Consider the following 144,179-nt stretch of genomic DNA (forward strand, 5'->3'; position numbering starts at 1 on the left):
TAGGCACTGACTTTGGCCACCTGATGTGAAGAACTGACTCATTGGAAAAGATCCTGATTCTGGGAAAGATTGAAGGCAGGAGGAGAAGGGGAAGGCAGGAAGAGAAGGGGATGACAGGATGAGATGGTTGAATGGCATCACTGACTCGATGGACACAAGTTTGAGCAAGCTCAAGGAGTCGGTGATGGACAGGGAAGCCTAGCATGCTGCAGTCCATGAGGTCGCAAAGAGTTGGACACGGCTGAGCAACTGAACTGAACTGAACTGAGGCACTGACATGGTAATATTACAGAGCATTAGTTTTTCAGTTTGTGGTTTGGAACAAAGGTTATTGTTATGAAAGGTATATTTACACTAAGTTATATGTAAAGATACACTGAAATGGTATGAGCAAACAGAACACTACTGGAAAACAAAAGAATGAGAAAGACTAGGTCTTGGAATAGAAAGCTTTATCCTACAGGATATGAGAAGCAAATATCAGATATCCTGGAGTCAGCCTTCCCAGCTCCCACCTTCCTGTCCTTTCAGGACACTTAAATTCTTTTCTGTGGTTTAGACTCAAAGTAGATCCCAATTTATCAAGGCTAATTACCTGGTGGCTTAGTTGGTGATGAATCTCCCTGCAATACAGAACACCCAGGTTCAATCCCTGAGTGTCACTGCATCACACCACTGACATGTCACTGCAGATTCTCATCTTTTCCAATTACATGCTTATATCTGTGGGTGAAGAGGAACTTCTGGGTGTGAAGCATAATAAGAGAAAAGAAATGCTGGCTGATCTCTTAGCATATTAGTTACAGAGCTGAAATGCTTATGTGTCATCTGTGCTACTTCCCATGATCTTCACTTGTTGCCAGCACAACTGGCCAAACTCCTAAGTGCTTTGGACCCCTTTTGATTATGTATATAATTTTATAACCATATATATTAATACATGTATGAAACTTTACATATTTTATCTCCTCAATTTGACGCTAAATTCTTTGAGAACTGGCAAGTAACCAAATACTCACAGAAAAGATAAGATATCGGATAGACTCATCCTTAAATGAGATGCGTTAAGAAAGAAAGATGCTATCAGGGATCTACACAAGCTGCTGAAGCTGCCAACCTTGGAAAAATGCAATATCCTGTATTAATACACAAAGCTGGTGCAATACCACATGTCCTATACAAATTCATGACACAAACCAGACATCTAGTTACTCCCATTCATTATGCAAACTAGTTAGTGCTCCTGAATCACCTTTAAATCAAGTGAATATTTTGTTCAACAGTGTGTAATGGTCCAAGTTGCCCATTTCATATTTACAAGTGTGTGCTCAGTCATGTCTCTTTGTGAGCCCCATGGACTGTAGTCCGCCAGGTTCCTCTGTCCATGGGATTTTCCAGGCAAGAATATTGGAGTGGGTTGTCATTTCCTCCTTCAGGAGATCTTCCCAACCCAGGGATCAAACACATGCCTCCTGCATCTCCTGCATTGCAGGCAGATTCTTTTACTGTTGAACCACTGGGGAAGCCCCCCCCCCCCCATTTCATATTGCTAGATAGGAATTTACTCATGAGCAAGGAGAGGTGGCCTAGCGGAAAGGGATACAAGCTGACCTTTAAATTCCACCCAGGTACTCCCAGGAGAGCTCACAGATATGCTACAAAAATAATCACAGAGACTTTTCCAACTCCTGCACAGGTGCCCTAAGCACACAGAGGATACAAACTAACCACAGGGGCTTCCTCAAGGAACTATAGGCAGCCAGGAGCCAATTAAGGGCTCATAAATAATCTATACATATACACATCTGATTAGAACAGACTAAATTATGGGAAGACATACACAACTGAGCCTGTTGTTATATAACTTGAAATTGTCAATTGGCCTTGAATATATGCCCATCTGCATCTCCTTTCTTGACTGGTGGTGGATATAAGCTCTATTTTGCATAGGGCACAACCAAAAGGAGGCTACGGGAAGTATGAAAAGGGGGATGCCAAGAGGGAGTACGAAGACTATGACTCCTTCAGAGTTGGCCTGCTCTGCTCATGTCTTAGGAAAGGTCTGAGGAAAGATCGGTCTGTTTGAGTTGAACTGTACTGTGACTTGTTTATTGCTTCAAGCTCTTTAGTCTGTCATTCCAAAATCTCTGTTGTGATAAGAACCAAGGAAGAGACATGAAATGATCCAATCATATTAAATAGAAATGAAATACTTCCAGTAAGAACTTCTTCCTATTGGTTCAATCTTGTTTGCCACTTCCTCCTTATTGTACACATCTTGTTTATCAACCCTGTATTTACTGAGACCCACCTTCAGTTCCTCCTCCTTGACAGTTCAGTTGCTTAGTCATGCCAGACTCTTTGTGACCCCATGAACTGCGGCACACTAGGCTTCCCTGTCCATCACCAACTCCCAGAGCTTACTCAAAACCATGTCATGTCCATCTAATCTGTGATGCCATCCAACTATCTTATCCTATGTCTTCCTCTTCTCCTCCTGCCTTCAATCTTTCCCAGCATCAGGGTCTTTTCCAATGAGTCAGTTCTTCACATCAGGTGATCAAAGTATTGGAGTTTCAGCTTCAACATCAGTCTTTCCAATGAATATTCAGGACTGATCTCCTTTAGGATGGACTGGTTGGATCTCCTTGCAGTCCAAGGGACTCTCAAGAGTCTTATCCAACACCACAGTTCAAAAGCATCAATTCTTTGACACTCAGCTTTCTTTTATAGTCCAAGTCTCACATCCATACATGACATCACATCCATCCATCTTCTTTGACAAAACAATCCCAAATCCCATTCCTGGAGAAACATAAGCCTCCTTTCAGCCACCTTTCAAAGCATCTCTGATTGGCAAATAACTGTAAGCTTGTTGAGCAGTATACAAACTGCCAACATCTGTTGGATCATCAAAAAAAGCAAGAGAGTTCCAGAAAAACATCAACTTCTGCCTTATTGACTACGCCAAAGCCTTTGACTGTGTGCATCACCACAAACTGTGGAAAATTCTGAAAGAGATGGGAATACTAGACCACCTGACCTGCCTCCTGAGAAATCTGTATGCAGGTCAGGAAGCAACAGTTAGAACTGGATATGGAACAACAGACTGGTTCAAAATTGGGAAAAGAGTTTGTCAAGGTTGTATATTGTCACCCTACTTATTTAACTTATATGCAGAGTACATCTTGAGAAACGCTGGACTGGAAGAAGCACAAGCTGGAATCAAGATTGCCCGGAGGAATATCAATAACCTCAGATATGCAGATGACACCACACCCATGGCAGAAAGCGAAGAAGAACTAAAGAGCCTCTTGATGAAAGTAAATGATGAGAGTGAAAATGTTGGCTTAAAACTCAACATCCAGAAAACGAAGATCATGGCATCCCATCACTTCATGGCAAATAGATGGGGAAACTGTGGAAACAGTGGCAGACTATTTTGGGGGGGCTCCAAAATCACTGCAGATGGTGACTGGAGCCATGGAATTAAAAGACGCTTACTTCTTGGAAGAAAAGCTATGACCACCCCAGACAGCATATTTAAAAGCAGAGACATTGTTTTGTCAACAAAGGTCCATCTAGTCAAAGCTATGGTTTTTCCAGTAGTCATGTATGGATATGACAGTTGCATTATAAAGAAGGCTGAGTGCTGAAGAATTGATTCTTTTGAACTGTGGTGTTGGAAAAGACTCTTGAGAGTCCCTTGGATAGCAAGGAGATCCAACTAGTCCATCCTAAAAGAAATCAGTCCTGAATATTCATTGTTAGGACTGATGCTGAAGCTGAAACTCTAATACTTTGGCTACTTGGTGCAAAGAACTCATTGGTAAAGACCCTGATGCTGGGAAAGGTTGAAGGCAGGAAGAGAAGGAGAGGACAGAGGATGAGATTGTTGGATGACATCACTGACTCAATGGACATGAGTTTGAGTAAGATCTGGGAGTTGGTGATGGACAGGGAGGCCTGGCGTGCTGCAATCCATGGGGTTGCCAAGAGTCAGAGAGGACTGAGTGACTGAACTGAACTGAGCAGTATAATGAAGCTTCCTGGTGGCTCAGACAATAAAAAATCTTCCTTCAATGCAGGAGACTCAGGTTTGATCCCCTGGGTCCAGAAGATGCCCTGAAGGGAATGGCAATGGATTCCAGTATTCTTGCCTAGAGAATTAGATGGACAGAGGAGCCTGGCGGGCTACAGTCCACGGGGTCACAGAGTTGGACATGACTGTCTAGTACAGACACACACACAGACAGAGAGACAGACAGATACACACACACACACACATACACACACACACACACAATGTTCCTATCACATGTGGTATATATGCTGTCTTTAACAAATCAACGACAAAAAAACCTCTCTCTGCTCAAGAATGCAGAAAAGATGTTTAAGAAGGTACACTAGTACAGCCACTATGGAGAACAGTGTGGAGATTCCTTAAAAAACTGGTAATAGAACTGCCTTATGACCCAGCAATCCCACTGCTGGGCATACACACCGAGGAAACCAGAATTGAAAGAGACACGTGAACCCCAATGTTCATTGCAGCACTGCTTATAATAGCCAGGACATGGAAGCAACCTAGATGTCCATCAGCAAATGAATGGATAGAAAGCTGTGGTACATATACACAATGGAGTATTACTCAGCAATTAAAAAGAATACATTTGAATCAGTTCTAATGAGGTGGATGAAACTGGAGCCTATTACACAGAGTGAAGTAAGCCAGAAAGGAAAACACTAATACAGTATCAGATCAGATCAGATCAGTCACTCAATCATGTCCGACTCTTTGTGACCCCAAGAATTGCAGCACGCCAGGCCTCCCTGTCCATCACCAACTCCCGGAGTTCACTCAGACTCACATCCATCGAGTCAGTGATGCCATCCAGCCATCTCATCCTCTCTCGTCCCCTTTTCCTCCTGCCCCCAGTCCCTCCTAGCATCAGAGTCTTTTCCAATGAGTCAACTCTTTGCATGAGGTGGCCAAAGTACTGGAGTTTCAGCTTTAGCATCATTCCTTCCAAAGAAATCCCAGGGCTGATCTCCTTTAGAATGGACTGGTTGGATCTCCTTGCAGTCCAAGGGACTCTCAAGAGTCTTCTCCAACACCACAGTTCAAAAGCATCAATTCTTCGGCGCTCAGCCTTCCTCACAGTCCAACTCTCACATCCATACATGACCACAAGAAAAACCATAGCCTTGACTAGATGAACCTTTGTTGGCAAAGTAATGTCTCTGCTTTTGAATATGCTATCTAGGTTGGTCATAACTTTCCTTCCAAGGAGTAAGTGTCTTTTAATTTCATGGCTGCAGTCACCATCTGTAGTGATTTTGGAGCCCAGAAAAATAAAGTCTGACACTGTTTCCACTCTTTCCCCATCTATTTCCCATGAAGTGGTGGGACCGGAGGCCATGATCTTCGTTTTCTGAATGTTGAGCTTTAAGCCAACTTTTTGAGTCTCCACTTTCACTTTTATCAAGAGGCTTTTGAGTTCCTCTTCACTTTCTGCCATAAGGGTGGTGTCATCTGCATATCTGAGGTTACTGATATTTCTCCTGGCAATCTTGATTCCAGTTTGTGTTTCTTCCAGTCCAACGTTTCTCATGATGTACTCTGCATATAAGTTAAATAAATAGGGTGATAATATACAGCCTTGACGAACTCCTTTTCCTATTTGGAACCAGTCTGTTGTTTCATGTCCAGTTCTAACTGTTGCTTCCTGACCTGCATACAAATTTCTCAAGAGGCAGATCAGGTGGTCTGGTATTCCCATCTGTTTCAGAATTTTCCAGTTTATTGTGATCCACACAGTCAAAGGCTTTGGCATAGTCAATAAAGCAGAAATAGATGTTTTTCTGGAACTCTCTTGCTTTTTCGATGATCCAGCAGATGTTGGCAATTTGATCTCTGGTTCCTCTGCCTTTTCTAAAACCAGCTTGAACATCAGGAAGTTCACGGTTCACATATTGCTGAAGCCTGGCTTGGAGAATTTTGAGCATTACTTTACTAGCGTGTGAGATGAGTGCAAGAGCGCAGGCGGCTGCAACATGGCACGCCATAGCGCGGCCAAGAGGAGCCACCCCACGTCCGAGGTCAGGGGCAGAAGCTGGGAGGACCCTATGCCTGAAGGGCAGCGGCCAAGAGGAGTTACCCCACGTCCGAGGTCAGGGGCAGCGGCTGAGAGTACCAGACTGCGACAGCGCAGGAACAGCCGAGAGGAGCTAGCCTGCGTCCAAGGTCGGGGCGGCGGCCGGAAGGAACCACCCCACGCCCCCATGCCTGAGGCCAGGGGCAGCGACCAGAGGAGCTACCCCATGCCCAAGGTAAGAGAAACCCAAGTAAGATGGTAGGTGTTGCAAGAGGGCATCAGAGGGCAAACACACTGAAACCATACTCACTGAAAACTAGTCAATCTAATCACACTAGGACCACAGCCTTGTCTAACTCAATGAAACTAAGCCATGCCCGTGGGGCAAACCAAGACGGGGGGGGGGGGGTCATGGTGGAGAGATTTGACAGAATGTGGTCCACTGGAGAAGGGAATGGCAAACCACTTCAGTATTCTTGCCTTGAGAACCCCATGAAGAGTATGAAAAGGCAAAATGATAGGATACTGAAAGAGAAACTCCCCAGGTCAGTAGGTACCCAATATGCTACTGGAGATCAGTGGAGAAATAACTCCAGAATGAATGAAGGGATGGAGCCAAAGCAAAAACAATACCCAACTGTGGATGTGACTGGTGATAGAAGCAAGGTCCGATGCTGTAAAGAGCTATATTGCATAGGAACCTGGAATGTTAGGTCCATGAATCAAGGCAAATTGGAAGTGGTCAAACAAGAGATGGCAAGAGTGAATGTTGACATTCTAGGAATCAGCGAACTGAAATGGACTAGAATGGGTGAATTTAACTCAGATGACCATTGTATCTACTACTGCGGGCAGGAATCCCTCAGAAGAAATGGAGTGGCCATCATGGTCATCAAAAGAGTCCGAAATGCAGTACTTGGATGCAAGCTCAAAAACGACAGAATGATCTCTGTTCATTTCCAAGGCAAACCATTCAATATCACAGTAATCCAAGTCTCTGCCCCAACGAGTAATGCTGAAGAAGCTGAAGTTGAACGGTTCTATGAAGACCTACAAGACCTTTTAGAACTAACACCCCAAAAAGATGTCCTTTTCATTACAGGGGACTGGAATGCAAAAGTAGGAAATCAAGAAACACCTGGAGTAACAGTCAAATTTGGCCTTGGAATACGGAATGAAGCAGGGCAAAGACTAATAGAGTTTTGCCAAGAAAATGCACTGGTCATAACAGACAACCTCTTCCAACAACACAAGAGAAGACGCTACACATGGACATCACCAGATGGTCAACACTGAAATCAGATTGATTATATTCTTTGCAGCCAAAGATGGAGAAGCTCTATACAGTCAGCAAAAACAAGACCAGGAGCTGACTGTGGCTCAGATCATGAACTCCTTATTGCCAAATTCAGACTGAAATTGAAGAAAGTAGGGAAAACCACTAGACCATTCAGGTATGACCTAAATCAAATCCCTTATGATTATACAGTGGAAGTGAGAAATAGATTTAAGGGCCTAGATATGATAGATAGAGTGCCTGATGAACTATGGAATGAGGTTCGTGACATTGTACAGGAGACAGGGATCAAGACCATTCCCACAGAAAAGAAATGCAAAAAAGCAAAATGGCTGTCTGGGGAGGCCTTACAAAATAGCTGTGAAAAGAAGAGAAGCGAAAAGCAAAGGAGAAAAGGAAAGATATAAGCATCTGAATGCAGAGTTCAAAAGAATAGCAAGAAGAGATAAGAAAGCCTTCTTCGGCAATCAATGCAAAGAAATAGAGGAAAACAACAGAATGGGAAAGACTAGGGATCTCTTCAAGAAAATCAGAGATACCAAAGGAACATTTCATGCAAAGATGGGCTTAATAAAGGACAGAAATGGTATGGACCTAACAGAAGCAGACGATATTAAGAAGAGATGGCAAGAATACACAGAAGAACTGTACAAAAAAGATCTTCATGACCCAGATAATCACGATGGTGTGACCACTGACCTAGAGCCAGACATCCTGGAATGTGAAGTCAAGTGGGCCTTAGAAAGCATCACTACGAACAAAGCTAGGGGAGGTGATGGAATTCCAGTTGAGCTATTGCAAATCCTGAAAGATGATGCTGTGAAAGTGCTGCACTCAATATGCCAGCAAATTTGGAAAACTCAGCAGTGGCCACAGGACTGGAAAAAGTCAGTTTTCATGCCAATCCCAAAGAAAGGCAATGCCAAAGAATACTCAAACTACCATACCGCATAATACAGTATACTAATGCATATATATGGAATTTAGAAAGATGGTAATGATAACCCTGTATGTGAGACAGCAAAAGAGACACAGATGTATATAACAGTCTTTTATTTTTATTTTTTTAATTTTATTTTATTTTTAAACTTTACATAATTGTATTAGTTTTGCCAAATATCAAAATGAATCCGCCACAGGTATACATGTGTTCCCCATCCTGAATCCTCCTCCCTCCTCCCTCCCCATACCATCCCTCTGGGTCGTCCCAGTGCACTAGCCCCAAGCATCCAGTATCGTGCATCGAACCTGGACTGGCAACTCGTTTCTTACATGATATTTTACATGTTTCAATGTCATTCTCCCAAATCTTCCCACCCTCTCCCTCTCCCATAGAGTCCATAAGACTGTTCTATACATCAGTGTCTCTTTTGCTGTCTCGTACACTGGGTTATTGTTACCATCTTTCTAAATTCCATATATATGTGTTAGTATACTGTATTTATGTTTTTCCTTCTGGCTTACTTCACTCTGTATAATAGGCTCCAGTTTCATCCACCTCATTAGAACTGATTCAAATGTATTCTTTTTAATGGCTGAGTAATACTCCATTGTGTATATGTACCACAGCTTTCTTATCCATTCATCTGCTGATGGACATCTAGGTTGCTTCCATGTCCTGGCTATTATAAACAGTGCTGCGATGAACATTGGGGTACATGTGTCTCTTTCCCTTCTGGTTTCCTCAGTGTGTATGCCCAGCAGTGGGATTGCTGGATCATAGGCAGTTCTATTACCAGTTTTTTAAGGAATCTCCACACTGTTCCTCATAGTGGCTGTACTAGTTTGCATTCCCACCAACAGTGTAAGAGGGTTCCCTTTTCTCCACACCCTCTCCAGCATTTATTATTTGTAGACTTTTGGATCGCAGCCATTCTGACTGGTGTGAAATGGTACCTCATAGTGGTTTTGATTTGCATTTCTCTGATAATGAGTGATGTTGAGCATCTTTTCATGTGTTTGTTAGCCATCTGTATGTCTTCTTTGGAGAAATGTCTATTTAGTTCTTTGGCCCATTTTTTGATTGGGTCATTTATTTTTCTGGAGTTGAGCTGTAGGAGTTGCTTGTATATTTTTGAGATTAGTTGTTTGTCGGTTGCTTCATTTGCTATTATTTTCTCCCATTCTGAAGGCTGTCTTTTCACCTTGCTAATAGTTTCCTTTGATGTGCAGAAGCTTTTAAGGTTAATTAGGTCCCATTTGTTTATTTTTTATTTTATTTCCAATATTCTGGGAGGTGGGTCATAGAGGATCCTGCTGTGATGTGTGTCAGAGAGTGTTTTGCCTATGTTCTCCTCTAGGAGTTTTATAGTTTCTGGTCTTACGTTGAGATCTTTAATCCATTTTGAGTTTATTTTTGTGTATGGTGTTAGAAAGTGGTCTAGTTTCATTCTTTTACAAGTGGTTGACCAGATTTCCCAGCACCACTTGTTAAAGAGATTGTCTTTAATCCACTGTATATTCTTGCCTCCTTTGTCAAAGATAAGGTGTCCATATGTGCGTGGATTTATCTCTGGGCTCGAATAGCCAAAGTGATCTTGAGAAAGAAGAATGGAACTGGAGGAATCAACCTACCTGACTTCAGGCTCTACTACAAAGCCACAGTTATCAAGACAGTATGGTACTGGCACAAAGACAGAAATATAGATCAATGGAATAAAATATAACAGTCTTTTAGACTCTGTGGGAGAGGGAAAGGTTGGGATGATTTGGGAGAATGGCACTGAAACATGTATAATATCATATAAGAAATGAATCTCCAGTACAGGTTCAATGCAGGTTACAGGATGCTTGGGGCTGGTGAACTGGGATGACCCAGAGGGATGGTACCGGGAGGGAGGTGGGAGGGGGGTTCAGGATGGGGAACACGTGTACCCCCGTGGCGGATTCATGTTGATGTATGGCAAAACCAATACAATATTGTAAAATAATTAGCCTCCAATTAAAATAAATAAATTTAAATTAAAAAAAGAAAAGGTACAGCCTTGGTAACTTCTCTCCCCTCCCCTTTGGAAATTCTCCTGGACTGTCTTTCTTCTCCACGTTTACATGGAAGCCTGAAAAAAAGCAGGACTGCAGGAGTTCAGAGCTTAGGGGCCCCAGCCCTGCATAGCGAAGCTCGGGCCCAGAGACCCGCTTTCCGAGATCGCTTACTACATGAGCACCTGCAGGCACCTGGCAGAGAGCGGGGCGCTCCGCGTCCGGGGCTCCTGGGTCTGGGGTGCCCGCAGAGGAGCGGAAAACCCAGACGCCCAGAGAAGGAGCAGACATTTAACATAGGAACCTGGAAGCAGCGGGCCAGAGAGAGGGCGGCCGGCGCGTCCGGGACGGAGTGGAAAAGCGGAAGGGAAGCCGGACAGACCGGAAGAGGGGCACGTCGGGGCGGAAGAAGGGCGCAACGGGGCGGAAGAGGGGCGCAGAAGAGGGGGAAGGGGATGTCGTCGCCAGTGCTGTCTTCAGGTCCCTGTGGCTGCGGGAGCTGCACTTTAAGGAGCGTGTCTTGGCGAACCCTAGCAGTCACTGTGTAATGGACTTTAGCGCTTCTTCACTAGAATTCCAGACGACGACCCGCGGGGCTTCGGCGGCGCTGTCCGTATGAGGCCATGCGCAGGCCCACTGCCCTGTGCGGGGCGCAGGTATCCTGTGCAGAGCGACGCAGAGCCCTTTGAGGGAAGGTGATGGGAAAAGGTCAGTGGAACTTTCCTGTGAAGGTGAAGAAATAGCTGATGTTGACATTTTCAAAAGGATAAAGACGCATGATTTCAGTGCTGAATTTATTTAAATTTCATTCAAATGCTGAATACTTTCTTATTCCTGTACTCAGTTGTTGTTGTTCAGTGGCCAAGTCGTGTCAGACTCTCTGGGACCCTGTGAGCTGCAGCACACCAGGCTTCCCGGTCCTTGAGTATCTAACTGAGTTTGCACAATCTCACGTCCATTGAGTTTGTGATGCCATCCAACCATCTCATCCTCTGTCCGCGGCTTTCTCCCCTTGCCCTCAATCTTTCTCAGTAGTGTTAAAAAAAAAAAAAAAAAAAGACGAAAGAAGATACTTTAGGTGATACATTTAAGTTCACACTGCCATGAAGTGGGCAGCCTCCTTTTGGAGAACTGCAGAATAAAGTGGAAGGCATGAAGCTTTCAAGATAAAAATAAAATATCCAGTTCTTTTACCAGCAAAATGGGCTTATTTGGGTGTAGCCAAGGAATTGGAGTTGGGACAAGCGAACTATAGCAAAAGCCATAGGTAAGTTCAACAAAGGAGAGGCCCATTATGTTAAAGAGAAGAAGGAGGAAGTTGAAAGGAGTTGTTTTGAAGAAAGTCCCTGGGTTGAGGTGAGAGTTCAGGTAGTGATGGTTTCTCATAGGCTAAGTAGCTAGGTACACAGGAAATGTTCCCTTCCAGTGGGTCTGTGAGTGATGCTCTCTTGTTGGAGTATGTTATTAACAAGGAGTAATTGATGCCTTCTTTGGTAGTGTGTCCTTCCAACTATTTTAAATGATTTTTTTTTTTTAATTCAGTTTGACGTTTTCTACTTTTTTCTGAAAGCATCGCTGATGAAGAGGCAGGTTTTCTAGTTTCAGTGGCCTTTGTCCTTCGGTGCCAAGAAGGACTTCTTGCTGGGTGTTGTGCCCCACCTTGGCGGGAAAATGCACCGATTGGAAACCTATTGAGAAAACCTACCAAGGAGGAGTAGGAGGGAGAAATTGCGATCTTAAGATCTTAAATCGTTTGAGATCGTTCTGATCATTTTGAAATGTGGAGCAGGCCTCATCTTGTTGGACAAACTGGTTGTACAAAGATTTGACAGGCAACAAAATACAGAACTTAAAATAGTTATACAGAGTTAGAAGTTTAGAACCAAATTGTGTGATGGTTCTAAACAAAGACCTTAAGCCTGAGAGTAGCCGATAGAAGAAATCATGTTGGGAAAGGGGGAGTGTCAGGTGACTCTGTTGGAAGTGGTCTTTCTCTCTGATTCTTCTATGCAATTGAGTTTCTGCTTCTCTAATCATGTTTTGTTTGACATTTACTCAGACCCAAGGGAAAAAAGGCTCTTCCTACTGAGCCAAACCTGGAGTCAGGTATGCTTCCTGGAAGTTCCCACTCAAGGTGACCATGCATGCATACTAATTCGTTTGAGTTGTCTCTGACTCTTTGTGACCCTATGGACTGTAGCCTGCCAGGTTCTTCTGTCTATATGATTGTTCTGACAAGAATAGTGGAGTGGGTTGCCATGCCCTCCTCCAGGGGATCCTCCCGACCCAGGGATCTAACCCACATTTCTTACATCTCCTTCACTGGCAGGTTCTTTATTACTAACACCACCTGGGAAGGCCATTAAAATAGTATTGTTATTTCAAAAGAACTGTTTAGAACCAAATGTATTACCCAATAATACAGGCCGTAAGGTTGCAAATTCAGAAGCCATGAATCTAGGTAAGAATCCAGAATAGTTAATAGTCCAGACAAAGAAAAACTTAAGTGAATTCTGAACCTTCTAACTCAAAAAAGAAAAACAAACAAACAAAAAAACTGGCAAGTGAAAAGATTAATTTGTCATGGAGATTCTGAAAAGCCATAATCAAAAGAAGAAGTTGTCCCCTTTCACTATAATTTGAGAAATACCAGTAGGTATGTTGGGTGTTGTCTTTCCGTGAAAGAGAGAAAGGGTGTTGTCTTTCCGTGAAAGAGAAAAGCAACAGTGACTAAACGGGTATACAAGCCTGGTCAGGTCATCTTTGGAAAGCTGTCTGCCTCAGTTATTAGCTGCTTCTTTTCCTAGTCAGTTTGATTTAGGCGTTTCCAGTGTTTGTACTGGAGAAGGCAATGGCACCCCACTCCAGTACTCCTGCCTGGAAAATCCCGTGGATGGAGGAGCCTGGTAGGCTGCAGTCCATGGGGTCGCTGAGGGTCGGGCACCACTTGAGCGACTTCACTTTCACTTTTCACTTTCATGCATTGGAGAAGGAAATGGCAGCCCACTCTGGTGTTCTTGCCTGGAGAATCCCAGGGATGGGGGAGCCTGGTGGGCTGCCGTCTATGGGGTCACACAGAGTTGGACATGACTGCAGTGACTTAGCAGCAGCAGCAGCAGTGTTTGTACAGGACCAGCTGTCAGGTGCAGTCTTCTTTAGCTGTGAGATGTGTACTCAAGTTTCAAGTCCTTGAAGTTTGGTTACCTTCCAGGTCGTGAGGAGGACCTGGTATAGACTGTTCTAAGGAAATTCAAGAGCAGTCTTTTTTTTCTTACTGATTTCAAACCAGAAAAGTGGAAGAAAATTGAAAACATTAGTTTGAAGAGGAGTAGCCAGACATGTAAGGATAGGAAAAATATTTGACCAAAGAGTTACTTTGGCTACCTGCTGCCAAGAGCTGGCTCATTGGGAAAGACCCTGATTCTAGGAAAGACTGAGGACAGGATGAGAATGGGGCGACAGAAGTTGAGATGGTTGGGTTGAATCACTGACTCAATGGACATGAGTTTAAGCAAACTCTGGGAGGTAATGAAGGATGGAGAAGCCTGGTGTGCTGCAGTACATGGGGTCACAAAGAGTCAGACATGGCTGAACAACAACAGCAGAAAAATTTGGAATCCAGTCCAGCATATATAGGTATGTAACAAAACCTTGAAGATCATTGGTAGGACTAGAACTTAATATCTGTGTAAGTGAAAATATGATTTCTTTCTCCCATGTTTATCCTTTTATTAAAGACACTCATAGTAAAACTAACTTGTTGGTATTGAACTTGTTTTGATTATTTACATAAATGCCATGAGAATAGTGACTGACCATATAAGCTCTTTTTCAAGTTTGTTTTGCTTGAACCTTGTAAACAAGGTATCTGGCCAGTTTATTTATTTATTTTTCTTGAGTAGGTCCTTAAAGCTGTCTGGTCACATCTGAGTCTATGTACACCTTTCCTGAGTATGATAATGCAGCCAAAACTATGGTAATATAGCCAGTATTTCCAGTGGTGTCTTGTTATGAGGAGAACAGATTCCCAGTGAATTTATGCAAATATACATATTGTCACGAAGAAAAAAAAAAAACTTAGGTTTTCAAATTCTGGAGGAATCAGGAAGGGAGGAAAAAAAATAAATGTTTTAACCCTTGTTGTAAGATACATTTTCTTAAAGGAGAGGAAAAAAGGGTCCTTTAAATCCAGTTCTGTGCAATATCTTAAATTTATCTAATACTTTCATCCTAGAGTATTTGTCAGGATCTTTTCCATGAATTTCTTTGAAGATAAATACACTTGCAAAAGCCTCGGCGTATGAACAATAATTGTGTATAAATGACAAAAGACTTAAAAATAGTAATAATTAAAGATGAAGGTTCAATTTAATGTAATCGACAAATCTGTTTGGTCATTTCTTTGACCACATCTTTAAAACCATGGCTGTATATCGTCAGCCTGTTTATTTAACTTATGTGTAGGGTACGTCATGAGAAATGCTGGGCTGGATGAAGCACAAGCTAGAATCAAGATTGCTGGGAGAAATATAAATAACCTCAATTATGCAGATGACACCACCCTTATGGCAGAAAGTGAAGAAGAACTAAAGAGCCTCTTGATGAAAGTGAAAGAGGAGAGTGAAAAAGTTGGCTTAAAATTCAGCATTCAGAAAACTAAGATCATGGCTTCTGGTCCCATCACTTCATGGCAAATAGATGGGCAAACAGTGGAAACAGTGACAGACTTTATTTTTGGGGGCTCCAAAATCACTGCAGATGGAGGCTGCAGCCTTGAAATTAAAACCACTTGCTCCTTGAAAGAAAAGGCATGACAAACCTAGACAGCATATTTAAAAGCAGAGACATTACTTTGCCAACAAAGGTCCATCTAGTCAAAGCTATGGTTTTTCCAGTAGTCATGTATGAAGGTAAGAGTTGCATTATTAAAGAAAGCTGAGTGCTGAAGAATTGATTCTTTTGAACTGTGGTGTTGGAAAAGACTCTTGAGAGTCCCTTGGACTGCAAGGAGATCAACCAGTCCATCCTAAAGGAGATCAGTCCTGAATATTCATTGTTAGGACTGATGTTGAAGCTGAAACTCCAATACTTTGGCCACTTGATGCGAAGAACTGACTCATTGGAAAAGACCCTAATGCTGGGAATGGTTGAAGGCGGAAGGAGAAGGGGATAACAGAGGATGAGATGGTTGGATGGCATCACTGACTTGATGGACATGAGTTTGAGAAAGCTCCGGGAGTTGGTGATGGACAGGGAGGCCTGGCGTGCTGCAGTCCATGGGGGTCTCAAAGAGTTGGACATGACTGAATGACTGAACTAAACTGATAACATTATACTAGAACACATGAGAATTGTCAGAATTTTCATACAATATCTAAAATTTCATACAATATCTAGATATTTCATACAATATCTAGATATCTACAATATCTAATATTTAAATAACATTCATGTATACAAGATAACCTAAGAAAGTTTATTATAATTTCTTTGACAAAGCTTCCCATAAAATTTGACATATCAAATAAACCTAATTACCATCTCCTTTTATAAGAAGAGAGAACATGTTCTTTAAGAAGTTCTAGGGGCCCCTCTGGACATTCCTAAAGTTATTTTCAGGTCAAAAAAACTTAATTTAGAGTTTGAATTTTGGGGGGAAGTTTTTCAAAAATATCAAAAGGTTTTGGACAATTCAACAAATAGGATTACAGAAGATTACAAAACACTAAGTATCTGTTTAATCAAAATGACAAAAAGATTTCAGAAGATAAATAGAGAAGGTTACATAGCTGCAAAACAAAAAAGCCAAACCAAACCCTTAGCTCTTCTTTATAAAAAAGACAATTTTTAACTTAAAGCACCTGAAATAAATTTGATTAATGTTTTGCCAAAAGTTTTCACTTTTGTCTCGGTTCAAAGGGTTTGTTAACCTAATAAGCCACTCATTCTATACAAACTAAATAATACCAATATTTATTAGAGAGTTTTCTAGCTTACTTTCAATATGCAGTAACATTGAAGAGAGAAATAGAAATAGCAGAGGATACGTCATCAAATTGGGTTTTAACCAACATCCAGACTCAAACAGCGCTGGGAAGTCCCATGACACAGCACATCTGGAGTCCTAATTGGGAAAAGGTCCTAGGTAGCACGTCCACTCTGTGGAAGAGACTTCAAAGACTGCACTTCAGGGTTCCTGCTTATAATCCTAGGACACAAACTGATATCATCAACCTGTGAGCAAATTGCAGCTCTGAGTTCCTGTTTATCCTTTAAACTTGGAATGTTGTTAAGCCCGGGGCTTGACTGGCCACCCTGTCTTGAGGGGCTCAACAGTCTCAAGATTCGTCCCCTGTCTTACCTATGGTGCTGCAATTCTTACAGTCATAGCTGTCACTCACAGCCAGGGCAGTGTCCAGGCAGGTTAGAAGCAAGGTCATAGGTCTGCTCTGCTGTGTCTCTGAAGCCTAAACAAAACTAATTTCTCTAACAATGAAATGGTCTCTGAGGAAAATGAGAGATACCAAGGGAACATTCCATGCAAAGATGGGCACAATAAAGGACAGAAATGGTATGGACCTAACAGAAGCAGAAAATATTAAGAAGAGGTGGCAAGAATACACAGAAGAACTATACAAGAAAAATCTTAATGACCCAGATAACCACGATGGTGTGGTCACTGACCTAGAGCCAGACATCCTGGAGTGTGAAGTCAAGTGGGCCTTATGAACTATCACTATGAACAGAGCTAGTGCAGGTGATGGAATTCCAGCTGAGCTATTTCAAATCCTAAAAGACGATGCTGTTAAAGTGCTGCATTCAATATACCAGCAAATTTGGAAAACTCAGCAGTGGCCACAGGACTGGAAAAGGTCAGTTTTCATTCCAATCCCAAAGGCAATGCCAAAGAATGCTCAAGCTACCACACAATTGCACTCATCTCACACGCTAGCAAAGTAATGCTCAAAATTCTCCAAGCCAGGCTTCAGCAATATGTGAACCATGAACTTCCAGATGTTCAAGCTGGATTTAGAAAAGGCAGAGGAACCAGAGATCAAATTGCCAACATCCGTTATGTAGAAAAAGCAAGAGAATTCCAGAAGAACATCTTCTGTTTCATTGAATATGCTGAAGCCTTTGACTTTGTGGATCACAACAAACCATGGAAAATTCTTCAAAGATGGGAATTCCAGACCACCTGACCTGCCTCCTGAGCAACCTGTGTGCAGGTCATGAAGCAACAGTTAGCACCGGACATGGCACAACAGACTGGTTCCAAATTGGGAAGGGAGTATGTCAAAGTTATATATTGTCACCTTGTTTATTTAACTTATGTGCAAAGTACATCATGTGAAATGCCAGACTAGATGAAGCACAAGCTAAAAACAAGATTGCCGGGAGAAATATCAGTGCACCTCAGTGGTGCAGATAACACCACTCTAATGGGAGAAAGCCAAGAGGAACAAAAGAGCCTCTTGATGAAGGTGAAATAGGAGAGTAAAAAGGCTGGCTTAAAACTCAACATTCAAAAAACTTAAGATCATAGCATCCGGTCCCAACACTTCATGGCAAATACATGGTAAACAATGGAAATGGTGAGAGACTTTATTTTGGGGGGCTCCAAAATCACTGCAGATGGTGACTGCAGCCATGAAATTAAAAGATGCTTGCTCCTTGGAAGAAAAACTATGACCAGTCTAGACAGCCTATTAAAAGCAGTGACAAAGGATGAAACAGAAGTGTTTAGAAAAGACACATGTAGGTGGGAAATTAGTGTGTATGATAAAAACAATTCTAGTCAATCATGTAATTTATCTTGCAAAACTCTGACATTTTAAGTTACCTCAAAAGATTTCAGTATGCTATTTTAAGTACATATATCGTAAAATATAATTGTTGCACCTAAAAACTCTTATCCCATTTTCATCTATCTGAATTATTTGTTCCCAACATTTATGTTTAAGTTACTCACAAAAACTTAATGAGTCATTAGACAAAGTCTGCCATCATCTCAAGCAAATTTTTTTTCTGACAGATTTGCAGCAGAGATAATGTGAATTTATCTGACTAGTAAACGCATGTGGGATTAAAGTATTCAGTGCTGATGACACTAAAGACGTGCCTGTTTCAGTTAGACTAACAAATTTAAACTATCACATGAACCACAAAAGCATTCATGTGAGTTGCTCTTATATTTCTGATAATTTACTTAAGTAATATTTTTAGACCAATAAAATGGAGCTCTTTTTATAAATTAATTTTGGTAGTACCATCTGGCAGTATAAAAATAAGACATACCTGTGACATAACATACAGCCATACACAGAGATCTTTTAGCATGGTACAAAACTCAAAGGAGAATATTTAGATACAAATTGTACTTCTGACAGATAAACTAAGTTAAGCCTACCTGTTTATTTGCATGCTATAAGGATCCTCTTGGAGCTCTTTTCAGACTCATCTTGTCTTTTTAGAAATTTCTGCTTACCAATAAAAGAAAGCATTCCATGGTCTTTGAGATCAGGTGCCCCAAATATCAAACCTGAGTTTGAGCAAAACTACAGTTGTTTTGAAGATTTATATCCCCTTGAGGCCAAATGTTTTAAAAGGTAGGTGCTGTCTTCCTATGAAGAAATTGAGAAATTTCGGGGGGGGTGGGGGTGGGGTGGGAGAGAAACAGATTATTTACATAGTATAACAGAGTAGAGAATATAAGACTTTATCGAAAAATTTGATCTCCATAGGAATGGATGTCAGTAGCATGTAGAAGTTGGGAACAATCAAGTGTCAAGGGATAACAGTGTTATTTATTGCCCCGAGGTTCTGAGCAAACCTATCCCTCTGGCCTTGGGTTTTCTCACGGGGAAAATAGATGTGTTACAGGGAATGCGTTTATTGCTTTGAAAGATATTTATCTACTATCAAGTTCTGGAATTATTATTTCCTTTTTGGGGGAGAAAGAAATCCCAGGATGATAACTTTTCTAAAAAGTCTTGGCTGGATCATCGAAAAAGCAAGAGAGTTCCAGAAAAACATCTATTTCTGCTTTATTGACTATGCTAAGGCCTTTGTGTGGATCACAATAAACTGTGGAAAATTCTTAGAGACGGGAATACCAGACCACCTGACCTGCCTCTTGAGAAACCTATATGCAGGTCAGGAAGCAACAGTTAGAACTGGACATGGAACAACAGACTGGTTCCAAATAGGAAAAGGAGTGTGTCAAGGCTGTATATTGTCACCTTGCTTATTTAACTTATATACAGAGTACGTCATGAGAAATGCTGGGCTGGAAGAAGCACAAGCTGGAATCAAGATTGCCGGGAGAAATATCAATAACCTCAGATATGCAGATGACACCACCCTTATGGCAGAAAGGGAAGAGGAACTAAAAAGCCTCTAGATGAAAGTGAAAGAGGAGAGTGAAAAAGTTGGCTTAAAGCTCAACATTCAGAAAACGAAGATCGTGGCATCTGGTCCCATCACTTCATGGGAAATAGATGGTGAAAGAGTGGAAACAGTGTCAGACTTTATTTTTCTGGGCTCCAAAAATCACTGCAGATGGTGACTGCAGCCATGAAATTAAAAGACGCTTACTCCTTGGAAGGAAAGTTATGACCAACCTAGATAGCATATTCAAAAGCAGAGACATTACTTTGCCAACAAAGATCCGTCTAGTCAAGGCTGTGGTTTTTCCAGTGGTCATGTATGGATGTGAGAGTTGGACTGTGAAGAAAGCTGAGTGCTGAAGAATTGATGCTTTTGAACTGTAGTGTTGGAGAAGACTCTTGAGAGTCCCTTGGACTGCAAGGAGATCCATTCTAAAGGAGATCCAGTCCATTCTAAAGGAGATCAGCCCTGGGATTTCTTTGGAAGGAGTGATGCTAAAGCTGAAACTCCAGTACTTTGGCCACCTCATGTGAAGAGTTGACTCATTGGAAAAGACTCTGATGCTGGGAGGGATTGGGGGCAGGAGGAGAAGGGGACGACAAAGGACGAGATGGCTGGATGGCATCACCGACTCGATGGACGTGAGTCTGAGTGAACTCTGGGAGTTGGTGATGGACAGGGAGGCCTGGCGTGCTGCAATTCATAGGGTCGCAAAGAGTTGGACACGACTGAGCGACTGAACTGACTGAACTGTGGTCCTAGTGTGATTAGATTGAATAGTTTTCTGTGATTATGGTTTCAGTGTGTCTGTCCTCTGATGCCCTCTTGCAACACCTACCATCTTACTTGGTTTCTTTTACCTTGAACGTGGGGTATCTCTTCGCGGCTGCTCCAGCAAAGGAAATAGTGAAGGACAAGGAAGCCTGGCTTGCTGCAGTCCATGGGGTCACAAAGAGTTGGACATGACTGAGTGACTGAACAGCAACAACAGAGTCCCTGAAAGGGGAAAATTCCTAAACAAATTGCAGGTCATAGCCCAGCACAGTTCCAGTGGGAACAGCTTAATTTCAAAGGAGTTGGGCCAAATGCTAAGTGCATGAGTGCTCACAGGAAGGATAAAGCCTTTAATACAGAAAGTTATCTACTGGAGGTTGTGTCAGTTTGGATTTGCTGAGGAGGCAGCCCTGGCAGCAGTAGCTGTATTTTGTGCCTAGAAATTGATTCCAACCGTCAGTAATGTTCTCTGGGAACTCTATAATTGTCCTTCTTGCTGCCCATATTAAGTTATCTTAAGTAAAATTTGCATCATTGATTTCATGCAGCCAGCTTTTCAACAACAAAAATGAAAAACTCATTTTTGGTAAATGTTCTTTCATTCTAGTATTCTTTTTGAGCCTCAAAAATTCTTTTAATACTACACACACACATGTAATTGTGAAATCAGCTGGGGGAGGGAGGAGCATAGTAATAAAACAGCTGATCTTTTCTTGATAGTTTATTGGTCTGACCTGAAAGATGAGTAGATCTTAGTTAGCTGGTGAGTTGGCAGTGATAAGCATTCCAAGAAGAGAGACCAGCTTGCATAGAAGAATGGAACTGAAACAAGGTAAGTGGTGGGATTAATGAACAGGGTAGGTGGAGTTGACTTGTGGAAAGATTCTTTAGCCTGTCTCGTGTTGTGGATTCTCAAGCCTTGTGTGCCAAATTGTTATTGGCAAATATTATTTGTCAAGTACTGTACCAGGCATTCGGAGAAGGCAATGGCACCCCACTCCAGTACTCTTGCCTGGAAAATCCCATGGACAGAGGAGCCTGGTAGGCTGCAGTCCATGCTAAGGGTCGGACACGACTGAGCGACTTCACTTTCACTTTTCACTTCCATGCATTGGAGAAGGAAATGGCAACCCACTCCAGTGTTCTTGCCTGGAGAATCCCACGGACGGGGGAGCCTGGTGGGCTGCCGTCTATGGGGTCGCACAGAGTCGGACACGACTGAAGTGACTTAGCAGCAGCAGCAGCAGCAGCAGTACCAGGCATTGCCAATGTCCTCTTGCAGCTAAATCTAGTGGGAAGATTTGGTTAAAGGAATAGTTACAGCAAAGTTTGAGTGAAGGTTAATGAAGGATCTAAACATTGTGAGAGCAGACAGAGTATTTTGTGTAGTTGAGGGTATTAGAGGAGTTGATTTGGAGTTGCTTTGAGGAAGAAAAAACTGTAATGGGGAATCACATACTCAGAGGGTTGGAATGAATAGAACAACTGAAGGATATGAACAACTGAAAGAAGTTCATTTTGGCTGGCAGGAAAAAAGGTATATGTGGCATACTCAGTACATACACAGTATAGTGTATGACTCAAGTAGTGAAACTTGAAAGTTAATTAAGAAAGAAAGAAAATGAAGTTGCTCAGTCTTGTCTGACTGTTTGTGACCTCATGGACTGTAGCCTACCATGCTCCTCCCTCCATGGGATTTTCCAGGCAAGAGTACTGGAGTTGGTTGCCATTTCCTTCTCCAGAAGATCTTCCCAACCCAGGGGTCGAACCCGGGTCTCCCGTGTTGTAGGCAGACGCTTTACCGTCTGAGCCACCAGGGAAGTGAAGTGTTAATTAATGACAGCCTAAAACCAAATTCAAATGCCAAAAACGAGTCATATGCTGACAGTCTGAAACGGAATAGTTCTGATTTTTTTGTTTACTCTGTGCCTTATGCTTATTTTTTTCTTGCTCAGTATGTGTTTGTGTTTACTTTCTGGATATTTCCAGCACCTGATGAAACAGGTTACAGCTTCTGAGAGAACAGAGAGCTTAGTCTCTGTGTAGGGAAGGGAGCTTACTTGTTTGCCTTTGAAAAAGTTAGAAAACATGGAGAGAGTGAAACCTTTGATCTCGGACCTCTTCTCTTTCCCCTTTCTGATGGCATGGTTATGAGCTTGTTCAGCTGGGCTGAATCTGGTTGTGGTAGGACAGCAAAGCAACCAGCAGGATGGATTAGCAACCCTGACAGGCTACAGTCCTTGGGGTCACAAAGAGTCAGACATGACCAAGCAACTGAACTGAACTGATCCATATGATTTGTGGTAAGTTGCTCAGTCGTGTCCAACTCTCTGCAGCCCCAAGGACTGTAGCCTGTCAGGCTCCTCTGTCCGTGGGGATTCTCAAGGCAAGATACTGGAGTGGGTTGCCCTGCCATTCTCCAGAAAGTATTCATAATAGGCTCTCATCCAGTGTCAAGGATTAGACCCCTAATCTTGGAACTGGCAAACTTGAGAGGCTTGAGTTTCTCAGGTACTACTCTTTGCCACAAACAAGGGGATCTGAGGAGAGAAAAGAAGGGAGAGTTAGTGGAAGGAGGACAGGAGTTTGGGGGGCCAAAAAATGGAATCAATAGAGGAAAGGATCCATGAGGTTTTTATTATGAGGTTTCCATGGAAAAATGAGTATATCAAAGATGTCCAATGAGGCAAAAATATTAGTGACATAATGTTGAAATTTGGTAATGATTTAAGTGTAAAAAGGTACATCTGATGATGTCTATACTGATTGCCCTTGTTTTGGATATTGGAGTGGGGTGCCATGCTAAGTCACTTCAGTCATGTCTGACTCTTTGCAACCCTATGGACTATAGCCCCAGCAGGCTCCTCTGTCTGTGGGATTCTCCAGACAAGAATACTGGAATGGGTTGCGGTTTCCTTCTCCAAGGGATCTTCCCGACCTCGCGTCTCTTAGATCTCCTGCATTGGCAGGCGGATTCCTTTACCACTAGCGCCACCTGGGAAGCTTCATTGGAAGTGGTGGGCGGGGAGGGGGATGTATGTGAAGACAAAACAGACAGACTCCTTACAATGAGAAAAGATATGTTGTTTATTGATTCTATTATCCCTTCATAATTAAAAATGCTAATGATTTTATAAGTCTTACTCCTTATTTTCTATTTTAACTATTTTTTTATTTTCCCTAAACAGAATACTGTGGAAAACATAGGCAACTTTTTTCTTTTTTTAAATAGCCATCTAAGTTCTCATCAAGTTTCTTTGGCACAGTTCTCTTACATTAAAGTCACGGTCAACGTGGAAAAGACCTCACCCCCAAATGAATTTTACATTTAATGGTCTCTTTTATATATGACTATATATGACTTATCACTCGGGGCAAAATGTGCAGAGAGCATATTCTAGGCAAAAGCCAGCTTGGTCATGTTGTGTTTGGCTCTGTCTGTGTAGGCCCCTCAGTTTTGTGAACTGATCTGGCCAGTGACCTTGAGAGCTTATTTTTCCTAGACTAGAAGCAGGCCTAAGGAACCCTGAGCCCTACAGCTTTAATCTTCTTCAAATGCCTTCCCAAGATAAAGGCAGCCCCTGGTTCCATGTCCCACACAAGCTGAGAGGCAGAGAGGGGAGCATGAGAGAGAAGGCAGTAGAGATGAAAATGACGAAAGAAGGGAAATTAGAACAAAGAAAATTCAAAGCGGCAGCAGTACCAGTGGAAATAGTTTCACTCTGTTGCCTTCTACGGAAAGCTGTAGTGCTGTGACTGAATTACTTATCTTGGCTCAAAACCAATAGTTTTGTTCTTTGGAAGAAGGACTGGGGAAAGTAGATCAAGTCATGGGTTCTCCACTTAAGTTTGCCGCTAACAGTTACTAGGTCTTAGGCTCAGTACTCCCTGGGTAAAATGCCTCTGATTCTGAGAAAGTCAGAGAACGTAACTGCCTCGCTCTAACCCTTGTGATAGAAATCGTTATATAGTTAAAATATGAAGTACACTACTAACCAAATCCTTGTAAAATGTGAATCACTAACCACAGACATTATAAGTAGGTAATGTCTTATTATCTATAACTTAACCTCATTTCTTAAAAAGTGTCAGTATTTTTTTTAATCATGTGGTAAAGATTGTGTTGTATGCAAACCTGATTTGTATACCTGAAAAAAAAAAAAAAAATCAGACCCACAGCTCTTATCCTTCTTGTGAAGAGGGGTAGGGACTCCTAAGCTGGGAATGATAGTGGAGTGGTGGTTCTGCATCAAACTGACCAGGGGCCAATGAAAGGGAGACCTTCTTCTCTGGCTGACTCTAATACCCTTAAGCACTTAGAGCTACATATTCTGGACTTGGAATTCCTAAAATCCCCACAATGAAATAAACTTTTTCTGTCTGGCAGATAGAGATCTTTTATTTAGTTTGGGAAATGATGGTTAAGTATACAGTAATCACTGGGCTTCCTGGGTGGCTCTAGGGGTAAAGAAGCCCCTGCCAGTGCAGGAGATGCTGGTTTGGTCCCTGGATGGGCAAGACTCCCTGGAGGAGGAAGTGGCAACCTACTCCAGTATTCTTGCCTGGAAAATTCCATGAACAGAGGAGCCTGGAGGGCTAATAGTCCGTGGGTCACAAAGAGTTGGACATGACTGACCATACAACAATAACAACTATAGTAATCCCTATACAGTAATAACCACATTAGGTGTCATTTAGTACCACAAATGTTAAATGTAAAAACTCTGTGCGCTAAAACCATGAGTAAGATGTGGTCCCTGCCAATAGGGAGTTTTTAAATTTACTGGAGGCAGGAGCATCATTATGAGTCGTTATAATTTACTGGAGGCAGGAGTGTCTCTAATTCTTTCTTACCTGGTTTCTGGTCATACATCAAGTTTTAAGAAATATTATTACCTTTAATGAGGACACTTCTTAGTTTTCAGAACTGCCAGAGACTGCAGATACCTATGTGGCCACCTATAGCAATATGTGTGTTCTTTATTAAATATCTTCTATGCAAAAAACAGAATACTTACAAAAATTAGTTTTGAAATTAGTGTTTTAGAAGATTGGGAGAGATTATTGGTAAAGGCAGAGACATCTCTCCATTCCACATTTGAAATGGTATCCTTTAATAAAAAAAAAGTTTAATGAGAAATGTAGCATACTTGCACATAGTTTCAAAGCATAAGAAGAGTTTAAAGAACAGCAAAAACAAAAATAAGTACCTGTTTATCCATTGTCTAGGTTAGGAAATACAACACACTCATTCTGAAACCTAACTTTTTCAAAAGTATGTTAGGTTAGCTTTATTTATGTCTACGTTTATTTTCCTTCTAGCCACTGTACTGAAACCTGATTTCAAATTTAAGACAACAGTCTTTTATAGAAGTAATTTAGGAATAATAATATCACAGTTTCATAACATAAATATTTTTATTTCATCAGATACATATTTTATGTAAAATATATTCTTATCTGTTCAAAAGATTTGTGATTCTGGGCAGCTGTTTAGTTACTTGAAGTGATGCCTCAAGTTTTAAAGCTTTTTAATAAATTAATATTATGCTATAAAAATATATGTATTTATTTAGAGAAAAAGAGTAAGAACTTTGAGGTCTTTCCTATTGCTTCAGAATTTGACAGTAAGTAGGTGACTCCCTAGAGGAAAGCTTCACATATAGGTAAGCTTTCATTACTTATGAAATGGAAATGTGGGCCTTGTTTCTTGTTTTCTTAGATTTGTTTTGGAAGGGGAGTGGGGCTGTATCATTTTCATTCTAATTGATTAGTGCTAATTTGGCTGTGTGGATCACAGTAAACTGTGGAAAATTCTCAAAGAGATGGGAATACCAGACCACCCGACCTGCCTCTTGAGAAACCTATATGCAGGTCAGGAAGCAACAGTTAGAACTGGACATGGAACAACAAACTGGTTCCAAATAGGAAAAGGAGTACGTCAAGGCTGTATATTGTCACCCTGCTTATTTAACTTATATGCAGAGTACATCATGAGAAACGCTGGACTGGAAGAAGCACAACTGGAATCAAGATTGCCAGGAGAAATATCAATAACCTCAGATATGCAGATGACACCACCCTTATGGCAGAAAGTGAAGAGGAACTCAGAAGCCTCTTGATGAAAGTGAAAGAGGAGAGTGAAAAAGTTGGCTTAAAACTCAACATTCAGAAAACGAAGATCATGGCATCTGGTCCCATCACTTCATGGGAACTAGATGGGGAAACAGTGGAAACAGTGTCAGACTTTATTTTTTGGGGCTCCAAAATCACTGCTGATGGTGACTGCAGCCATGAAATTAAAAGACGCTTACTCCTTGGAAGGAAAGTTATGACCAACCTAGATAGCATATTCAAAAGCAGAGACATTAGTTTGCCAACAGAGGTCCGTCTAGTCAAGACTATGGTTTTTCCAGTGGTCATGTATGGATGTGAGAGTTGGACTGTGAAGAAAGCTGAGCGCCAAAGAATTGATGCTTTTGAACTGTAGTGTTGGAGAAGACTCTTGAGAGTCCCTTGGACTGCAAGGAGATCCAGCCAGTCCATCCTAAAGGAGATCAATCCTGGGTGTTCATTGGAAGGACTGATGCTGAAGCTGAAACTCCAGTACTTTGGCCACCTCATGCGAAGAGTTGACTCACTGGAAAAGACCCTGATGCTGGGAAGGATTGAGGGCAGGAGGAGAAGGGGACGACAGAGGATGAGATGGCTGGATGGCATCACCGACTCAATGGACATGAGTTTGGGTAAACTCTGGGAGTTGCTGATGGACAAGGAGGACTGAATATAGTTAGGTGAAGAACGGATACTCTGAAAGTATATAAGATGAGAGTTTCTTAAAGGTAGCCCCCTCTGCCAACATTTTGGCCACAAGACACTGTAGAGAAAAGCTAATCTGAGTTTACTTTTTCCTTTCCTTACTCCCCAGCAAATTAGGATGGTGCTTAATTTTTGTTCTACTTCTGCCTAAAATGTTAAAACTTGGAAAGAACGAAGGGAAGTTAAATATCATAATCCTATGCACTGATTTAGTATCTTCAGGTCCCTTTCTGCCTATAGAAAATTCTCAGACTTCATGATAAAAGTTTACTGGTGAAGAGAGGGGAAAAAAATCAGGTCTCTAATAAAGCTTAATAAAAGGAGGAATTTTGTTCTATTTTCAATTAGAGAATTGAGTTATTTTTGCTTAGTAAATACTTCATTTCTTTGATAAAACTGAAAATTTGTTGAGGGTAAAATTTTTTTTTCCTGAAATAGCTAGTTGATAGAGGGGAGATGACTAATAAGAACTCAGTTAATTTCCACTGAACTGTTACCAATTATATCTTACCAAATGCACATGTGTTTATATACTAGGATCCCAGTCCTATGAATTTCTTGACTATAAAAACCTACATGTAGTGTGTAATTTACTTACTGGGTCTTAAGCACAGAAACTCTTCAACCCACTTTTTATTCTTAGAATGAAACTATTGTCTATTTTAAATAATCCAATAAAGAATCCTGACCTGTTTTAAAAGATTTATCTTAATTGCTAATCTAGTCGTTATGTATATTTCTCAAATTTTGTCTTCAAAAAGCAAAAAGGCTTCCAAACTCATTTTGAAATGATGTACAGTAATTTGATCTATTTCTTTATTTTTCCCACAAACATTGATCACTGAACTTGAATCTGGGGATAGTGAAAGGGGAGATGAAAAAGAAAGAACAGTGTTTGAGGTCGAGATGGATTTTTTATGCACATGGCTGGAGTTGTGAGCTTATGTATGTTGTAGGAAAGGGTCTGCAGGAAGGGAGATGCCGTCCAGGGTCCAAGAGTAGTCTCTTGTCTAACATTTAGAAATGAATTGTTCCAGATGATAAATGTGTTGACAAAAAGTGGCTCCCAGATGAAGAGCAGCAAGGTAAGGGAACCCAGAGCTGCTCTGCCACGTGGCTTGCAGTGTTGGTTTTATGATAATGGAGTTAGTTTCTGGGTTGTCTCTGGCTAATCATTCTGACTCAGGTTCCTTCCTGGTGGCCTGCGCATTGCTCAGCCAAGATGGATTCCAGTGAGAAGGATTCTGGGAGGTTGGCAGGACATATGAATTGGTGTCGCACTCCTTTTGACTTCCCGAGTTCTTTCAGTTGGTGGTAGCTTCCGTGTTCCCTACCAAGGTCTCCTGTTGTAAGATAACTCATGCAAGGGGTTACTGTTGACCCTGGCCAGCGTAGGTGGTTTTGGGCAGTGGTTCTCCTATGTATATAGGCATGAGAATATAAGTTTTGTTTGCTAATTTAATTTGTTTCGAGCTCCATTGCTTGTCATTTCTCAACAACTCCTGAAATTTTTAGTGTAGATTTCCTCTGCTAGCTAAGAGAATCTTGAGAAAACTTGATATTTACATTTAGCAAATAATTTAGAAAGCCTCTAAAATCCTTTATTTTTTCATAGCTATTTCATATTTTAATTAGTAAAAATACTATATTTTTGAACTTCACCTTCCATTTCCAATAGACCTAAGTTTATCAACCTTTATCACTTTATTTCTTCTTCATGTTCATTTAGGTTCATGCTCAAGTCCTGAGAAGTCACCCTATTTTAAATCTTTTCAGTTTCTTTGAAAATGTATTTGTAGATTTGTGCTTTTAGGAGCATACAGTATAAAGGTAGCTCTGATTTTAAGGAGTAGTGTGAAACTAATGGTGGCCATTGTATTCATCCAGAGACATAGGTTTGAACTTTGTTGTAGGGGAAATAAAGGATTAGAAAAATAAAAAAGGTAGGTTGTACATGAGATATGAAGGAGGGGAAGGAGATTGGGAGATTGGGTTTTCTACTCTGGCTTTCTCTGTGGTTGATACTACAGATAGTTAAGGGAAGGAATAAAGTAGTTACAGGTTTTAGTAGATTTAAACTGATTTTGAGAAGCCTGTGGTACATCTAGAGGTGAGGAATATGGAAGTAGATTTTTGTTTGATTTAGGAGTACACAGGCATTTCCAATGGAGATGGAAATGCAGGATTTATTGTCATAAGAATTTTAATAAAAGCTGTAGGCAAACGAATAAAAGAATTTCTACAAGGTAGTAGTAAAAGGTTCAGTTCAATGCCATGCAGTGCAATCGCTCAGTCATGTCCAACTCTGCAACCCCATGAGCTGCAACACGCCAGGCCTCCCTGTCCAACACCAACTCCTGGAGTCCACCCAAACTCATATCCATTGAGTCGGTGATGCCATCCAGCCATCTCATTCTCTGTCGTTCCCTTCTCCTCCTGCCCTCAATTCCTTCCAGCATCAGTCTTTTCCAGTGAGTCAACTCTTCGCATGAGGTGGCCAAAGTACTGGAGTTTCAGCTTTAGCATCAGTCCTTCCAAAGAACACTCAGGACTGATCTCCTTTAGAATGGACCAGTTGGATCTCCTTGCAGTCCAAAAGATTATCAAGAGTCTTCTCCAACATCACAGTTTAAAAGCATCAATTCTTCGGCACTCAGCTTTCTTCACAGTCCAACTCTCACATCCATACATGACCACTGGAAAAACCATAACCTTGACTAGACGCACCTTTGTTGGCAAAGTAATGTCTCTGCTTTTGAATATGCTATCTAGGTTGGTCGTAACTTTCCTTCCAAGGAGTAAGCGTCTTTTAATTTCATGGCTGCAGTCACCATTTGCAGTGATTTTGGGGCCCCCCAAAATAAAGTCTGACACTGTTTCCACTCTTTCCCCATCTATTTCCCATGAAGTGATGGGACTGGATGCCATGATCTTCGTTTTCTGAATGTTGAGCTTTAAGCCAACTTTTTGAGTCTCCTCTTTCACTTTCATCAAGAGGCTTTTTAGTTCCTCTTCCCTTTCTGCCATAAGGGTGGTGTCATCTGCATATCTGAGGTTATTGATATTTCTCCCGGCCATCTTGATTCCAGCTTGTGCTGGAATAAAAGGTAAATAAATAGAAAAAATGGGTAAAAAAACTTGGAAGAGGCACTTTACAATAGATGATATACAAATAACAAATTAGCATATGAAAATGGAGTTTCACTTCATTAGACATCATAGAAATGCAAAGTAATACCACAATGACTGTATCACTATCTAGAATACCTAAAATGGAAAGAAAGGAAATAAAAAGACATTAGCAAATGATTAATAAGATCATGGAGCAACTGGAATGTTCACTGTGTTTGGATATGAAAACTCTTATTAGCCAATATCTCTTAAAGTGGAACAAATGAACTGGTATGATCATTATGACCAGCCCTTGGAAAATGGCAAATGGCAGTGTGTGTGTGATATGTGTGAGTGTGAGAAGGAGAGAGAGATTGATATGTAGAGTTTGCTGATACTTTTCACCATGAGTAATTTCTGTGGGAAATAAAGCCCACTTGCCCAGACTGAAAGAGGAACTTGGAGACACTAGGTGCAGCTAGAAGAGAGGCTTTATGACGGTCTTGCAAGGTCTGGTGTCTGGTGGGCAGGCATACCCAGTGTCATTAAAACAAGCAGTTTTATCCCCTAGCATGCAAGCCCTTCCCCCGGTTCCTTTTTGGCTGAGTACTGTGTGATGAACAGTCTTCCTGGATGTTGCCTAGGTTTGTTCCCTCTCTCTATATGGGCTTGCCCCTCCCTGACATCTTGTTTCTTCCTTTCCTGTGCACTCATTCCTGTTTTCTGTTTTGAATTCACTAGTAGAATGAGCCTCCATGAAAATCCTAGACATTCCACTCTCCCTTTGTTTGCCCGGACTTTCCAGTTTTATAACCCTTATGGTTACTGTGTCAGTAAGCTGTTAGGCCACTTTGGCTGGTAGTAATTTTTCCACCCACAGTCAGCACCCTTGAAAATGGACCATTTTAAGTTTTTTTATTTCTTATAATTTCAAGCTACCAGTGGTTTAAAAAAAACAACTTGCAAAATTCTTCACTGTTTAACAATCAGTTTTAGCCAGCTGCTGCCTGATCTACTACTTCTATTTTTAGATATAGCCAACAGAAGTGCATATGTGTTGACCCAAAGACAGATACTAAAATGTTCACAGCAGCTCAACTTGTAATGCCAAAACCCAGAAACAACCCTAATGTCTGTTTACATTGGAATTGATGAATGGTGGTATATTCATATAATGAAATACAACAATGAAAAGAATGGACTATTTAGAATTTCATTACACATAATAATAGTAATAGGTGTCACAAACATAGTTGAAACCAGACAAAAGACGATATACCATATTTTTCAATTTGTATAATGTTCAATAGCAGGCCAACTAATCTTGAGTGTTAGAAGTCAAGATAGTTGTTATCCTTATTTGGAGTCATGACCAAAAAGTGGCACAATGAATGGTGGACCTTATAAGGTTCATGTTCTGTTTCTTGATCTGAGTGCTATTTACTTGAATGTATTTGCCTTGTGAAAATTCATTGAACTGTAACTTATGATTTGTATCATTTCTGAGTGTATTTTTTATGTCAGCAAAAATACTTACAAAAAAGCATTTGAACAAATAGGTGATTACCCGGAGATGAGATATGTAAAATGAGAAGAGTTGACAGAACTTTGGGGGATGCAGAAACCTTACATATGTGTTCCTATTTCTTTCCCTATTTTCCTTGGGACTCCTTCCAGCTGTTTCTGTGAGAGCATTACATAAGATAAGGATAATACCAAGAATACCGCTCTGTTGCATTTCTGCCTAGAGGTTGTTTCCAAAGGGACTTTTGGACTGAATTTTTTCTTAGATTTAGAGTTAGAAGAAGAACTGCCATCATGAAGAAGACTCCCTGAAGGCAGGAGATGGTGCAAACTACAGAACAGCAAGTTTTCTAAACCCTCCTAGTGTGTTGGATCTCAGTAAATGTCCTGTAACTGTGTCATCATCTCCTAGTGATGTACTGAAATCATGTACTTTGGGAATTGTTTGGTTTGAGAAGCTGGGAAAAGGGAAGTAATCCGGTACTTAGAGTGCTTTGAGAAGTAGGGAAGTCCTTTCAGTAAACAGAAAGGTTCCTCGCTAAAGCCTATTAATGTGTTATATTAGAAAAGTGTCTGTTTAGCTAGACTACTGCCTACTTCTCTCTTTTTTCCAGAAATGGCAAGTCTTTTGAAGACATCGCCTAACGCTGTAAAGAAAAGATTGCTGCATCAGATAGGATTGTCACTTTATAATACTTCTCATGGCTTCCATGAAGAAGAAGTGAAAAAAAAACTTGAACAGTTTCCTGGTGGATCCATTGACCTTCAGAAGGAAAACAGTGGCATTGGCATTCTTACTCTGAACAATCCAAGCAAAATGAACGCCTTCTCAGGTATAGAGATCTTTGTTATGTTAAAGAATGATACTAAATCTAACCTGCTATCTTGTGATTTTTATTCTTAAACTCTGTAGACAGAATTCTTGAAAGTCATGGTACTCTTTGTAGAACATGTAAAAATGAAAAGCTGTCACATGAACCAGGAATATTTTTAAAATTTATTTATTTTTAATTGGAGGATAACTATGTTGTAATATTGTTTTGGTTTCTGCCATACATCAGTCAGTCATAGGTATACATATGGCCCCTTCCTCCTGAACCCCCCCTTCCACCTCCCACCTGATCCCTTCTATGTTGCCACAGAGCACTGGTTTGAGCTCCCTGCATCATACAGAAAATTCCTGCTGGCTATCTGTTTTACATATGGTAGTGTATCTGTTTCCATGCTCCTCTCTAAATCTCCCCCAGCTTCTCCTTCCCTCACCGTGTCCACAAGTCTATTCTCTATGTCTGTGTCTCCATTGCTGCCCTGCAAATAGGTTCATCAGTTCCATTGTTCTAGATTCCATGTATATGTGTTAATATATGATACTTGTTTTTCTCCTTCTGACATAACTTCACTCTGAATATTAGGCTCTAGTTTCATCCACCTCATTAGAACTGAACTGACTCAAATGCATTCCTTTTTATGACTGAGTAATATTTCATCGTATATATGTACCACATCTTCTTTATCCATTCACCTATTGATGGGCATCTAGGTTGCTTCCATGTCCTAGGTCTTGTAATAGTGCTGCAGTGGACATTGGGGTACATGTGTCCTTTTCAGGTTTGGTTTTCTCAGAGTGTATGCCCAGTAGTACAATTGCTGGGTCATATGGTAGTTTTATTCCTAGTTTTTTAAGTAATCTCCATACTATGCCCCATAGTGGCTGTACCAGTTTACATTCCCACCAACAGCGCTAGAGGCTTTCCTTTTCTCCACACCCTCTCTTAACATTTATTTTTTGTAGTTTTTTGATGATGGCCATTCTGACCTGTGTGAGGTGATACCTTGTGATTTTGATTTGCATTTCTCTAATAATGAGCTGTCGACATTGAGCATCTTTTCATATGTTTATTAGCTATCTGTATTCTTTGGAGAAATGTCTGTTTAGGTCTTCTGCTCACTGTTTGACTGAGTTGTTTGTTTTTCTGGTATTGAGCTTCATGAACTGCGTATCTATTTTGGAGATTAATCCTTTGTTAGTTGTTTCATTAGCTGTTATTTTCTCCCATTCTGAGGGTTGTCTTTTGTTGTCTTTATACCTTGTTTATAGTTTCCTTTGCTATGTAAAAACTTTTAAGTTTTTAAGGTTCCCTTTGTTTGTTTTTATTTCCCTTAATCTAGAAGGTGGGTCATAGAGGATCTTGCTATGGTTTATGCCAAAGAGTATTCTGCCTATGTTTTCCTCTTAAGAGTTCTATAGTTTCTCATCTTATATTTAGTTCTTTAATCCATCGTGAGTTTATCTTTGTGTATGGTGTTAGGAAGTGTTCTAATTTCATTCTTTCATATGTGACTGTCCAGTTTTCCCCACCACCACTTATTGAAGAGACTATCTTTTCTTCATTGTATATTCTTGCCTCCTTTGTCAAAGATAAGGTGCCCATAGGTACGTGGGTTTATCTCTGAGCTTTCTATCTTGCTCCATTGGTCTGTATTTCTGTTTTTGTGGCCATACCATACTGTCTTAATGACTATAGCTTTGTAGTATAGTCTGAAGTCAAGCAGGTTGATTCCTCCAGCTCTATACTTTCTCAAGACTGTTTTGGCTACTCAGGGTCTTTTGTGTTTCCATACAAATTGTGAGATGTTTTTTTGTTCTAGTTCTGTGAAAAACGCCATTGGTACTTTGATAGGGATGCATTGAATCTGTAGATTGCTTTGGGTAGTATAGTCATTTTCACAGTATTGACTCTTCCAATCCAAAAACATGGTATATCTCTCCATCTGTTTATGTTGTCTTTGATTTTTTTCATCAGTGTCTTACAGTTTTCTGTATACAGCTGTTTTGTCCCCTTTAGGTAGATTTATTCCTAGGTATTTTATTGTTGCAGTGGTAAATAGGATTGATTCCTTAATTTCTCTTTCTGAAGGAATGCAAATAATTTCTGTGTATTGATTGATTTTGAATCCTGTGACTTTACTAAATTCACTGATTGACTCTAGTAATTTTCTGATAATATCTTTGGGATTTTCTATGTATAGTATCATGTCGTCTGTAAGCAGTAAGAGTTTTACTACTTCTTTTCTTGGATCCCTTTTATTTCTTTTTCTTCTCTGATTGCTGTGACAAGTACTTCTAGAACTCTGTTGAATAATAGTGGCGAGAGTGGGCACCATTGTCTTGTTTGAACTAGGAACATTTTTACTAATTGTGTGTTTTAATTATTTTTAAATATATGAATACAGATATTGATAAAATTAATCAAATTGAGCTTGATTATGTTTTCCATGGAAATTTTAAGTGCTTAATAACTTCATTTGTGTTCAGCTGTCACTAGGAGACAAAGGGAAGGATATTTCAAAGATTAAAAACTAAAGAGAAAAGCCTAAAATGAAAAAAAAAAGTTAGTTTAATTTTTTTGTGAACTAAAATAAGACTGTCATTTTAACCATGTAATTCTAATAATCAGTGAAAGCACTGCACTTGCCTATTTGCTGCCCCTTTTCTAACTCTGAGATACAGGTAAATACCTTCTATTGCTAGGCAACACTCTTGGCATATAAGAATTTTACATTTAAGAGACCTCAACGTCCAGGACCTGGATAATTTGTAATTTTTTGCCAAAGCTCAAATTTGAGTTATTCTACCATGATGTAATACAGAAGGCAATGAATAACCTTGCTGACTACCCAGCACTCATGTTTCAAGGTGATTTTGGCAGTCTCTGTTTATCAGTTATATGCTTCATGGAGGGAGGGGGTTGTGAATTATATTTTGTAGTAGCATTTGAAATATTGGGTTCAAAAATATCCCAATAAAGTTTTATGTGTCTTTACATAATCATAACTATAGACATAATTCGATAGACTGTAAACTTTGTAAATTATCAATGATGTCTTTCAACACAAGATGACTTTTCTTTACACTCAGCAGAATTCAGAGATATCTCTTGCTATTAATGTTAACGAATAGAAATATAATGCAGGATACAAGTGTCAGCTATATATATCATTTAAAATTTTCTGGTAGCCCTATTTTTAAAAGGAAAAAGAAGGGTTAATTTTAATAACATTGTGTTTAATCAGTGTATTCAGAATATTGCAACTTGTGATTGATATTAAAAGTATCAATGAGATATTTTCCTCTTTTTCATACCAAGTCTTTGAAATCTGCTATGTATTTTACACTACTGTTAGTAAAGTGAGTCTGGCTGCTTGCTACTCAAAAATCAGCATTCAAAACAAGTGTTATTAGGAAAGAAAGTTGCTTTTAGTCAGAATGCTGGCAATTTGGGGAGATGGTGGACTCAGTGTCCCACAAAAACCACCTCTGAAGATTCTGCTCAGCCATGAAAGTTTTAAGGGAAAAAGGGGACATAATCTCAGTCACCGGGATAAGGTGTCTGAGTCATTGCCATCCCCCACTGTGTGCTGGCTTGTTGACTTCTTGTAATTTTTCTTTAGATGCTCTCGTTCACACAGTTTGCACGGATTTGTTCTTGAGATTTCTGAAGAAGAAGCTAGGGAAGAGATCTAGTCCTCTGTTACTTATTCTTCGTCTCTACTTATCTGATCTATGGAAAGAACCAACATGTTAGGCAATGTATTGTGTCATCCAGAGATCTGATAGTTGTGCCTAAGGCCAGAGATGAGTAGAGGATGGGATTGCCTGGCCTAAGGTTAGTGACAAGACAGGGGCTTCCTGTCGAGAGCTCTTTCCTGCCAAAAACTGTTTACACTACTGCACATCTCAGTTTAGACTAGCCATATTTCAGGTGCTCAGTGACTTCATGTGGGTGGTGGCTACTTCATTGGACAGTGCAGCTCCATACCTTCAGTTGGTTCAGAGAATAAAAGGCAACTTTTATATGAGCCTAGAAAAAAATAAAATTAGAAAGGTAAGACTGTTCTAGAGATTTTAGACTAGCTAGCTACTAATTTTAACTAACTACTGAATAGCTATACTTTATGATTTATATCAGTAAAGCTTTTTATTCAAATGGAAACAAGTATTAATTTGATGCCTAGTGTTTAAAACTAATACAAGCAGAGCTACTTTGATTAGAGTGATGGGGTTGGTTTGGGTTGAGAGATGATGAATGAGCCCTACACTCAGAACTCTCAGGTCTTTGCCTGAAGATCACCCAAGCAGATACTCTTCATGGTCCATTTCATCTCATGTTTATTTCACAGAGTCAATAAGATTAGTTTAACTACTGGTATAGGTTTCTCATACTCAGTGCCAGCTTTTTTTTCCTACCTAACCACATATTTATGTGGTGTCTTAATTAAGGGGGAGATAAAGAGAGATCACTAACAAATTGTAAATTTTTAAAGCAGAGAGACTGTCATGCTTATCTTCTTCGTATATACTCAGTACCAACATTATAGGCATTTGATAGACATTCAGTATTTGTAAAATTTGTGATCTAAGAGTCTTGTTTGACACCTTACAGTTACTAAATTATTTCTATTTGTCCAATATTTTATGTGTATGTGATTCCCCCTCCCCTCTCCGGCAGGTGTTATGATGCTACAACTTCTGGAAAAAGTGATTGAATTGGAAAATTGGACAGAGGGGAAAGGCCTCATCATCCGTGGGGCAAAAAATACTTTTTCCTCAGGATCTGATCTGAATGCTGTGAAAGCACTAGGAACTCCAGAGGCAAGTATTGTATGAATTATGCAGTAGATTCTACACGTTTGTCAGCCATCTATGGCTAAGATATTTATATTCTACTTATATGGTTATTATGATGACAGCTATTCTCTAATAGCTTTCCAAAGATCAGAGTTTTTGTTTTTGCATCTTAAAGATTAGCTTGTAATAGTGTGAAGTGATGGGGAAAAAATGAAGGACAGGAAGGTTAGCAATAAAACGTCCACTATTAAAACCAGCAAGGATGTGAAGCCCTATAGCATCTCATGATATGGAGTTTTGCATGAGGTACATATATAAAATACCTAGCATGGCTTTGGCACTTGATAGGCTCCAACAAATGCTGGGAGTTGAAACATTTGCTTTTGAATTATGGTGACAGAAAAGCAGTCTGAATCATCTCTCAGTATTTGTCCTCCATGGAAGCTGTTTTTCTTGAATTCACCCCTCCACTAACATCCCCTAGGCAGGAAAAAAAAAAAAAGCAGATGAGAGAGAGAGGAAAAAGGGAGAAAAATGTATCTGTTACCATTTAATGATAGATGTGAACTGTATGTAGGTAATAATGTTTTAATGTTATTGGACAGCTCTGGCACCACTCTATGTAGTATAAGGATTTCAAGTTGCATAATATCTATGAGGAAAGATCTCTCTTTCATAGTATCTCTTTCTTTCACAGTATCTCTTTCTCTTTCACAGTATCTCATAACCCTGAGAAATCGCTCTGAGGCTGTGAAGGGGAGCCAAGATATATGGGTGTGTTTGCAACAAAGGGCAAGTAGTCAGGAAATTATTGTTAATTAAAGAAAGCCAGACATTGAAGTTAAGGAATTCAGCACTTTTCTGTGTATGGGTAGATTCAAGAGTCTGGGCTCACTGAAATCGTTTCCTTTGGTATGTACCTCAGCTGTAGGGGCCAGTATCCTGTTTTCTCATCCTGAGTTCCCTCAAGCTGCACTGTTGGGAGTGGCTACAGTCTAATGACTGCTCGATGGGGGTGCATTCCTTGTTTCAGTTCTAAGCTCCCTTAGGGTTCACCATCAGGGTTGACTGTGATCGCTGATGACTGCTTCATCCTTTGTTTACCTATAGGATAGGCAGTATTTTATTTTTCAGACTAATGTGTTGAAACCCTCCTGTACTCAGAATCGACAATCATCAGCATTGTATTTGCTTATCTATCGGTAGTTTTTTTCTTTTTTTCTTTAGGACCTGGTCTCAAGAGGTTGGTTTCATTTTGATACCCTTTTTTTAATGAGCAGGGAAAAAAGCTCTCATTGTTCCTAGTGAAAGAAAGTGAAAGTCACTCAATCATGTCCGACTCTTTGCCACCCCTATGGACTATACAGTCCATGGAATTCTCCAGGTCAGAATACTGGAGTGGGTAGCTGTCCCCTTCTCCAGGGGATCTTCCCAACCCAGGAATTGAACCCAGGTCTCTCGCATTGCGGGTGGATTCTTTACCATCTGGGCTACCAGGGAAGTCCCTAATTGTTCCTATTAGACAGTTAATCCTTCATTAAGATGGTCCAAGCAGAGAGATGAATTAGCCCTGAAAAGCATTAGCCTTGAAAAGTTTTGGAACAGAAAAAAAGAATAAAAGAGGAAAAAAATCTAGTGCAATATTAACCCATTTCTAAGATGTGACTTGATGCTGCAGATGTTCTGCAGACTCTGAGAAGTCTTTTTTCAGAGGACAGAAATAATAAGAGTCCAATTGAAGCTTTAAGATAGGGGGAAATAAAAACCTTCTTACTCTGCAGTGAATGGGTTTGATGCCTCGAGGAAAAGTTTGGCCTTTTAGAAACCTGTATATTTCTCTATGTTCCTTGAAGATAGTATCCTCCTTTGTTCAGTGACTTCCCTTGTTAAGTTTCTGGCCAGTCTGTTGCCCCCTATTTCTCTGTGGCCTAAATTTTCGCAGTTCTTGTCAAAGAGCCTCAAAGTTCTTGTCTAACTTCTTTGCTTTTGCTGTGCTTATTGTACAGTTCCATTGTAACCTTATTGATTTGTAGACAAGCTGTTATAAATTTCTCAAAACACTTCTGTGTATTTTGAGGAAATTAGTAAATTCATACAACAGGCACTTAGGGAAAAAAAGGAAGGCCCATTTATGGTTCTCTTACTGGAAGGGGGACCGCTTCCAGGGCCCAAGAGTGGGCTCCTGTCTAACACTCGGAAATGAATTGTCCAGGGAGACACATACTGACAAAGCAAAATGCTTTATTGGGAAGGGATGCCCAGGCAGAGAACAGCAGGGTAAAGGAACCCAGGAGAACTGCTCTGCCACATGGCTCTTGGTCTCAGGTTTTATTGTAACTGGGAGTTAGCTTTCCAGGTTATCTCCGGCCAGTCATCTTGCTTATATCCATATTTGGTCCGATTCCTGGCAGCACATACATCTCTCAGTCTCGATGGTGTCCAGCAAAAGGATTTCTGGGAGGTTGGCAGAATATATTATGGGCTGGCATCTCCTCCCTCCTTTTGGCCCTTCCCAAATTCTTCCCAGCTGTATCATACTGGATTTACTACTCATTGATTGCCTTTATTTTGTGAAACAACGTAGTTCTCCATCTCAAATTCATCTGAGTCAGTTAACTTCAACAAGCACATACTATATGCAGAACGTTGATTACACTGCTAGCTTCTGAGGATAAAGAATGCGTTTTGTCAGCCTCAAATTATCTAGCAAATGCCATCTCCTCTTCTCCTCTGTAAAGCCTCCTCAACTACTCCAACCCAGTGAATCGTTTCTTATTTGCCACTATTCTCAGCTTGTTTAAGCATTTCTCAGAATACTTAATGTGTACCTTGATGCATGATGCATTTCTTTTTTCTCACAAGACTTTTGAAGACTGGGAACCAGGGCCACATTCTACTGATCATGTTCCCTATCTTTATCTTGTATAGATGATGTGACTAATAATAAATCTAAACACAATGTATACAATCTATAAATTCTCTAGTTAAGTTAGAAAAAGGAAAATACTACAGAAACACAAAAGGAAAAAGTTGTTACTCTGGGATTTAGAAAATCTTGTTGAAAAAATGTTTGATTCAGGCATTCCTTGAAATAGGTAGAGACAAGGACCAGCTGTTCCAAATAGTGGGAATGACGTGAGCCAAGACATAGAACAACAATAAATGTAAGGTGTTAAAGGAATGGCAAATAGCTTGTTGCAGAAGAAGTTAGGATGCTTTACTGAAGGGTACAGTAGTCAATAAAGTTGGTAAAATAGTTTGGGATCAATCCTTCCCAAGGAATTCTGACCTTATTTTATTGGTGATATGAAATTATCCTGTAAGAAGGTTTTTCAGGCAGGATGCAAGATACATTACAGAGGAAAGAGAAATTAAATACAGAGAGGCCAGTTAGGAAACAAGGCTGTTACAATAATCTAACCATGAGTAACACAAGTTCAAACTTGTGAAAATAGAAGACAAAGGGATTTAAATTAGGAATATTTCAAAAGAAGGATTGAGGGGACATGCTTGGTAACTCAGCAAACACAAGAAAACTGAAATGGAGGAGTTAAAGATAATGCCAAGAATTCTGAACCTCTTGGACTAGAGAAACCGTTCCTGTTAATTCAGAACTCTGTGATCTATTACAAAGCATCTAGGTACATTTTCATCTTTCTAACCATTCTTTAAATCAAATGGAACAAGTCTTTAAAATTTTTCGTTCCTTCCTTATTGTGTAAGAAAACTGAAGTTCATTGTTATGACTTGCTCAAGTTTATGTTTTTATTATGTGGTGATACTCGTGTTAAAAGTAAGCTTTTTCATAACTAGTTGGTTTTGTCATGCCAAATTTGAAATGTTGGCAGAATGTGAAATTTCTTAGCAGGTTTTGGGACTCTTAAAGGAAACACTAGTTGAAGCAATGGGAATGGATGACACTTCCAAGGAAGAAATTATAGATAAGGTAGAGAAAGAGAATCATGGATTGGATTTTTGGTAACATGTATTTAGCTGAATAAAAAAGAGACAAGAAAACTAGAATATAGTAATCAAAGAAATAGGAAGAGAATTGGGAGTTGAAGTGTCGCTAGAAACGGAGACTATCAAAATGAAAAAATTGATCAAAGGAAGATGCTACGTATGTTATGGGGATACAGAAGGAGATGAGAATAAGGAAAAGCTATTTAATTTAACAAATAGGAGATTATTAGAAACCTTTGAGGAAAGTTTTTTGAGAGAAGGCTGAAGACCCCATTATACTTGGTTTAAGAAAGTATATGAGGGTAAAAAGAAGAGGCAATGAGTTTACACTACTATTAAGAAATTTGTTTTTTATATGTTTATATTCATAGGGGATCAGAGTTTGGGATAATAGGTGGGTATGTCTTATGCCTTGTCCTTCCAAATTACCCTGAGTAGATCTCTACACTTTTCTGAGACCTGACTCTTACACCTAAGTCCATGGTAATACCTCATACAAAGCTGAATTCAAAAAACCCTTGAAGATCAACACAATAAATACACTATAATTTGCATTTCAGACAGCTTCAAAGAGTTTTTAAATGAAAACCTCATTTTAAAAATTTCATTATTTTTGGCTCTACTTTCTAAATCCTAAAAGTGTTTTTCTTTTTAAATTTCTTATGTAAAACATTTACATTGTATCTTTGTGTTTATTCTTAAAGGATGGAATGGCCGTATGCATGTTCATGCAAAACACCTTAACACGATTTATGAGGTAATGTATCTTTGTTTTTAAAACATGATTTCTATGCTTTCTTCTCTGTAACCACCCTCTGTGTTTTTTCAGTCTTCTAACTTTATTGAGGCTTTCCGTGGCTAAGTCAAAGATCTCTCTTGGTAAATGTCACATGGTACTTGAAAATACATGGGTTATTTTCAAATATCTTTTGATACTGATTTTTAGCATCATTCCACAGTGGTAAGAGAACAGACTCTGATTTCGATACCTTTAGACCATGAAATTTTTGCATCTTGTTTTATGTCCCTGGATATGTTCCAGGGCCTCCTAGTTTATAGTCTATGAGAACTTGAATAGAATTTGTATCCTCCTATTGTATGAAAATTGTATAAATCTTAATTATGTTGAATTGGTTCATGGTACCTTTCAGGTCTACTGTATCCTTCTACTTTTTTGTATGTTCAGTCCATTAATTTTTGAGAGTTTGATATTGAAACTCCAACTAAAAATCTTTATTAAAAAAATAATTGTAATATATAGTGGAACTGTATGTAACTTTGTTCTGTATTTTCCAAGTCTCCTATAAATGTGTTATATTTTCATAATTTAAAAAATAAAAAAGGCAATAATTAAAAAAAGAACACAATTTCTTAAAAAAACCCAAATAACTCTTTATTAGTCTATGCTTTGCACTAGTTAAAAAATAGTCACTGATACTCTATTCATATTTAGAATATATGAATCCAATATTCATATATTCTGGTTTGTATTTATTCTAATGATGAACTGTTTATTTTTGCCATCAAGGACAGTCATATAATTAGGTGTTAGTGAAGTACATACAAATATTTAAAAAATAAGAGCCTTGAGAGGTAAAAAGAGTTTAAGACTTAGCTCTTTTCCCTAAGAGTTTGTATTTAGTTATAAGCTGGCTATATTTAAGTATAGTTAAATACTGATACTAGAGCAGAAAAGATGCATAAAGATAACCTAATATTCAAAATTAGTAGAATGTATAGGAGAAGGCAATGGCACCCCACTCCAGTACTCTTGCCTGGAAGATCCCATGGATGGAGGAGCCTGTTAGGCTGCAGTCCATGGGGTCTCGAAGAGTCGTACCGGACTGCGCGATTTCACTTTCACTTTTCACTTTCATGCGTTGGAGAAGGCAATGGCAACCCACTCCAGTGTTCTTGCCTGGAGAGTCCCAGGGACGGGGGGGCCTGGTGGGCTGCCGTCTATGGGGTCGAGCAGAGTTGGACACGACTGAAGCGACTTGGCAGCAGCATAGTAAAGTGGTCTGTATCCACAAGGAGAGAGAAGAAGAGTTACCAGTTGGAGAAAGCTTTTACATATGTCTGAGAAAGATGGATGCACTTTGCACCTAGAAGAGGAAGAAAAGGGAAAAAATTTGGGTCCTGTCATTATGCATTTGGGGTTACAAACTATGACATGATTGGGGTGATTAGCTTTCTACTTCCATATTCTGAATGTAAAAAAAGTTAAAATTCGGGGAAACTAAGGAAATTCATACTTGTTTAGCACACTTATTTATTGGACATGAATGTATTTTTGTTACTCTTTATATATGAGAGTCTAGAAAGTGATCTTCATTGTATTAGTTCCTATTCATCACATTTGACCTTTTCTTAAGTAAATCTTAGAAGTTTTTTTCTTTAGATAATCCTTTTTATTTGGAAGCAGTGTGTGTTAAGAAATGTGTAATTTCTTAAGACCTGTATCTTTTCATTTTGGTTAGACCTACAAAAAAATTTATATTTTTGAAACATTTTAAATTCACCTTTTAATACACAGTTCTGCAAACTGTGTCTTTGCAAACATGTCTTTTCATGTCTTTGCAAACATGAAAGGTGAAGACTATTTTTACTTCAGAACCATTCTTTTATGTAGGATCAGTCTCTGGGTCATTTCAATGAGGAATGAAAAGATTTTTGGTAGGAACCTTCCATACCACATTTCTTCCTTTTTGATACAGCCTTAATTTTCCCATCTATAATTTGATATCAACAAAAATGGACTAAGACTATAGCACACCGAATAATTCCCAATTGTCAGGTGCTTAGAAATTCCAGGAGCTCTCTACAAGCTTGTTAGTCAGTCACTCAGTCATGTCTAACTGTTTGGACCCCATGAACTATACCCCACCAGGCTTCTCTGTCCATGGAATTCTCCAGGCAAGAATACTGGAGTGGGTGCCATTCCTTCTCCAGAGGATTGTCCCGACGCAGGGATCAAACCTGGGTCTGCTGCATTGCAGGCACATTCTTTACCATGTGAGCCACCAGGGAAGCCTGTATACAGGCTTACCTCGGAGATATTGCAGGTTGGGTACCACACCACCACAACAAAATGGTAGCAAAATAAAGCAAGTCACAGAATTTTTTGGTTTCCCAGTGCATATGAAAGTTAATTTATACTCTACTGTAGTCTGTTAAGTATGTGATAGCATTATGTCTTTAAAAATGTACGTATTAATTTAGAAACACTTTATTGCTGAAAAATGCCAATCATCATCTGAACCTTCAGTGAATCTTAGTCTCTTTGTTGGTGCAGGGTCAGTATTGATGGCTGCTAACTGATCAAGGTGGTAGTCACTGAAGGTTGGGGTAGCTGTGGAAATTTCTTGAAATAAGACAACAGTGAAGTTTTCAGCTTCATTTGACTCTTTCTTTCATGAACAATTTCTCTGTAACATCCAGTGCTGTTTGACAGCATTTTTACCCACAGAGGAACTTCTTTCAAAATTGGAGTCAATCCTCTCAAACCCTGTGGCAGCTTTATCAAATACGTTTATTTAATATTTAAAATCTTTTGTTGTCATTCCAATAGTCATCACAACATCTTCACCAGGAATAGATTCCATCTCAAGAAACCACTCTCTTTGCTCATCCATGAGAAGCAACTCCTCATCTGTTAAAGTTTATCATGAGATTGCAGCAAAATCAGTCACATTTTCAAGCTCCACTTCTTATTCTCTTGCTGTTTCCACCACATCTGCAGTTACTTTCTCTTTCTCTAATGTCTTGAACCCCTCAAAGTCATCCAAGAGGTTTGGAATCAGCTTCTTCCAAACTCCTGTTAATGATGTTTTGAGTTCTTCCCATTAATCACAGATGTTTTTAATAGTGTCACCAGGCTCCTCTGCCCATGGAATTTTGCAGGCAAGAATACTGGTGTTGGTTGCCATTTCTTCCTCCAGGGGATCTTCCCGACCCAGGGATCGAACTCCAGTCTCCTGGGTCTCCTGCATCACAGGCAGATTCTTCATCTGCTAAGCCATTGGAGAAGCCCCAACAGCATCTCAAATGGTGAATCCTTTCCAGAAGGTTTTCAATTTACTTTGCCCAGATCCATCAGAAGAATCACTCTCTGTGGAAGCTAAAGACTAATGAATTATATTTCTTAAATAATGAGACTTGAAAGTTAAAATTACTACTTGATCCACAGGCTGCAGAATGGAAGTTGTATTAGCAGGCATGAAAAACAGCTTTTATTTCACTGTACACCTTCATTGGAGCTCTTGGGTGATCAGGTGCATTTCATTGTCAATGGGCAGTAATAGTTTGCAAGAAATCTATTTTTTCTGAGCAGTAAATCAGCAGTGGACTTAAAATATTCAGTAAACTACGTTGTAAACCAATGTGCTCACCCAGCCTTTGTTGTTCTATTTATATAACACTGAGTAGATTGAGCATAATTCTTAAGAGCCCTAGGATTTTCAGAGTGGTAAATGAGCATTTAGTTTCAACTAGTAACAGGCTGCCCCTAAAACGAGAGTTAGCCTGCCCTTTGAAGCTTTGAAGCCAGGCATTGATGTCTCTCTAGCTGTGAATGTCCTAGATGGCATCTTCTTCTAATATAAGGTTGTTTTGTCTGCGTCCTCACCTTCATGAATTATGTTAGATCTTCAGGATAACTTGCTGCAGCTGGCATCTGATCTGCATCAACACTTGCTGCCTCACCTAGCACATTTATGTTATGGAGACGACTTCTTTCCTGAATCCTCATAAACCAACCTCTGCTAGCTTCACACTTTTCTTCTATGTCTTCCACATCTCTCTCAGCCTTCATAGAACTGAAGAGAGTTAGGACCTTGCTCTGGATTAGGCTTTGGCTTAAGGAAATGTGGGTAATTTGATCTAATATCTGGACCAATAAGACTTTCTTCCTATTAGCAATAAAGTTGTTTTGCTTTCTTATCTTTCATGTGTTTACTGGAGGAGCACTTTTCATTTCTTTCAAGAACTTTTACTTTGCATTCACAACTTGGCTAACTGTTAGCCAAAGCTTAATCCAGCACAATAAGTGAAAGTGAAAGTTGCTCAGTCGTGTCCAACTCTTTGCAACCTCATGGACTATATGCAGTCCATGGATTTCTCCAGGCCAGAATACTGGAGAGGGTAGCCTTTTCCTTCTCCAGGAGATCTTCCCAACCCAGAGTTTGAACCCAGGTTTCGCACATTGCTGGCGGATTCTTTACCAGCTGAGCCACCAGGGAAGCCCAATAAAATGAAGCACAAAAAAATGAGGTGTGCTTGCATTATACAGAAGCAACTATTTATTTGGAAGAAAGTTAATATGCCTATAGTTTAAATAATGATTTGGGGAGGTATGTTGATCAGTTTGGGGCTTCCCTGGTGGTTCAGAACAGTAAAGATGGCGATGTAGGAGACCCAGGTTCGATCCCTGGATCAGGAAGTTCCCCTGAAGAAGGGAATGGCTACCCACTCCAGCATTCTTGCCTGGAGAATTCCATGGACAGAAGCTGGCAGGCTACAGTCCATGGGGTGGCACAGAGTCGGATACGACTTAGCTACTAACACCTTCACTTTGATAAGTTTGCATAGCATTTAGTATGAATTATTATATCTTCATTATTATACTGTTTTGCTTCTCATGATTTACAGGCTAATGAGTCTACTGTACCTTGAGGTGTGCTTGTTTTTTAAACATAGATCAATAATTTTGTTTCTACTGTATTTCAAGTTTTTAAAATATTTGTAGATTAATATCAGAATTTAAAATATTAACATCCATTTGTCCTTCTTCCTTCAATATACAGACTTCCTTTAATAAGTGTTGCACTGGTTCAAGGTCGGGCATTGGGTGGAGGAGCAGAAGTTACTACAGCATGTGATTTCAGGTAGGGTAAAAATTGTATTACTCCTCACACAAATATAATTAAAGTGTGAAATTTATTTCTTTGCCTGAATTATAAGTATTTAATATATTTTAAAATAGGATGATTGATGAGGAAATATTTTCTTTCTGCCAATCATATCATTAAAGTAGATAATGAGTCTAATATAACTCCATAATTACTTCATTGCTGTGCATTTCAAAAAGTTAAAATGATTTTGAAAAAAATCCATATTAACAAAGTCCCCAGGGAATGAAGCCAAGGAAATACAAGCCAAGAGTCACAAGAATTATACAAGAAAAGAATAAATAAAAGCCAAGGAAATACAAGCAAAGAGTCACAAGAATTATACAAGAAAAGAATTTAAAAAAAAAAAAAAAACAAAGAAATAGAATGGGGAAAGGGTCTGCTTGGGTCTTCCTCTTACTAATGACAAGAGGTTTTCTGAGACCCTGTCTCTACTGTGATTTGTAGAAACTTTGTGGGGATTTTGAGCTGATTAGAGAATTCATTTAGAGAAAATTATTTGGTATCAATTAACCCTTTAATCCAGAGAAGGCAATGGCACCCCACTCCAGTACTCTTGCCTGGAAAATCCCATGGATGGAGGAGCCTGGTAGGCTGCAGACCATGGGGTCGCTAAGAGTCGGAAACGACTGAGCGACTTCACTTTCACTTTTCACTTTCATGCATTGGAGAAGGAAATGGCAGCCCATTCCAGTGTTCTTGCCTGGAGAATCCCAGGGACAGTGGAGCCTGGTGGGCGGCTGTCTATGGGGTCGCACAGAGTCAGACACGACTGAATCGACTTAGCAGCAGCAGCAGCAGCAGCAACCCTTTAATCCTAGAATTCTTTTTAGTATTGGATAGCTGTACTTTTGGAGAAGGGAATGGCAGTCCACTCCAGTGTTCTTGCCTGGAGAATTCCAGGGATGAAGAAGCCTGGTGGGCTACAGTTCGTGGGGTCGCAAAGAGTCAGACACGACTCAGTGACTAACACATGCAGCTGTACTTTATAGGAATGATACAGTTTTTGTAAGGCTTTCTGTATTTTGGTTTTGTGTGTATAAAACATAAATGTCAGTTTAATGACTTGCTACAAAATAGGAAGCTATGTAACCATCTTATAGGTCAAGAATTGAAACATTATCAGCATTCCTGAACTCCTTAAGTCATAACCCCTTCATTTCCATCTGTAAGAGAGTATTACCCAAAATTTTATAATTACTTTCTCATTATCCTTTATAGTTTTATAAGTTAACCATTCTATAACCAATATATTCTATTTATTTTCCTTTTGAACTAAATATAAATAGCATACTAATAGAAATACTATGAGGAAAGATTCAGTTAGCTAATTCATGCAAAAGAGGTAACTTTTTAAAATTTATGACTCAGGTTTCAGTTTATAAGTTGAAATATGTCACTTTATATTCAAATAAATTGAGATTTTAAAATAGTTTGGGTGTATAAGACAAATTACAAAGATCCTAGTCTCTTTGAAAACTGTGTTAAAGTTGCTTCAGTTGTGTCTGACTCTCTGTGACCCTATGGACTGTAGCCTGCCAGGCTTCTCTGTCCGTGGGATTCTCCAGGCAAGAATACTGAAGTGGATTGCTATGCTCTACTCCAGGGGATCTTCCCGACCCAGGGATTGAACCTGTGGCTCCTATATCACACGCAGATTCTTTACCTTTGAGCCACTGCCACCTGGGGAAGTCCCTTTGAAGACTACTGCTGCTGCTAAGTCGCTTCAGTCGTGTCCGAGTCTGTGCGACCCCATAGACGGCCGCCCACCAGGCTCCCTCGTCCCTGGGATTCTCCAGGCAAGAACACTGGATGGGTTGCCATTTCCTTCTCCAATGCATGAAAGTGAAAAGTGAGTGAAATCACTCAGTCGTGTCCGACTCCTCGCGACCCCATGGACTGCAGCCTACCAGGCTCCCCCGTCCCTAGGATTTTCCAGGCAAGAGTACTGGAGTGGGGTGCCATTGCCTTTTACTTGCTAATTGGGGAGCATTCTTGTATACAACAAAAACTGGCCATTTCACACGACAGTGCCCTCTGCTGTCATCAGTGCAGATTGCATTCAGTTCAGTTGCTCAGTTGTGCTCAACTCTTTGAGACCCCATGGACTGCATGCAGCACACCAGGCTTCCTTGTCCATCACCAACTCCCGGAGCTTACTCAAACTCATGTCCATTGAGTCGGTGATGCCATCCAACCATCTCATCCTCTGTCGTCCCCTTCTCCTCCTGCCTTTGGTCTTTCCCAGCATCAGAGTCTTTTCCAAGGAGTCAGTTCTTCGCATCAGGTGGCCAAAGTATTGGAGTTTCAGCTTCAGCATCAGTCCTTCCCATGAATATTCAGGACTGATTTCCTTTAGGATGGATTGGTTTGATCTCCTTGCAGTCCAAGGGACTCACAAGTGTCTTCCTCAACACCACAGGTCAAAAGCATGAATTCTTCAATGCTCAGCTTTCTTTATGGTCCAACTCTCACATTCATACATTACTACTGGAAAAACCATAGCTTTGACTATATAGACCTAATTGCAGATTCTATCAGGAAGCTACATTTTCATTCTATGAGGAGGAAGCAGTTATATTGGCTTTATGGACGATATGAGACTAAATAGAAAATGTGTGTGAAAGGATTAAATGCTTTTCTCACTTTACCCTGAAATAAAGGTACTTATGAAATATATCATTTAAACATATAATTATATGATATATAAGTATAAAGTATATATTTAGATATAATGTAATATATCTAAAGAATCCTAAGCTATATGTAAATATACATTATTACACTTAAAAATCCTCTACATAAAAGTAAGTGAAAATTAAAACTTTATAGATGTACTCTGGACAAAATGTACCCTCTAACACAGAATGGTGTGCTCATCTTTAAGCATTTATTAGACTTTTCCTTCATCTTTTATACTCATTGCTGATCTGTGTTTGGGTGGAGTTAGGGTTTAGGACAAAAGGCAAAATCACAGAAAAAATAATTAAAGATTACTTAGTCCTTTAATACTACTAATTTACCTTTCTATGTTTTTCTGTAAATGAAGTGTCATATGTCCTAGAACCTCATAAAATACTGAGTTTTTTTGATTATGAGAAGTCTCAGGGTACTACCCTCATCAGATATATTCAGTATCATAAACTGATACAGTCACTTTTCCGTGAAGACATATTCATTTGTGGATCAATGACTTGGCTTGTATAGATCCTCATATTAAGCTGCATTCAGTAGAGTCATTCATTAAACATATATTTAGCACACATTTATGCTAGCTCGGGAAGCAACAGTTAGAACTAGACATGGAACAACAGACTGGTTCCAAATACGAAAAGGAGTACGTCAAGGCTGTATATTGTCACCCTGCTTATTGAACTTATATGCAGAGTATATCATGAGAAACGCTGGGCTGGAAGAAACACAAGCTGGAATCAAGATTGCTGGGAGAAATATCAATAACCTCAGATGTGCAGATAACACCACCCTTACGGCAGAAAGTGAAGAGGAACTAAAAAGCCTCTTGATAAAAATGAAAGAGGAGAGTGAAAAAGTTGGCCTAAAGCTCAACATTCAGAAAATGAAGATCATGGCATCTGGTCCCATCACTTCATGGGAAATAGATGGGTAAACAGTGGAAACAGTGTCAGACTTTATTTTTTGGGGCTCCAAATCACTGCAGATGGTGATTGCAGCCAAGAAATTAAAAGACGCTTACTCCTGGAAAGGAAAGTTATGACCAACCTAGATAGCATTCAAAAGCAGAGACATTACTTTGCCAACAAAGGTCCATCTAGTCAAGGCTATGGTTTTTCCAGTAGTCATGTATGGATGTGAGAGTTGGACTGTGAAGAAAGCTGAGCGCCAAAGAATTGATGCTTTTGAACTGTAGTGTTGGAGAAGACTCTTGAGAGTCTCTTGGACTGCAAGGAGATCCAACCAGTCCATTCTAAAGGAGATCAGTCCTGGGTGTTCTTTGGAAGGACTGATGCAAAGAACTTTGCAGTACTTTGGCCACCTCATGCGAAGAGTTGACTCATTGGAAAAGACTCTGATGCTGGGAGGGATTGGGGGCAGGAGGAGAAGGGGACGACAGAGGATGCGATGGCTGGATGGCATCACCGACTCAATGGACATGAGTTTGAGTGAACTCCGGGAGTTGGTGATGGACAGGGAGGCCTGGCGTGCTGCAATTCATGGGGTCGCAAAGAGTCGGACACGACTGAGTGACTGAACCGAACTGAACTGACTGATGCTAGCTCAGCATTGCCATTCAAGAAAGTTGTGTGTCTTGGTTTTTCATTTAGTATTTTTAGTAATACAGTTTTATTACATTTTATAAAATCCTTGGTTCACAACTTATAAGAAGTTTTAAAAACATAGAAGCTGATCCTTCACAGTAGAAGTGTGAAAAACACTCTCCTAGACTATTCAGCTCTTTTAAATGTACACACTCAATACAAGGGTTCTTAAAGGTAAAGCCTAATAGAAAGGCTTGTATAACTGAAGTACATTACTAAGCAGTAGTTACAAGGTAGTGATAAACCAATATAAATTACTCTAGCTGATCTCCCACCTAACTTTACCATTGTTCTGTCGGATATTTTCTATAACAAACTGGAAACTATTTCTGGAGATGAGAGATACTTTTTTTTTGAGACATATTTTTAATATGAATATTCCTGATAAGTGAGTGCATTACCCCACTCCCTGCCCTGAAACCCTTTAAGCACCAGCTGATAATACATGTAATGAATTAATATGTCAGAAACACTCAGGTCTACATAACATATATAGACTCTCAAACTGAATTGCCTTCAGTTGAGTCATCATTTTCTGTAAAACTTGCTTAGAGAAAATGGCTTTTAAAAAACATTTTCTAAAGTTGGTAACTTAAAAATTGTCATTCCACAGTGCTCAAAAACTAGTCATTCAAACATTATGTTTCTCTTTAGTGACAAAATTGATGAGGAAATAAAAAGGTAGAACCATGATAAAATCATCTGCTTCTAACTTTTAAATTTGTCTTGATTAAATGAAACACAAATTAAGAAAATATGTATTTGAATATTAGTTTTCTATTGCAGCCATAACAAATCACCACAAATTTATTGGCTTATAACAGCACGTGTTCATCTCACAGATATATAGGTTGGAAGTCTGGCTGGGCTGAACTGCGTTCTCTAAACCTGGTCACGCAAGGCCCAAGTCAGTAGGTTGACCGGACTGAGCTCTAAGGACTCGGGGGAGCGTGCACTTCCAGGCTCATCCTGGTTACAGCTGGCAGAATCCAGTCCCATGCACTTGTAAGACTGAGGTCTCTGTTCTTCCATCAGCATGCCAGCCAGGGGTTAGTCTTCGCTCTTGGAAGATGCCTGTATTCCTTCTCATGTTTTCCATGTGACCCCCTTCAGCAGCGGTGGGTTAAGTTCCTTTCATACTTTAAATCTTTCTCACTTTTCCCTCTGCTGCATCTCTCTGACTCCAGCTGGAGAAAGTTTTCTGCTTTTAAGAGCTCACTGGTTAGAATGAGCCCACTCAGATAATCTGGGATAATGCCTCTGTTTTGAGATACACACACACACACACACACATAACCTTAATTAGATCTGCACAGTCCCTTTTATCATGTAAAGTAACATATGCACAGCTTCCTGGGATTAGGGCCTGGATGTCTTTGTGGGACCATTCTGTCTCCATCACAAGGGCTTGTCATAGAGAATATAGTTGCCAGCTTTTTTTTTTTTGCTAACTTTTATATTCCTATTTGATCACCAATTAAAATTGGTAACTTTGTTACTCTAAGTTACCTTTGTGAACTGCATCTTTTTAAACTTGTTTAGATATACCAAATTGGTAAAGGTTCATTGATACAAAAATTACTTAATGTGTTGTTATATTATAGTTTCTTAGATTGCTTTCAAGCTCAAGATTCTAGAGTGTGCTTTAGGAGGTACTTAGAACACTCATTCCTTGATTCCCCTTGTCTTATGCCCTATCATTCAACAAAAGGAAGGGGGTGTGAGAGGGAAGGGGAAAGGAAGGAAAATCTCTCAGAAATATCCTAGAAAATAGAAAATTACAAACTCAAACTGCTTGAGTTTTCAGCATCAACTTTTGGCAGTCAGAAACATGTCAACAGTTTAATTCAGTTTTTGCTACTTAATTTGGTATAAGAGAGAAATTGGAATTGTGCTTTTGGTTTGAATTTACAGTCAGCTCTCTGTATCTGTGGGTTCCAAATTCAAGATTTCAACCAAGGATTGAAAATACTCTGGAAAAAAATTCCAGAAAATTTCAAAAAGCAAAACTTGAATTTGCCATGTGCTTGCAACTACTGATGTTCCTTTTACACTGAATTAGGTATAAGTAATCTGATAGAAAAGTGAAAGTGAAGTCGCTCAGTCGTGTCCGACTCTTTGCAACCCCATGGACGGTAGCCTACCAGGCTCTGCCGTCTATGGGATTTTCCAGGCAAGAATACTGGAGTGGGCTGCCATTTCCTTCTCCAGGGGCTCTTCGCAAACCAGGGATCAAACCTGGGTCTCCTGCATTGCAGACAAACGCTTTACTGTCTGAGCCACCAGGGAAGCCCTGGTGGGTAATCTAGAGGGATTTAAACTATATGGGAGGATGTGTACAGGTTATATAAAAATACTACACCAATTTATGTAAGGAAATTAAGCATCTGAGGATTTGGTATCTGTGAGGGATCCTGGCACCAGTTGTGGAATGGACAAAGACTCCCTGCACCATAGTATAATGTAACTTCACCAATTTTTAACATTTTGCTGTTCTGTTTTTCACCTCTTATGTGTGTGTGTATATGTATGTTTTATATATATACACACACATATATATGTAAAATAATTTTTTATGAGAAATTTGAGAGTAAGTTGCAAACATCTTACCCTTTTACTCCTTTATACACACACACACACACACACATATAAATATATATTCTTCTTTTAAGAACTAGTTGTTCAGTTGCTCAGTTGTGTCTGACTCTTTGCGACCCCATGGATTGCAGCATGCCAGGCTTCCCTGTCCATCACCAACTCCCGGAGTTTGCTCAAACTCATGTCCATTGAGTTAGTGATGCCATTCAGCCATCTCATCCTCTGTCTTCCCCTTCTCCTCCTGCCCTCAGTCTTTCCCAGCATCAGGGTCTTTTCCAATGAGTCGGCTTTTCACATCAGGTGGCCAAAGGATTGGAGCTTCAGCTTCAGCATCAGTCCTTCCAATGAATATTCACGGCTGATTTCCTTTAGGGCTGACTGGTTGTCTCCTTGCAGTCCAAAGGACTCTCAAGACTCTTCTCCAGCACCATAGTTCAAAAGCATCAATTCTTCAGCGCTCAGCCGTTTTTATGGTCCAACTCTCACATCCATACATAACCACTGGAAAAACCATAGCTTTGACCAGATGGACCTTTGTCAGCAAGAGTCCATATAGTAACTGACTATACTGTAATGAAGAACTAGAGTGTTCTTTATATAACCACAGCACACAGTTGTCAAATGCAAGAAATTTAACATTGATGCCATACTTCATCTAATATACTATCCATATTGTAATTGTGTCAGTTTGGCAGTGATGTCCTTTATAGCACTCCTGACATTCCCTCTACTGCAGGGTCGTGCACTGCACTTAGTTGGCAGAGCTCTTCATGTTCAGAACTGAGATAATGCTTATAAGCCACTAAGTTCGTGTGATAACATCAATAGAAAGTAACACAGATAATGATACTTTAAAAATGTTTATTGTGCTTTCTATTGTAAAAGGATATTTTGTGCATTCTGGGGAATATGAATCACCTGAGGATTTTGTTGAAATGCAGTTCTGATTTCATCTCAGGGGTGAAGCCTGAGTTGATGCTGATATTACTGGTTCACAGACCACTCAATGAATAGCAACGTTCTAGATTACTTTGTGTGTTGGTCATTCAGTCGTGTCCAACTCTTTGTGATCCCATGGACTATAGCCCGCCAGGCTCCTCTGTCCATGGGATTCTCCAGGCAAGAATGCTGGAGTGGGTAGCCATTCCCCTCTCCAGGAGATCTTTCCGACCCAGGGATCAAACCTGGGTCTCCCACACTGCAGGCATATTCTTTACCATATGAGCCACCAGGGAAGATTGTTTTGAAAATACTTACTTTGAACATATTGTAAATATTATAATAATAAAATATACCTTACTGTATATTAAATTTTAAGAATATAGAGTTAGCTATAGCATAAAAATTAAAGTTGCAGCCAAAGGTAATTAGCAGTAGCACTGCAGTGTGCTTTCTTCATATCTTTTTAAAATAGACATAATTTTCTATTTTTAAAAAATTAGGATCATATGACCTATATTTTATATTTAATGACAGTGTTCCCATATCACTTGTGTACTTGAAAAATATGAATTTAAAATTTTTTAAAATATCCCATCAGTTTGGATGTACTAAAATATCCTCTTTTGGCTGTTTCTAATTTTCCTCTATCATGATTAATGCTGTGATAACTGCCTTATATGTAAGGCTTTGTCATTTTGGATTATTTTCTTTGATTTATTCTATAAATCCTAACACTTACTAAGTATTTCAGGTACTTAGTCAAAGAATGTGAACATGTTTGAAAGTTTGGATACATAGTGCCAAGTTACCCTCCAGGAAAGATTCTGCTAGTTTATGCTACGACCAGCAGTATATGAGTGTCTATTGGAGAGCATCCTTTTTACAATAAGTATTACTCTTTTAAAAGCTCTCTTCTAACTTTGATAATCAAAAATTAAATTTTATTTTGTGTTTTTTAAAGTTTTGGTGAGGCATAAATTTTCATATATTCATTGATGTGTATCTGTGTGAATTGTGTGCATTTTCTTTTTGTTTTTCTTTGGAGTATCTTAAGATTTTGCTGTTTATACACTGGATGAAAAACACATTTTTATTCCGTCATCTCCCTAGAGGAATAAAATTCTCAATTATGCAATTTAGAGCCTGTTATTTAATTTGTTTTCAATCTTGAACATTGATTTTATGAATATAAGTAACTCTCAGCCAAAGGTATTAGCATTTCCAGCTGCTACCTTTTAGTTCAAAGTATATCACAAAGAAAGGGAGCTGTAAACAGGCTTGTCCCAAGGGAGCTACTGTACATAGCCCTTTTCTTAAAATACTAACCTAATAAGTCAAACATGAAATACAACATAATATTCATACTTGCACAAATGTGCACACAAACACACACACACCCCCTAACCACCACATCCCAGAGTCATTAAAAAGCAAACTCCATTTTTGCTGTGGCAGTGCCTGTATTCTGAATATGAGATGTCCAGCTCAGGAAGCAGTCACATTTCCTGTGCATGTTGCTTTTTCTGTAGTTATCACTGTTTTATGTGAAAAGTCTTACTTCAGAGCCTGTGGTATCAAGAACATCCCCTTCTCTGAGCATGCTAGGATTACAACTGAATACTAAAATCAGACTTTATATTCCCCAAACATTCTCCTGCCTGTTGCTCTCTCACTGTACCACCACCGTCACACACAAATGCGCACATGCACAAATAGAAAAAAACTTCATTCAACCACATACTTCTTACTCAAGCGGTCTCTTTACATAAAGTACATGGAGCCTCATGAGACCAATCAGCTAAGAGCAGGAAATCAGAAAGGTGAGATAAGGGGAGGATCTTTGAGATCTTTCCCTCTCTTTTCTGTAATTTGCCTGTGATGTGATAGACAACAGGAGGAAGAAAATGCCAGGAAGGTACGCACAAAAATAAATAAGTGTCTGTGTTCAAGGCATGATTCTAAAAAGTATTGTTTGCGGTCAGAGATGTTGCTGCTTATGTACCGTATTTCTCACGTCACTACAGTTTGCTTTGTTGTATTTGGTTTGTTCTTAATGTCATGTAAACGACCAGCAATTTCTGACCCTAAAAGTTTATTTAAATCAATGATTCCGGACTTTAAATTTATGATATCATGTGATTTAATTTTATAACAGGACTGCTGTCTTTAAAATTTTAAATATTTATGCTTTTACTTATATTGCACAATATTCCTTAAGTTAGTCTTAGGTATATGTCTATTTCTATGTTTTTAAAAAAAAATCAACTTGGAATCTTCCACTTCAGTCATATCTATAACGGAACACAGTATTATTTCTACCTTTATTTGGAAATTAAGAATTGTATATAGTTTGTAGTCTCCGTTAACAGATATTGAGGAAAGATAGTGTATCATTCAGAGAAGGCGATGGCATCCCACTCCAGTACTCTTGCCTGGAAAATCCCATGGATGGAGGAGCCTGGTGGGCTGCAGTCCATGGGGTCGCGAAGAGTGGGATAAGACTGAGCGACTTCACTTTCACTTTTCACTTTCATGCATTGGAGAAGGAAATGGCAACCCACTCCAGTGTTCTTGCCTGGAGAATCCCAGGGACGGGGGAGCCTGGTGGACTGCTGTCTATGGGGTCGCACAGAGTCAGACACGACTGAAGTGACTTAGTAGCAGCAGCAGCAGTGTATCATTATTTGCTGGGCTTCCAGTGCAAGTATAGCTCTTTTACATTTCAATACTTTAGGGATTGAATGACTTTAGTCCAGCAAAAAACTTTATAATGCCATTCTAGCAGAAACACTGCTATTATTTGTAGTGACTTACCTGTTAAGGCAACCAACTTGATAATAATGAAAGCTAGTACACAGAGAATGTAATACGTGTACTGTGAGGCTATAAAATACATAGTTTTTATATACCAAATAAAAGTATAAATAATACTGTGTTCTATAGATGTGGCAGAGGCAGAAAATTTCACACTTTTTTTTTTTTTTTTTGATGTGGACCATTTTTAAAGTCTTTATTGAATTGGTTACAATATTGCTTTTGTTTTATATTTTGATTTCTTGGCCAGGAGGCATGTTAGAATCTTAGCTCCCTAATGAGGGATCAAAGCCACATACCCTGCACTGAAAGGTGAAGTCTTAACCACTGAACTGCCAGGGAAGTCCCACACTGATTTTTTTTAAAATATATGTATAAGCAAGTTCCTCTAGGATTAACAGAATTGTGGTGTATATATGTCCTAAGTAACTTTCATATATTAACTCATTTATTGTAGTACTCATAGAAATTCTAAGGCATAAATACTATCTTTATATCTATTTGCTGGACAAGCATACAGAGGCCCAGGGATGTTAAATAATCTACTCTTGCTCCTCTTTATAACATTGAGTCTTTGGTCTCTGCTGTGTTTTACAAGGTGTAAAATGCAGCCGGTCTAGTGGTCAGGCCTGGTAGTCTGGCTTAAGTTATATTCTTCCCCAGTGCAGTTATCTATTTGTTTCTCATTTCTTTGCCATTTAGTTCATGAAAAGTACCTTTCTTTAATAATAAACATTTTTAACACTTAAAAAAAATAACTTTTAGGAAAAAGTTTCCTATTTTAATACAATTTGGTAATTGTTTTTCTTGAATAAGTTTGTTCAAAGTCCTGAAACTTATAGCTCAACTTATCAGAAATTAGTAGCACAATGAACAGTCTTTTCAGGTATCAACATTGACTTTGCAACACCTGTCAAAAGATACTCTCTTCCAAGTTATGGTTAGTTTTTCCTGATGTATCCATACCACAACACCAGGTATATCCAGGTTAGATTAATTTCCTTATCACCCCTCTCAGTGGGTGTCACAGGAGATTTTCAACCTTGCCAACGATAATGACACTAACAGTCAGAGGATACTTACAGTTCTACTTGTCAAAATTCTAAGAGAGTTAATATGGTTTAATGAGTCTGCTATAGGGCTTCAGAATCTTAAGATTTGGGTCTTCCAGTTTTCTACATAGATTAATAGATTATCACTTGCAGGAAACTACATTATACGTGGTGCCAGATAACTGCATCTAAACTAGCAGGAATTCGTGTATAATCCTGTAAGGGCTCTTAGGAAGAAGTTTCTAATTTTGGATACATCTTGTTGATGGGACATTTTCTTCATAAATTCTGATTATCACCATTGAAAATTTTATATTTAAACTTGAACTTTTAGATTAATAAAGAGTCTTGTGAAGGGTTATCATCTAAATGTCCCATATTTCTCTCATTGTTAAACTACTTTGTGTTCGTCACTAATAAAATTTTTGGTCTTATTTTCTAATGTAATATGCACTTCAGTTCACAAGTACACCCTAGGCATGACGTATAAAGAATGGATGTCAGAGTTTGATGACAACAGGTATTTATACAAGGACAGCCTCAGGATTTGTTAGCGTTCTTTACAAGTGATACCTCACCTTATAAAACGTGGCAAAAGGAAAACAACCAGTATAAAGATGATGTTATTCTTCAGGAGAAGTGAAGTCGCTCAGTCGTGTCCGACTCTTTGCGACCATGGACTATAGCCTACCAAGCTCCTCTGTCCATGGGATTTTCCAGGCAAGAGTACTGGAGTGTATTGCCATTTCCTTCTCCAGGGGATCTTCCTGACCCAGGGATCAAACCCGGGTCTCCCACATTATGGGCAGATGCTTAACCATCTGAGCCAACAGGGAAGTGGCTTTAGAAGGCATTCTTTACAAGCAATTCCAAATATATATATGTTTTATACATAATAACTTTTGTTGTCATAAGTTCATCTGCATTAGCCCAACATCTAGGACTTTAACCAGCTTTTATGTTCAGATGATTTTAAGTGAATTTTTTCCTGACATAGTCCTTCTTTGTATTGTAGACATAGCTCTGAGCCATCAATGTCAGTTCCAGGGCATAATTAGGAATTGTGACAATTTTATCTGTGAAAAGCTTTTTAGGATTTTCAACATTAATAATATTATTTCCCAGTTATTAGACATTACTGTAATTTCTACTTTCTTTTGACCTTGATTTCTGTTTAACGAAGCTGTTCTTCCCTCACAATTTGGGGCTAGTTCAGATTCTTAAGACACTTGGTTCCTTCTTCCTCCCATTTGAAAATTATTTATTGAAAACTACTACTTTCATGGCTGTTTGCTTCTAAAAACAGTGGTCCATAATTGAGGCAGATTGTCCCTCATAGGAATTCACAGCTGCCAAGGAGAACGTCCTCTTTCCCAGTGGGTTAGTAAATAGGCTTTTGTGAGAATTCTCTATTGGAATATTTCTCTTGATTAAAGGATCAGAGACTGAGAGTCTGTTGTTCTTGGTGCTGAAAGAACCAACCACCTGCAGCTGGGCATTGAACACTTGGGAAATGCAGAACTAACTTAGTCTTCATTTTTGTAATGAGTAGCTTGAAAGCAATAATTTTTCTTAAAAAATTAAAATTCAGACATGACCTTTAAACCAAATTAGATTTTAATAGTGAATGCATAGAGGCATGCAGTCAAAATACTGATAGGCTGCATTCCCCAAACACTGTGGCTTTATGCAGCCTATTAATAACAGCATACACATATTTAACTGGTAAATGATTGCTGTGCCTACTAGTCTCCTTGTTTATTCCCTTTTATTGTTCCACTTGATTAATCATCCTGTACATAAAAGTCCCAATATTTGGGGAAAATGAATCCCTGCTGTAGGAAATCATCCCTCTCAAGTCCAACCCAAGCCACTGTCAGCTTTCTTACTAGCATCCCCGCTTCCACTCTCCCCTAGTTACCTATTGTATGTAGTGGGAGGTTTAGAGCATGCGTGGGGAAGCTAACTTGCTTGGATTTAAAATTCTGTCCCTGCTATAGCTGCATGGCCTTGGGTGTGCTATTTATTTCATCTGTTGCCTCTGTTTCCGTCTGCAAAATGAGCATATTACTATACCTCCAGGGTTGTTCCGAGGATGTTAACATAGAGTTCCTTAAATAGTTGGTGTGCTATTAAATGCTAAATAGGCAACTCTTACAAAATAAATCAGATACTACTCCTTTGGATGGTCTCCTCCTAAAGAGCCTCACACTTAAAAAATAAAATCTGACCTCCTATCCAAGTGCCTATAAGCTCGCTTTGATCTCATCCCCCATTTCTGTTCGCTGTATTCCTGCTACATAAGCCTGGTCCCCAGAGATACTAAGCAGTTCTGCTTCAAGGCCTTTGCACTTGTAATTCCCTCTTCCTGGAATTCCCTTCCAGAATTTTGCATTGCTCACTCACTTGGGTAGTTGCTCAAAAATTCAGAGGCCTTTTCCATATAAGATGGCACACACCCAACACATGTATCCTCATACTCTAGTCCCTTGCCCCGTTTTCTTTGTAGCATGTAGCACCACTGACATTATATTGTTGTTCAGTGTCTTTCTCTCCTAACAGGAATGTAAACTGAGCAGATTTTATTTTGGTTATTCCTGTAGTCCTGCATCGAGACCACCTGGCATTGATAGAGCTTAGTAAATACTTGTGGGAAGAGTGGAGCTAAAAAACAAGTCCCAAGTTAGAAAACAGTATTTTTACCCTAAGGACTAATGACTTGAACTTATTATAATTTCTTTTTTATAGTATGCACCTAACATTTTCTACTCCCATATATTCACTTTAATCCAGGTTTTCTCATTAGGCTACCACTCACTTTAGATTGGGTTTTCAGAATAAACGTCAAGATTAGATTCATATATGCAAAGTAAAAGATAACACAAGATTGGTGACCTTGTTTTCAGACAGAAGCACTAAATGCCATGTAGTAAATTGAATTCTATACTTAGCCAGGTTTTTTGAACATTATTTTTAATGACACAGCTACCTATAAAGACCTATGAGATTTCAGGTCAGATTATGAATAGGTAGTACTTTGTGACTAAAGCATACATACTTTCAATTAGTTTTTTTTTTTTCTTTTTTTTTTTTTTGCAGGTTAATGACTACAGAGAGTGAGATCAGATTTGTCCACAAGGAGATGGGCATAATACCAAGCTGGGGCGGTGCCACCCGGCTGGTTGAGATCATCGGCGGTAGACAAGCTCTCAAAGTATTAAGTGGGGCCCTTAAGCTGGATTCAGAAAAAGCATTAAATATAGGAATGGTGGACGACATCTTGCCGTCTTCAGATGAAACCGAATGTCTCAAAGAAGCACAAGAGTGGCTACAGCAGTTTATCAAAGGGCCACCAGAAGTAATCAGAGCTTTGAAAAAATCTGTTTCTTCATGCAAAGAGCTTTGTTTAGAGGAGGCATTACAGAGAGAGAGAGATATTCTAGGAACAGTTTGGGGTGGACCAGCAAATTTAGAGGCTGTTGCTAGGAAGGGAAAGTTTAATAAATAATTTTTAAAAATACATCAGATCAGATCAGATCAGATCAGTCGCTCAGTTGTGTCCGACTCTTTGAGACCCTGTGAATTGCAGCACGCCAGGCCTCCCTGTCCATCACCAACTCCTGGAGTTCACTGAGACTCACGCCCATCGAGTCAGTGATGCCATCCAGCCATCTCATCCTCTGTTGTCCCCTTCTCCTCCTGCCCCCAATCCCTCCCAGCATCAGAGTCTTTTCCAGTGAGTCAACGCGCAAGTTAAAACCCCAATGATTAATATGGATAAAAGTTGAATGATACCAAATATGAATATCAAAACTACTTAGAAGGTAGTATTAGTATTTGTAGTATAACAGCTGTTTGACTACTTGAACTCAGTTGGCCTAGTTTTCAGTTTATTCAGGTAGTTGCTAAGTAATTCTGAACCTCTAACTAAAATACACAACACTTTGGGCTTAAACATAATCATTAATTCCCAGATTCCCATGATAGTTATTAGGCTATACCCAAAGACTAGTTTTTGAAAGGAAAAACTACACAAAACCTATTCCTGGTGTTCTTTCTCAAAAAGTCTTTGTCTTGTCTTAACCTGGAAATAACTTACAAAAATAACGTAATGAAGCTAAGAGAACAAAATTGTAAAGGGGTCAGGGGACAGGAAGATACGCAAAGTTATGATTCGTCCTTTTCTTCCCCTCCATGCAGCTGCATTAAAGAAGTCATGGACTGGCCCTTCTTTTAAGGATGCTCCTCACCCCACCCTTCTACGTCTTTGGACCTTATTTGATGTTTCAAATAATTACTAATTTCTATTTTTGGTTATCTATGAAACAATGATGGCCACCATACAAAAAGTCTGTTGATTCTACAAAATTGGCCAGTTGATTTGTATGCACCAGAATTTCCAAGCTAGCAATTACTATAGTTTATGTAGTAATCAAATTTTCTTTGATCAGAGACTCATGAAGCATTGTGTTACACATGAATCAGATTTCTTTTTTTCCTAAGAAGTAGCCATCTTCTTTTATAACTAGCTATATTTAAAAGTAAATTTAATAATAATGGATGACAAACTTTTATGATCTTAGTAATACAGACTTAAAAAAAAAATCTAAGTCAATTAAGTCCTAATCTAAGAGGTAAAAGGTGATTTTATTAATGCCAGTTTATACTTGCCATTGTAACATTCAATTCACATTTGATAAATTGTATTAAAGACAACTTGCATATGCTTCATCAACATGATCCTGCTGTTTTGATTTAGGAAAATACAGAAGATAAACTCATGTTACTTTTTTGCAGAATCAAATTCTGGATTACCAAGTTAACCCAACATTTCCAACCTTGCTGTAGATTCTACATTTTGTGTTGAGTGAGTTTGTGTCTACTAATGCTATTTAGAAATAAACCTATCATTTAATTCATGTAAGTGCTAGCCATTAATGAAGACTGGCAAGGAAAACCCAGTATATACATAGCCTCTACTATCAAGTTATTTAAGACAGGCTTTAGGTTTATTTCCACACATATTTATTCCATGAAAATTCCCTGGAGACTGTTTAAATATTCTCTATGAAGAAATCAAACTTTTCTGAGCAAGTGGCCATGTAAGCTGAATATACCAATTTAAATCACCACTTTTAGTGATCTTTGGCCACAAAATGTTTCCCATTCCCTTCCAGATTCAAACAAGAGACAGATTAATTTTGATAAATTCTAATATTTATTAAATTATAAAGTCTGTAATCAAAAAAAAAATGGATCAAGAGAAACCTCTTAACTACAAGGACTAGACAGCAAAGCCTATGAGAACGCTATGAAGTGTGTTACAAACAAGATTCTGAAACATAAGTTATAAGCTGTTTCCTTTACATTTCCATTTCAGTAACTTTACTGTTAAGTAGTTGTTATTTTAAAACCCCAAATTCACATTTGTTCTCACGTTATTTAAGCTTTCTGTTCATACTGATACCAGACATCTTGTAGGTGCCAAATTTTGGTAATGGTTTTACGTCAATCCATGCAGAAAAATATGAACCAAGGCAATAGTCAGATGAGGACCATTAATGCACAAATACACACACGCTGGCCAAAAGAACTGAAGGTATTTTAAAAAACTATAAAATAAACAGACCTCAAGAAAACTGCGTTATTACTAAACAGCTCTCAACTATTAACACCCAAGTTCTTTATATTAAATAAATTTCTCAACAGAGGTGTGTTAGACATATTAATTACAAGTCTATCCTTCCCATACCCCTTCCCACCCCAACTCCCAAAATGCACTACTGGGGATGAGTATAATGTTACGTGGGCAAAAATTTACAGATAACCATTTTCATCTTGAGCATGGATCTGAAAACTTTTATTTAAACTTCCGTTACTGTGCACTGTCCATCAGGCCTTCGAGATCTGACACTCACTGTTCCACCCGCTGCCACTGATCGATCAGATACTGTCTGACTTGGATTAGGAACCAAAAGTCTCTGTTGGGTCAAGGAGTGTTGTGCAACAAGCGCAGATACATCCTCACTATCACTACTGGCATCGGATTCGGTTTCTTCAATCGAAGTGTCTGGTGCTGGTACCCTGCCTGAAGATGGTGATTCATGCTCTTCTTCTCCTTCCCCTCTATGACTCCTTTCCGCTATGCTGTCTCCACCAAGTTGTAAATGTGCAAAAGAGTCTTCCAGAGAAGTGCCTGCATCAGGGGATGGTGTGGCGGGGCTTGTTAGCTGACCATCTACTGACGTCAGGGGCCTCACAGAAGACGACTGAACAGAAGCTCCGCTCTGAGCTGGTACACTGTCCGCTCCGTCAGCAGAGCTCTCTCTCGCCAGGTTTACAGTATTAGCATCACAGTCCAGCCTAAGTCCAGCTACTCCCTTCTTTGGTATATCTATTATATCCCGCTTGATCTTCCTGCGACGTCCATGTTCGTTTCTCCTATACTGTACCATATTTTCAAGATCGGCAACATACAGAAACCCGGCAATTAACATTTCAGTGCTCTTTTTACCTTTGGAAAAAGCATCTTCCAGCTCTCTGCTAGTGCGCTCGTCATACTGCCACCACCCATTTCTTCCTTCATAATACCAGGCATATTCACCGTTTCCTCTACTTGCTGCCTTGAGTTCTTCTGGTGACAACAAGGTTGGCTTATCAAGGAAATCTTCGGGAATTTCTTGTCGACAGAGGGCACATCGCTTTCCAAGCCATGAAGCTCCCTTCACACACAGATAGCAGAAAACATGCTTACAAGGCAGACTGACTGGGTGAACACATGTCTGCAGACAAATGGCACATTCAGGGACAGTTAGAGAAGGTGCAGTATTAGAACAGGACTCATTTGCTTTCCTGTTTGTAGGAAGCATGTTTATAGAGTGATCAATTTCTCCACAGCCAGCCATCCTGAGAAAATGAGAGAAAATACATGTAATATTAAAATCTTGTTTTAACTCTTCCAAAATCTTAATTCAACATTCAGAAAACACTTATTAAGCACCAATTATATGCAAGTCAAGACAATGGGGACACAAAATTGAAAGCAGAGAAAAAACTTATGTAGAAAAATATTTTTGATTTGAATTTATTCTTATTTGTGGGCAGGAAATGAGGCACAAATAAAAAGGTACAACCAAAGTATAGATTTGAAATAAATATACCATTTCTATTCACAGAATAGAACTAAATGCTAAGATTTTAAAATGTACACTCCATCTACACTTTTAAAATCAGTCTGGACAGTAGAGAAAAACAAAAAAATGGTTAAAAATAATTCAGATTACAATCTCAGAAAGTAACAAATTTTATACCTTTTAGGATACCACTAAGTGCAATTCTGCAATACTTCCATGTATTAATGTACTTCTGGTACTTGACAAGTAGACCATGTAAAATGACTAGAGCTGAAATCCTAGAAACTCCGTTTCTCTGCTGTATAATCTTAAAAACACTGGTTAAACCAGTCATCTCATTCCCCCTCTGTGAAACAACTTTTCTTTTAATGGCCTTTTTATTGTTGAGGCTTGTTCTAAACCACACAAACGTTCCTCTTGCTGTACTCTTTCAAGATGATCTCATCTACGTTCATGGCTTCAATTTGTTACCAACTCCTAAAATGATAATCACCAGCCCGGGTTTTTCGTTTTAGCACTAGAACTATCTTTTAATTGCCTACTTTAGCTCTCTTCTTGGCTAAAAAACTGAATTTATGATCTGTTTCCTCCTTATTTACTTATTCCCTAAATGCCCCTCTGGAGACACCTCTATTCATTTGCTTTTCAAGCCAGAAATCCATCACTGAAGCTGTCCTCGGTTCGGTTCAGTTCAGTCGCTCAGTCATGTCCGACTCTTTGCAACCCCATGAATCGCAGCACGCCAGGCCTCCCTGTCCATCACCAACTCCCAGAGTTCACTCAGACTCACGTCCATCGAGTCGGTGATGCCATCCAGCCATCTCATCCTCTGTCGTCCCCTTCTCCTTCTGCCTCCAAACCCTCCCAGCATCAGAGTCTTTTCCAATGAGTCAACTCTTCCCATGAGGTGGCCAAAGTACTGGAGTTTCAGCTTTAGCATCAGTCCTTCCAAAGAAATCCCAGGGCTGATCTCCTTCAGAATGGACTGGTTGGATCTCCTTGCAGTCCAAGGGACTCTCAAGAGTCTTCTCTAACACCACAGTTCAAAAGCATCAATTCTTCAGCACTCAGCTTTCTTCACAGTCCAACTCTCACATCCATACATGACCACAGAAAAAACCATAGCCTTGACTAGACGAACTTTTGTTGGCAAAGCAATGTCTCTGCTTTTGAATATGCTATCTAGGTTGGACATAAGTTTCCTTCCAAGGAGTAAGCGTCTTTTAATTTCATGGCTGCAGTCACCATCTGCAGTGATTTTGGAGCCCCGAAAAATAAAGTCTGACACTGTTTCCACTGTTTCCCCATCTATTTCCCATGAAGTGATGGGACCAGATGCCATGATCTTCGTTTTCTGAATGTTGAGCTTTAAGCCAACTTTTTCACTCTCCACTTTCACCTTCATCAAGAGGCTTTTTAGTTCCTCTTCACTTTCTACCATAAGGGTGGTGTCATCTGCATAGCTAAGGTTATTGATATTTCTCCCCGCAATCTTGATTCCAGCTTGTGTTTCTTCCAGTCCAGCGTTTCTCATGATGTACTCTGCATATAAGTTAAATAAACAGGGTGACAATATACAGCCTTGATGTACTCCTTTTCCTATTTGGAACCAGTTTGTTGTTCCATGTCCAGTTCTAACTGTTGCTTCCTGACCTGCATATAGGTTTCTTAAGAGGCAGGTCAGGTGGTCTGGTATTCCCATCTCTTTCAGAATTTTCCACAGTTTATTGTGATCCACACAGTCAAAGGCTTTGGCATAGTCAAGAAAGCAGAAATAGATGTTTTTTTTTGTTTGTTTGTTTTTTTAAAGTCTACAAGCAATAAATGCTGGAGAGGGTGTGGAGAAAAGGGAACTCTACAGCCACTATGGAGAACAGTGTGGAGATTCCTTAAAAAACTGGAAATAGAACTGCCTTATGATCCAGCAATCCCACTGCTGGGCATACACACTGAGGAAACCAGAAGGGAAAGAGACACGTGTACCCCAATGTTCATCGCAGCACTGTTTATAATAGCCAGGACATGGAAGCAACCTAGATGTCCATCAGCAGATGAATGGATAAAAAAGCTGTGGTACATATACACAATGGAGTATTACTCAGCCATTAAAAAGAATTCATTTGAATCAGTTCTAATGAGGTGGATGAAACTGGAGCCTATTATACAGAGTGAAGTAAGCCAGAAAGAAAAACACCAATACAGTATACTAACACATATATATGGAATTTAGAAAGATGGTAACAATAACCCTGTGTACGAGACAGCAAAAGAGACACTAATGTATAGATCAGTCTTATGGACTCTGTGGGAGAGGGAGAGGGTGGGGAGATTTGGGAGAATGGCATTGAATCATGTATAATATTATGTATGAAACGAGTTGCCAGTCCAGGTTCGATGCACGATACTGGATGCTTGGGGCTGGTGCACTGGGACGACCTAGAGGGAGGGTATGGGGAGGGAGGAGGGACGAGGGTTCAGGATGGGGAGCACGGGTATACCTGTGGCAGATTCATTTTGATGTTTAGCAAAACTAATACAATATTGCAAAGTTTAAAAAAAAAAAAAAAAACTATAGAAGGAAATTTCTGCTGCACCACACACACAAAAAAAGATGTTTTTCTGGAACTCTCTTGCTTTTTCCATGATCCAGCGGATGTTGGCAATTTGATCTCTGGTTCCTCTGCCTTTTCTAAAACCAGCTTGAACATCAGGAAGTTCACGGTTCACATATTGCTGAAGCCTGGCTTGGAGAATTTTAAGCATTACTTTACTAGCGTGTGAGATGAGTGCAATTATGCGGTAGTTTGAGCATTCTTTGGCATTGCCTTTCTTTGGGATCAGAATGAAAACTGACCTTTTCCAGTCCTGTGGCCACTGCTGAGTTTTCCAAATTTGCCGGCATATTGAGTGCAGCACTTTCACAGCATCATCTTTCAGGATTTGGAATAGCTCAACCGGAATTCCATCACCTCCACTAGCTTTGTTCATAGTGATGCTTTCTAAGGCCCACTTGACTTCACATTCCAGGATGTCTGGCTCTAGGTCAGTGATCACACCATCGTGATTATCTGGGTCGTGAAGATCTTTTTTGTACAGTTCTTCTGTGTATTCTTGCCACCTCTTCTTGATATCTTCTGCTTCTGTTAGGGTCATACCATTTTTGTCCTTTATCAAGCCCATCTTTGCATGAAATGTTCCCTTGGTATCTCTAATTTTTTTGAAGAGAACTCTAGTCTTTCCCATTCTGTTGTTTCCCTCTATTTCTTTGCATTGATCGCTGAAGAAGGCTTTCTTATCTTTTCTTGCTATTCTTTGGAACTCTGCATTGAGATGCTTGTATCTTTCCTTTTCTCCTTTGTTTTTCGCTTCTCTTCTTTTCACATGTATTTTGTAAGACCTCCCCAGACAGCCATTTTGCTTTTTTGCATTTCTCTTCCATGGGGATGGTCTTGATCCCTGTCTCCTGTACAATGTCACGAACCTCATTCCATAGTTCATCAGGCACTCTATCAGATCTCGTCCCTTAAATCTATTTCTCACTTCCACTGTATAATCATAAGGGATTTGATTTAGGTCATACCTGAATGGTCTAGTGGTTTTCCCTACTTTCTTCAATTTCAGTCTGAATTTGGTAACTTTAAGGAGTTCATGATCTGAGCCACAGTCAGCTCCTGGTCTTGTTTTTGTTGACTGTATAGAGCTTCTCCATCTTTGGCTTCTCCTAACCCCTCCCCATTCAAAACATTAGCAAGTCCTACATTTTATCTCCTAAATATCCCCTAAATCCAACTATAGCCCATCTCTGCCCTTCCAAGTCATCAAGTAAACAATATTTATTAAATTACTGCATATGCCTTTTAATGGGTCCAGCCTTGTGTCTTGTTAAAAACTTGGTTTCAGGTTAGAGACCAGGATCTATATGCCCTGCACAGTCTGTCTGGACGCCAGCTCTCATGCCAGCTTCATCTCACAGCATGCTTCTTGGACTTCAGTTTTCTTATCAGTAAAATGGGGAAAATTCATGTTTTGACTCAATTCCCTTTTCTAAGATATCTAATACACACTACATAATAAATACTTGATAAACTGAATTTAGCTCCTCTCTTTTCTGTTTATTGGCAAAAGCAGATTGATTATATTCTTTGCAGCCAAAGATGGAGAAGCTCTATACAGTCAGCAAAAACAAGACCAGGAGCTGACTGTGGCTCAGACCATGAACTCCTTATTGCCAAATTCAGACTGAAATTGAAGAAAGTAGGGAAAACCACTAGACCATTCAGGTATGACCTAAATCAAATCCCTTATGATTATACAGTGGAAGTGAGAAATAGATTTAAGGGACGAGATCTGATAGATAAGAGTGCCTGATGAGCTATGGAATGAGGTTCGTGACATTGTACAGGAGACAGGGATCAAGACCATCCCCATGGAAAAGAAATGCAAAAAAGCAAAATGGCTGTCTGGGGAGGCCTTACAAATAGCTGTGAAAAGAAGAGAAGCGAAAAGCAAAGGAGAAAAGGAAAGATATAAACATCTGAATGCAGAGTTCCAAAGAATAGCAAGAAGAGATAAGAAAGCCTTCTTCAGCGATCAATGCAAAGAAATAGAGGAAAACAACAGAATGGGAAAGACTAGAGATCTCTTCAAGAAAATCAGAGACCAAAGGAACATTTCATGCAAAGATGGGCTCGATAAAGGACAGAAATGGTATGGGACCTAAAAGAAGCAGAAGATATTAAGAAGAGATGGCAAGAATACACAGGAGAACTGTACAAAAAAGATCTTCACGACCCAGATAATCACAATGGTGTGATCACTGACCTAGAGCCAGACATCCTGGAATGTGGAGTCAAGTGGGCCTTAGAAAGCATCACTATGAACAAAGCTAGTGGAGGTGATGGAATTCCGGTTGAGCTATTCCAAATTCTGAAAGATGATGCTGTGAAAGTGCTGCACTCAATATGCCAGCAAATTTGGAAAACTCAGCAGTGGCCACAAGACTGGAAAAGGTCAGTTTTCATTCTGATCCCAAAGAAAGGCAATGCCAAAGAATGCTCAAACTACCGCATAATTGCACTCATCTCACATGCTAGTAAAGTAATGCTTAAAATTCTCCAAGCCAGGCTTCAGCAATATGTGAACCGTGAACTTCCTGATGTTCAAGCTGGTTTTAGAAAAGGCAGAGGAACCAGAGATCAAATTGCCAACATCCGCTGGATCATGGAAAAAGCAAGAGAGTTCCAGAAAAACATCTATTTCTGCTTTACTGACTATGCCAAAGCCTTTGACTTGTGGATCACAATAAACTGTGGAAAATTCTGAAAGAGATGGGTATACCAGACCACCTGATGTGCCTCTTGAGAAATTTGTATGCAGGTCAGGAAGCAACAGTTAGAACTGGACATGGAACAACAGACTGGTTCCAAATAGGAAAAGGAGTACATCAAGGCTGTATATTGTCACCCTGTTTATTTAACTTATATGCAGAGTACATCATGAGAAACGCTGGACTGGAAGAAACACAAGCTGGAATCAAGATTGCGGGGAGAAATATCAATAACCTCAGATATGCAGATGACACCACCCTTATGGCAGAAAGTGAAGAGGAACTAAAAAGCTTCTTGATGAAGGTGAAAGTGGAGAGTGAAAAAGTTGGCTTAAAGCTCAACATTCAGAAAACGAAGATCATGGCATCTGGTCCCATCACTTCATGGGAAATAGATGGGGAAACAGTGGAAACAGTGTCAGACTTTATTTTTCGGGGCTCCAAAATCACTGCAGATGGTGACTGCAGCCATGAAATTAAAAGACGCTTACTCCTTGGAAGGAAACTTATGTCCAACCTAGATAGCATATTCAAAAGCAGAGACATTACTTTGCCAACAAAAGTTCATCTAGTCAAGGCTATGGTTTTTCCTGTGGTCGTGTATGGATGTGAGAGTTGGACTGTGAAGAAGGCTGAGCACCGAAGAATTGGTGCTGTTGAACTGTGGTGCTGGAGAAGACTCTTGAGAGTCCCTTGGACTGCAAGGAGATCCAACCAGTCCATTCTGAAGGAGATCAGCCCTGGGATTTCTTTGGAAGGACTGATGCTAAAGCTGAAACTCCAGTACTTTGGCCACCTCATGCGAAGAGTTGACTCATTGGAAAAGACTCTGATGCTGGGAGGGATTGGGGGCAAGAGGAGAAGGGGACGACAGAGGATGAGATGGCTAGATGGCATCACCGACTCGATGGACATGAGTCTGAGTGAACGCCAGGAGTTGGTGATGGACAGGGAGGCCTGGTGTGTTGCGGTTCATGGGGTCGCAAAGAGTCGGACAGCACTGAGCGACTGATCTGATCTGATCTGATATATATATTGTTCTCAGGAAAAAACAACTGAAAACAGTTGTAAGGCACTGACTAACTAGGTTTCATTCATCAGGTCCTATTGCTACATTTAAATCATAGAATAACTTGAAACATTGTACTAACAGAAAGAACTAAAATTAGCTAGAGAAAGGGTGAACAATATCATCTTTTGTCCCTTTCAATTAAAAAAAATTCACTGTCAATGAAATTCTGAAAAAAAAACTTTAATTTCCACATTTAAGGCCTAATTAAAAATAATGAAGTCCTTCATCCACAAGTAATAATTTAACTGAGTAAGAGAGATGTTTGATTCTATTTGTAAGACAAAATGTTTAAATGAGCTACTGATCACCACTACTTTGGAAAAACAATAGCAACATCTCATATACACCTAAATGATCTAGGTGCCTTCTGGACAAAAGAAAGGCCAATAAATTTAAAAATTTTAAGAAGAAAAATAGAAGTCTACTAAAATGTAAATTAAGTATCTAACAGTGCAACTTGGATGAATGCCATACTTTTAAAAGATACACAGTCTCAGACCCTGTTGTATTATAAATAAAATTAACCCCAAATATCAATTTTCCATTAGATGCAGTTACCTTATCTATGAAAAAGAAGTTTTCAACCTAAAAGCATTACTCTCCATCCTGACCAATACTTTATATGAATCTTACTCTTGCATGCATAAATAAATGTAAACATATAATTAACAAATTAAAAAAAAAATGATAGACATCCCAGGGGAAGATATGAACTGTGAAAATAACATACTAGGAAAGGCAAAACAATTCTTTTTGGGCAGGTATTCTGGTTCCCTCATTAGAATGAGATAAAACTGGGTAAACATCATCAGAAAACAGGTAGAAGATAGTTAAAGCTTCATTATTTCACCTAAAGAACTTTCAACGTTCAGTTCAGTGGCTCAGTCGTGTCTGACTCTTTGCGACCCCATGAATTGCAGCACGCCAGGCCTCCGTGTCCATCACCAACTCCCGGAGTCCACCCAGACCCATGTCCATTGAGTTGGTGATGCCATCCAACCATCTTATCCTCTGTCGTCCCCTTTTCCTCCTGTCTTCAATCTTTCCCAGCATCAGGGTCTTTTCAAATGAGTCAGCTCTCCACATCAGGTAGCCAAAGTATTGGAGTTTCAGCTTCAACATCAGTCCCTCCAATGAACAACCAGGACTTATTTCCTTTAAGATGGACTGGATGGATCTCCTTGCAGTCCAAGGGACTCTCAACAGTCTTCTCCAACACCATAGTTCAAAAGCATTAATTCTTCGGCACTCAGCTTTCTTTATAGTCCAACTCTCACATCCATACATGACTACTGGAAAAACCACAGCCTTGACTAGATGGACCTTTGTTGGCAAAGTAATGTCTCTGCTTTTTAGTATGCTCTCTAGGTTGGTCTGGAGAAGGCAATGGCAACCCACTCCAGTACTCTTGCCAGCAAAATCCCTTGGGGGGAGGAGCCTGGTAGGCTGCAGCCCATGGGGTCTCGAAAAGTCGGACACGACTGAGTGGCTTCACTTTCACTTTCATGCATTGGAGAAGGAAATGGCAACCCACTCCAGTGTTCTCACCTGGAGAATCCCAGGGATAGGGCAGCCTGGTGGGCTGCCATCTATGGGGTCGCACAGAGTCAACTTCACATGACTGAAGCGACTTAGCAGCAGCAGCAGCAACAGCTAGGTTGGTCATAACTTTGCTACCAAGGAGCAAGCGTCTTTTAATTTCATGGCTGCAATCACCATCTGCAGTGATTTTGGAGCCCCAAAAAATAGCCACTGTTTCAACTGTTTCCCCATCTATTTGCCATGAAGTGATGGGACCAGATGCCATGGTCTTAGTTTTCTGAATCCTGAGCTTTAAGCCAACTTTTTCACTCTCAGTTTCATCAAGAGGCTCTTTAGTTCTTCTTCACTTTCTGCCATAAGGGTGGTGTCATCTGCATAGCTAAGGTTATTGATATTTCTCCTGGCAATCTTGATTCCAGCTTGTGCTTCCTCCAGCCAAGCATTTCTCATGATGTACTCTGCATTTAAGTTAAATAACCAGGGTGACAATATACAGCCTTGACGTACTCCTTTTCCTATTTGGAACCAGTCTGTTGTTCCATGTCCAGTTCTAACTGTTGCTTCCTAACCTGTATACAGGTTTCTCAAGAGGCACATCAGGCACATCTCTTTCAGAATTTTCCACAGTTTGTTGTGATCCACACAGTCAAAGGCTTTGGCATAGTCAAGAAAGCAGAAATAGATGTTTTTCTGGAACTCTTGCTTTTTCCATGATCCAGCGGATGTTGGCAATTTGATCTCTGGTTCCTCTGCCTTTTCTAAAACCAGCTTGAACATCTGGAAGTTCAAAGTTCACATACTGCCGAAGCCTGGGTTGGAAGAATTTTGAGCATTACTTGACTAGTGTGTGAGGTGAGTGCAACTGTGCGGTAGTTTGAGCATTCTTTGGCATTGCCTTTCTTTGGGATCGGAATGAAAACTGACCTTTTCCAGTCCTGTGGCCACTGCTGAGTTTTCCAAATTTGCTAACATATTGAGTGCAGCACTTTCACAGAATCATCTTTTAGGATTTGAAGTAGCTCAACTGGAATTCCATCACCTCCACTACCTTTGTTCGAAGTGATGCTTCCTAAGGCCCACCTGACTTCACATTCCAGCATGTCCAGCTCTAGTGAGTGTGAGTGATCAAACCTTAGTCATTATCTGGGTCGTGAAGATCTTTTTTGTACAGTTCTTCTGTGTATTCTTGCCACCTCTTCTTAATATCTTCTGCTTCTGTTAGGTCCATACCATTTCTGTCCTTTATCAAGCTGATCTTTGCATGAAATGTTCCCTTGGTAACTCTAATTTTCTTGCAGAGATCTCTAGTCTTTCCCATTCTATTGTTTTCCTCTATTTCTTTGCAATGATTGCTGAGGAAGGCTTTATCTCTCCTTGCTATTCTTTGGAACTCTGCATTCAGATGCTTATACCTTTCCTTTTCTCTTTGGCTTTTGGCCTCTCTTCTTTTCACAGCTATTTGTAAGGCCACCTATCAAGATCTCTTCAAAAAGTTGAAGGTATCAAGGGAACATTTCATGCAAGGACAAGCATGAAGGGCAGAAACACTAAGGACCTAAGAGAACAGATCAAAAAGACGTGACAAGAATACACAGAACTAGAGAAAAAAAAGTCTTAATGACCTGGATAACCACAATGGTGTGGTCACTCACCTAGAGCCGGACAACCTGGAATGTGAAATCAAGTGGGTCATACATAGGAAGCATTACTACGAACAAAGCTAGTGGAGGTGGTGGAATTCCAGCTGAGCTATTTCAAATCCTAAAGCTGATGCTGTTAAAAGTGCTGCACTCAGTATGTCAGCAAATTTGGAAGACTCAGCAATGGCCACAGGACTGGAAAAGGTCAGTTTTCATTCCAATCCCAAAGAAGGGAAATGCCAAAGACTGTTCAAACTGCCATACAATTCTGCTCACTTCATATGCGAGCAAAATTTTGCTCAAAATCCTTCAAGCTAGACTTCAATAGTAAGTGAACCGAGAACTTCCAGATGTACAAGCTGGGTTTCGAAGAGGCAGAGGAACCAGAGATCAAATTGCCAATATGTGCTGGATCACGGAGAAAGCAAGAGAATTCCAGAAAAAAATCTACTTCTGCTTCACAGACTACGCTAAAGCCTTGGCTGTGTGGATCACAACAAATTGTGGAAATTCATAAAGAGATGGGAATTCCAGACCATCTTACCTGTCTCCCGGGAAACCTGTATCCAGGTTAGAACTGGACATGGAACAACAGACTGGTTCAAAATTGGGAAAGGATCACGTCAAGGCTGTATATTGTCATCTTGCTTATTTAATTCTGTGCAGAGTACATCACATGAAATGCAGGGCTGGATGAATCACAAGATGGAATGAAGATTGCCAAGAGAAAGATCAATAACCTCAGATATGCAGATGATACTGATCTAAAGGCAGAAAGTGAAGAGGAACTAAAGAGCCTCTTGATGAGGGTGAAAGAAGACAATAAAAAAGCTGGCTTGAAAGTCTACATTCAAGAAAAGAGATCATGGCATCCAGTCCCATCACTTCGTGGCAAATAGAAGGGGAAACAATGGAAACAGTGACAGATTTTATTGTCTTGGGACTCCGAAAATCACTGTGGATGGTGACTGCAGCCATGAAATTAAAAGATGCTTGCTTGGAAGGAAAGCTATAACAAACCCAGACAGTGTATTAAAAAACTGAGACATCATTTTATCAACATCTGTATAGTTAAAGCTATGGTTTTTCCAGTAGTCATGTACGGTTATGAGTGTTGGACCATGAAGAATGCTGAGCACTAAAGAATTGATGCTTTCAAATTGTGGTGCTGGGCAAGACTTGAGAGTCCCTTGGACAGCAAGGAGATCAAACCAGTCAATCTTAAAGGAAATCAACACTGAATACTCTTTGAAAGGACCGTTGCTGGGTAAGATGAAGGCAAAAGGAGAAGGGAGCAGAGGATGAGATGGTTAGATAGCATCACCGACTCAATGGACATGAATTTGAGCAAACTCTGGGAGCGAGTAGAGGACAGGAAAGCCTGGTGTGCTGTAGTCCATGGGGTCACAAAGAGTCAGATATGACTTAGGGACTGAACAACAACAACTTTCAACTATCAATTTGCCATAGCAAATACCAAATTATGATTCTGTGTAGCTCACCAAGTATACTCCTAGTGTATCCCAAGTAAGACATGAGGAGGAAAATCTTTAAGTACTTTTTACATAATTCTGTATTAAGTACATGCAGTAGACAAGATACCATTACGATATGTAAGAAGATAAAGACATAGCAACCCAAACCACTAGCCTGCCCATCTGTAAGACACACTCCATGCACGTGTGCTGTTGCTTCAGTTGTGTCCAACTCTGTGACACTATGGACTGTAGCTTGTGAGCCTCCTCTGTCCGTGGGATTTTCTAGGCAAGAATACTGGAGTGGGTTGCCACGCCCTCCTCCAGGGGATCTTCCGGACCCAGGGATCAAACCTGCATCTCTTAGGTCACCTGCATTGGTGGGCAGGTTCTTTACCACTAGCGCCACCTGGGAAGCCTTCGATGATCTTCAAATAGGCTGAAGGCTAAACTTGTGCAGAGGATCATACAAATATGTAAGTAAGAAATGTTTTTATTTCTTTCCCTTTTGTAGAGTAAGGATTTGACAAAGAGAGTGCTAATTAAATAGAAATATTCCCTAAGTAATAAATTTCTTAGGAAACTTTAGAGATCATTTTAAAAAAGGAAATTTATTTCCTGGTTACTAAATTAATATGTAGAAATTTGGAATGAAGTTGGTCCAACTCTACTTAAGAACACAAATGTATCACTCACTTCCCAAGACATTTTTTTTTTTACCAACTGAACCCTTAATGGGCTATTATTACTTTTACACATAAATTCCATTCTTCTAAACGATGTAAAATATTTCTGGAAGATGAAAAAATGTCTATCAATGCTATTTAAGACTTCTCTGCAACAAGACCAAATACAGAGGGATATAGGCAAATTCAGTGGAAATCTGTAAGTATTCAGATTTTGTCTAATCTTCTTAAAGACATCTAATCAAAAGAAAGGTAAAATTACTATAAATGAGAAAGATCTTTAGCTTACTAATATTGAGGAACTTTCTGACACCAATAAAAACTACAAATACTGAAAAACCGATTTTTTTAAAGTATGGGCTCAGAACCCAATTAAAAGCATGAAAGAGAACAAAGAATAAAGTACTACAAGCTCTTTTGTGGAGACCTATCAAAAAAGAACGTCATCTTCTTTCCCAAAATTTTGTTTTTTTGTTTTTTAATTCCTCAAATCTTTACTTCTGTTGGAATATAAAGCGTTTGAACTTTAATACAAGTTAAAAAATTTAACATTAAAATTTTCACAATGACCATTTTTAAGTCCTTAAGACAAAATTCTTAACTTTTCCTATTGCACAGTGTCTTGTAATTGGTGGTGGTCGTGGTTTAGTTGCTAAGTCGTGTCTGACTTTTGCAACCCTGTGGACTGTAGCCTGCCAGCCTCCTCTGTTCGTGGGATTCTCTAGGCAAGAATACCGGAGTGGGTTGCCATTTCCTTCTCCAGGAGATCTTCCTGATCTAGGAATCGAACCCGGGTCTCCTGCATTGCAGGCAGATTCTTTACCAACTGAGCTACAACGGAAGTAATTTCATTTCTGTTGGATGCCTATTGATGTATGTTTTATTATAGTGAACTATTTAACAACTAACAATTACTGATTGCATAATATGTGGCAGATATTTTGTGAAATACTTTAATCCTCCTATCACCCTACGAACTGGGTCTGTTATTTTCCTTTTTACAGATGAGGAAACTGAGGTACAAAAAGCTCAGATAATATACCCAAAGTCATAGTTCATTAAGTGATTGAGCCAGCCTCAAATCTAGGTTCCATAACCCAGATGATCTGACTTCAGAGTCTTTACTCTTAACTGCTACATATTGTTTCTAAAACAACCATGTCTATCCAAATATAAGAACCACCATCAGTAATTTTAGGAAAGATAAGGCTTCAGGAAGTTACAAGAAATTTCACAGACTGATAGAAGAACGGCATCTTATCACCTGCTGCAAGAGCTATCATGTATTTCTCCTTATTCCTTTTCAACTTTGAACAGAGAACACATGTGAGCATCTACCATGCCCATGGCACTAGGAAAGGAAATGCATAATAAAGTCTGCCATCAAAGTTAAAGAACACTGCATTACCTAATGATTTTTTGATAAGTGTAACAGACACCAGGGAGTACAAAGGAAGAAATGGTAACTAGCAAGGAGGGGATAGATACATTTGAATAGATGAAAAGTACTGTGCAAAGAAGTACAGCAGAGACCTTCTATATTATGGAATCTTAATAAAGTTTAAACATTTTAAATGCAAACGGTTCGTAAACACTTCTGGTCACAGCCTTATTAAAAATTTAGGGAAATCTTACATATAATTTAAGGAGTTCAAGGATCTCTATGAAGTTGGTCCTTATACTAACTCCTAAGGAGTCAACAGGAATTCACTGAAAGGTTATGTTAGGAAGTGACAAGTTGGTTTACTAGTTTATCAAGACCAGTTGGACAGAAGTTTGGAGGAAGACTTGGCAGGATGAGGCCAAAAGGAAACTAGAATTTATAATAATCCAGGTAAAAAAGATAATGGGAAGGAAGGGACAGATGTAAGGTTCTAACAGTAGAACATAAGAAATACTAAGGAAACAGAAATGAAAGCATTTAGTTACTGATGGATGATCAAGATTCAGAATCTGAGGTGAGTTCTGACATTGTAACTTTAAGATATTTATAAAGTCTTCAAATGAAGACAGGCAGATGACAGTTGAGTTAACTGGACAGGTACGCTCAAGAAATCTAAGCAGAAAGAAGTGTCTTGAGCCACCAACACATACATGATTACTGACACATGAAAATGGATGGATGCCCAAATTAAATCTGCACACACAGCACACAAAAGGGCTAATCACAGAACCTTGGATTACTCCAACATTTGTAAGTGAGGCAGTGGACAAGAAGAATGGCAGAGAAGGATGGGGAATAAAGTGAGACTACTCCCTCAAAAGCCACAAGGAGAGACATTTGCAAAAAAAAAAAAAAAAGATCAAGCAAGGAGCAAAGTTACAAAAGTTACTCAACTTATGAAAATTTCCACAATTGTAGTGAAATACATGGTGCAAAATATGTGAACATCACACACTGATTAGCTATTTTGAGTTCCCAGAACCCATTGTGCCTGGTATCAATTACTTTTTACTTAACCAAGACACCTTTCTTTCCTTATTGTCCCAAAGACTATTATAAAAGTTTCCCAACCTCTTAGTTAAGAGATATCCTGAACCCTCAAATTAAGAAATTAGGTATGAATGACTCCTCAAAATTTATCTTTATCTTCATTCTATCTTATTCCTCTTGGCTCAGGATGGAGTACTGGTAGCTTTCCAAGCTAAACCATCCCAATTCCTCCAAGATTTCAATTAATATTCTATTCCTAAATTTCAAAATCAACTAACATGCTAAGTCTAATGATCTCTTTCAGTCTTATCTATTTGATTCCATTGCATTAAATCATATTAACCACAGACTCTATCTAAAAATTTATATTATTCATTTCCATGATGGTACTCTCTCCCAGTTATCATTTCCCCCTCTCCCCCCCCACCTTCTTTAGTTTCCCTGAAATACCAGGATTCCTCACAGAGGCTCTGAGTGACAAAATTTTCAATATTACATTTTATGCCTAGACAATCTACAGGATATTCCAAATTTATATGTATGAATGTAAATCTCATATCCCCAAAATGTAGTATCTGGAACTGTTCTGGATTCCTAAGAGCTGTATTTCCAATTCTGTATTCAAAAGGTCTACCTCAATATTCTCCAGTCACCTGAAATCAAACATGACTAAAATAAAAATTAACTCCTTTAAACCCACATCCTTTTCTCTTGGTCTCTATCTTGGATAAAACTTAGGAGTCATCCTCAGCACTCCCCTATTCCTTGGCTACTTTGCTTTTCTGCAACAAAAACCTTTATAGAATGTGTCCCCTTTGTTACTAAAGCCTGTGACCTTAATTTTGGCCTCCTGGGCACACTCTTATACAAAATACTGACCTCTCAAGTGGCCTTCCTGACCTCTCAGTCTTTTCTTCCTCTCATCTTTCCTCAGTTTAATTATCTAATTAGTCTTTCCTCCACTCAGTCTTCAGTAGTTTTCTATTGCCTACATAATGGAGAAGGCAATGGCACCCCACTCCAGTACTCTTGCCTGGAAAATCCCATGGACGGAGGAGCCTGGTGGGCTGCAGCCCATGGGGTCGCTAAGAGTCGGACACAACTGAAGCGACTTAGCAGGAGCAGCAGCACTGCCTACATAACGTCATCAAAATTGCTAAGCACTAACTTTCAAGTACACTGACACAGACTTCAGAGTAAAACAAGACTTAGTTAAAAATCCGTCATTTATTCTTACTATGTTGACCTAGAACAGTGTTTCCCAAACTTCTCCAAAGATAAGAATTAGCTGATGTGCTATCTCTTGGAAATTTGGACTCATCTGCATTAAGAGTCTAAAAATCTGTTTTCAGTAAGTGCCCTAGCAGATAATTCTGAGAAATTTGGTAAACAATGACCCAGGGAAAATGAGTTTTATCTGTTTCTTCATTAGTAAATAAGGCTACTACAATCTTATGACTGAGTTCAATAATCCAAGTAAAACATCCAGTAAGCACCAGGCAATAAGAGGTACAAATAAACACACTCATTCCCTTTACTAACTGTGAAGTCTCTGTTTCCCATTGACCTTCACACACAGGATTGCTCCCTGAGTCCTCTAAGATGCCTGGATATTTAGGCAGCTGTGCCCTTCCCCATTCCCTTGGCTTGAAAAATAATTCCTAATTTTCTGATTGTTAAGATTCTATTCATTCTTTAAGACCGAACCAAAAGTTCCCCTGTTCACTCTGAACTCTTCAGATGGAATACACTCTCTCAGTTCTGAAAGTGTTTTACTGGTGTCTCAATATAGTATTTCTTCCACTGTATTAATTATATATGTGTCTTACTTACTACAGTCTAATTCCTTGATGGCAGGGATAGTCTGATGGTCAGACTATCTGACCTACAGGATTAAAAAATATACAGAAGTATATAAACAGACAGATAACATGTAAACAGGGTTAAATTAAAACTATATTTGCCCCAATTTTAAAGAAAAATGCTTACTGGTTTCATTTGTCTTTTATTAAAATTCTCAACACTAAAAATGATATGGTAATACTTTTAATGGGAGTATATAATCAAAGCATCACACTAGAAAAGTAGATAACAACAGTTACATGTCAAATGGGGAGAACATATGAAGTAGTATCTATAAGGGTTACTCTTTGGTCAAGTATTTTAACTACTGTAATCACCAAAAACTGTCAACTTGCAAGATGGCAATATGATGTTCATTGTGTAAAAAAGTTTCATCAATAACAGACTAAAGTTCAATATGGCCAAGACAGAGGTAGTGTTAACATTTTAAAGCATATTTCACAAAGAGAAACTGATAGGAAAATAGAAGTAGTAAAACTGGGGACTAGAGTGACTCCAATAAGAATTAAAATGCAATAATGTACTTAAAAAAAAATAAATTAACTTTGTTTATTTAAATAAATTACTATGTAAAGAATAAGTAGAACCTAAAAGACCTGGAGATCCTTCCAGTTTTTTAGCCTTCTATGTGCAAATTTCTCTATCTTCCGTTTCACTTTTATAGGGATTATTCCCTATGAAGAGATTTTTTTTGGAAGCCTATATTAATAGTAATTAAATGTGAAGAAACTTGTCAATTCAATTAAAGATCTAAAAGTCAATATAAAACATTCATTTTGTTTGATTAAAACTAACTGATACTCTATTTATTACATTTTATACCAGTCATTTAACTTGTTGCAGCTTTGTAAAAACCATGATGCCATACTTACATTTCTATTACAGACCCCACAGATGCCTGCCACAAAAATAAAATCTTATCTTCATGAGTAATCAGCCAGTTTGCAGAATTTTCTCCTCCATTGCTGGATCATCCTGTGCTGCAAAAGAAAAATTTCAACATCAACTTCTCAACAAAATTAGTCAATTATGTATGATTCTTTGATTTAATAAAATTCAGTGGCAAATTTTATCTCGAAGAGGAAAAATTTCTAGACAAGGATGCCAGCTTTCCCCACTGCTATTCAACACTTCACTGGAAGTTTTAGCCAGAGCAATCAGATCAGAAAAAGATATGAAAGGCATACAAATTGGTAAAGAAAAAGTAAAACCAGATCTATTTGCAGAGATAGTAAAATTTTCTCTGTTCTCTATACAGAAAATTCCAGAGAATCCCGAAGAAAGCTGCTAAACCTAAAACAAATTTAGCATAGGTGCACTTTATAAGTTCAATGCACAAAAAGTCAGTTCTGTTTCTATATCAACAATTCAAACAAGGAATCAAGAAAGCATTCCCACTTATAATAGCATCTGAAGGAATGAAATACCTTGACCAAGGAGGTGAAAGACTTACACGCTGAAAAACTACAAGGCACTGCTTAAAGAGATTCAGAGCAAAATAATGGAAACACAACTGGTGTTCATAGACTGGAAAACTATGAAGACGACAGAACTATCCAAAGTGATCTACAGATTCAACATAATTCTTATCAAAATCCCAATAGTTTTTTTTTTCTGTTTTTCAGAAATGAAGAAACTCATCTTCCAATTCATATGGAATTGAAAGGGGCCCCAAATAGCCAACACACTTTTGAAAACGAACAAAGATGGTGAATTCACACTTAAAGATTTCAAAACTTATTACAAAGCTACAATAATATACGTGTGGTTTTGGCGTAAGAATAGACAAATACGCCAACAAAAGAGAGAGTGCAGAAATAAACCCATCTCTATGGCCAACTGATTATATTTTACAAGAAAAAAGAATTGTTTTTTAAGTGAAACAAGTTCTATATGGACATGATATGTATTTCACAGCCTCTGCCTTCCTACAGGAGGTAATGCACGGGAAGGCAAGGTCATCACATTAACTAGGACCTCCTGGTACCTATATGAATGTCCCAGTTTACAACCATTAAGATGGTTCCTGGACAGCAGGCATCTTGAGGCACCAACCAAAACATCATCTCAGTCATTAGTCCTCTTTCTTCACAGTTAGTGTTACCTCCATCCACTTCATGCCCACTACAGGAGGCTCATTTACTGCAAAGAACATACATGATGATGACAGAGACAGGCTCTACAGTAATAAGACAGAAGAGACAGCTATTCTTTCAGTTCCATGCACCTCTTACAGTGTGGGAATCTATCTCCCTAAAAAACTTGGAATTTTATTTAGTGTTTAAGATTTTTTAGATAAATGCCCTTTTAAGATAAGCCAGCATATCTCACCAAATGTTTAACAGAACAGACCAAACAATATGTAATCTATCTCAAAACTGAAGACCTTTCAAAGTAACTGACTAAAAGTGTTTATAAACAACTTGACTTTTTGTTTTACTCTGACTTCAGAACCTAGTCTTTCCATGACAAGGACTCCAGTGTCCTGACTTCCCTCCACAACCCTTTCACTTTACTAAGTGCCTACAACTTCAGTGGCACCAAAGAGGACTCCATCATTCACTTCCCTCCTAGAGTCTACTCAAAATATTAGAAACCACCCACTTTCACACACAGGACAATAGGAAACATTCTACTATTCTAATATCATTACTCTTAAACACAAAACAAACAAACCCCCACTTATTTTTCGAAGTCTCTAACCATTGGCTGTAATCCCCTAAAGCTATTCTCTTAACCCTTAAAATACTGACAATCTATCTACTCACTACTGGTCATCCAATTCATTATAATTCCTGACACCTGACTATGAATTTATTAAATATCCTTGAGAATAAACCATTCAACACCTAACTCAGAGGTTCTTGAACTTCCCCAGAGACACACATCCTCAGACTCTAACTCGAGATACTATAGGCCAGTAGACATGGGTTTCAGCCCAAGAATCTCACCTCAAGTGATGCTGATGCAGGTAGTCCCATCAAATACAATTTGGGAAACACTGTCCTTATTTTTCAATTCCTAAATTCAACAAACTTCACCCTCTGCCCCAACAAAATATGATGGCCACCTAAAACTGCTGTCTCTCTAAAATCTTAAACTCACTCTCAGACCACAAGGTCTGGTTCTTCCAGCTCACTTACTCATTTTTACACCCGTTCTTTAATTCCAAGTGCCTCTTCAGTCTCTTGCCCACCTCCTTTCCTTTCTCCAATACCTGATTCCATTTCCTTTTCTGCCCAATCTGGAGTCCAGCGATTTTAACTTCTTGAGAGAATGCTTGGCTCTCTCACATCTCTGTCTCTCATCTACACATACTCTACACACCCCCATCTCCGCATGTATCTTACAACGTGACATCTCGGCTTCTGTGCCTTAACCAGAAGTGCCAATGGAGAAATACAAAATTATTTTTCTCACTGCCCTTTCAACATGTTACATCAAACTGTCAACTTTTAGCCCTAACACCTTTGGAATCTATCCTCCATTCTCTTGCCATTGCTAGTGCCCTAGTTCAGACTTTTACCATCATTGGACTACTGCTCCATCTGATTATTTTGCTTCAGTATCACCCCTTAAATTAAGTCTCCGAATGTGATACACTTAAAAAGAAAAATGAATCCTCCATACGTGAAGCCCTATATGGGCTCTCCAGCCTACACAATAAAGTAAAGCTCCTCAGACAATATTCAACAGCCTTAAAGACCTGAAACCTAAATAACTCTCTCCCACAACCACTCTCATAGATTAATACTCTAGTTACACCAAATTACTCAGTTCTCCAAATTTCTTTTTGTAATTCTGTATTTCCTCCTACCTGTATAGTCTTTCTTTTAAGGTTTATGAATGCTACTATCTTTCTCTGATTGCCTCTGGAAAAGCTGTTCCTTCCCCTTTATTTTGTAATTTTTCTATTATTGAATTTACCATATGCATTGCAATTATCTGTTTGCTTCTGACTCTTCCAGTAAACCATGGGACCCCTGAGATAAGGATTACTTATATCTCTAAGTGGCTAGTCAACTGCCAATCAGTTGTTGCTGTCTTGAGCTGGTATTCCTTGGATGAATGAAAAACTAAATGCATTTAATCACCTAACACAATATTTACATTCTAATTGTGAACAGGCACCTAGCCACAAAAGCTATAAAGGTATACAACTTTCAATCCTTTCTTTAAACAACTTAAAATCCAACAGAGGGAGTTACCACATTTACAAATTATAAAATTGATGCCATCTTTATATCTTTTGACAAGTATATAATTTACCCAGCTATTCTTCACTGGCAGTGAATTCTCCAGAATGCAGATTAAAATCCAGGAATAAAACAGACTTTAGTAAATCTTGTCAGCTACAGGGACCTTTCCAATTACTATCTCCCGTGGCTAAAATTTCAAAGCTGACTGTAAATGGATAATAGCTGAGGGGAGGAAAATGAACTAAAACCTATATAGTAATCTAGACTTCCAGATATGACAACTGTGGTCCTCAACCAGCAGTATCAGTAGTACCTGAAAATTCTTTACAAACAAATATCCAAAGCCCCACTCTCTGCCAAGAGAATCAGATCTCCAGGTATTTCATATGCATACTGAAGGTCACTAAGTAGATGCATTATATCACTGAATCCTCAAAATGACTCTGTGAGAAATTGTATAAATGAGGAAACCCAAGCCCACAAGGATTTAGCCCCAATTCACAAAGCTATCAATACTGGGAGATGAGATTCAAACTCAAGTATATCCTTAAAAAAATATTTTCCTCAATGTGCTGTATCTCAAAGAATATCATTATCTAACAGAAATACCATGCAAGCCACATAGGTAATTTCACATTTTCTATTAATGACAATAATAAGAAACAATCAAATTTAGAGAGTATATTTCATTTAACCCAATATATTCAAACCGTTACCATTTCCACATGTACTTTATATAAATTATTAATGTGGTATTTTATACTTCTGTGTGTGTACACTCCTTGAAATCTGATACACGTTTTACTTTATAGCACAACTCAGTTCAGACTAGCCACACAGCTTACTCAATAGCTCCATGTGGCAAGTGGCTAGCATGCTCACGATGCAGGTTTAGAATGTCTTGCATACCAACAGTCTTAAAAAAAAAAAAAAAGAACCTGCAATTTAGTGCAAGAATTGTTGAATAAAGAAAACGAACTCCATGTTCCTTTACTCACACCTTTGCTTGCATAGATTAAAAAAAAATCGTATATTCTACTGTGATCAAAACTGACTGGTTTAGGTATCCCAATTCTACCAATTAGATCCATCAACTCTAGCCTCTGAAAATTGTAATGCCAACTGGGCACAACATATGGTGTGGCGTGTAATATTCAGAATAGTCATGTGTAATATTCAGAATAGTTGAGTGGCTCTCAGAAAACTTACACATTTGAAATCAAAGAATTTTTTTAAGGGAGGGAGGGGGAGTCTTTTACTTTTAACCAAAGATAAAAGAATAGTGTAATTCTAACTGCAGACCACAAATAATTTGGCAAACATAAATAACTCAAACATACATAATTCATTCTGCAATGAATGATTTGTAAATTATCACCAAACTAAATACAATTTATGAATTATTCAGTAAAATTTACCATTATATTTTGGCATGCATCTATCAACTAGTTAATGGGTTAAGTTTCCTTCTTAAGGTGCAAATTTATACAGAAACAAACTATGAGGAAGGTAACATAAAAAGAGAAAAGATTTGAAACTAATCAGTTATTTCTGCACCTCAATTCTAAAGGGAAAAAGCGGCAGACTATTTTTTAAAATATATAAAAGTTTAGAGATTATCATTTACCCATTCAACCAATCAAGTTAAACTGAAAATGAATATTGTATTATTTGTAATTTTGTGACCACTCAACAAATTCATGCGCCTATTATCTGCACCCACTGTTATTTTCTCTGAAAATATTTAGGATTAATTACGATTCTACTTTTTAAATCAGTCATGGACTAAGTTTTTTTTAGATAATAGATTCAAATAAATGATTATCTTTTTAAAAAAATCAAAGAAAAGATAAGCATGCTGAAGTTAAAATATCGAATTATAAAGATCTGAAGATTTCCTGTATTTTTCCAATTATTAACAGCCAGTGTTTAATAAAAGTTATTACTCTTTATTCAAAATACACATAATGTTCTACATAAAATGTTCTACATAAAAGAGATCAGTGACAGAAAAGAAAAATATCACACATCTTACAACTTTTGTTACAGTCAAAAAAGAAAAAGGAAAAAAAAAATTAAGGACCAGTAAAAGGAACAGAGATAGAGTGGGTGTAATTTAGCAGATACATCTTAATATGTAAGAGAGAGTCCCAGATTGAGAGATGTAACTAAATGCCCTAACGTTTTTCCATTTTTAGCTTTCCTTCTCCTCTCCTGTTAAAACAGCTTACAGAAAGCACAAGTCATACTAGGAAACAAAAGTCTTCAGTCAAAACTCACTTCTACTAAATGGGGTCCAATATTTTACACTACTCTGTGTTAAAGAATTATATTTCCACCACTTCATTTAATATTTCCCATAAAAAAAAGTTACTGTATGACAATCTCTGGGCTTCACAATCTTCATATCCAAGCATTAAACCTTTACTTTGTACTTCTCACCCAAAAATGTGGGCTTTGCATTTTAACATTAAATGTGAACAGGTAAACATTTGCAGAATTATTTTCATTTAGCTCACAATTTACATTACAATTTACATTGGCCCATTTGAAACAAAATTCTAAATCAAAGACTGAGCTTAACAAACGCTCCAATTTAAGATGTACAAGCAAAAGCAAACACATCCAAAATCTATTTTTAGAGTGGGCTTTCACTCTTCCGGTTTGCTCTTTAAAATTAGATATTTTTGGACATATTTTCATGTTTTGTTAGCGCACTTCACAGACTCCCAGACACTCAACACAAACAATATTTGCTGGTCACAAAAACAGCAAAGCCAACATCATAAATCCCGTTACTTGAGCAGGTGATTTTCTTCCTGTGTCCTATATGTCAGGTCTTTTAAAAGTATGAATATAGAATCACTTATTAAAAAACAAAATAGCCTTAAGTCTTCCAATTTCTGGAAACGTATATTGCTTTCAATGACATATTTTCAAACCCTATTTTAAAAGGACACACATTGTAAGCACTTCCACTTACCACATCACAGTTTGACCATCCAAACTGTATATAATTATTTTATAGTTAAGTTAATCATGTTCCCATTATGGCCTGCAATTGTAATTATCTTTTATCTTGCCATTGATTGTGAAAACTGATAACATCTTTCACTATTGTGATTATATAACTATTACTCACTTATTATTATTTATAATGATTGATCAACAGAAAAATAGAACTCAGTATCACCAAAACTATGATTTAATAGAAAGACCTGTATCACTTTTTAATATCCAGATGCATATCCGAATTATCTTGAAATTTTTTGAAAAACATAAATGCCCAGGTATTGCTTTTCTCCCGAGTTCCAGATATGTTTCTAATGAGCAGTCATGTTTAAAAACAACTGGACTATATGACGATCTTTTATCTAGTTTGTTTCACTTTTTCTATTTCATATTCAGTGCTCCCATTTCATTTATATTTTCCAATTCTCCATCTTTTCTTTTTGATGTTCTCAAATCTTTACCAAGCACAGTAGAAAAGCTTTGTATACATATATACAATATGCACATTTTAGAAAACTTGTGACTTTTTAGGACATTTTGATTCCACTTGCTTGACTCACTATGAATAGAATGCAGATTTCTAATTTAAAAAAATAAATACGCAACAATCAACAAAAACTTACTGTATAGCACAGGAAACTACAGTCAATATCTTGTAATAACCTATAATGGGAAATAACTTCAAAAATAATGTAGGTATAACTGAATCACCTTCCTGTGCACCTGAAACAGCGTAAGTCAACTATACTTCAATAAAATATATATGTTAAGTGAAAAAAAAAAGTAATCAAAAAAGAAAAGTACACACATTGGAGGGGCACCTGAAAATATCAATCACAAAGACAATGCGTTTTTCTACCATTTCTTGGCTTTCTTCTCTCAATTCCAGTTTCACTATTACTTAACAAACAAAATGTACCTACTTTAGAAACTTGAGAAATAAGTGCTCAGTAAAATGGTACTTAGGGAACAGAAAGAAAGCCGTACTAAATCTGATATCAAGAGAAAAAGATCTAGTTGCCAGAAGTACGTATAAACTCAAAACAATTTTTCTGCCTTTCTCTAGGTGCCCACAGAAAACAAAAAATAGCGGCCACAATGGGAACATCCATTTACCCTTTCAGACGGGATGCGGGGGGAGGTGGAGGGGTGGTAGGGAGAGAACTCCGCACCCAGCAACCAAAAGAACAAAGCAACAGCCTCGTCTTTTAAGATGCACTGAGGTTTTGGAGACTCAGCGGGTACGGAGACACCTCTCAGTGGTTCTGATGCTTTAACAACAGTGCTGAGCATTAAACCCGGACAAGACGAGGGACTGGACTGCTCGTCGGATTAGGCAAGACCCAGGAACTGAGCAGGAGGAGGAGGGAGAGAGGGGAGAGAAAGATGCCAAAGACACTCCGGAAAAACAAAATGCAGGAACTGTACGTCCGGACCCAAGGCCCGAGTGGACGCCTCCGCACGGGATGCTGGGGGCGGGGGAATTACCCCTCCAACCATCGCCGCCCCTACATCTTGAGGCCCATAAAGTCCCCTAGTAGAGGCCTGACACCTGCGCTGAGGGGACAGGAAAGGGACCTGGCTGCCACCGAAGGCAGCTACGAGGACCCCGGCGGAAGAGGCTGCGCAGTAATGGCCGCTGCTCCGCCTCTCGCACCCCGACCGTGACCAGCTCCGGGCTCTCGCCCAGGGCAGCGGCTGCGGCGGCCACGGGCAACGCGGCGTCCGTCACAGTCTTCCTGCTTCTGACAGCAACCAAGCTAGGGGCGGCGGAAAGGGCTGAGCTGTGCCACGCCGGCTCGGTTCCACTGCCGCGGCCGCGCCGGCCCAAGGGCGTCCACCCGCGTCCCAGCCCCTGACCCCGCCGCCGCCCCTCTCAGGCCCGGAGAACAGGGCCGACCCGGGGAGTGCCGCGCTTGGAGGTGACGCCGCGGGCCATCACTCCTCTCCCCGAGTAGGACCCAGAAGTGGCTTCACTTTCACCCTGCCCCTCGAGTGGGCTTCGCCCCGACTCCCACCTCTGTGGCCACAGCCGAAGCCGCCTCGCCGTCTTTTCTCTTCGGCCTCCGAGCCTGCAGCGGCCGGGAACGCGCGCGCGGGCGCGCGGCCGTCACGTGACGGCCGGTCGCGTCGCGGGGGCGGGGCCGCGAGAGGCGGAAGCAGCGCCGCTCCAAGGGAGCTCGCGCCGGCCCCGCCCCCGCCTTATTTCCCCACGCCCCGTCCCTGAAGCCCGAGCGGCTGATCTTCTCGGATCTCTGGTGATGTGTAGTTTCGCGGCTTGGGTCTTTCTAACTACATTATATTTTGCTGTGCTTGTAATTAGGTGCCGAAGAATTATGAAAGACTGCAAGTCCACCAGAGAGAGAGAGAGATCGGGGGCCGAGGAAGTAGGACGCGTGTAGGGCCAGCAGGTGGTGCTGCTCAGAAACCCGGCTTCCATACCCAGGAGAACCTTTTGGGCACCTAGCTGGATTTGAGGTTGAAGAGTCTGTGGCAACACTGCGCGTTCTCGTTCAAAAAAAGTCCAGTTTATTCCTCTTTTGAACCATTGAGCAATTAATTTAATCGGCAAAAAAAGAATTACTTTGCTTTTGGGCCCCTTTTTCTTAGACTGGCTCACATGTGGTCAGTCGTGTAATGGACTGTAGCCCGCCAGGCTCCTCTGTCCCTGAAATTCTCCAGGCAAGAATACTGGAGTGGGTTGCGAGTTCTTCTTCCAGGGGATCTTCCAAACCCAAGGATCCGACCCAGGTGTCCCGCATTGCAGGGGGATTCTTTACCTTCTGAGCTACCAGAGAAATGCAGAAGCTGGAAAAAGATTAATCAGTATACAAATCTAAAAACTAAAGAAATGGCTTAATTTGTTGGACATGTGTGGTTTTAAACATCAAACTCTTGGCTGTATCCTCCATTTCATTTGAGCCTGTATGTTGTCTTTTTTTGAAACTGTACTTTCTTAATTCTTAGTAAAATGAAGGTGGAAGAGCATGGTTTCTTACCTTTAAAAGAGCAGTATATATTTTAGATTCTTTGCCAGTATCTTCTTACTTGCAGTCCTGTCGAATTTCCAACTCTCATTAACTGTTTAGTCAAGGTTCAAAATTTTTCATTTCTTATATGTAGAGAAATCAGAGCATTTTATTTTATTCTGTTTATCTGTCTGCTGATTTATCCATCTGCACGCAGAAATGGAATTCGTCTACAGGAATCTCACTAAAATGCCCTTGTGGGCTTCAAGCTCTGTCTCAGTTGCACTTGTAGTGTTAATCATGTCAGTGAATAGCTCTATCTTTCCTTGTTCAAGCTGAGGCAGGATGTAGCTGCCCCAGGGCTCCTAAGGTAAAGGGATTGGTGAGTCATTCCCTGTGGTTGAAACTCCAAGAGAATTTTGTTGTTGTTCAGTCCCTCAGTCATGTCCGACTCTTTGTGAGCCCATGAACTGCAGCATGCCAGGCTTCCCTGTCCTTCACCCATCTCCAGGAGCTTGCTCAAGGTCACATCCATTGAGTTGGTGTTGCCATCCATCTGGTCGTCCTCTGTTGTCCCCTTCTCCTCCTGCCTTCAATCCTTCCCAGCAGCAGGGTCTTTTCCAATGAGTCAGCTCTTCCTATCAGGTGGCCAAAGTATTGGAGCTTTACCTTCAGGATCAGTCCTGCTAATGAATATTCAGGGTTGATTTCCTGAGAAATAACTTTGGCCAAGATGAGAATAGCAGGACAACTGAGAGAGGAGGCTGGGGCCTGCCCAGACACCGTATTAATAATGCTCATTCTTTAAGTCAGGAGACCTCCCTGACCACAGGCAGAAAGGCTCCTTGAAGGTGAAAGGACTATGATGGGAAGAAATGCTATACCCAGAGGCCTCTTTAGTAGAATCCTTTTTAGCGAAGAGATTCGAGTGCACACAAGGGAGGAGCCTGAGATATAACAAATATGGACTCTGAACCAGGCAAGTCAAAATGACTGACCAAAGGAAAATCAGAAGAAATGACTCATAAAAGTAATTCAGATTGCCATGAAGTTTTGACTCAGAAACTCTGAGTCTGCCCATGTGTCTATCCACACGTGCTATACTCTTTTTCCTCCCAATAAATACTGGCTTCACTACATTCCATCTTTGTGGGAATTCTTTTCTGCAAAGCCAAAAAGCCAGGGCCCTTGTCACTGACCACTGGTCCAGTGGTTAGGATTTGCTGCTCTCACTGCCACGACCCAGCCTCTATCTCTACTTGGGAAGACAAGCCACTCTTCAAGTCATTGCAGGCTGAGGCCATCCGAAATCAAAACCTATCTTTAATTTCTCTCTTTCTCTTATGCTCATATCCACTTTGCAAATAATCTGTTGGCTCTTCCTTCAAAACACATTCAGAATCGGACTCCTGACCTCCTCTGCTACAACCTACCTTATCTCTTTTAAATGGTTTACGAAAGAGATTAAATCAGAGTCCAACAGATTCAAGATATTTTTGTAATAATGTTATTATCATTGGCATTCTATTTTTCTTCATTGAATCAGGGAGAAAGGAGTGGCAACAGAATGCTAGGATCTGCTCAGTATTCATAACTCTTTCCCCCAAGAATATGAAATGTGTTCATAAATACCACATATCTCAGGCACCCCTTCTCCCCCATACTATCCCCCCAACATATAAAAATGTTTGATGTTGTTAGTTTAGTGATCAAAACATTCTGTTTGGTTAATTCTGAAGACATCCATGAAAATGTGCTTGAGAAAATTATATGTGTTTCAGTGGAAAATGCGTTGAAAACCATTGCTGTAACTAGTTTAGGGCAGTGGTTTTCAGAGTGTTTCCTAGTGTTCCCTGGGGGTTGTTCAGATCCTATCAGAGGGTCCTAGAGGTAAAAAATTATCTGGATAATAATACATACAAAAACTCTAGCTGCCTTGTTTCTCTTTCTCTCTCTTTCTCCCACCCCTCTCCTTTAACTTTACCACGGTGGAGTTTTCCAGAGGTCACATGATGTGTGACCATCTGTGTGGCCAACAGATTGAATGTAGAAGCAGATTCTAGAATTTACCTATATTAATTAGGCCAGGCACTAAATAAATTTGTAAAACTTAAGATAATACTGTTCTTTTTCATTGTTAACTTTGCTTTGAAAAATATAGTTATTTTTCAGGAAATATTTATGTACTTACTTTAACATTATGGATTATTATTTTAAATGACTTAATTTTAATTGATGAATTTTAATGAATGTAAAGTACTCATGAATATTTTAAACTGTTTTCAGTTTTAGTTTTGTAACTATTGATAGATTAACATATATAAAACAGTTCTTTTGAGGCTTCTATAATTTTTAGGACTATTAAAAGTTCCCAAGACCAAGAACTTTGAGAACTCTAGCTCTAGAATAGTCTGGGACCATTTTGTGCACCAGCCCTGAGCTAGATTTCTTCCCACATGCCAGCAATCATCTGATAACTGTGGACACAACTTTCTCCTGTGTTTGGAACCAGAACAAACCAGATTCAGGAATGCACCCAGTCATTATTGCTAGCAGATGAATAGAAATAAAGCCAAGAGGAAGTTTTGGAAAGCAAACTTTTCCATTTCCAGTTGAAGATTTTGCTTCAAGAGCTGATATATAGCTTGATCTCTGTCCTACTATTTGACATGTTGTTCAGTAATCAAAAATATCTACTCTTTGAGTAGAGTTCCTTTGTAAATAGTAGCAGACTGGACAGTTTTGCTTGTGCTCATCCTTCACCTAACATGATAACCAGTGCTCTTCCTTTGGCTCACTCTTAGTGTTTCTACAGCAGCCCTGGAAGCTACAGCTGAGTTCTGACAATTTTATGCTTGGGAAATAGCCCAACACAAAACAGTCCCTGAGTAAGATGTTATAGTTTGACTGTAAAGGCAAGCACACCTTTCCTAACCTTAACTGTATGTGTACATTATATACATATTAGTTTTTAGATGTTTTATATTGACAACATTAGCTATTATCTCCAAAGTTCATATTTCCTTCATTGGACATGACCTTATTGAGCATTATGTTGAATAACTACTCTATTTTATTTATTGGCAGAATTGCTTATTATTTTAAAGCTAGATCATTATTTTAATAGAACTGACACAGTGCACCCTATTGCATAAAGGAAATAGCTCACAGTCATAAGGGAAGCAAATATGTTTTGCAATGCCACATTTTCCTCCAAATGGTTAGGATTTAGGAAAGCAATGTCAAATAGTTTTATAATTATGCATATTTGAATTTTTATTTATTTATTTAGGAATTATATACATATCAATGATCAGTTTAATGCAATTATAACCTAGAAGCTTGAAATATTTTCCCCAGTGGTATATTCGTTAGGGTCCTGTTTGAAAAACTGACACCACTGTAAGTATTTAGAACAAAGGGACTTTAATGCAGTGAATTGGCTGCAATATATTATGAAACTGGAGGACCCAGAGAAGGAAGATGAGGATACCCTGAAATCACTAACTGCAGACACTCACAAGCTCTCCTAAGGATGGAGGAGCAAAATTTTCATTGATGTTTCCGAGAGCCTATTCATATTCTCCCATAGGCTGTTCAAGCACCCCTGTATGAACTGCTGTAGGAGGAAGCCAGGACTCATAAGCTCACTAAGCCTACAGGAACTCATGGTGATTAGCAGTCGCTTACCCCACCACTGCCAGAGCCAGGAACAAGAAAAGAATCACATTCTCCCTCCCCCTTCTTCTATTTCATATAAGTTCCTTGCATTACTAGAACCACACAGGAAACCAGTGGTCAGTGGCTTCTGGGAAATAACTTTTCCAGATCCCTTTGATATAAAACAGAATATGCAAGTGCCAATGAGAGGCTGGGCATCAGCAGACAAGGAATTTGCTGCTACTCTGACTAGAATTGAGTTCCCCCTTTTGTCCCCTGATATCCATATCGGCCCATGAGATTCTGGGTAATATGACTTCATTCTTATAAATGGAGAATGTAAACTAGATGAAGTCATTGAGGATACATGAACCCCTGGCTAATGACTGTAAGATGTGGACATTTGACCCAAGATGGTGCTATCATTTGAAATTTGAGGACATTTACAGAGAGTTTGAGGATAGGGAGCCTCTGCTTCTTCAGAGGGCATCAAGTGCAGGTGTGACGCCTGACCTGCCTCATCCATGTTGATATCCTGAGGAAAACCAGCCCGAAGGGGAAACTAATAGATAGAAGACAGAAGGGCTCGCAGAACGGCAAAGGCCTCACCGAAGCATGCAGAAAAGCTGTCCTTTCTCCTGACTTCTCAATTTTCAGAGTTCATAGGTAGCCCTTATGTTGTTTATCAATTTGAGTTTGTTTTTCATGTAGTATTTGCAACAAAAAACAATCTAATAAAATGATTCAGTTCCTGAATCTAGCAAAAAATGGTTGCATACTTGAGCTATAAACTTTCATATTTCTGGCTGTCACACTTTCATAATCCTTCTAAACTGTTAGAAGTGTAAGACAAGTGTGGGAAAAAAAAAACTGTTTTGCACAACTGATTCATCTTTCAACCTTCCACAAAATACACAGGAAAAAAGAAGATAATGATAAGGAGAAATTGCATGATCATTTAAGTCTGAATCAATGGATATATAATAAACTTTATATCTATGAGAAGATATACCTTATATTCAGATGGCCATGTAATAATTACTAAACAAAGAAAGAAGAAAAAAACTCATGAACTCATTTACAAATATTTCAATAAATTTCTCAATGCTTTATTGGGCTATATTTTTTCTGATTAGCAATGTAGTTAAACTTGATATTAATAAGAAACTATTAAATGGGAAAAAATCCGGTATCATTTCAAAATTCCAAGTCTCTAAACCTTGGACCAATAATAAAATTAGTATTGTAATCTGAGACAATCTTAAAACAAGAATAACAAGAACATAATATATTAGCACTTCTTGAACATGGGCAAAACTAAACTCAGAGAAAATCTCATAGACTTAAAATGTTTTATTGCTAAAAATAAAGAATAAAACTAGGAATTTTTAAAAGGACACAAGAATAGAGAAATAAAATTGTAGGTATAAAAATCAAAGAAGGATCAATAATCCAAAAGTTTTCTTTGATTTAGAAATAAATGCACAATATAACAGAAAAATTTAGACAAATTTTATTAAGAAGAGATATAAAGTACAAATAAGCATTATTATTCAGAATAAGAAAAAGAGCCACATATAATGGGAGAAGTTAGCGTCATTAGACAACAGTATACTAATAAATCTAAAACTTCCAGTGACTTGAGTAACTTGGAACATACCAATCTCTGTGTGCACAGAAATTTTTCCTACATTTTGAACTAACTGTGTCTTCTACATAAAATCTTGCTATGGTCTGAATATTTGTGCATAGCCAAAATTCAGACTGAAATCCTAAATTCACAAAGGCAATGATATTAGTAGATGGGGGCTTTGAGGTCTTGAGGATAGAGCTCTCTTAAATGGGATTAGCACTCGTATAAGAGACCTTGAAGAGCTCCCTAGAGCCAGATATGCTGGAGTGCACAGTTTTTTTTTTTTTGCCTTCCCTCTACAGTTCAACAGGACTGAAGCGGCCCACTCCAGCCAGCCTGCCTGTCACAGATAACCATCACAGGGCTGGAGCCAAGGGTGCAACTGGATTGGCAGGTAGGTCCAAGAATCTCTTGGTTGACACAGGGGCTACCTACTCTGTCCTGACCTACTCCAGAGCCTTCTCCTCCCAAACCTGTACCATTTTGGGTGCTATAGGAAAAACAATTACAAAAAGATTCACCCGAGCACTTCTTTGTTTTGGGGTGGACAAATATTTTCCCACCAGTTTCTGGTGGTCCCTGTGTCCTAACCCCTTATTGGGAAGAGATATACTCACTAAACTGGGGACCACCCTTGTGATGGGAAGCTTTTCAGCCCCTAGAGCCCTACAGCTCCTGGTTACTACTGAGGAACCTGTTACACCCTCTCCAACAGGGAGAGACCAAAAACTATGGGAGGACAAAATTCACCACAAGGTGTGGAACCAGGGGACTCCTGTATGAGCCCACAAAGCTGAACTGGTCATCACTGTCCTCCAAGATCCCACTGGTTTCCAAACCAGAAACAATACCCTCTCAGAAGAGAAGCTCGAGGACTACAGCCTCTAAAATAAATAAATTCCTTGCCTGTGGGCTATTGGTCCCCACCAATTAGGCATGTAACACCCCAATCCTCCCTGTAAAGAAAAAAGATGGGACCTGGCAAATGGTTTAAGATCTCCAGATCATAAATGAAGCTATAGTCCCTCTCCTTCCCACAGTACCCAATCCCGATGTAATCTTCTGGAGTGCACAGTTAAGTGGGCCTTAGGAAGCATCACGACTAACAAAGCTAGTGGAAGTTATGGAATTCCAGCTGAGCTATTTCAAATCCTAAAACGCAATGCTGTTAAAGTGCTGTACTCAATCTGCCATCAAATTTGGAAAACTCAGCAGTGGCCACAGGACTGGAAAAGGTGAGTTTTCATTCCAATTCCAAATAAAGGCAATGCCAAAGAATGTTCAAACTACTGCACAGTTGCACTCACTTTACATGCTAGCGTTCAAGCTGGTTTTAGAAAAGGCAGAGGAACTTGAGATCAATTTGCCAACATCTGCTGGATCATCAAAAAAGCAAGAGAGTTCCAGAAAAACATCTATTTCTGCTTTATTGACTATGCCAATAAAGCCTTTGACTGAGTGCATCACAATAAACTGTGGAAAGTTCTGAAAGAGGTGGGAATATCAGACCACCTGAACTGCCTCTTGAGAAACCTGTATACAGGTCAGGAAGCAACAGTTAGAACTGGACATGGAACAACAGACTGGTTCCAAATAGGAAAAGGAGCACATCAAGACTATATTATCACCCTGCTTATTTAACTTATATGCAGAATACATCATAAGAAATGCTCAGCTGGATGAAGCACAAGCTGGAATCAAGATTGCCGGGAGAAATACCAATAACCTCAGACATACAGATGACACCACCCTTATGGCAGAAAGCAAAGAGCAACAAAAAAAGCCTCTTGATGAAGGTGAAAGAGGAAAGTGAAAAAGCTGACTTAAAACTCAGCATTCAAAAACCGAAGATCATGGCATCTAGTCCCATCACTTCCCATCTATAGCATCTAGTCCCATCTATAGCAAATAGATGGGAAAGCAATGAAAATAGTGAAAGACTTAATTTTCTTGGGCTCCAAAATCACTGCAGATGGTGATTGCAGCCATGAAATTAAAAGACGCTTGCTCCTTGGAAGAAAAGCTATGACCAACCTAGACAGCATATCAAAAAGCAGAGACGTTACTTAGCTGACAAATGTCCATGTAGTCAAAACTATTGTTTTTCCAGTAATCATGTATGGATGTGAGAGTTGGACCATAAAGAAAGTTGAGCACTAAAGAATTGATGCTTTTGAACTGTGGTGTTGGAGAAGACTCTTGAGGGTCCCTTGGACTGCAAAGAGATCAAATTAGTCAATCCTAAAGGAAATCAGTCCTGAATATTCATTGGAAGGACAGATACTGAAGCTGAAACTCCAATACTTTGGCTACCTGATGTGAAGAAGTGACTCACTGGAAAAGACCCTGATGCTGGGAAAGATTGAAGGAAGAAGGAGAAGTGGATGACAGAGGAGGAGATGGTTGGATGCATTACCAACTCAACGGACATGAGTTTGAGCAAGTTTCTGGAGATGGTGAAGGACAGGGAAGCCTGGTGTGCTGCAGTCCATGAGGTTGCAAAGACTGGGACATGACTGAGCGACTGAACAACAACAGAGCTCCTTAGCCCTTCCACCTGGGGGGCTACGAGGGAGAGGTTTACAGCCTGTTAGAAGGCTCTCACCCAGTCATGCTGGCACCCTAATCTTGGACTTACAGCCTCCAGAACTGTGGGTGTAGGTTTCTGTTGCATATAAGCTACCCAGTCTGTGGTATTTTGGTATAGCAGCCCAGATGTGTTCAGTTGCTAAGTTGTGTCCTACTCTTCGTGACCCCATGGACTGCAGCATCCCAGGCTCCTCTATGTCTATAGAGATAGAGGCTTCTCTATCTCTATAGTTCTTCACTATCTCCCAAGGATTGCTCAAATTCATGTCCATTGAGTTGTTGATGCTATCTAACCATCTCATTTTCTGCCACCCTCTTCTCCTTTTGCCTTCAATCTTTCCCAGCATCAGGGTCTTTTTCAATTAGTCGGCTATTCACACTTGGTGTCCAAAGTATTAGAGCTTCAGCTTCAGCATCAGTCCTTCCAATGAATGTTCAGGATTGATTTCCCTTAGGATTGATTGGTTTGATCTCCTTCCAGCCCAAATGGACTAAGACAAATGTCTTTCCATTGATTTTTGCTGGTTCTTTCTTGTCAATGATGTCTTAGCCTTAAATGTCACTTGCTCATAGACGCTTTCTTCTGACTCTTCAAAATTTTTCAGCATCCCTCAGCATCATTCCCTATCATATCACATCCTTAATTTCACCAAAATATTTTTGTTAACTTGATATTTAAACCTTTTTATCTTAATTTATTATGCTTTTTCTTCTGAGAATGTAAGTCTTTTGAGATTAGGAACCTTGTAAACCTTTATTGCCCAAAGCTCATAGAACAGAGGCACAGAGCTTCTATCAATAAAAGTCTTAAATAATTAAAGTCATTTTTAGGAAAGTAAAAAATGATAAGAATCACAAAATATACATACAATAATCATGGTATTACTTTAAAAAATAGTTTCAAGGCATTACAGTGTTAATATTGAACTCTTTAAATATTCAATAAATAGAAACTCTCTGTGTTATATAAAATGTTTGATAGCCCAGAAAATTATGACCATTTATTCAGCTATACATTTAGAAAACCCAAAAAAATAAATTTCAAAATACTTAGAACTAGAAAAAAATTAAGTCAAATATTTAGATATAGAATAGATTATAAAAAATTAAAATTTTATTAAAATAGCAAAAAGAAATATTATTTATTTTATAAATATTGTTTGAATTAATAATGATTTACTCTGAAATTAAAATTTCAAAATCAAAATCAAAATCTGAAAGGATGTTGTTGGACATGAACAAGTTAGTCTTCAGTTCAGTTCAGTTCAGTCATTCAGTCATGTCCGATTCTTTGCAACCCCATAAATTGCAGCACACCAGGCCTCCCTGTCCATCACCAACTCCCGGAGTTCACTCAAACTCACGTCCATCGAGTCAGTGATGCCATCCAGCCATCTCATCCTCTGTTGTCCCTTTCTCCTCCTGCTCCCAATCCCTCCCAGCATCGGAGTCTTTTCCAATGAGTCAGCTCTTCTCATGAGGTGGCCAAAGTATTGGAGTTTCAGCTTTAGCATCATTCCTTCCAAAGAAGACCCAGGACTGATCTCCTTTAGAATGGACTGGTTGGATCTCCTTGCAGTCCAAGGGACTCTCAAGAGTCTTCTCCAACACCACAGTTCAAAAGCATCAATTCTTCGGTGCTTTGCTTTCTTCACAGTCCAACTCTCACATCCACACATGACTACTGGAAAAACCATAGCCTTGACTAGACAAACTTTTGTTGGCAAAGCAATGTCTCTGCTTTTGAATATGCTATCTACGTTGGTCATAACTTTCCTTCCAAGGAGTAAGCTTCTTTTAATTTCATGGCTGCAATCACCATCTGCAGTGATTTTGGAGCCCCAAAAAATAAAGTCTGACACTGTTTCCACTGTTTCTCCATCTATTTGCCATGAAGTGATGGGACCAGATGCCATGATCTTTGTTTTCTGAATGTTGAGCTTTAGGCCAACTTTTTCACTCTCCTCTTTCACTTTCATCAAGAGGCTTTTTAGTTCCTCTTCACTTTCTGCCATAAGGGTGGTGTCATCTGCATATCTGAGGTGATTGATATTTCTCCCAGCAATCTTGATTCCAGCTTGTGCTTCTTCCAGCCCAGCGTTTCTCATGATATACTCTGCATAGAAGATAAATAAGTAGGGTGACAATATACAGCCTTGACGTACTCCTTTTCCTATTTGGAACCAGTCTGTTGTTCCATGTCCAGTTCTAACTGTTGCTTCCTGACCTGCATATAGGTTTCTTAAGAGGCAGGTCAGGTGGTCTGGTATTCCCATCTCTTTCAGAATTTTCCACAGTTTATTGTGATCCACACAGTCAAAGGCTTTGGCATAGTCAATAAAGCAGAAATAGATGTTTTTCTCTTAGTCTTAAATTTACCCCAATATGCTGGTAGCTCAGCTGGTAAAGAATCTGCCTGCAATGCAGGAGACCTGGGTTTATCTCCCTGGGTTGGGAAGATCCCCTGGAGGAGGGCGTGGCAACCTACTCCAGTATTCTCCTCTGGAGAATCCCCATGGACAGAGGAGCCTGGTGGGCTGCAGTCCATGGGGTCGCAAAGAGTGAGACACGACTGAGCAACTAAGCATGCATGCACGCAGTAAATAATAGACAGTGGCTAGTAAACAAGTGTACAGTGTGTGATGAAGCAAGAAAAAGATCTTAAGAAAGTCTATGTTTTCAGCAACCAGTTTGGGGGGAAAATTGTGTACTTGAAGAAAAAATATCTTCTCTCCATCTCTTATACTGTAAAATCAAGATTACAAACTGGCCACCCTTTTGCCATAATTGGGCCACAAATGTATATGTTTATTGCATTGTATTTTAAAAATCAGAAAATCTTACGTCAAAATATAAAAGTTAAAAAAAAAAAAAAACAGCTTGGGAAGAAAAAGCAAATCGGAAGATAGAGCGAGGCTGAACCCACATTTCCAGATGGCACTAATTGGCAGGAACAGAGGAGTGGCAGCCCTCCTGGTGCTCAGCAATTTGGCACAACTCTTCTTGCCTCCTGTGCTATGCCAGCTTGCCTCACGCATTTATTTGAGTGGCTCCAGTCCTGTAGCCATTTGAGATGAAAAACGCCAGATGGATCAAGAGTTAGATGTGAAAGATGAAACCATGAAATAAATTAGATGAAAACACAGGTGGATATTTAACTGGTTCTCGTGAGCTGGACTAACTCTTTGATTATTCTTGTTAATGAATGGTAGGCTCCAGCAGTTAGGGGTGAGTGAGGATTAAGTATTTCCTCACAACTCTGTATCAAATTCTAGAGAAAGCAATCTTCACACCAAATTCTTCCCCACAAGCAGCCATTTATCCAGCAGTTTTTATGAGAAAGTTGGCAAAACATCTCATCAGGATAAATGCTGTGCTGTGCTTAGTGGCTCAGTCATGTCTGACTCTTTGCGACCCCATGGACTGCAGCCTGCCAGGCTCCTCTGTCCATGAGGATTCTCCAGGTGGAATGCTGGGGTGGGCTGCCATGCCCTCCTTCAGGGCATTAGGATATTTAGGGCTTCCTAAATTCTTACATAGATGCTTCCCAGGTGGCTCAAGGATAAAGAATTCACCTGCCAATACGGAGACATGGATTCGATCACTCAGTCTAGAAGATCCCCTGGAGGAGGAAATGGCAACCTACTCCAGTATTCTTGCCTGGAGAACAGAGGAGCCTGACAGGCAATAGTCCATGGGGTTGCAGAGTTGGATATGGCTTAGCAACTGAACAAGCAAATTCTTATATGCTAATTAAACAAGAGTAGGAAGTGTCTCTGAAATTTTTTATCCAATGTGCATATCTCAAATGCCATTAATTTCACCAATGAGTTTACCAATAAGAACTCATCTCACCAACAAAAACCCTTTTCCACAATTTGTATATTGATTAGCCAAAGCTCTAGCAGTAGTAGTGTTAGAGACAAACTCGCTGAAGCATTCAGAGTCTTTGGAGTGCGGCCTTTCTGATTGAGTGCTAGTTAATCACCATTTGGATGGGAAATTCTAATTAGGACAAATAGTTATACATAAGGAGTAGCTTAAGCCAAGGAGCATGTACCTCGTAGCACACTGTCTACGCTCAGGTTCTTCAAAGTGAAGTATACTGGCATTTTGCAGAAAAAGCCCTTTCCAAGTATAAAAGAAATGGAAGAAATTACAAGAGAAAAGAAAATATTTAATGCCACAAAAATGACAAGTTTCTGTACATTAAAATACCTTAAATTAAAAGGGGAATGAAAAACTGCTGGGATTATTAGGAGCAGTTATTTCTTAAGTGAAATACACATTTACATGTTACACACGTGTGTGTGTTTCTAGTTTCCTCTTTGTCTTTTTATATGAATCTCATTGTGCAAAAAATGGTTACATGAATTTTCACTAAATGCTTGCTTCGGACTAAGCAGTTTCTTTCACTCCAGCATTCTCATCTGGCTTCTATGCTATATTGCTGCTGCTGATTCTCTTGAGTGTTACTCTGCTGGCCACAAACCATCTATTGGTCACTGTTGAGGAAACCCCTTCCTGATCTTAAACAAAGAAAAAACTCCTGCAGTCCAAATGACTGCAGTTTTCCTTTTTTTTTTTTTAGGAGAGAACAGTTTTGGGGGAATGTGTTTATTTTGTTTTCAGAGTTTTTTTTTGTTTTGTTTTGTTTTTGCCATGCCCCAGTTATCACCGACCTGGTGGACATAAGTTGGAGCAAGCTCTGGAAGCTGGTGATGGACAGGGAAGCCTGGTGTGCTGCAGTCCATGGGGTCACAAAGAGTTGGACACGACTGCAACTGAACTGAGTTATTACTCAGAGGTGCCTTCCATGACACAGAAGAATTCTACAACCACGAAAAGCTCCAGAAAATAGCTTATCTTTCTTCACTGTTGCTATTGCACCTCACACAGCACACGGAGATTCCCAGAAGCCACCCTAGGCAGAAGTAGTTCTAGGATAACATCTTGGTGTCATCATGATGCATTCAGCTCCAGAGAGTGAAGAAAGACCCTTTTTCTCCCAGATAGAGGCCCATCTCAATTCCTACTCTAGTATTAACCACTTCCTGGAATGACTGATCTTGAAAAATCCTTTCTCTTACTAAAAAATATCATGGTCACGCACCAAGGTTCAACTTGCATCACAGTGTTGTTCTATATTGGTACAATTCCCAAAACCTGTGTTATTCAGTCATGCACTGGACATCTGTTGTTAAAGGCTGCCAAAAATCCACTTCCCCTTCTTTTGAAATGGTGCCCTGAACTTAACATTGGGAAAACTACTCCTTTACTATTAGTTGCAACCCTGGAATGATCAATCGAGATGTCCCCATTTCCCCTGGCCAAGGGATGGACACGTGAACCAAGCTATACCAACCAGATCCTTTCTCTCCTTGGAATTTGAAGCTCATGTGGAATGTGGGGAAAGGTGGAAAAAGCAGTTGGAGTGGATCCACTCCATCTGGCTGTGACTTTTCATTCCTTTTAGTTTTTGCCATAGAAACTTTGGCTTCTGGCTTTTCCAGGACTGACTCTGAAGTTGTGTAAAGATGTCCCATGTTCCTCAATCCTCCAATATATTCCTCTATGGTTTTTCCTTGCACCTAAAATTCTAAGTAATACAAGTTCTACTCATGATTATATTTTTATGTAAGTGTGCTTTTTCTCTAAACTTCCTGTTGTGTGTATGTGTGTTAGTCTCCCATTCGTGTCCGAAGCTTTGTGATACCGTGGACTGTAGCTCACCAGGTAACTCTGTCCATGGAATTCTGCAGACAAGAATACTGGAGTGGGTTGCCATTCCCTTCTCTATGGGATCTTCTCGACCCAGAGATCAAACCCTGGTCTCCTGTCCAATCCTAGGGGCATTCTTTACCATCTGAGCCACCAGAGAAGCCCAACTTCCTGTTACTCAGCTGCATCTATCAGGATGGAATTCTACATTGGTCTTACCAACTCCATTCACCCATCTGGTCTACTTTTCTCTTGAGATGTTGGATCTATCTCAGCATGAGATCAAGATCAGGTCATTCCTGGAATGTGGTTGGTAAGGTAAAATAACTCTCAGGATGCATTTTCAAATAATAATACTTTCATTTTTGCTTTTCTATTGCTTCAAATCAAAAGCACTCTTTGAGTCCATGACTGAAAGAGAAGAAAAGAATGGAAATAATGACCAGAGATGTGCAAGGTCTTTCCCCTGTCCTTGCCACTTGGCAGGAATGAATAGGTCAATGCAAGTGTAATCAGAACTGAGGCTTATGAGTTCCGGGTGAAAATTTGAGTTTATCTTTGGGCAAGACAATCCCTTGTTTTGTATTAGACTTCTTAAAAATGTCTCTCTAAGTATTTCTCTAATCTCTTTGGTGGTGGTGGCCTAAAAGTTAAAGTGAAAGTGTTAGTAGCTCAGTCGTGTCCAACTCTTTGCTATTCCATGGGCTGTAGACTGCCAGGCTCCTCTGTCCATGGGATTCTCCAGGCAAGAATACTGGAGTGGGTTTCCATTTCCTTCTCTAGGGCATCTTCTTAACCCAGGGATCAAACCCGGGTCTTCTGCACTGCAGGCAGATTCCTTACCACCTGAGTCACCAGGGATGCCCCAGTGGTGGTCTAATGGCTAAGTCATATCTGACTCTTTGAGACCCCAATGACTGTAGACCACCAGGCTCCTCTGTCCATAGGATTTCCCAGGCAAGAATACTGGAGTGGGTTGCCATTTTGTACTCCAGGGGATCTTCCTGACCCAGAGATTGAACCCATGTCTCTTGCATCACAGGTGGTCTCCTGCATTGCAGACAGATTCTTCACCGTTGAGCCGCCAGGGAAGCCCTAACTGCTTTAATCACAGTTATAAAGCAAAAATCTGTCTGTAAGATAATAGAAAAAAATTAAGTGTGTTTGTGGGTCTGTCTTGGGTTCCTGGCACAAAGCTCCTAAAATTCTTGTAACTTCCTAAGTGATAATGGAACTAGGAGTATCCTTTGTTCTAATATTTGGTGTTTGACCTTATTCCAAACTCAGAGTTCCTAAATCCCTTGGAATCTCCTGGGTGATAACAGTGTCTTTCACTCTAATGAGGTGACTCCTGACAGGCTCTTCAACGTGTTAGTGATGATCGTGTCTACATGATGAAGCCTTCATAAAGATCCCAAAGATACTAGGTTCAGGGATCTTCTGGGTTGCTAAACAAAGTGGAGGTGCTGGGAAAGTGGTGTGCCTCAGAAAGCTTAGATGCCCCACACTACTTCCCACTTACCTTTCCTTCTGTATCTCTTCCATCTGGCTGTTCTTCTGTATTCTTTGTTATATTCTTTTAAAATAAACTGGTAAATAGTAATTAAGCTCTTTTCCTGACTTCTGTTAAAAGCTATAGAAAATGAATCGAACCTGCGGAGGTGGTTACAGGAACTCTGATTTAGAGCTGATCAGTCAGAAGTATAGGTAACAGCCTGGACTCTGGACTTGCTGTTAGCGTCTGAGGATGTGGGCAGCTTCGTGAGACTGAGCCCTTACCTTGTGGCATAAGATGCTCTTAGTAGATAGTGTCAGAATTGAATTCAATTGTAGGACACACAGATGGTGTCACAGAATTGCTTGGTGTTTGGAAAACCCCCACACATCTGGTGTCAGAAGTATTCTGAGTCTCATGCATACTTCCCAATATTCACTGCAGCATTATTTACAATAGCCAGGACATGAAAGCAACTAAACATCCATCCACAGAGCAATTGTTTGTTACAGAGAAGAACTGATTCTGACTCCATGTTGGAACTGTTTCTTTGATTTGCCTTTTGTTGCTGTTATTATAATCATATATAATGCACTGCCTCAAAAGACCCTGCCCTCTGCCTGACTTAAAGTGCCTTTGTTCAGCTCACAGAGAGATAATCTGACCCTGCCCACCTGTGAATAGAAGGGATTACCACACCCCTTCTAAAGGCTGGCCCTTCCCAAAGATGTTTTGCAAGACTGCAGACCCTTTTTACTTTACCTCCTCACTGCCTCTTCCTCTCTATTCTGCCCTTTGACTTTAGTTCTGCATTGCTTCTCGAATCTCTAGTTCTACGAAAGGACCTGCATCCAGACCCAGACAAAATGATTACTTTGAGGCTTTAGTCTGCCGTCTTCTTGGTCAGCCAGCTTTCCAAATAATGTATTCTTTGCGTCAACGCCTCTGTCTCTTGGATTCATTGGCCTGTCATGCGGTGAGCAGAACAAGCTTGGACTTGGTAAAAGAATGGATAAAGATGTGATGCATATATACAATGGGATGTTCAGTTCAGTTCAGTCGCTCAGTCGTGTCCGACTCTTTGCGACCCCATGAATCACAGCACTCAAGGCCTCCCTGTCCATCACCAACTCCCAGAGTTCACTCAGACTCACGTCCATCGAGTCAGTGATGCCATCCAGCCATCTCATCCTCTGTCGTCCCCTTCTCCTTCTGCCCCCAATCCCTCCCAGCATCAGAGTCTTTTCCAATGAGTCAGCTCTTCACATGAGGTGGCCAAAGTACTGGAGTTTCAGCTTTAGCATCATTCCTTTCAAAGAAATCCCAGGGCTGATCTCCTTCAGAATGGACTGGTTGGATCTCCTTGCAGTCCAAGGGACTCTCAAGAGTCTTCTCCAACACCACAGTTCAAAAGCATCAATTCTTCGGCGCTCAGCTTTCTTCACAGTACAACTGTCACATCCATACATGACCACTGGAAAAACCATAGCCTTGACTAGACAGACCTTTGTTGGCAAAGTAATGTCTCTGCTTTTGAATATGCTATCTACGTTGGTCATAACTTTCCTTCCAAGGAGTAAGCGTCTTTTAATTTCATGGCTGCAGTCACCATTTGCAGAGATTTTGGAGCCCAAAAAAATAAAGTCTGACACTGTTTCCACTGTTTCCCCATCTAGTTCCCATGAAGTGATGGGACCAGATTCCATGATCTTTGTTTTCTGAATGTTGAGATTTAAGCCAACTTTTTCACTCTCCTCTTTCACTTTCATCAAGAGGCTTTCTAGTTCCTCTTCACTTTCTGCCATAAGGGTGGTGTCATCTGCATATCTGAAGTTACTGACATTTCTTCCGGCAATCTTGATTCCAGCTTGTGCTTCTTCCAGCCCAGCGTTTCTCATGATGTACTCTGCATAGAAGTTAAATAAGCAGGGTGACAATATACAGCCTTGACGTACTCCTTTTCCTATTTGGAATGGTTACTTGGCCATAAAAAGAATGAAATAATGCCATTTACAGCAACATGGATGGATCTAGAGATTTTGTACTGAGTGAAATAGACAAGAAATATACTGAGCAAAAAGACAAGTATGTGATATCACCTATATGTGGAATCTAAAAAAAAAAAAAATGATATGAATGAACTTGTTTACAAAACAGAAATAGAGTCACTGATGTAAAAAACAAACTTATGGTGCAGGGGAAGGATAAATTGGGAGATTGGGATTGTCATATACAGACTACTATATATAAAATAGATGATTAAAAAGGAAGGACCTACTGTGTAGCATAGGGAACCCAACTCAAAACTCTGTAATGACCTATATGGGAAAAGAACCTAAAGAAGGGTTGATTTATGTGTGTGCATAACTGATTCACTTTGCTATAGAGCAGAAACTACAGAGCATTGTAAATCAACTATACTCTAATAAAAATTTTAAAATGTGAAATATTGTGAGTCTGATAGTAATATGAGAGTAAAGGAGAAACACAGGAATAGTATAGATTTTCTTTACATTATCCATTATTCTTAGAAAAGCCATGTTCATATTTAATATATTGCATGTTTTACTCCTCCATATGATTTTTAGGATTATTTCTAAATTTAATTTAAAACCTGTTGGGATTATTTTGGATCATACTGGATCAATAGATGAGTATATTATAGAGTTACCTAGTAAAATCCAAGATGTTCAGTTAAATTTGAAGTTCAGATAATCAAAATATATGTATATATTTGTATAATTGTTGTATGTATATAATTTTGTAGTATAAGTACAGTCCATATAGGGCTTCCATGTTGACTCAGGTGGTAAAGAATCTAACTACAATGCAGGAGACCCAGGTTCGATCCCTGGGCCAGGAAAATCCCTTGGAGAAGGGATTGGCTACCCACTCCAGTATTCTTGGCTGGAGAATTCCATGGACAGAGAAGCCTGGCAGGCTACAGTCCATGGGATCACAAATAGTATAATACTTGGGACATATTTATACAAAAGAGCCTTTTGTTATTCATTTGAAATTGAAATTTAACTATTTTCTATTCTAATTTGATAACTCTGGCAATGTAATCTGGGAAGAAATGACATCTTTAAAATACTGTCATCATTTTCACAAATACTATATCCTTTTCATCTATTTAGTGTTTGTATCACTAAATCATTGGTGTTTATCTGTCTCATTTTGTTAGATTTATTCCTAGGTGACTTAAAATTTTTCAAGTTATTTTAAATGAGAAAATTTGTTACTGTCCAGAAATTCTATTAATTTTTGTTTAGTGATCTCATATTTAGCAGTCTTATTGAACTTTATTAATACATTTGCCTATAAACTATCCTGAATTTTTGTATTTACAATGCTGCTGCTGCTGCTGCTGCTGCTAAGTCGCTTCAGTCGTGTCCGACTCTGTGCGACCCCATAGACGGCAGCCCCACCAGTCTCCACCACCTCTGGGATTCTCCAGGCAAGAACACTGGAGTGAACTGCCATTTCTTTTTCCAATGCATGAAAGTGAAAAGTGAAAGTGAAGTCGGTCCCTTGTGTCTGACTCTTCGTGACCCCATAGACTGCAGCCCACCAGGCTCCTCGGTCCATGGGATTTCCCAGGCAAGAGTACTGGAGTGGGGTGCCATTGCCTTATCCATGTATTTACAATAACATCACTTAAAAAGAGTGAGCTTTATTTACTTCTTTCTAATCCATATTTTTTTATCGTGTTTAAAAAAAATATATATATATATATTTTAAAATTTGGCTATACTGGGTCTGAATTGTGGCACACATGTTGCAGCATGTGAACTCTTAGTTGCAGTTTCCAAACTCTAAGTTTCAGCATGTGTGATCTAGTCCCCTGACCAGGTATTGAACCCAGGCTCCCTGCATTGGAAGCTCTAAGTTTTAGCCACTGGACCACTATATTAGTCCCTAATCCATACCGTTTTTGTTTTTTTTTTAACTGCACAGAAAGGATCTCCAGTACAATGCTGGGAAGAAGTGGTAATAGCAGGTATCTTTGTCTTGTTTCAATTAAAAAAAAACATGTCTATAATTTTATCAAACTTTTATGTTTATTGAAGGTCTTTAATAGATAATTCCTATCAGGCTAAAATTTTTCTATTTCTAGTTTGCTAAGAGGAGGGTTCGGGATGGGGAACACATGTATACCTGCGGTGGATTCATTTTGATATTTGGCAAAACTAATACAATTATGTAAAGTTTAAAAATAAAATAAAATTGGAAGAATAAAAAAAAAAAAAAGAGTTAATCATTATTACAGTGAACAGGTATTTAAACATCAAAAATATTTTCTGTATCGATAGAGATCATCATATGGTAGTTTCCCCTTTAATTTCTCAATGTGGTAAATATAGTAACAGATTTCCAGATATTCTCAACTTAGTCATCAGTTCAGTTCAGTCACTCAGTCGTGTCTGACTCTTTGTGATCCTATGAATCGCAGCACGCCAGGCCTCCCTGTCCATCACCCACTCCCAGAGTTCACTCAGACTCACGTCCATTGAGTCGGTGATGCCATCCAGCCATCTCATCCTCTGTCGTCCCCTTCTCCTCCTGCCCCCAATCCCTCCCAGCATCAGAATCTTTTCCAATGAGTCAACTCTTCACATGAGGTGGCCAAAGTATTGGAGTTTCAGCTTTAGCATCATTCCTTTCAAAGAAATCCCAGGGCTGAGTCAAGGCATACACAGAAACAAACACACATAAACACTGGTGGATTCCATTCGTTAATAGTTTGTTTAGAGGGTTTTTATCCCACGTGATGTCAGCTTATAATTTTTCTTTCTTGTAGTATTTGTATCTGACTTTGGAGTGAAGGCTTTCTTGGCTTTCTAAAATGAAGTCATTAGAGAGGGGTTTCTGTTTTTACTGTCCTTTAAAATAGTGTGTATAATTTTAGATTGATCTTTTCCTTGAAACAAAATTCTCAAACTTCAGCCTGCCTTGTGTACAGACTCATCAGCTCTCACGTGGGATTGCTCATTTAGTAGGTGTGAAGTGGAACTTGAGAATTTGTGGGTCTGACAAGTTCTCAGGTGATGCTCATGCTCATGTTCTAAGGGCTCAACTTCAAAAACAACTGCTATAAGTATTTGGTAAAATTTATTCATAAAATCTGATGGGCCAAGTTGTTCAGTTTTGTTTTCTTAAGTAATGAGTACATTTGAAACTATTAATTCATTATAGATCTAATTCTAGTCTAGTTTTCTTTTGAGTCCGTTTGGAAAGGTATAGCTCTCTAAGAAATTGTCCAAAATTTCACTTATGTCGATAGAATTATTCAGGATATTCTCTTATAATGTTTTAAGTCTTGGAGCATTGTGCTCTAGTTTTCAATTCTAATAATATGTGTTTGTGACTTTTCTCCAGTGGTGTCCTGGAGCTGGTTTGTGCCAGCTGCCCAGAACCATTTATATGGTCTCTTCCTAATGTGTACAGTGACATCATGTCAGGAGATTAAAATCAGCAGAAGTGCAAATATTTACATAATAGGGATCAGAAATCTTACAACTTAGAGTCTACCTCCACCCCAGAGACAGCTGATGAACCAGCATAACTCCCTCTCTCTTTCTTTGCCTACTCTTTTTCTCCCCTTTTCCCTCTAGTCTTCTCTCTTTTCCATCAAACTTATTATATATTTTTCTGTTTTATTCAGTTCAGTTCAGTTCAGTCGTTCAGTCATGTCCGACTCTTTGCAACCCCATGAATCTCAGCACGCAAGGCCTCCCTGTCCATCACCAACTCCTGGAGTTCACTCAAACTCATGTCCATTGAGTCAGTGATGCCATCCAGTCATCTCATTCTCTGTCGTCCCCTTCTCCTCCTGCCCCTAATCCCTCCCAGCATCAGAGTCTTTTCCAATGAGTCAACACTTTGCATGAAGTAGCCAAAGTACTGGAGTTTCAGCTTTAGCATCATTCCTTCCAAAGAAGACCCAGGACTGATCTCCTTTAGAATGGACTGGTTGGATCTCCTTGCAGTCCAAGGGACTCTCAAGAGTCTTCTCCAACACCACAGTTCAAAAGCATCAATTCTTCGGCACTCAGCTTTCTTCACAGTCCAACTCTCACATCCATACATGACCACGGGAAAAACTATAGCCTTGACTAGACAGACCTTTGTTGGCAAAGTAATGTCTCTGCTTTTGAATATGTTATCTAGGTTGGTCACAACTTTCCTTCCAAGGAGTAAGCGTCTTTTAATTTCATGGCTGCAGTCACCATCTGCAGTGATTTTGGAGCCCAAAAAAATAAAGTCTGACACTGTTTCCACTGTTTCCCCATCTATTTGCCATGAAGTGATGGGACCAGATTCCATGATCTTTGTTTTCTGAATGTTGAGTTTTAAGCCAACTTTTTCACTCTCCTCTTTCACTTTCATCAAGAGGCTTTTTAGTTCCTCTTCACTTTCTGCCATAAGGGTGGTGTCATCTGCATATATGAGGTGACTGATATTTCTCCCGGCAATCTTGATTCCAGCTTGTGCTTCCTCCAGCCCAGTGTTTCTCATGATGTACTCTGCATAGAAGTTAAATAAGCAGGATGACAATATACAGCCTTGATGCACTCCTTTTCCTATTTGGAACCAGTCTGTTGTTCCATGTCCAGTTCTAACTGTTGCTTCCTGACCTGCATATAGGTTTCTCAAGAGGCAGGTCAGGTGGTCTGGTATTCCCATCTCCTTCAGAATTTTCCACAGTTTATTGTGATCCACACAGTCAAAGGCTAGTTTTGTCAAAAAATAATTTTTGATTATTTAATTCTCTGGTTTGTATCTTTGTTTCTTAGAGTAATAGATATTTGATCTTAGTTATAATTCTCCTTATCTATTTTTAGGATTTATCTTATTATTTTCCTAAGTTCTTAGATGGATGATTGACTCATTCATTTTTAGTTTCTCTTGTTTTGTAACATATTTTTCCTCTGAAAAGTATTTAGATGGAACTCCACAAGTTTTGCTTTATGGGAGTCTAGTCGTAATTCATGACCTAATATTTAATAATAAACACAGTCCATTATTTCTTCCTTGACTCATGAGTTATCTAGACTCCTGCTCATTTAAATGCCCAGATATTTGTTACTGTGATTTTTATTTGTTTATTTTTTAGGCTGTACATACTGGTTTTTCATTTTGTAGCAGAGTAGTTATGGAACACAGTGTACGTTATTCATTTTGGGGCATTTGTTGAGACTACTTTGTTGTCTGGAACCTAGTCAGCATTTGAAAATGTCTCATTTGAGCTTGAAAAGAATGTGCATCCACCAGTACACTAATTTAGTACCTTCACTAACTTATTAATTTTGTTGCTCACATCTTTTAAAAAATGTTTTAAAATTAACTATCAGTAGTAGTAGTGTTAAGTCGCTCAGTATTGTCTGACTCTGTGATCTTTTGGACTGTAGTCTGCCAGGCTCCTCTGTCCATGCAATTCTCCAGCAAGAATACTGGAGTGGGTTGCCATGCCCTTCTCCAGGGAATCTTCCCGACTCAGGAATTGAATCCAGGAGTCCTGCACTGAAGACAGATTCTTTATTGTCCGAGCTACCAGTGAAGCCCTAACCATCAGTAACTATGCGTAACTGTCAGTTTCTTGGAGACAGGTATGAAAATACTTGTTTCCATTGTGCAGATACCTTGTCACACTTCAATTTTCCTTTCTGCCTGTGAATTCCAGCCCCTACGGATATATCTGATTGAATACTCCATGAGCTGAGACCTAGCTTCACCTTTGATCTCTACTATTGCTTTGTGTCTATGTTTATGGCTCCTGGAGTTTTCCTGTCTTCTTTTCAAGCTGAAAGTTGTACTAAGCCATTGAAAAAATATTTCATTCAGAATTTTCTTTATTGTCAGAGGGAAACCATCTATATTAGCTAGGTTTGCTGTGTTTGTTCCTGCTTTACATCTGCTTTCCAATTCTGTCTTGAATTTCAACTAAGATAAATATTCCAACGTTTGTGTTTATTAATTCCTCTCACTGTGTCTCCCTTATTTTCACTTACTGCATTCTTTTTTCTAATTTCTTGGATTGGACTCCTTGTTTTCTTGTCATTATTTTGTACTAATTTTGTAAAAGCACTCAAGAATTTTGATTTCTCCATGAAGAATGTTTTAAGGAGAGGCATATGCCTTGAATATCATTTTCTTAGTTTTCATTTGTAGCATTGGTTTTTGTTCCTCTGCATTATAAACCTATCTTTCAGTTTTGAACAGGATACTATGGTGAAGATAGTGGTAGAGAGCAATCTATTTGGCACTGTTGAACAAGAGGTCTGAGTTTATTTTAATCTAGAGATATATGATGACAAGAATGCTGCAAGGCAAAATTGAGAAAAAATAGGAAACACTGCCAAGAAATATCACATACATCTATTTAAAAAAAAAAAAAACCTTTTTGGGGAGTATAGTTGATTTACAATGTTGTTAGTTTCAGATGTACAGCAGATTTAACCTGCTGTACATATACATATATCCACTCTTTCTTAGCTTCTTTTCCCACGTAGGCTCTTGCACAGTGTTGAGAAGAGCTCCTTGTGCAATTCAGCAGGCCATTATTAGTTACCTATCCCACATACAGTAGTGTGTATATATCAATCCCAGTGTTCTAAATTATCCTTACTTCCTGTTACTCCTGGTAACCATAAGTTTATTTTCTATATCTGTAATTCTGTGTCTGTTTTGCATTTGTAGCCTTTTTTTCTTAAAGATACCATGTGTAAGTGATATCATATGATATTTGTCTTTCTCTGTCTGACTTCCTTCACTCGGTAAGACGATCTATTATTTTGTTCTTTCTTATGGCTGAGGAAATTTTCTATTGTATATACATACCACATCTTCTGTATCTATTCCTCCATGTTGATGGACATAGAGGAGTGGATAAATGTTGATGGACATTTAGGTTGCTTCTATGTCTTGGTTATTGCAAATAATGTTGCAAATTGAGATGCATGTATCTTTTCAAATTATGGGTTTCTTTGGATATATGCCAAGGAGTGGGATTGGTGGATCATATGGTAGCTCTATCTTTAGTTTTTAAAGGAACCTCCATACTTTTCTCCCTAGTGATTGTACCAGTTTACATTCCTACCAACAGTGTAGGAGGGTTCCCTTTTCTTCAAACCTCTCCAGCACTATTGTCTGTAGATTTTTTTGATGATGGCCATTCTGACGTGTGAGGTGATACATCACTGTAGTTTTGATTTGCATTTCTCCAATGATTAGTGATGTTGAGCATCTTTTCATGTGTTTTTTGGCCATCTGTATGTCTTCTTTGGAGAAATGTTTATTTAGCTCTTCCTCCAATTTTTTGATTGATTTTTTTTTTTTTTTGGATATTGAGCTGCATGAGCTGTTTGCATGTTTTGGAGCTTAATCCCTTGTCAGTTGCCTCATTTATAAATGAAATATCACATAAATCTTGATGAAAATCAAGTTTCCAGAGTTTCAAAGTAAATCTTTAAGATTTGTACTTCATACATCTATAAATTCTCAGACTTTAAAAGGGAAAATTAGCTTTTATTTATATTTAAAAAACTTTGTGAGCACATAATTTTTTTAAAATACAATTTAAAATTTTTAACTAGAACTTTCTCTTCCAGTCACAATGAACTAATAGAGAGCAGATTGCCTTCAAGACCAGAAACCCACCCCCCTTGCCTTAAACAACTAGAAAAAGTGACACATGAGAAATACATGGTTTTGGACACTGGACAGCAAATAGCACAGGACTATGACTCCTGAGAGAAGGGAAATAAACAGTGCAAGACTTACGTTTTTACCAGTTTATTCTCACAGATAGTTTTCATGCTGCAATATAGTTCGAGGAAACTGAATTACCAAGACCTTACTAAATTGAAGAGAAAAAAAAAATAAGAGTTTGGGAGCCTGAATTGACTAGAATTTGCTGCTAAAATTTCTGAAGAGATAAAAAGCTGCACAAAAAGAGTTCCAGAGATTTTTCAGAGGGATCTCGTGAGTTTTTAGCTGAAAAGCAACCTACACATAAATAAGAAAAACTATCAGAGGATCATAGAAAGAACTGTCATGAAGAAGTAAGCAGAATAATTCCTAGAGATCACTCACAGTTTGGAATTGTTCATGTTCTTACCACCAAATGTGTGAATACCATACAATACAAAGTTCATCAGATGACATCTTCCGAAGAGCATCACGTTAGTGGGACTACTTTAGTTCTAGACTGAAGGGTACTTTGGACATTGTTCTGATGACCTCCTATTTAGCCTGTTGATGAAGGAAGATGACTTCACCCTAAATAGTATTAAGTGGCCAAACACATGACACTCAACAATGGACAGAGGAGACTGGCCGAGGTTTACTGTCCACATACTCTCCCAGCTTGGGAGTGGACACGTGTGCATGCCAAGTTGCTTCAGTTGTGTCTGACTCTTTGCAATGCTATGGATGTGTAGCCCACCAGGCTCCTCTGTCCATGGGTTTCTCTAGACAAGAATACTGGAATGGATTCCTCTCCTCCAGGGGATCTTCCCAACCCAGGGACTGAACCCAAGTCTCTGTATACCATATAGGAATACATGGAAGGGGGGAGCATGTGGGGGCAAAGTAATCCCAAAGGGCCAGGGGAAGCAGTTTCCAGGCTGTGGAGAGGGAGGAAGTTGTTAAATTGAAAGACGTCAATCACCAAAGCTCACTCAAGCAGGAACAGATAATTTGAATGCTCCTACATCTGTTAAAGAGATAACAATTATATAACTTATATAATTATATAACAATTATATAACTTCCCACAAAGATAGTAAAGCTACCACTAAAATGATACCAAAACCAAGCAAAGTTGTGCAAAGAAACAAAAGAAAACAAATAAGAAAACTATGGATCAACATGCCTCATAAGCATCTATAAAAAACTCCGAACAAAAGTTTAGCAAATTGAGCCCCTAAATATATTGAATGGATAATATATCATAATGAAATGGGTTTTAGCCTAGGAATAGAAAGCTTGTTTTACAGAAAATAAAACAATGCATTCACTGAATTACAAGTTAAAAAAGAAAAATCATATCGAAAACATCTCAACAAATGGAAAGAATGCTTGACAAAATTACATCTATTCCTCGTAAAAATACTAGCAAAGAAATAATAGAAGCATACTCCCACAACCTGAAAAAGGAAATCTGTAAAAACAAAAGCAAAAACAAAAACCTACAGCTGATGTAATACTTAATGGTAAAAGAAAGAACAAATGTTTTTCCTCTAAGGGCAGGAACAAGACATAAATGTTGGCTCTTCCTAAATTCGTCATTGGGAGGAAGGGCTACATCATGACAGAGTTGCATATCTGAAGTGAAATTTCCCTTGTTTATATCTGTAAGAATACATGCAAGTGCCTAACTGTTTATTTCTCAGTGATAGAATGAATAGGGAGGTCACGAATAGGGAGGTCACGAATAGGGAGGTCACGAATAGGGAGGTCACATATAGGAGGATTCCTTCCCAGAAGCCAAAAGAATACAACCTTTCCATGCTTTTTAAGAATTTTTGGTTAACCTGACAATTTTTAACAAATGATGATTTTATTTTCAGTCCCAAATTCTACCTCACATTGATTCAATTTGAATTCAATTCAATCCAAATTCTACATAGTATTAGCCCAAAGTTTTTTTGGTTTGCTTAAGAGGAGATTTTTTTTTTAGGGAGGTTATGCTGAAAAAAAAAAAAAAAACAACAAAACACTGGTCTGGAAACAAAAGTTCTGATTGTGATCTTGGTTCTGCCATTTAGGCAATTACCTCATCCCTTCTTAGCCTCCATTTCTCATCCAATAAATAAGTAAAAGACTAGACTCAAAAGATTCTCTAACTCTCTTCCAGCATAGAGTTTTTCTTTTCTTTTTTTTTTTAAAAAGAAGTATTTAGCAGTGTCTTTCATACTTAAACAAGCAACGAAATCACCCAGTGAATTTGTTAAAACATAGATTCCTGATTTCTGCATTGAGAATTTCTGATTCAGTGGATCTGTGGTAAAGCCAGATACTTTGCATTTTTCACAAATTCTGAGGTCAAGATGCTATTGTGGTCTTCAGACTATACTTGGAGTAACACTGGTCTAAACTCTAGAAATTATAGTTGCAATTCTGTTTCAAGACACTAGATGATAAATTTTTGGATTAAAACTAGTCAGAAATACTCCAGTAAGGACAGTGTTTTGAAGAGTTCATCATAAAAATATTTCTGTTGCTATAGAAAGCCAATATTTATTGTTTTATATTATCATCTGGTTCTGGTTGGTTAATGAAGTACATGCCTAGCTTATGTGTATGCTTTAGCAAATTTAATCCCTTTTATTGAATAACTTTTATGTACAAAGATTCTTGACTTGTATTTTGGGCTGTATTTTGAGCATAGGTTAATGTCTTTAATCTTTCATGAACTCATTAGTAAGTGAGGGAGGCAGGCAGAAAACAAACAACTTTATACAAAGCATCAAATAAAAATGTTAAAATAAGTTCTTTAAAAAACACAACATATCCCCTTTAAAAACAGAGGAGGATGAAGAAGAGATTAATTCTAACTGAAGTGTACAGAGAACAGCTAACAAATAATATGTTACAACCTGGTGACCAGATCCCGGTCATAGAGGAAGTAGAAAATTCTAGTGTAAGGGAACCTATAAAATAGATATGGGGAGGCCTGTTTTATTTTTTAATATTTGCTTGACTTTATCGGGTCCTAGTTGTGGCACATGGGGTCTGTGTTAGGGCACACAGCATCTTTCATTGCAGAGCAGGGGCTCAGTAGTTGCTCTGTCGCACGTTCCCCAACCAGGCATTGAACCTTCATCTCCTGCATTGCAAGGCAGATTTTTAACCACTAGCCCACCAAAGAAGTCCCTATAGGGACCTATTTTAAATTCTCTTCCATATTAGAAGACTCACTTTTTGGAGTCTTTCTTTTGTAGTGCTACACACATTTTTCAAGAGTATTCCTTTTAAATATACTGGGGATGATTCAGAAATAATCCATCAAGCAGTCATTATGATTTTAAAAAGTCATTTTTAAATCTATTGCTTCTCATTAACAGTAATATCTTCTACATTTTCATGTTAATGAAGAATGGATAATCAAATAGATAATCAGTGAAATCATACACTAGTCAAATCAAATTTGCAATAGAATGAACAATATTTCTAAAAATAAATTTTGGTAAAAAACTTCAATGTAATGTGTTTTCTGATTTAAGGAGAGTACATAATCATATGAGTTATACGTATAAACTATCTGCATGATATTCATGTAATTATATGAGTTGAACTATAAAATAAGTAAAATATTAGAAATTAAAGTTCCAGAGGCGAAGAGGTTTAACTGGATCCAAGGGCTACACCTGTAGGTTTTATTCTTTTATTCTAGTTCCCTACTTGCATTGTGATATTGAGCTGTTATGGTATTCATAATGATTGGTACAATATGTTGAATGACTATGTGCTATCCACATAACATGCATTTTCTTGAATAATCCCAACAATCTTAGAAAATAAATATTACTAACTTCACATTAAATACAAAATTAGAAAGTTACCTTTCAAATGGCATGGTAGATTTATACTTGACTCCAGGGTGAGTACTTTGCCCATACCACTTACTTTGTTTTGAATTATTCTATTTTCACCTTGGAAGTAGAAAATCCTGCTGATTTAATTACTAATTGGCCAGTACTATCAGCTTCCCTGGTGGCTCAGTGGTAAAGACTCCACCTGCCAATGCAGGAGACACAAGAGATGCAGGTTTGATCCCTGAGTCATTAAGATCCCCTGAGCAAGAAATGACAACCTACTCCAGAACTATTGCCTGGAAAATTCCATCGACAGAGGAGCCTGGCAGGTTACAACTACAGTTCATGGGGTTGCAAAAAGTTGGACATGACTGAACAACAATGCTGTTATCAGGCATGTATCCACTTTGTGTGTGACTTAAAAAAAAAAATATTATCTTTATTTGTTTGGCTGCACCAGGTCTTAGTTGAGGCATGCAGGATCTAGTCCTCAAGCCAGGGCCCGAACTCCAGCCCCTGCACTGGGGGCAAGGAGTCTCAGCCCCCAACCACTGGACCAACCACCAAGAAGTCCTTGTCTGTGTCTTCTGATTAACAAATCAAGCAGGGACAGGGGGAATAAGAGGGTGGAGGAATCGGTGGATGTGGAGTACATCCCTCTCCTTGGATACATCAGGACCAAATCAAGCAGAAGAGTTATCCTGATGGTGCTATATGTGGGTGGGTGCATGCATGCTAAGTCTCTTCAGTCGTGTCTGACTCTCTGCGACGCTATGGACTGTAGCCAGCCAGGTTCCTCTGTCCATGGGGTTCTCCAAGCAAGAATACTGGGGTGGGTAGCCATGCCCTTCTCCAGGGGATCTTCCTGACTCAGGGACCGAATCTGGGTCTCCTGCATTGCAGGCAAATTCTTTACTATCTGAGCCACCAGGGAAGCCCCCATGGTTCCTTTCAAATCACATCAACAAAGCCAGTCCTGCCTAGATAAAGGTTTCTTTGCCTGAATTCCAGTTCCCAGTCTCCTTTAGTGGCCCATCATCCCATTCTTCCTGAGTTCTGCTTGTTTATGTGTATGTATGCTCTTTCCTGTTTCGGTTTGTGTATTGATCTGTCTTTATAAAATGTACTTTATAAAGTACATGCCTCTTTCATATGTGTGGATCTCTCTTTGTGATTGTGTTACCGTATGAATTTTTTAATATCAATTTCCCGTTGCCTCTCTGGGATGTGTTTGTGCTTCTCTCTGTTCATACCTTCTTGCCCAATCCTTTATCTTTATGTATGGGTCAGTTTTTACATGTTTAATTCACTTTCTCTTTTTTTCCTTTTCTGTCTCTGCCACTTTCTACTTACTTCTCTCACTGTCTCCCAGGGCAGGTAGTACAGCAGAGTGGGTTAGAGCACACGCATTGAAGTCAGATTGCCTGGGACCAGACCTCAGCTCCGCCACAGACTGTGAGATGACTTTGGACAAATATCTTCACATCTCAGAGTTGCAGTTTTCCCATTTGAAGTATGCTGATGATAATAGAGCCCAATAAACACACAGACACAGACAAACTTTGAGATGGTCTGTCAAAAACTGTTTAGGACTCCAAGTTCACCCACAGAACCATCCTTCCTGGAATGCTATCTTGTCAGAGGTGTCACTCCAAAAGAAAGCTTGTAATCCCTCCACAATTAAGCCTAGATGGAGAATCTTTTTAACATATTCAGTCTTTCTGCCTTGGAAGAGAGAAAAATGTTTATCAGTTTCTCTTCTATTCGAGATAACATATAGTCTTAGGCCAAGTTTCTGAGAAGCACGGGAGCCCGCAGGTTCATGATTCGTAAAGGAAGTGCTCAGAGACCACAGGAAGGGAGCCATGTTAGCAGGACAGGGAAGCGAAAGAAACCAGGGAGGAGCCTCAGCCTGATTTGAGGGAATGTCACATTCTCCAGAATGTGAATTTCACCTCAACATTTGTCCTGACTGGAGGGGGAAAGAACTGGGCTTTCATATTTCTATGTCAGTAGTTATAAGAGCTGGGACCATGGCAGGTACATAAGCTCTCAGGTGCCTTTGCTTCTTTGCTCCAAGTCTACAGGCAAACAGCTTCAGGTGGCCTTAGGCAGTTTTCTGAGGAGACTCAGGGACAGGCTAGAAATGGGCAGAGGGCCATTCAGGGAAGGTAATGGGGCCCCAAGGAGCTCTAGGCAGAACACTGAGAACATCCCCAGCCCTACACATATCAAAATGCAGGATGAATTGACAACATTTTAGGAATAAAATTTGAATAGGTTCAAATTTACTTTAAAATTTTAGTCCTTCATAAGCATTGGTGCTTTAACACAGGTGGTATTTTCCACATCTGGTGTTCTTCTTCTTGAGTCATGACAACACTTACCTAGTTAGATTAGACACTAGTTCCATTTTTTTTTTTTAAAGAATAGTAACTATAGTCTGTCTGAAACTTAATTCAGACTCACTTTTCTTATAATTATACTTACAAGTTGGCACAAGTGATAATGATGTAGGAAAGAGAAGAGATTTTCCAAGGTTAACACATATCACAGGCTCATTAACATTTTCAGGTGAAGAAGTCTTCTAAATGAGGGTGTGGTGGTGGTTTATTCACTAAGTTGTGTCCGACTCTTGTGACTCCATGGACTGTAGCCTGCCAGGCTCCTCTGTCCATGGAATTCTCCAGGTAAGAATACTGGAGTGGGTTGTCATTTCCTTCTCCAGGGGATCATCCCGACCCAGGGATCAAACCCAGGTCTCCCACATTGCAGGAAGATTGTTTACCCACTGAGCTACGAGAGAAGCCCAAATGAGGGGGCAAGAGGTAACTTCTAATGACTGTGCTGGGCTCTCTGACAGGAGCCAGGCCACCACAAAACAATGGAAGTTAAGGCAGATGCCATCTCTTACTGATTCTTTGATTTCAAATGTACCAAATGGATCATTCAGTTCACTCCTAGGCCCTGCAAAGCCTTTCCCCACCTCATTCCAAAGGCCCAGAAAAGGCCAAGCAATGAGGCAGTAAAGTTTATACTTGGCAGCCTCAGTCTCTCTTTTCTGAGCCTTTTTTTTTTTTTTTTTCCCTTAGCTGGGGCTCCTGAGAATTTATCCTCAACCAATACAGAAGCAAACTGAGTTTTAACTATGTTTAACCTCTTTGGTGTTGTGTGCGAAGCTGTTAAATAGACACATCTTCAACTGCTATGGTCTGTGTTGACATAGGGCATATCATATATGATACTCATGTTTTAATCAACATCTAAGTTTTTATCAACCCATTTGGAGATAACCCATCTTACCAATATCTACAGAACATTTCTCTCTGAGAACTTTCTTTTTTTCTTCCTTTCTTTCTTTCTGTTTTCTTCCCTCCCTCCTTCTCTCCCTTCTTTCCTATCCATCCACTATCCATCCATCCATCCATCTATCCATCCAGGGAAGAAACAGATAGGAGAAAGAGAGAGAGAGAGAGAGAGAGAGAGAGAGAGAGAGAGGGAGGGAAGGAGAGGGGAAAGGAGAGAGAGAAGGTGCATTTCAAGGTTAAGAAGTAAAGCAGGCTGAAAGCATTTTATAGAACAAATTAGAGGAATCAACTCTCCATAGGAATCAACTGGTAGTGGAATCTAAGCATGTAGATAGAAAAAATGAAGATACTCTGAAAATAGTAACGAGGGCTTTCAAATAAGAAATACACAAATCCCAATGTAGGTGGCCTGATAAAACTGTCACAGCCATAGAAGAGAATATAAGAGAATTACAGATTGAAGCAGTATATGTACTATGTATTCTCATCTACACTGACTAAAATGCTCTCATAAGCTCCCCAGTAAAAAAGAACTAAACATGTAGTTTAGAAGTATATCAGTCATGTCTGACTCTTGTGACCCCATGTGCTGTAGCCCACCAGGCTCCACTGTGCAGGGGATTTCCCAGGCAAGGATACTGCAGTGGGTAGCCATTTCCTTCTCCAGGGTCTCATCCTGACCCAGGGATGGAACCTGCATCTCTTATGTCTCCTGCGTTGTAAATGATCTCCTACATTGCAGGCAGATGCTTTACTGCTGAGCCACCAAGCACAGCTGTAGAAAAGTATATGAGTGTGTGAGTGTGCATATATACATATGTGTGAACTGCAACTGACTTTTATAGAAAAAGACATGGTTAGCCAAGATAGAACACTTTAGTTCTAATCTTAACAGGTGAAAGTGAAAGTGACTCAGTCGTGTACAACTCTTTGTGACCCCATGGACTGTATGTAGCCTGCCAGGCTCCTCTGTCCATGGAATTCTCCAGCCAGAATACTGGCATGGGTAGCCGTTTCCTTCTTCAGGGGATCTTCCCAACCCAGGTCTCCCACATTGCAGGTGGATTCTTTACTATCTGAATCACCAGGGAAGCCCAAGAATACTAGAGTGGATAGCTTATCCCTTCTCCAGTGGATCTTCCCTACCCAGGAATCGAACCAGAGTCTCCTGCATTGCAGGCGGATTCTTTCCAAGCTGAGTACCCTACCCATAAAACAAAAACAAAAACCCCCAAGCCATGCACAGAAAAAACAAACAGAGGAACACTTTCATTATCTGGTGTTGGTTCCAAAGTCCCATGGGGATCTTCAGTGGCTGGGCTAGCCTAGACCATACACTAATTCTTTTGACTTGGCCGATTGGTCATAAGTGGCGTAGGACCGAGTCCAGAGGAAGACTTTCTTGTTTTCTTTGCTTCTAGTTTAAGGTTTAAATCTGAATTCTGAATATCAGCACTCAAGGAAAGCACATCATCTAGCAACAAACAGGAAGAAAGCACAAAAATCAAGAAAGTATTTGGCTCAAGGCATAGGGCAAAGCTGGTTGGATTCCCTCCTTCTCCATTTTTTTTTGGGTTGTCTGGAAGATGAACTCAGTGAAGACCCCTTGGCTTTTCTTATGCAGCTGGGTGGAAGAATTATCCAGGGCTATGCAACATAGATCAGACGAAAGCCCCGTTCAGTTATATGAGGCCAGAAATATGAAGTGTCTGAAAATAGTTTGCTTTCTATAAAACTAAGCAAAATGAACCTGTTCTCTTAATCAAGAATACTCTTTGTTATCACAAGAGAATGACTCTTTGTGACCCCAGGAACTATACAGTCCAAGGAATTCTCCAAGCCAGAATACTAGAGTGGGTAGCGTTTCCCTTCTCCAGGAGATCTTCCCAACCCAGGGATCGAACCCAGGTCTCCCACATTGCAGGCAGATTCTGTACCAGCTGAGCCACAAGGGAAGCCCAAAGGGGTCTTACTCTTCAAATTATTCCTGAAGAAATATTAAAATTCTAAAATATGTACAGAACCGTCTATACTCTTTCAGCCTCTCACTCTGCTGTTAAAACCAATGCATAGGACTTTCAACACTGTAGTATATCAGCTCCAAGTCTAGCAAGTTTTGTTGAGTTTATTTGCTCAGCTGTTTTCTTGCTTCTTCATGTACAGCTCCCATTTACTCCTGTTTTCATCTGTTTGGTTCACTTGGGGGCTGACAGTGATTGGTCCATTGATGGTAATATTTCCCAGAATGGGCAAATCAGTCTCTTTCTAGGAATTTAATCTCTTTCTATCTTCTGTCTGGTCAGAAACTATAGGATGTAAGTAAATAGTCAGGAAGCATTCTACATATTGACCAGAACGAGAAATCCAGGAAAATAAAGCTAATTCCCACCCCTCAAAATAGAGATGAGAAGTAGAGAGAAAGTCTTGAGAATATTATCATATACAGAAGAGTCCTTCAGTATTGATTTATTCTTGAGGCTAGTTCAACACCCATTCTTCCAAAGTCTTGATTGTTTTCTAAGTTCTGAACATTAGACAAATATCCTTCCAAAAAAATTTCCCCTTTCGCTTAAGCTAGTTCAAGGTGGGTTTCTGTCACTTATATGTGATAGAATCTTGACTAATACATCAAGACTTTCAATTGTTCTATTTTTTCTAACATAAAAGTGGCTGAATTTCCTTGGTGGTCCAGTGGTTAAGAATCCACCTGCCAATGCAGAGGACATGGGTTTGATCCCTGGTCCGGGAAAATTCCACATGCTTCAGGGCTGCTAAGCCCATGCACCATAAGTACTGAAGCTGGCATGCCCTAAAGTCTGAATGAAAAGCCCATGCATGCACCGCAGTTAGAGGAAGCCTGCATGCAGTAACTGACCCAGTGCAGTTCCCCCCAAATTGCTCTATGAGTCCTCATTGGCTTCAACCTTTAGATTCTGTACTGAGAATGCTAGTTGACAGTGCTGGCCCAGGTAGAGCACCCCTATTGTCTAGACCAAGTTAGCCTGAGTGACCAAAACAAAACTGGCCAAAAGGGGAGGACTTTGCCTCCCAAAGTCCAATAGTCCTTTGGACTATTCCACCCAAACTCATGCCTTGGCTTAGACCTCATGGCAGAGACTGCTAGTTGCCACTCCACTTTTCATTCCCAGTTTCTTCCTTGTGATGAAAACTGTGGATTTTAGATGGAAACATGATTGCCTGAGGAAGAAAAAAGCTCTACTTTCTAATCTTCCCAGCAGGTAGGTATGGCATGCGATTGAAATGAATGATATGTAAGCAGAAGGTTTTCTTTTTTTTTTGCTTTTGTTTTTACAGTTTCTCAAATACCTTCTTTACTGATCAGCTGGTATGTGTTCTTTGCCCCCTTTCTTCTTCAAGCCTCCCTCTTTTCAACTGGCTTTTCTCTCTTACCAGTTCCCCTGTGACTGGTTCCCTTGCACAGACAAGTTCCCTTGCACCATGAGGTGGAAGGCATGAGCTGAAGTTGATGAAACCTGGGTCTATGATATCATGAAGCTCCGTATCACCCCTGGCATACATATCTTCAGGCATTTTTTTTAAACATGAGAGAGAAATAAACTTACTTTTTGTTTAAGTCAATATTATTTTGTTATATGCAGCCAAGCTAGTCCTAAATGATGAGCCATTCCAGTTGGAGAAAATTCTAATTAAGATCACATGCAAAAATATCCAGAAATTAAAGAAGAGACTTGAGTGACTAGACCGGAGCAGACACCTAGGACTGTGGCACAAGCTCAGGGCTCTGAGGCTTCAATTAGACTTGAATTAGAAAAAAAAAATCAGTTATTTTGCATTGTGAGTAGAGTTTAAGGTAGGCTTATTAGAGACACTTGAGTCCTCCCAAAGGCAATGCATTTATGTTTATACGTGGCAAAAAGTCCCAAATTCACATTTCATGAATAAGTCGAATCAATCTCAACAAACAATAATCTCTTCATAATGTTCAGTGTTATTTTCAGAAATGCCATCTGAGTAATAACACCATTCTACTAAAAGCCCTTTAATGACTGAAATCTCTTAACATGATTAGCAAAGATTGTACCTATTTGTTTGGGGTTTTTGTTTGTTTTATTCTCTCAGGACTAAGTATAAGCTCAGTGAAGGCGGAGCTATGCCTATGTTATTATGTCACCAATGCCTAGCATTGTGCCTAGTATATAGTAAATAGTCAACAAATATTTGCTAAATGAATGACAGATAAATGAAGAAAGCAAAAATTCATGAATATGAGAAATCCTGTTCTGGTACTGTTACCTAACAGTATTCTATCATTATGCAGAGTGAACCAGTCAAGATCTAGTGTGCTAAAAGATTAAACCAAGTTGTACTTTTTATAAAACTTTGCTCTAATTGTTTATATGTGAGGAGTGGGTGTAATGATATGCTGCATAAATAGGCAGGATTCTAGACTAATACCCAAGGATCCATGACCTTGTATGGCCCCTACCCTTTGAGTGTGGGTGAAACTGTGAATATGGTGGGGTATCTCTCTTATGACTAGGTTACTAACTAGTTGACTGACCAATCTCAAGATGGAGATTATCTTTGTCAAATGAAAATATCGCCTACCATATCAATAAATAAGAATTATCACAGCCATCAGTGATTTCTGGCCTCCAAATGTAAATGAGGGCTCCCCAAACTGTGATCCAGCAGATGCTGCCACCCCCACGGTGATTGCTGAGGAGCCGGGGAAATGCAAGAAGCAGCCACCTGCCACTCCTCAAGGTGCAAAGGGAAACAGGATTTGGCCCCAGAGAGCTGAGGTGCCTGGCGCTTCCCAGGTGGTGCTAGTGGTAAAGAACCTGCCTGCCAATGCAGGAGACAGAAGAGAAGCGGGTTCCTTTCCTGGGTCCAGAAGATCCTCTTGATGAAGAAATGGCAACCCTTTCAGTATTCTTGCTTGGAAAACCCGTGGATAGAGGAGCCTGGCAGGCTACAATCCATAAGGTCCCACAGAGTTGGACACGACTAAAGCAACTTAGCACAGCACAGCACACAGCTGAGACACATATGGAAGGAAGGAATTCAGTGAACCCAGAGGCTTGCAACTTCTCATACGTAGAATGCTAAATTGTTTAACTTGATATCTGAGTTTTCTTACCTCAAAATAATTTTTGATGTTCAGACTCTGCTCCCTTTGTTGCAAACTTGTATATAGACTGATTCCCCCTCCTGCCTCCTTGGAGCAGTTTTCTCGGGGCTACTGAGATGCTATCTCCTTGCCTCAGGGTCCTTAACATTCCCACCAAATAAAATAACTCTCTACTTTCAGGTTGTGACTATATTTTTTAGTTGACATCCTCAGTGAGCTTGACCTAATCGAGTGAGCTCTTAAAAGATATAAGAAACATCAGAAGATATGCTAGAAGAAAGCAAACTTTGGTATTGTGGACTTACTATGGGAGACACATGACAAGGAACTTTGAATGGCTTTTGATCACCAGTCAATAGCTAGAAAGAAAATGGGTACCTCAGTCCTACAACTGCAAGGAACTGAGTTCTCCCATAAATGACTAAGTGTGGAAGAGAAGCCTGAGCTCCAAAGGAGAACAGCATCAAGACCAGCACCTTGATTGCAGTTTTATGAGACCCTGAGCAGTGGATCCAGTTAAGCTATGCCCAGACAATTCATCCTGGGGAATTTCAAATAATACATTTGTGTCATTTTAAGCCTCTAGGTATATGACAATATTGTATATAGTAATAGAGAACTACGACAAACACTTTTACATATATTACTTCATTCTCAGGGAAATGAACAGATTTATGTTTTTACTTTAGTGTTTACAGATAATGAAACTGACTTCAGAGAGGTTAAACAACTGGTCAGTGTTTGCCAACCTAGTAAGTGTATGGAAGGATGGGGAGAGTTTAATAGAAAGATCATATTAGAGGTGGAAATACCCCCATCATGTATGCATATATGCAAATGATGGAGTAGACTGAGAACTGAGGCTGCAAACACCTCCATAAAGTAGTATAATTGCTTCTATGCAGATGACAGTGTTGATTGAATATCTTTATTCTAATTATAGCATAGTAAACTAAGCCAAATCTTTTCAACTTTGATTGGGAAGACTGATGCTGAAACTCTAATACTTTGACTACCTGATACAAAGAGCCAACTCATTGAAAAAGACCCTGATGCTGGGAAAGATTGAGGGCAGGAGGAGAAGGGGATGACAGAGGATGAGATGGTTGGATGGCATCACTGATTCAGTGGATATGAGTTTGAGCAAACTCCAAGAACTAATGAAGGACAGGGAAGCCTGGCATGCTGCAGTCCGTGGGGTCGCAAACTAGTACAGCTCTGTCAAGTGCTTTTTAGGTTACTTATTTGTACTCCTGCCTTCTTACTCCTATTTTCATTTTTCTATTTTTTATTCAGTATGTTTGTTTTGAAATCTGCCTTAAATTCTATATGGCATGAAGTATAATAGGAAGAAGGAGGAAAGGAAGAAAGAAGGTAAGAAGGAAGGGAAAGAGATAGAGAAGAAGAGGTAGAAAGAGGAAGTGGAAGAAAGTAAAGATGAAAGGGAGGAGAAAACTAAGAAAAACAGGAAGAAAAGAAAGGCAAAAACTACAGAATGATGCCTTATAACTCATACGACTCAGATTAAATGACTTGCCTGAATTCAGTTTACAAGCTATAATGTGTAGTTCCCAAGTCTTCTGGCTTTAAAAATGTATGCTTTCTTGTTTTTTTTTTCAGGCTGACATAAATATTTGATTATCCTTATCCTGGGACTTCCTATTTTTAAAAGAGCGTGTGTCCTTTGCTTGAGCAAATAAGGCAAATACCTATTTCACCTACTCTCAATGTAAAGAATTATCAGTCCGTCTCTGTTACCAGTTAGGTTTTGTAGTAGATTTGGGTCTTTTGTGTCACTAATAGAAACAGGCTGATGAAAATAAGACGTGATGAATTTGGATGAGTTTCATCCGCACACGCTTCAAAATCACATTTTAACTTAAGGGTAAAACCGATGTCTTGAAAATTTAACAGATTGAAGAGAAACCAAGAAAAAAAAAATGCAATTTTAGAAAGGAGAAAAGAATAGCAAAGTAAATAGAAGGTAATAGAAGAGAGGAAGAGAGGATGAAGAGGGAAAACGTTATAAAACAGAGCTAAAGAAAAATCAGTTTTTCAAAATAAATCTTAAAATCCACTCTGGTATTTATATTGTATTTTTTCCAAGTCTTAAATGGTTCCTGTTTGTGACTCATTTATTATGGATGCAGTTTGGATTGTAGTGTGCTTTAGACCATATGGAATATCAGAGTATATAGAACACGCTGATCCACGCAACTTGTCATTATCTCACTGTACAATTTGAGATGGGATTGCTTTGTTGGGATTATTTTTTTGTTCAGGGAAGAAGGTATGTTTTCAAAGCTTTTGTATACAGTAACAATTACTGTTCATTGAGAAGAAAGATTAAACTTGAAAAGAAAGAATAAATGCTAAGACCCTACCTGCAGTATTTCCTATCAGAGTTAGCAACCATTCCATTTTTCTACATACTGAGACCAAAACATATTGGGGTCATTTGAACTGCTCTATTTCTTTCACATCCCACTTATAACCTATGACCAAATCTCTTAGCTCTGTTTTCAAAACACTATCACCAGCTCCACAGCTATCACCCTATTCTAAGACACTGCTGTTTATCAGCTGCTTCCCTTGCTTTTTGCCCAAATCTATTCTCAACCTAGAAGTTAGAGTGATTCCATTGAAATATTGGTCAGATCAAGGCACTTCTCTGCTCAATCCCTCCAGTGGCTCCCCATTCATCCCAGAGTAAAATCTCAAACTCACCAAGGATCACTTCCCTGAAATCTTCTCTGAAACCTATTTAAAATCACCAACTACCATCATAACCCCTCTGGAATGAAGTTTCACAGGTACAGGTGTGCATGTCCACTTTATTCACTGATCTACCCAGAGTACCTAGAATAATGCCAAACACACTGTATGTATGTGCTAACCATTTGTTGAAGAAATAAATGAATGCTCATTGACTTGAACCTCTGAGGAATACTGCATAAATAGGTACTGTTAGTAGCTCAGTCGGATCTGACTCCTTGTGACCCCATAGACTATAGTCCACCAGGCTTCTCTGTCCACGGGATTCTCCAGGCAAGAATACTGGGGTGGGTTGCCATTTCCTGCCTTTTAGCTAAGATCAAGTGTATTAACAGTTAACTAACCTGTTATTAACCTTGGTTGATTTAAGTTTTTCTACTCATATTTGAGTATTATTTTATTACCCCAATAGAGAAGCTATCATAGGACCAACATGAGACAGAATATGGCCAATTGAAGAAATGCAGTTAGTAAATCACCATTGGATTGTAGCAGGTACTAAGAAAAAAATCTACAAGAAGTGAGGCTGGAGAAACAAACCAGATGATGAATTCTCTCATGCTCTGATAAAAAGATTGGGTTTTATCCAAAAAAAGTATAGTATAGGCACTGCCCAGGTTAGATGATCTGGGGCTCATCAAGGAAAAAATATGCCCAGGAGAGACAGCGACACAGAACAAGCTTCATTGGGCCGTGCAGGGACAGAGTTGCATAACAGGGAAGTCTCTCTAGACTGTACAGAGGCAAAGGGACCCGTAAGTACTTACATATGAAAGTAAGAAAGAATGAATAGCAACATCAACCACATACTGGCTCTTGCCAAGGGCATTTGCCATCTGCCTTGTGAAGACTGAATCCTGTGCTGACCTTTGACACGCCCTGAAGGGAGTTCAGTGTGGAGAGTGGGGCACTTTGTGCTCCAAAGAAACCGGTGGGACAGGTCTTTAGACAGTTGGATATTCTCAGGAACTGATTTCATGATCCCAATCCTTGCAACTCCTGTATCTAGAAAAGCACTTAATCCCTTCCTGGTGACATCAGCTCCTCATGACTAGCAGAAAATCTTTTGTAAGAGAAGTGCTTGATTGCATTGAACTCCCTCTTCACCAAAAATCATATATATTGACCTCCCGCCACTGTCTTTTTGGTGCAGTTTCTCTGAGCTCTCTGAGGTGCTGTCTCCCAGGTTGCAGTCCTCACTGTGCCCCAAATCCAACTTAACTTGTACTCTCACGTTGTGTATCTTTTTCAGATGACAGCAATATTTATTTTAATATGGCTCCAGTGACTTTTGGCAGGCACAATGAGGAACATCTTGCAGAAAACCACACAGAAGGCCAAGTGTTTGATATGATCATGGAATAATAATAATAACAAAGTTATAGATTTAAGGAATATTAAGGGAAAAAATTGAGAGGATTTAATCATCAGATAAATGTGAAGGTTGAATGCAGTTTCTGACTTAAGAAAATGGATGGGCAGCTTGCCAAAATAGGAAAAAAAGAAATGCGAGGAAATTTAAAGGAGGGAGCAAGAAAGTGAGTTCAATTTGGGACATAATAAATTTGAGGTGCTATAGGACATCCAAGTCAAGGCATTTGGTTTGCTTGCTTGTTTGTTTGTTTTTCTTAAAAAACACATTAGCTAAATGGATCTGGAGGGAATCAGGGATGGAGATTTAGATGTTGGAGTAGCAGTGTTAAATGGTAGTAAAAATCCTATAAATAAATGAGATTTTCTCTAAGGGAGTGTCAAGTACAAATTGGCACTTGCCGATAGCATTGTCAACTACTGAACAACAAAGGCATTTGCCACCTGCCTCTACTGAGATTCCTGGTGGACTTCCCTGGTGTCTCAGATGGTAAAGTGTCTGCCTACAATGTGGGAGATCCGGGTTCAATCCCTGGGTCGGGAAGATCCCCTTGAGAAGGAAATGGCAACCCACTCCAGTATTCTTGCCTGGAAAATCCCATGGATGGAAGAGCCTGGTAGGCTACAGTCCTTGGGGTCGCAAAGAGTCGGACACGACTGAGCGACTTTCTTTCTTTTCTTTTCTACTGAGACTGAACCCAGAGCTGCTATAGCTGTTGACCTTCAACAACCCCTGAGCGAGTTCAGGGTGGAGTGATGCACTCTGTGCTCCAGGGAATCTGGTGGGACAGGTCTTTAGTTAGTTGGATGTTTTTAGGAACAAATTTTATGATCTCAATCCTTGCACCTCCTCATATCTAGAGAAGCAGTAAATCCCTTTATGATAACATCAGCTCCTCATGACTAGCAAAAAACCTTTTGTAAAATGAGTGCGTATTGGTATTGAATTCCTCCTTCACCGAAACCTTATATGTTGACCTGCTCCCACTGAGGCTTTGGAGCAATCTCTCAGAGCTGTCTGAGGTGTTGCCTCCTGGGCTTCAATTCTCATTTTTCCTCAAAAAAAACTAACTCACAACTCTCAAGTTGTGCATTTTTTTTTAGTCAACAGGAGATAAAGGAGGAAAATCAAGAGTCAGTGATGTCGTAACAATCATATGAGGAAAGAATTTGGAGGAGAAAGATGCTAAATAGCATCAAGAGTAGTATAGAAGTCCTATAAATTAAGGATTGAAACGTCTTTTGTTTTTAGCAAGGTATTTGTAAGACTTCCTTTAGTGAAAATGAATAAGCATCTATATAGTGATTTAGACAGTCCTAGGAAGTGGGAACGGAGAAGGCGATGGCACCCCACTCCAGTACTCTTGCCTGGAAAATCCCATGGATGGAGGAGCCTGGTGGGCTGCCGTCTATGGGGTCACACAGAGTCGGACACGACTGAAGTGACTTAGCAGCAGCAGGAAGTGGGAAAGTATATATATCACTCTTTGGAGAAACTTGGTTCTAAGAGAAAAAGTGAAAGTCACTCAGTCATGTCCAACTCTTTGAGACCCCATGAACTATACAGTCTGTGGAATTCTCCAGGCCAGAATATTGGAGTGGATAGCCTTTCTTTTCTCCAGGGGATCTTCCCAACCCAGGGATTGAACCCAGGTCTCCTGCATTGCAGGTGGATTCTTTACCAGTTGAGCCACAAAAAGTAAAGTGATCATTGCTGCTGCTGCTGCTGCTAAGTTGCTTCAGTCATGATCACTAGAAGGAGATAAAGAGATAGGACATGTTGGAAGAAAAAGAGAAGTCAAAAGTACAGAAGAAAGGAAGAACACTTGATTTAAGTAAGGTTCCCAAAGAAATGGAAAGATGTGATTCAAAGAACAGATGGAAGGATTTGAAAGGCAGAAGGACAACCACTTAGCTAAAATATAAAGAAAAAGGTAAGGGTTGTGTTAACTATATTTACCTATATTTACATTTGGTTGTGTTGTGGGTAGACACAGGGAGTGGAGAATGGTCTTACGTGGTTGTCTCTATTTTTCTCTCTAAAGGAGGGTTCATTTACTTAGAGTGATGGGAAAGATCAGAGTGGTGAAGGTTTGAAAATACTGTTGTGGAGAATGAGAGAGGAAGTGGACTAGAGGTAGAGATTTTACTGTGTAGTGTTAATAGCTAGACTGATATGAGAGACCATGAATTTGTAATGGCATCAATCCATGTGGTTGTGGCATTTGTTTTTAGCAGTGCTCAGCAGCCAGAGACAAGAAAAGAGTGACTGGTTGATCCTGGGCTAGAGTTTAGCTAATTAGGTGCAGAAGAAGGATAAGGGGCAAAGGCACCAATCGTTTTCGTAAGAGAGCTTTTAAGTAATAAATTATGAAGTTTAGATATGTTAGGTAGTTAAAATAGGAAAAAGGAGTTCAGAATGATGGTAGCTAGAAGACAAAGAAGGGGAAAGCCCATGAAAATAGAACAAAGGAAGGTCGGAAGAGTGGAGTGAGGACCTCAGGTAAAACAAACAGCCCTGATGGCTAGCCCAACTTACATAGGGCAGGATCAGGGAGGGGACAAAAAAACATATAAAAAGAGGAGCCAAAAGTGAGCCAGGGGCCTCTCTTTTCTCCATCTTTTGGGTCGGCCCACTCTCATTCCTCAAGGGTGTACTATCCTTTTTCCTAATAAAACTGGGCTGTAACATCGATTCATCTGTTGCTTCAAATTTTTCCTGCAGTGAGACAGAACCAAGGAAGTTACAAACTCCCCCTGACAGACAGATTGAAGTTGATAATGATTATTTAATGCCTACACTTAGCAAGGAGTAATGTTATGCATTTTACATAATTTATTGCTAATCTTCCCATCAAATACATGATATAGGTATTACTACTCTCATTTACAAATGAGGAAAATAAAGCTCAGTTGAATAATTTAATGAAACCAGGAGGATTAAAGATTAAGATAACTTAATGGACCAAGGATTAGAGTTCTTATTGAGATCTAAGAATAGTTTTTGTGGACCAACAAGCTGAGGGAGCAGAAACTATAGATCACCATAGAGTGTAAAGAATACTAGATGGCATATGGTCCAGGATGTCCATACAGAGCTATATAGACAGTGGGTTTGGAGTGTTAGGTATACTGTCTATACAGAATTGGCAGTCATCCAAGATGCAGTAGAAATGGGGGCAAAAATCTAACATTGTAATTGATAAACTCAAGCCTTTGGTAAGCATGTGGAGAGTAAGTTGGAATCAGAAAATGGCAACTTCTTGTGTGAACCGTAATTATGCTCAAGGTCCTGAGTTTTAAGAAGTTATGTTGCAGGGAGGAAGCCAGTTCTGACTCCATGTTGGAAACTGTTTCTTTGACTTACTTTTTCTTGCTTTTGTATCAGTTCAGTCGCTCAGTCGTGTCTGTTTCTTTAGGACCCCATGGACTGCAGTACGCTAGGTTTCCCTGTCTATCACCAACTCCTGGAGCTTGCTCAAACTCATGTCCATCGAGTTGGTGATGCTATCACCGACTTTTGTATAGTCATATTTACTATGATTATGCTTTTGTATAATCGTACATAATAGCCTGCCTCAGAGGACCCAGGCCATCTGCTTGACTGTAAAATGTCTTTGTTCAACTCACAGAAGCATAATTTATCCCTACCCACCTGTGAATAGAAGAGATTAATACACCCCTTCCAGAGGCTGGCCATTCCCTTGGAGATGTTTTGCAAGACTGAAGACTTTTAGTACTTTACCTCCCCACTGCCTCTCCCTCTCTTTTCTGCCTTTTGAATTTAGTTCCTCATTGCTTTTCCTCTGAATCTATAAAAGAACCTGGCATCCAGACCCCCTATAAGATGGTTATTTTGAGGTGGTAGCCTACCACCCTCTCGGTCAGCTGCTTTCTGAATAAAGTCCTTTTCCTTGCCCTTACACGTTGTCTCTCAGATTCACTGGCCTGTCATGCAGTGAGCAGGGTGAGCTTGGACTGATAACAGTTAAAGCTTAAAAACAGGAACAAGAGGGACTTCCCAGGCAGTCCAGTGGTTAAGACTTTGCCTCCCAATGGAGAGGGTACAGATTTGATCCCTTATGAGAAAATCCCACCTGTGTTCTGGGGTTCACTGGCTTCCCATTTCCCCATTGAGGTTAGGAGTGAACTTGAGCAGGCAGTGGCTTGAGAGCACAAGTGATCTGTCACTTTTCAAGATTCCTAACTAACTGATAATGGGACTTAACCACAGGTCTCTGAAGACATCCTAGCCCAGGTATGCAGACACTAAGGTTAGCTAATTCCCAGGACCTGCCCTTTAGGTAAAAATAGCAGCAGCCCCGAGGGTGGCTGGTCCACAGCACCGTCCTTCATTAGCTCCCTTCTGTACCATATCAGATTCTTAATCCCTTTGAAGCTTGTGGTCAACTAAAACCTCTATGGGTTGACTTTTTTCCATGCCAGTGGCTATTAATTCCCTTGCCTCTTTGTAGTTTGCTTTACTTTAATGTAGGTCTAGGCTTTCTTTTCGTCTCGATTTTATCTTTTTGGTCCCAGCCTGTCATTCCAGTTTGACTGTTTTACAGTGTTTATTTTCTCATCCAAATCATCATTTATATCTCTCAGCATTCTCTCTCTCTTTTAGATTTAGAGAAGCATGCTTTCTTTAGCTTCATCCAAGCTACTGAGATGAAATAACAGTAAAGGGTGAAGGACATAGACTTCAGTGCTCTGTCGTAGAACCTGCAGGCTGACACAAAATTTTATCAATATTCCTTCCATGAAGCTGCTCAGCTAGATAGAGATCCATCTCATTGTAGCCACTTCTGTAAATGTATGGGCTTCCCAGGTGGCACAGTGGTAGAGAATTCACCTACCAATGCCAGAGACCGAAGATACCCAGGTTCGGTCCCTGGGTTGGGGAGATCCCCTGAAGTAGAAAATGGCTACCCACCCCAGTATTCTTGCTTGGAAAATTCCATGGACAGAGGGGCCTGGAGGGCCACAGTCCAAGGGGTCACAAAAGGTTGGACGTGACTGAGCACAGCACACAGCACAGCTGTAAATTTATTCATGAAAATATTCAGAGAAACTCTGTTGAAATTCAAGATATAGTGTATGAAATTTCCCCAATTTATTACTTTAAAGACTCTAAAAGACAAAGCAAACAGCAAACAAACAAAAAGCAAAAACCCTCCTAAATCATGAAACAGCACAGGAAAGGGAAAGAGTGTTTTGTAAGGCAGAGCCTGAGGTCTGAGAGCTGTGGTGACTCCATGGTGGCCTATACAGTCTCTCCTGAGTGTGATGTCTGGTCTTCTTGCTTCTGTGTCAGTAGCTTAATATTAGTTTTAGAATTCATTTAGATATAAATGCATGACTTCAGTGTAGTCTTCAGGTTCTACATTTGTTCCTCGTGGCAGAAAATATGTTTTGAAAATAACATGTTTAAAAATGAGTGGTTTTGAAGATGTGATAAAACATAATTGATGTTGTTTTTCAAAAGAATATACAACATTTAAGAAAAAAATTTAAATCAGACTTGAAAGCAAGTTTTTCTCTTTTTTTATTTAGGAGGAACTGTGAGGATATGTGATTTTTACTGGCTATCTGAGTTTCTATCTGGCAGAAAACTAGAATTCTACATTTATCATTGGATCTATACAATAAACATTACATTATGTTTCTGTTTTTAGACATCAAATAAGTTAATGGAGACAATTTAGCCTGATTTTTGCTGAATATACTGAACACAAGATGCTTCCTATCAGCAAATAAACACATTAATAAAACATCTAATTTTTAATTGTATAGATGAAACTGTGCCAATATGTGAAAGAGTTACAAACTGCAACAAAATAAAACTGGTTTCATTAAACAGGACTGTATACACTGTACTGCTGCTGACTATATCTGAAAATAGGAAAACAGTTATGAAACCAAAAATTTATGCTTCATAGAAAGTATACTTACTAAATATTTCCTTGTAAAGATTTCCTCCTAGGTACTGATAAGTTGACTTGGACAGTTTATTTTTTCTTGCCAACCACTTGTATTCATGATTCAAACACTGACTTATGATTAAAGAGGAGATAAGTCAACCTTAAAGTGATGTTAATAACATACTTTATATTTTTATACTTTACTATTAAACTTCATATTTTGCAGTCTTTAATATCTTTAAAAGGACTCACATCTAGGTTTGATTTTACTTGTAATTCATTTATAAAATAACATACAAAAAAGTAGAAGTTAATATAGTATATGCAAGTTTTGGATAAAATGTTGAGTAGACAATATTGCCTAAAAGTTGAGAAGCTTGACCTAAGTGTTAAGGAGGGCAGTAATACAGATTGATTTTTGGATAGCAAAATCAGTTAAGATGAAATAGTATTACCAAATGCATTCTTTTAAGGGAAAAGAGACAAAGGAGAAGACCAAAAAAAAAAAAAAAAAACCTTGCTTAGAATTATGAAGTGATATGGGAATTTGAGAGAGAGTTGGAAGAAGTGTTGGGAGAAGAATGTTAAATTGGAAATGCTGTTTACATTCCCATTTGTCTACCGTGTTTATTACAATATTTAAAATTGCACTTTTATTACGGGTTAGTTAATAATTCTACTTTTTGTCTGTTAAGCCAGGAAATGCCTTTTTCTCCTTTGCTTTAGCAGGGAACATGCTCTGCTGCTGCTGCTGCTAAATCGCTTCAGTCGTGTCCAACTCTGTGCGACCCCATAGACGACAGCCCACCAGGCTCCCCCATCCCTGGGATTCTCCAGGCAAGAACACTGGAGTGGGTTGCCATTTCTTTCTCCAATGCATGAAAGTGAAAAGTGAAAGTGAAGTCACTCAGTCGTGTCTGACTCTTCGAGACCCCATGGACTGCAGCCTACCAGGCTCCTCCGCCCAAGGGATTTTCCAGGCGAGAGTACTGGAGTGGGTTGCCATTGCCTTCTCCAGAACATGCTCTAGTCTAATTTCTTTCTTGGAAAGCGGGTCCAAGGAAAGGATGACTTGACTTTGTATGGGTCCTGGTCTGAGTTCCCTTTCTCATCTACTAGAGGAGAGCTTTTCCACTGCTTTGCCTCTGTCCCTTTTCCATCTGCAATTCCCTACCTCCCATTCTGTTCTCAACACACTGAGATCTGGGGCTTTCCTGGTGGTCCTGTGGTTAAGACTCCTGGCTTCTACTATAGGGGCAAGGGTTCTATCCTTAGTTGAGGAGCTAAGCTCCCCCATACCATGCCCTGTGGCAAAAAAAAAAAAAAAAAAATTAAAATTAAAAAAACACACTGAGGTTTGACTTCTGTTTGTATAATTTTGAGGAAACAAGTTCTGGCAAGTCATGGCAACACAGGGTCTTTAGATTAATTGATTTTGTTGTAGTTTTTGATAGCATCACACCTTTTGATTTCCGCCTGTAACTGTTCTGTGCTGTCACTTTTTTTGTTCTTTATTTACCTCTCAGTCTGACTTTGTTTTTCTCTGTGCATGCATGCTAAGTCCCTTCAGTCTTGTCCAACTCTTTGTGACCCTATGGACCACAGCCTGTTAGGCTCCTCTGTCCATGGGATTCTCCAGGCAAGAATACTGGAGTGGGTTGCCATTTCCTCCTCTAGGGGATCTCTTAAATATTGCTAAGTGTGTTCAATCTTGTTCCTTTACTTTTAGTGTATTCTGCTCAGATCCACTCACCTCTGCCCTCTGGTTTATTAATTAGATGATTACTTCTAATTTGATGTTTCATTTTACACACTCTGAAAGGGACTGACTTGTATCTCAGACTCCCTTGAGTTCATCCCCATTGAATGCTTCACACATTTCAACATCAACAAGGCAAGCAGGCAATCTACTTGTGCCTATGGTCAGTTCTCTGTGTAGTGATACCACTAACCTCAGACACACCAAGAGACACATGGATTCACCTCACTTGCCAGCTTCCTCTTGTGGCTCCTACTTTCAAATTATGTCTCATACCTATTCTCTCCTCTCCTTCACCTTCTCTGTGCATTCATTCAGGCTCTGGGTATTTTTTAGTTCAGTAATACAATTTTATTGCAAGTTATCAGTCACTCAGTAATATGTGACTATGTGACTTCAAGGACCATAGTCCACCAGGCTCCTCTGTCCATGGAATTTTCTAGGCAAGAATACTGGAGTGGCTTGCCATTTCTACTCCAGGGGATCTTCCTGACTCAGAGATTGAACTGCTCGTCTGAGGTTTCTTTTGTTCCTTCTTTTTAAAAATTCTGTCCTTTCTTTGTCACCAAACTCATCTTTGTAAGCCAAATAGAATGATTCCGTTGCCTTTCTCAAAACCTTTCCCAGACTCGTCACTTTTCAAGATAAAGTTCCAAGTCTTTCACATAGCATATAAGGCCATTTGTCATCTGTTCCCTGCCCACACACCCACCAAATCTCTTGCCAGAGAACACAACAGCTACTTGGAGTTCGCAAACAGCATATGTATGCTCTTTTATGCCAGAGTCTTCTCATGGCCTATGACTCTATAACTTCCTTCCTATCTTGTTTCACTGTCAAAGAACTACGTGAAACGTGAACCTGAAGTCGCTCAGTCATGTCCAACTCTTTGCGACCCCGTGGACTGTAGCCTACCAGGCTCCTCTGTCCATGGGATTTTCCAGGCAATAGTACTGAAGTGGATTGCCATTTCCTTCTCCAAGGGATCTTCCCAACCCAGGGATCGAACCTGGGTCTCCCCTTATTCATAGAGGGTGCATCTCAAGACCTCCAGTGGTTGCCTGAAACTGCTGCTGCTGCTGCTGCTGCCAAGTCATTTCATTCGTGTCCGACTCTGTGCTACCGCATAGATGGTAGCCTGCCAGGCTCCCCCGTCCCTGGGATTCTCCAGGCAAGAACACTGGAGTGGGTTGCCATTTCCTTCTCCAATGCATGAAAGTGAAAAGTGAAAATGAAGTCGCTCAGTCGTGTCCGACTCTTCCAGACCCCATGGATTGCAGCCTACCAGGTTCCTCCATCCATGGGATTTTCCAGGCAAGAGTACGCCTGTAACCATAGATAGTATCAAATCCTATATATACTATGTTTTTTTTTTCCTACACATACATATCTATGATAAAATTTAATTTATACATTAGGCACAGTAAGAGATTAACCATGATAACTTATAATAAAATCAAATAATTATAACAATATACTGTAATAAAAATTAAATGCATATGATCTTTGTCTCTCTCTCTGAATGTCTTATTGTACAAACTTAATGCCTTTTAAAATCTTATCTAAGTACTAATCACTCACTGTGCCTGTAACTTTTGCAGTTTGAGGTGTGACAGCAAAAGTAGCATGAATTTCTTTTTCCTTCTTCACAATTTCACGGATAGAAAACTTGTTCTTACCATAGAATTTAGCAACCTCAGCACACAATTTTTTTTTCTTTCCTTATTGAAAACTTTCACTTTTTCACTTAAAGGAAGCATCTTTCAGCTTCTCTTTGGCCTATCTGAATGGCCAGCATCACTACTCTTGTGTTGTGGGGCTGTTATTAAGTAAAATGAGGGTGACTTGAATACAAGCACAAATATCATGATATCACTTACGTGTGGAATCTTAAAAAAGAAAATGAGACAAATGAACTTACATACAAAACAGAAGTAGACCTCAGACACAGAAAACAAACATGGTTGCCAAAGAGGAAAGTGGGGGAGGGATTAATTGTTTGGGATGAATATATACATACCACTATATATGAAACAGATGACCAACAAGTACCTACTGTATAGCAGAGTGAAACATATCCAGTATTTAGTAATAATCCATAAGGGAAAAGAATCTAAAAAAGAATATATATATATATATATATATGTATAACTGAGTCACTTTCTTGTACATCTGAAAATACATTGTAAATCAACTATCCTTCAATAAAAAATTAAAGTTAAAAAAGAATATTTAGAAACACATTGCTGAATTCTACAAAGCAAAACAAAAAATCTTATTGCTAAAAAATGCTAACCATCACCTGACAAAGCAAGGTGGTCACAAATCTTGCCTGTCAAAACCACATTATCTGTGAAATGCCATGAAGTAAAGTGCAAGAAAATATGCTTGTATATAAGAACTTACATTTCAGAGTGATTTGGAAATTCTAAGTGTTTTAAACAAAGCATATAAAAGATCTGATGACGACAGGAACAACTTACAGAGTACCCACCATGTGCCTGGCAAGTCATACACTTTTTTAAAATTTTATTTTAATTAATTTATTCTGCAATCCATATACTATGTTTCCTTTAATCCTGACAACAATTCTGCATAGTCTGGAATAATATACTCATTTTATACAAGAAGATACTGAGAATCAAAGAACTTCAATTATTTTTCCAAGATTGCACAGTCTGCCAAAAAGGGATTTAATTGAAGCTCTTTGAGTCTCCAAAGACTGTGCCCTTTCCA

General features: G+C 39.4%; 2 protein-coding genes across 6 annotated transcripts; one reads left to right on the top strand and one right to left on the bottom strand.

The window, feature by feature from the left end:
• The first annotated feature begins 10,757 nt into the window (after window positions 1-10,757).
• On the top strand, window positions 10,758-64,116 carry ECHDC1 (ethylmalonyl-CoA decarboxylase 1). 4 transcript variants are annotated; one of them, XM_005210692.4, is made up of 6 exons: window positions 10,758-11,082; window positions 32,607-32,825; window positions 37,503-37,645; window positions 42,289-42,341; window positions 47,389-47,469; window positions 62,297-64,116. In XM_005210692.4, the coding sequence occupies exons 1-6, from the start codon at window positions 11,073-11,075 to the stop codon at window positions 62,703-62,705; spliced, it is 915 nt and encodes a 304-aa protein (XP_005210749.1). In that variant the 5' UTR covers window positions 10,758-11,072; the 3' UTR covers window positions 62,706-64,116. The 4 variants fall into 4 exon arrangements, with proteins under 4 accessions (XP_005210749.1, XP_024852534.1, NP_001030492.2 ...); NM_001035415.2 differs by lacking the exon at window positions 10,758-11,082 and adding an exon at window positions 21,302-21,370 and having other exon boundaries at window positions 62,297-64,115; XM_024996766.2 differs by lacking the exon at window positions 47,389-47,469 and having other exon boundaries at window positions 62,297-63,932.
• Window positions 64,117-64,392: 276 nt separating this feature from the next.
• RNF146 (ring finger protein 146) lies at window positions 64,393-91,668 on the bottom strand. Of its 2 annotated transcripts, none has more exons than XM_005210700.3 (3): window positions 91,598-91,668; window positions 83,241-83,343; window positions 64,393-66,103 (listed from the first exon to the last, which is right to left on the bottom strand). In XM_005210700.3, coding segments are annotated over exons 2-3 (1,044 nt in total). In that variant the 5' UTR covers window positions 83,243-83,343; window positions 91,598-91,668; the 3' UTR covers window positions 64,393-65,061.
• Window positions 91,669-144,179: the final 52,511 nt, after the last annotated feature.

The sequence above is a fragment of the Bos taurus genome, chromosome 9, assembly GCF_002263795.3.
Source record: "Bos taurus isolate L1 Dominette 01449 registration number 42190680 breed Hereford chromosome 9, ARS-UCD2.0, whole genome shotgun sequence".
Classification (NCBI taxonomy): domain Eukaryota; kingdom Metazoa; phylum Chordata; class Mammalia; order Artiodactyla; family Bovidae; genus Bos; species Bos taurus.

Coding starts and splice junctions, on each gene's coding strand:
- ECHDC1 (NM_001035415.2), top strand. Junction 37,646..42,288: donor AAGCACTAGGAACTCCAGAG/GCAAGTATTGTA, acceptor TTATTCTTAAAG/GATGGAATGGCCGTATGCAT. Junction 47,470..62,296: donor ACTACAGCATGTGATTTCAG/GTAGGGTAAAAA, acceptor TTTTTTTTGCAG/GTTAATGACTACAGAGAGTG.